Source organism: Uloborus diversus, chromosome 5 (assembly GCF_026930045.1).
Source record: "Uloborus diversus isolate 005 chromosome 5, Udiv.v.3.1, whole genome shotgun sequence".
In the NCBI taxonomy this organism is placed as follows: Eukaryota; Metazoa; Arthropoda; class Arachnida; order Araneae; family Uloboridae; genus Uloborus; species Uloborus diversus.
In genome coordinates this window covers 137159249-137291529 of record NC_072735.1, presented here as the reverse complement: position 1 = coordinate 137291529, position 132281 = coordinate 137159249, and the positions used below count along the sequence as shown (strand labels likewise).

At 33.2% G+C, this 132281-nt stretch overlaps 3 protein-coding genes across 3 annotated transcripts; 2 read left to right on the top strand and 1 right to left on the bottom strand.

Annotated features, from left to right (window-relative positions):
* Positions 1–20293: 20293 nt before the first annotated feature.
* LOC129223160 (choline transporter-like protein 5-B) lies at positions 20294–71811 on the top strand. The gene is made up of 13 exons (XM_054857727.1): positions 20294–20408; positions 21002–21081; positions 31329–31442; positions 44312–44372; positions 51332–51455; positions 55306–55389; positions 58179–58291; positions 62853–62951; positions 63040–63139; positions 65724–65816; positions 67547–67640; positions 69044–69279; positions 71679–71811. The coding sequence occupies exons 1-13, from the start codon at positions 20294–20296 to the stop codon at positions 71809–71811; spliced, it is 1446 nt and encodes a 481-aa protein (XP_054713702.1).
* A 2258-nt stretch (positions 71812–74069) lies between these two features.
* Positions 74070–83785, top strand: LOC129222435 (choline transporter-like protein 4). Its single transcript, XM_054856949.1, has 4 exons — positions 74070–74135; positions 75578–75663; positions 81078–81162; positions 83425–83785. Exons 1-4 carry the CDS (start codon positions 74105–74107, stop codon positions 83544–83546), a joined length of 324 nt encoding a protein of 107 aa, XP_054712924.1. The 5' UTR covers positions 74070–74104; the 3' UTR covers positions 83547–83785.
* A 5712-nt stretch (positions 83786–89497) lies between these two features.
* On the bottom strand, positions 89498–91683 carry LOC129223375 (major heat shock 70 kDa protein Ba-like). Its single transcript, XM_054857955.1, has one exon. It carries the CDS (start codon positions 91552–91554, stop codon positions 89635–89637), a length of 1920 nt encoding a protein of 639 aa, XP_054713930.1. The 5' UTR covers positions 91555–91683; the 3' UTR covers positions 89498–89634.
* Positions 91684–132281: the final 40598 nt, after the last annotated feature.

Sequence of the window (132281 nt, the reverse complement as noted above, 5' to 3'; positions counted from 1 at the left end):
GAACTTTGATATATATCTATGTCAGACTCATCAAATGAGCTTGCTAACTTTAGTTGCATTCAAGCTAAGAGTCTACACACCATCATAGTTCGGAATTAAAATTCATCATTCCATAAGGATGGAGCTAGAAAACCGTGGTATATCATCAGCTCATCTCGGTACTTGCCTATTTTTATTGTTCCATTTTGTATTGAGTGTCCAGGTTCTTGTAATAATATACAGCAAAAAACGATTTTCTTGAAGTTTCATTTTAAACACGAAAAAATTCATTAATTAATTTTATTGTGATTATTATTTATTTATTTATTTACTTATTTGAAAATGTTCGTTACAAAATTTGTACCCAAAGTGGCTATTTCTAATATGAGTTTTACGTTCCTTTAATCAGAATTATTTGAATTTCTTTTTTGATTATACTGGAAGAAAATAATTTTATTACCTAACAGCAAATCATTACAAGAGTTTAATATTCGAACGCAATACAGGAATAAATATAAACATAGTATATTAATGTTACATTGTAAACTTATTTAACTATTTTCAATCTTAATTACACCTCAAAAGTAAGTTTCTATACTGAAGATCTGTGGGACGATTCTTATGCAACGTGCAACTTTTTCGAGGTTTTTTTTTTTAATTTTACAACGGTACTACTTTTGCTAAAACCCTGAATCGCAGAATAAGTAGCAACATGTGCGCCATCTTGGGGCAAAACGATGTTTTCTTCCTACGTATGCTGTAGTGAAGTGACTGATTTTGCTTATTAATTGTAGTTTCTTATTGACTCCATGTTAATCCACAATCAAGAAACAAAACATGCTACTTCATCATAGCAGACACAGAAAGACAACGGCATTTAAATCCAAGATGGCGGATGTGTCTCTACTTAAGCTATGATCTAGGGGTTTACATAAACCACTGTTAGACTAGAGGAACAGACTTGCTATCAGCCAAGCATACAAGCTTAGTAAAACATGAATTTACACTTGATCGTAACTACGCACGAAAGAGAACATTTGCCAAACTTTCCCTTTTATCTGACCTAAGGTCTACATTATATTAATGCCAGTTATCTGACTAATCTTGCGTCTCGCTTCCAAGAGAGACCGCAACACTGCACTAGCATGTGTACTAAAGCCGCGTGAAAGAAAACTGTTGCCTTAGCATCAGATGTGTTGCTTGATTGATTGATTCATTAACTCAATGTTAAAAATAAGTGATTCAAGAAAATGTTATCGTGCTAGATTTTCTCAAAGTGGAGCCTCACTTAACTTCTCATTAATTATTTTTACAATGTAGCCATCAGTGTCAATATTAACGCATTTCCAAATACTTTGAACAAGACAGAAATTAATGTCAGAGAAAAGCGATCAACCCCTTCCTCCGTTTTACAATCATTTTCTTCCTTTCGGAGAATAGAACACTCTGTGTGTATAGTAAAAACTCTATGTAGTAGAATTATATATTGATTAGAGAATGATTCATACTGATCAGTAAATGGACATCCTGCATTTCTCGAATAATGATAAAACAGGTTTTTTTTTTTTTTTTTGAACTGATAACTTCTTATGGGAGGGTAAACCGATTTGCGACGTAATGCGTGTAACGGCGCAACTCTCGTCTGGCATTCCTTTCGCTTGCGCATACGACAAAAGCGCGCATGGTGGCTGAAATTTTGTTTCTTTACTCTTTGGGTCTTAAAGCGTTAAGTGATAGTAGAAAAAGTAATGAAACTAACAGAAGATGGATGATCGTCGCAACATAACGCCATCTTTTAACGAAAGGTGAGTTTGACAATGCAATATAATACCAATAACTTTGTAAACAATATATATTCAAAACAGCATTTAACCTTTAAATTTATTTCAAAACAAAAACATTTTTGCGGTTAGTTATTCTAAAAAGATCTCGCTTTATTTGGGGTTTTGAACTGTGATAAGGTGTACATATTTTAAATGAACTTCATCCCCGCAGACTTCGCAACGCGGGTGTTAGGGACGGCCGAGAAAACAAAAATAATAAATAAATATTTAATTTGTTCATCACAGAGTAAAATCTAAAATGTTTCGTAAGTTTGAGTGTTTTTTTCTAATAAACGAAAGATTTAGAAACGACGCGTCATTTAATTTATTGTTTTTGCGCCGACATCAAAATTTTTGTTTAAAAGTAGTCTGAATGATGATCAAAGAATAAAATTATTTTTCGTTTAGAGCAATTTTAAAGTTGGTTCTATTTATTATACAATTCTTTTAATTTTAACCGGAGATTTTAATGTTAGTTTTGCTTCTGATCGAGCTAATCCAAATTACAATTACAAATGATTAATAAGCTAGAAAAAGCTGCTACACGTCACGGAACTGTACTTGATGCAGTCTTTGCAAGATTTTTAGATAACATACAATGCAGAAATATCGTTGCTTATTATAGCTGCCATAAGCCAATTGTTACTTTCATAGGATTAAATATTGATTTATAATTTAATCCTATGAAAGTTATCTTTTCGGCCAATTGTCCCGTAACGCAATTTTTTTTTAAATTTAATTTTGATGCAAATATGGCACCAAAAGTTTTTTCTCAGACGAATTTGAAGTAGAATCTTCATTCTATACATTTCCAAGAACAAATCTGTGAAATGTTTGTTTCTTCCATTAGTTGCCGGTGTGTATTCACTGGCTTGGCGCATTTTTTTTTTTATTTCCTCAAAAGAATCGACACAGAACCGCAAAAGTTTTCACTTTTTTTTTTTTGAATAATACATATTTTAATTGGAATGTTTTACTGTATTGTACCAACTGCTAATACTTCACAGTGTCAAGAATTTCGAAAATAAAATTTCGCTTGAGTGTGCATTCACTACTAGGTCTAGCCTAGAGCGAAGAACTAAATTGAAAATTAAAAAAAAGCAGTTCCTATTTTTAGAACGCAACTATATGGAACAAGCACTTGATCCCGCAATGTCCTGAAAGTGTTTAAAAGCTTTTATAGCTAATACGCTGGGACCTCTTGTTCCAAGTTGTTAGCTTTTACGGCGATTTTCTATTGATTAAATTCAGTGTTCGATCATTATCGTTAATTTATACGAAAAAATCGATGGCTTTCTACAAATGGGGTAAATATCGACGAAGTCATTTTAGATACTGTTTATATTATCATTAACAAAAATGTTTAATTCATCAGAAAATGGGATTTTTTTTTGAAGTTCAAACGATTTTAAATGATTTTTCCCCCCTTCTCAACTTTTACTTAGTGATATTTACGAAGTATTAAACTAGAAGTGAGTTGAAATTTTCTAAATAGGATATTGCTACAAACATATGTTTTTCGTGGTTTCGATTTTAATTATGATACGCAACCGTTTTCCGGTTTCTTCAGGTTGAGCGTACCTGAAAATTTAAATGTAGGGGAATGTAGGGCAAAGTAAAATAGTAAAGATAACTTACTTTTTTCAAAATGAACAAATTAGAAATTTGTTTTCAAAATTACGGTACATAAAGAACGAACATTGTATTTTATAATAAAACATGCGTTGAAACAGTACTTTTATTTTTGGCAGTAAATTTGAGTCTTCAAAAAAAAAAAAGTGGAAAATTTTCACTTTTTTTCCCCATGCGGCAAAGTGAAAAATAAAATATTTTTCTTATGAAATATTTTCTATTTGATTATAAAACATTTTTTTTTATCAAAAGAATCAGTAAATAAAAGGTTGAATGAATAAATGAAAATATAATGAAAAAAAAACCGAATAATTAAATAAATAAGGCAATTGATATATGAAGAAAAATAAATGAGCGAGTAAAAGAATGAATGAATAAGAAAAAAAGGGAATGAATGAATAAATAAGTGAATTACTAAATGAAAGAATGCAAATGAATTAATTAATAAATGAAAACGTTTTACTAAATGAAAGAATGCAAATGAATTAATTAATAAATGAAAACGTTAGTGATTTAGATTAAATGATTGAGTGAGTAAACGAAACAAACAATTTCACTTTGCCCCATCCCCTTTGCCCCGCATGTACTTGACTAATTGCACAATTTATTTAAAATACAAATAAGCTCAATATTAACTAAATTTTTGCTGCATTGAATATTGGGAGATCTCAATAAATATTTCAAATGATAATAACAATAACTTCATCATTTTATAGTAACAAAAATAATTTTTGACTTACAAAAAATATTACAATATGAGTAACATTTTTGAAAAATTGCTTGTATTAACAAATGCTTTAAACTTCGAGGGTATTTTTTCCTGAATGGAATAGGCTACATATGGTACTGCATATTTAAAAACTATACCAGTAAGGTGGAGCTAAAAGCAGAGTAAGTATTTCACCATTTCACTTTGCCCTATGTTCCCTTACTACGTGTCGTGACAAATTAGGGAATCTATTGAACCATACACCGTACGTTATCCATTGAATTTACTCTTTTGAACTAAAATGAGCATCATCAAACTGTTATCCATAACTTACTTTACATATGTGCTTAGTACGGTACTATAGTGTTAGAGAGATCAAAAAAAAAAAAAAAAAAAAAAAAAAAAACCTTATACATTATGTATTCTTTTTCTTCTTGTATGGCAAATTGCAAGTAAAGTTTTAAAAAAAGACTTTTACTTTCGAAAAGAAAGGAAACGCGGATATGGAAGATGTTACTACACGGGAGCTAAGAAGAAAAATGAATAGACGGAATATGATATAAGAACCTTTCTTTCTTGTAGAATCGAATGCGCCTTGGGTTAGCGCCAAATATGAGCCGCTGCCAATGAAAAACCGAGAACAACGTATGAGGTACGTAATTTTATTGCTTTTGAAGCACATGTTTTCTGAATTATTTTGAGTGATATTCATCTTGGAAAAATTATGTTTTGGCATGAAAAGAATCCTCCAAACTGCACCAGAATATTGACTGTTATCGATTATCTTTATGTGAATAAACTGGTATTCATATTGCACTCCAGAAACAGACGTGACACAACTGAAAAATGAAAAAAAAAAAAAAAAAACGTAAGAATTATTCCTTTAAAATGTGAATTTAATGCCATATTTTTTTCGAAAAGCTCGTACAAAGTATATCCCTCTCTCTAATCCGGAAATTGTACAATCAGATCAAATTCGTAGAAAAATAAAAATTACGTTCCCTTGCATAATAATTTTAAATTATGATAACAGGACTCGCACATTCGCTATTTAATTTATTCTATTAAGCAAGGTTCACAGTAAAATAAGAGATAGCGAGATTCTGAAATTTTCTGAAATTCCACTCAAAAAATCCTTTGTACTATGTTGTCGAATAAATCCCACTTAACATTTTGATCAATGAGAAAAATCCCACTTTAGAATTTTCCTTTGTTTAAACCCTAATTTTTTTCTATGAAGTATAAAATTTTGAGTTGACCATACTTCATTAAATCGTCACACTGGTTTAAAACAGAAGACAAAGGACTAATTATTAATTCAAAAGAAAGTGAAACATTATTTACGTAATGTTTAGTGCCTTTGTAAACAGTTCTCTTTAATGTTTTTATTAAATGTGGTTTTTTATTGTAATAAACGGTAAGTCTGCTTATTAAAGCTTTTTTTTCCGAAAGAATTCCGAAAAGTTCCTGGAAAATAATGGAGAGCTAATGCGCCTAATTTGCACCAATAGCATCTCTAGCAAAAACCGAGAAACTTTCCGTCAAAAGTTAGTAATGATCATGAAATTAACCTGCAATCTTTCTGAAAAGTTTAGAAACCTTCCGAATCAAAGCTAGTGATGTTTCCTGAGTAACATTTAATGAAAACTTAAATTTCCATAACGTTATAGCTTGGCACCTTATTTACCAGAACAGCTCCAACAGCAAAAATGGCCGAGGCGAACACATAACTACAGCCAATTTCTTCCCAGCTACAATATCCGGAGACCATACTTTGGCTTAAAATTAAGGTTCAGCCACTCCGGAGAGACGGTAACTAATAACAAGAAGAAACACCTAATAAATAAACCTAATGTTATTTAACACTGGTAGATAAAAATGTTTGCACCAGAGTCAAAAATAGGCAGTAATGGAGTAATGGAACTGGTTGCTATTTCGGAAACATTTTTCAAAAAATCTTGTTTTTTAAAGGAAATTCCGCAAAGTTACTCGGAAGTTATCGGCGACGCTTTGGTTTTTTTTTTTTTTTTTTTACAAAGTAACCATAGAAATTAGATACTCCAAATAAGTTCGCCAGCTTACTTTGGATCCCAGTTAGTCGAGATAAACGAGGTTGTACTAAAAACCTAAAAACCTTGATCCTCTCCAATGCTGTTTTTTTTTTTTTTTTTTTGAGTCACCTTTGTTGCCGGAGTGCGATAGATTGTACGATACCAATTATAACAAAATGCATAAACTTACCTTCTTGATCGCTTAATTTGTCAACAGACATCTTTGCTTGCGAGTAATGTTGTTTAATCTTTGGTTCACTACTAGTAGTAGCGTTACTGTCCCTACGGCTAGTCATTTCTCTGTGCCTTTCTCGTCGTTTGAAGTCTGAATCCGACTTGTCTCATATACTTCAGAAAATTAGGTTGATTGTCGGGACCAGAAATCACTGAAATGGTGCAGCATGTCCTCAAATGCTCTTGCAAGTAAACACTTTGCACAACTTGGGCTTGTCCACGCAGAACGGTTTAAGTGTTTCGTCTTGAAATTATTGCACTTATTATAGAAGATTCGATTGTCAGTGAGCAATAAATTGAGCAGAGGAAGGCCATCTGAAACAAACGAAATGTCATTAGGATACAGCGTAGAAAAGGAAATGTCTAATGAGAAATATAGTTGAACCTCTATCCGAAAAAGTCAAAATATTTACGAATAAGTCAAAATGTTATGTCAAATCTATCCGAATAAGTACACGTTCGATAAATTGAAAATTACTTAAATAACTAAGTTAAACCCCATTTTCCGTGCTCAATAAAAAATGAGCGATTTCAAAAATATGAGCCATTCCTTGAAAATAATGGGGAGCTGATTTGCCAAAATCCCGCCAGTAACATATTCGAAAAAAAAACAGGAAAGTTTCCCGCTAAAAGTAAGTAACCTTCCTGAAATTACTTTGTAATCTCTCTGAAGAATCCAGAAAACTTCTCAAAAAATCCAGCCACGTTCTTAGAATTACTCAAGAAACTTCTAATAAAAATTTACTTGTCTTTTGAAACAGCTCGACCCCCTCTGCGTTGCCAGGAATGCTTGACTTTATCATGGCTTATGCGGAACTTCAAGCAAATTACAACCAATTTAACTGCCTGCATTTCCAGCAAAGCTATTGCAACCAAAAACTACGTTTTGCCCTCCTTTGGCATGCAGTATATCTTGAACACCCGTGATTGAGTTTGATGGAAATTCACTAAATAAAAATGCTGAGTATATTTTGAAACTGGTAGTTAAGCATATTTTTCACAACAGTTAGAAGTCCGCGTTCGTGAAATTTGTAGCAATTCAAAAAACGTTTTCGATGAATTCCATTTAAATAATACTGATGATGCTTCTAATTTATTTAGTAATTATTATTTTATATAGTTAGCGTGTAGTCCATAGTAGCCCGGATATAAATCTTACATATTACCCTCAAAGTTAACCAAATTAAACACTCATAGAATGTTAACCTACTCATTGTAAAGACTGCATAGTACTTTTAAAGTTGTATACGCCAAGAACGCCAGAATTTTCATTATGAAAGTAATTTTTTTAATTATTGTTATACAATATCAGTTTTGTTATACAATATATACTAATCCAGAAAAGTTCGAGACGAAGTAGTTTATTTAATGAAATGATGTGGTTACATGAAACGAAATTAATTGTTTTTACCAACCTTTTTTGAAGGAAAAATATTCTTTACTTGCTTCTTATCATTTTAAGAACCACGAATTTTTCTCAGAATTTTTGAATAAACATGACTTTTTTATTGAACGTTTCAGATTTCCCTTTTTCGTTTTCAGAAAAGAGTGCTTAGAGTTTTTAATGAAAAATAAATATTACAGGAAGATATAATTTCTTCAAATAATGGTTTAAAACAATCTATGGTAAATTTTTTAAGTATTGAGTAAAAATTCTTCTACTCCAACTTTCCTACTTGTTGAGAAGTTTTTGCGATTATTTTAAGGTTGCATGTTATTTAGTATTTTTCCGATTTAAATTACACGAAAAACTTTTCTTGATTCAAATTTAAAATGAATGAAACATTTGGTATTTTTTGAATATAATCCAATCGCACCTTTAAGTATATATGTGCATTATGACTATTTTTACTTCCTTTTACAAAAAAGGAAGTATTGTATTCGCGAAAAAATTTTCACTCAAAAATCGCCCTTAATTTCCATTTTGCTCACCCCCAAATGAATGTTGAGTTTTTTTTTCGATTCGACCACATGCGGAAAAGTGCCTAAGAATGTATAGACAAGCGAAATATCCATTTTGACCATCACTGAGGTAATTACAACGACTTTTCTCGTGACGTCTGTATGTATGTGCGTATGTGTGTATGTGCGTATGTGCGTATGTGCGTATGTATCTCGCATAACTCAAAAATGGTATGTCCTAGAAAGTTGAAATTTGGTACATAGACTCGTAGTGGGGTCTAGTTGTGCACCTCCCCTTTTGGTTGCTTTCGGATGTTCCTAAGGGGGTCTTTTGCACCTTTTTGGGGGGAAATCATTGTTAATTTCGATGTAAACTCAAGTGGCGTTATAATTTGTCGGACACTTGGCGATATATCGCCAGTCTTTTGGTCGCCAAGTTTTGTCGCCAACTTGGCGACAAATTTGGCGGAGTTTTTTTTTTGGTTTCAATTTGGCCATTGTTGGTGATATTTAGAGAATAAATATTGAATCACATTAAAATAGCGAATAATGGGGAAATGACATTAAATTGGAGTAAAAGGAAGTCATGTGATGCACACATCAGCTCGTTTGATATAAATTGATCCAAGTAGTGAATGAACGCTTAAGCGCAATTTCATTTTTAGAAATACATATTTTTTATTATTACTATTTTGTAAATGACATTAAAAGCTTTTTTGTATATCTGCAACAATTAAGATTAAACTGATAACTTTGATGGATATGGTTCACGTTTTTTGGGGAGTGAGTTTTTTAAAAGAGCATATTATAACGTATTTATAAAGCGTAGAAACGAGGCTGGATTTAATTTTGTCTAGAAACCATGTTGTCGGATATGTCAGCCTTTCCTTTTCAAGGGGCTCTGCTCTCACTGGCCTTTTAAAATATGTTTAGCTAAGAGTGTGAAGATATACTTATTCTCTATATGAAATGTTTTGCTCTTATCTCTGTAATGACTGTTCCAAATTAACAAGCCCTAAAATAACGCGAAACAGCTCTCTCTGGATGACTGAAATTTACTTCTGTAGGAGAAAAAAAAACTGTAGTTTAATGTGGCCTACCGGTAATCCAGTCCACTATCGAGACGGATTGAAGGGGTTAAAGCTTAGATCAGAGATGTTGATATCAAACAAAAACCTACGTAATTAAGAAAGTTAAAAAATGAGATACTTGTTTCTCACTGGGAACTGGAGTCTATGGAACCTCGGAGTAATGATAGAAAAAATCTGGGACGAAGCACAAATTATTTCTATGAGCATTCCGACATTGCACCACTAAAAACTATTCAGAAACGTTCCTTTAAACTGATGGGCAGTGAATGTGCCCAATTTCTGCCACAAATGTGCTTGCAAAAAATAAGAACGTCTTCCGCTTGATGTCAGTACCTTTCCTAATCTCAAATATGGAAAAACCGTAGTCGATTTAAAGCTGATAACCTAATATATAGTCTTAGATGATATTGCCAAAAATAATCATAAATAATAAAAAAAATATCCATTCGTGCAACAAGAAAGTGATGCTAAATCTGAAAGTTCGGTACGTTGCATTACGTCTCTTATATAATGGGAATCCAATCCTAACCAACATTTTGGTTAACCTAATCCAACATTTTGGTTCCAAATTTGTCGGGCGAAAAAAATAGTATTTGTACAAAAGTCTCGTTGCAGAAAACTGGTGTCCAAGCTTTATATGTATTGCCTGATTGATGTTTGATTATTTTTATTATCAATTTAAACAAAATAAAAACAAATAAGGCGTGAAAATGAGGTTTATTACAATAAACATTTCCCGATGCATTTTTGTTGAATTTGTTAACTTAATTATCTTTATAGATTCACCTTAAGTGACATTTTACTCAACTTATCATCAATTGTTTTACAACATAGCAACCAACGAATATTATAACGTATTTATAAATACTAGAAAAGTGGTTGGATCCAAATTTGTGTTGGAGCCAATATATCGGATAAGCCAGCCTGTCCTATTTCATGGGGCTGTAGACAAACCGCAGTCGATTTAAAGCTGAAAACTAAATATATACGCTTCGTTGATCTTTTCCAAAAATAATTTTCGCAAAAAGTCAGAAGTCTGTATTCGTGCAAGAAGAAAATGATGCAAACCTGTGAAATCCGGGAACGTTGCATGAAACTAATCAGTGATGTTTCGAAATTTTCATACAGTGCAGGGATATTTAGTGCTATGTTAAAAATTTGAAAATATTTTTTTTTTTTTTTTTGCAATTTCTATACAGAATTTGATTCTTAAAAACTTAACTAATGAAATTTTGGTTTCTCAGAACACTTAGAAATTCGTCGGAAGCATATTTTTTATATTATTATTTCACGGTAAAAATGATTCATAAACGTTTCTGGAAAATAATGCACAACTAATGTAGCCAATTTCTGCCAGTAACATAACTTGTAAAAACCAGGAACGTCTGCCACTAAAAGTCGGTAACCTTCCTGATGTCATCCTAGATTCTTTCTAATGAATTCAGAAATATTTCCTGTTAAAGCTAGTTTTGAACCTTCAAAAGAAATTGGGAAGGTTTAATGTAATTGATTAGAACCTTCCTAATTTACTGAGAAAGCTCCAGAAGCATCACTGCAACCATGGCAAATACAGAATTACAAGCAAAAGTCTAACTTCTCCCTTGCCTGCAATACTTGCGTTCCAAAGCTGCAGTAGACCCCCTTGAAAAGGACGCTGTTTGCTTTGTCGCAAAATGTCACTTAAGGTGAATCTAGAAAGATAACTTAGATCACCAATTCAACAAAAATGTATCGGGAAATGTTTACTGTAATAAACCTCATTTTCACACCTTATTTGTTTTTAATTTGTATTAATTAAATCGTCTTCATCTACAGAATAAAATAATCAAACATCAATCCAGCCACACATCTAAAGCTTGGAGACCAATTTTTTGCAATGAGGCTTTTGTCCAGATTCTATTTTTTTTCGCCCAACATTTACTGGAGCCAAAATTTCGGATAGGTCAACTTCCCTTATATAGGAGCCTTACCTGGGACATTTTCATTAAAACTTCGTCCACGAGGACGGGCTGTAGTCGAACTTATTCAATACGTTCAGTCTATCTTTAAACCGGTAGCAAAGACGATTTTTCGCCCTAGTGAAAAGTCTGTATTCGTGCAACTTGTACTTAACTTTTTGCAGATTCACTTGATTTTCCGGGGAACTGGATGAAGACCCGTGAAATCCCAAAATGTTCCACAGAAAGAATCACTGACGTTTAGATTTTTTTTTTTTTTTTACCGTGTTTCATTTCTTACATAAAACCATCAATATATTAATAGCCATCACAAAAAAATATTTTTTATCCTAATAATTACTTATCTCAGTTTTCTTCTTCTGACATTTTCATGTTCCTCCCATAAGTTGTTTTTAAACCAAACAGAAAATCATCACTTCTAAAAGTCTCAGCTGGCGAAAACTTATCATTAAAGAAAATTTTTAGCTTTCTTCGACTCGAAAAGAAGGCCAATCTCAGTTTCACGAAAAGTTTGCTGAAAACTACTTTTCCAAGAAACATAGATATATAAGATTAAAGCATCTTCTTTCAATAAAAGTGAGGTATGAGCTTTGGATTCCCAAGTATTTTTAGCACGCGTGAAAAAGTATATATGTTCCCCATAAAAAAAAGGTTCTCTTTTACTCATATGCTGTTCTTTCGATCTTCAAAAAGATGGCTGTATCGTAACAATAAAAAAGATTTATCTTCAATGGAGAACAGCTAATTTTGCTTTTTATCATTTTTTCCTCCTTTTGTTTTCAAAATTTTTGAAGCTACTTTGAAGGTATTTCAGAGATGTTTAAATCTGTTTGGAATTAATTGTGTAAAAAAAATTAATGGTATAAAGAAATGCACACATTTTTTGTGTATAAAAATTTTTGCCATTAGAGAGCTTCTGCTGCGTTTAAAGTATTGTTAAAGGTTTTCTAAATTGCTGAAGCCATTATCTTCCTTAGTTACCATTAATTCCTGAAACTACGCGTCCTAAATTACACTTGGGTACGCAAATCGAGTCTCAGTCTAGGTATAAACTATTTTTTAAACAATAAAAACACATTTCATGAAAATAAATAATATAGGTAATTTTTTGAAATTAGATGTCTGAATTATTACTAGATAATCTTGACCGTGTTACATACCTCCTTATTAGAAATAATAAATAAATGAAGAATACTTTGCCCACCTTGGAGTTCAAGCATAAATTAATCGCTATTAAAACCGTATGAGATATAGCAAATATTCCCAATTTTAAACCGCAATTCGTCCTAAATTACCATACTTCATAAAAGTCAGATAATTCTGCTACGTAAACTCGTAAGTACTGAATAATTTCGACGCGGTAAATAATAGTTCTGCAGGTCCGAATTTATAAACTTCGCCTCCCCCAGGCAAAACATCAACAGAGCCCCTAACCGCCTACTGGATTGCGCACCTCTCTCTCTCCCCTCCCCCAATAATAATTTTTCAAAAGAGTGATTGTTGTTTATTTTTAACTGCTTTAATATTTCTACTTATATTTTGAAGTCATTTGTTTGAATTTTTTTATTCATTTATCATCGATATTATTTAAAAGTTTTTAACTTGCCTGTTTAAACGCTTCTAGATAGTTATGTGGGTTTTTCACTAGTGATTTTTGAAAACTAATTATATTTATAAATTATATCAGCAAGGAAACAAATCTCCCATAACTTTACATTGTTCCTCTCCCCCGAGATTCAACCAATCTTGTAATTTCAATGGCGGCTCCTAGTAAGTTATGTATTTCTATTAGTTGAGATCAGCTGTTGTTCTTGATGATGTGCGTTGAGTTTCTAATTTTCCTCAAATTTTAACTGAAACATTACATAAATATTTTCAATTTTTAAAAGTTGAGTCTTGTCCCTTTTATTTGGTTTCTCTGGCCGTGGGTCCCTCAGTGCTGTGGAGCCTGCGGTTACGTAGATTTGGGCCTGAGTTTCTGAATTCTTCAATAAAACTCATGTGATATGAAGTTATAATTTTCTTAATTACATACTATTTTTTTAAATACATATTAATTTATAATAACTCAAATGAGGTATGGGTTTATGTAATAACCTTGCCCTCGCCTCTCGTGTTATAATCATTATGACAATGTTCCTAATTAAAACCATTCATTTTATAGCATCTCCGTGATATACTATATTGGGTTTAGTATTTAATGCTAAAAGTGCTAAAGATATTTTACATCCAGATTCATGTCACATTAATGCATAATATTTATGTACCAAAAATTGGATTAAGAAGCCTTAAGTGATTCTAAAAGAAACATTTAAAAATGAAGTCATAAAAACTTTTTATGAAAAATTGTATGCGGGGGGGGGGGGGTGCTATTCACTTTCCGGACCCCCTGCAAAAGGTTTTTCTGTATCTTCCCTTGCATGGATCACTCGTTTTTGATACCCATCCCCCTCCAAGATCAGTGAAACAAAAACAAAGAAAAAGAAAAAACAGACGTGGGAAAACATTTAAAAATTGAGCAAATACGTGGGTTTCATTTCAGTGTCAGCGAAAAGAAGAAAAAAGATTTTCGCATTTTCGTGGAACGTAACCTTAAACGAGAGCCCTTTGTAATAACATTTGCTACAGGCCCCGCGCTGGCTTTTAATCCGGCACTGTGGATGGATGGATCAATGAGGCTGGAACAGGCATATTGCCTAATCTTTAGAGCTGATGATGATGATGATGATGACAAATCGCCCTCCCCTCGTAGAAAGATAAAATTTTATAGATCGTAGATAAAAATTGAGTAAAGAACTTTCGAAATCGTTTTTGTCATGCCGGAGAGGAGGAGCTTAGTGCCAGTAACTCTCACTCTAGTAGCGAAAATTATGCTAAATGTTTAATGTAGTGTAAATAAAATTCGCTGGAACGCGCTTGCTTCAATTTTGTTCTGTTATTTTTCACGTAATAAAATTGACATGAGCACGTTCCCTTCACTTAAAGCGAGTGTTTAAAAGCAAAAATCTTCTAAAACTTTTTCAATCGATCAATCTTCACTTAATGACGAGGTTCAGCAAAAGAAGCTTTTCGAAAGTTAAATCATTTGCTTATGCTTCTAGCTGGAATGTATTATCTTTTGCCTTTTTAATTCCGTGAAACTGTTTTAGTAATTGACGAATGCACACGAAAACATGAAATCTAGCGAGAGACCAGTTGTCGGGGGATCAGGTAAAAATTACGGTGAGTTAATACTCTTTCCCTTTGTTTAATGAACATATAATAGGTACTTAAGTAATTTCTTGCATGTGGTTTGAATGTTGCATAAGTTGAAAGAGTTGTTCGACTGCCCAATTTAATTTGTATGAAATGAATTTTTTGAATTTTTTCTTTCTTTCTTTCTTTCTAAACGTGAGGAATAGTTTAGTTTCTTAGATGAATTTGTGAAAATGTTTCCAATATGTTCCTGAGAAATATTTTAGCCAAAATAGTTTGCTTTCGGACGTAATACTTATGTAGTAGTGGTACTAATGTAAGTTTTAAGGAATTTCATCCTCTCCTGTTAAGAACTTTTGTTTTTCAACAGGCAATAAAACATAGACATGATTTGTTTTATTTTATAAAGGTGTACATTATATAAAGTGTGGGAGAATTCCCGTGCTCTATGCAGATAGAGGCACAGGAGTAATCCCATGCCCCATGTAAATGTCCACTGAGGTATGGGAGAATTCTCTTATTCCAGTGGCTTATGGAGGCTGTACCAGTTAGAGGTACAAAAGAAATCCTGTATGACACAGAGATACGGAGAGAAGAAATGAAATTTGATTTACTTTGACATTAAAATCAAAACTTTTAACTAAAAATATATATTCTACGAGAACATTAGTTCATAGACACTGTCGTTGCTTAAATAGTTTTTAGATTGAAAAAAAAGGTATATTCTATCTTAATTTACAATTCTAAATCTGAGTATAAATTTTTTTTTTTACAAAATGACAAAAAATGTTGAGTAGTGTTTATGTACACATGCAAATTTGATAATTCTTGAAAACTTTTTCCACTGAGGGATTTCCATTTTTAAACTAGCCTCATACTATCATCTAGCCACCATCTAATCTCATTCCCGTCATCAAAGTTATACCCTAAGTTGCTTTCACTAATATACTGGATCAATTTTGATCTGTCAATTGCACCCAACGTACAAATGAAAGATGGCTGCTCTACACTGATTTGCAACTTTTTTTTAAATAAAAATCCTGTTTTTTTTTTTTTTTTTTTTTTTTTTTGTAAAATTTAAATTGTAGGCTGCTGGTGCACCAAAAAAGTGTTGGGGCTAGAGGGCATGGCAGACTTTTCAATTCCATTTTAAAGTTCCATTCTTATAAAATAAGATGAGAAAATTTCCATTATTTAGAGTTTATTTTTTAGTTTTTACTTTCATGAAATAAATCAATCCTCCTTATAAGAAATCATTATTCAATCAATCATTATTTTTAACACTGAAAAGTGAAGGGGGAAGGCCCCTTTCTTTACTTTTGAAAGTGAGGAGTCATTTGCTGACTTATCCCTCCGTACGAGCCGCCTATGATTTAAAAAGTGACTTGATAATGTAAATGTCTATGTTAGTATATAATCAACATTTTAGAATGTAGCATATTGTTAAGGCTGAATTGAACATTTTCAAAGTTTTATTTTGCATGAAGTATATCATTTTGCTGAAATATATAGAGCATAAATTAGATTGTTTTACATTTTTGTTATCATTATTCTAATTTTCTATTGAAATGCTCTTTTAGATGATCCCTTGTCCTATGATCCACATTTCACAGGACCTGTAAAGCATCGGTATGTTATTTTTTTATGCGTGGAAACAAAAATCTTACTTTAATCAAATATGATTGACTTAATGTATTTGTTGCTACTTTAACATTGCCATTTTTTTAATGGTTACTGTGTCATATTTAAATAAATTTGTAATAATATTATGTGTCATTATATCACAGAAGAATTGAAAAGCAACAAAATTAAAATTTAACATCTGAGTATTTTCTCTTACATTATTACCATTACTTTAAAATTTAAATGTAATAAAGTTAGTATTTATTTATTTGAATTGATTTTGTACTATAGTATTACACTATAACTTTCATTCGCTGTATAAAAAATATTTATTTATCAATTATTAAACATCTAAGTTTATTTACTATTTGGTTGCTGAATATTAAAGTATTTAGCCAAACCGAATATTCAGTTTCTTATTTTGTAAATGTGAACTTGTGAACATATTTTAATCTAGAGTTAAAGTTGAATCTTTTTTTTTTTTTTTTTTTGTTAAAAGTGCATAAGTCAACATTTTTTGTGAGTTGAAAAGCCCTGTCACCGAAAACAGATTCAATTTCTGTGTTCTTCTGACACACAACCCTCTTAAAAATATTTATCTGGAATTTACTGTTTACTGAAGTTTCTGTCCCAATCTCTTTTGTCAGTTGAAGCTATTTTAATACATATTTGATTGGATGTAAAAACAATGTTTTTAATTTTTACATTGTTTTATTTATTCTATTGACATTTTATGCTTGTAATTTTAGGAGCTGTACAGATGTTATTTTCTTGTTTGCTTTTATTTCTGTAGTATGTGGATGGGTCATTGTTGCATATTTTGGTAAGATATGTTCGTATTTTTATCTTGTTGTAATGCTATGTTGTTTTTCTTCTGTAAACATGTAAAATTTCCGTAATTTTGAAACGGGGAAAAGATTAAGTTTTTTATGGGGGGGGGGGGGCATAGGTCTACGGTAAAATGCAAAACTTCATTTTTTTTTGAATTAAAATGTAATTTAATAGCTATAAACATTTCTGCAATCCATATTATTTAACAGAATTTTTCAAACCTTTTTCTATTAAAAAAATCATAATCTGCTAGATAATGATTGTTTTTCTGTGTGTAATAAGTAAAATATCATCAATCATCACCTGTCAATTTTATAGGTACTTTACAAAAATGGATAATGGTCTCAATTCCTAGATGTTCAAGTAAATCAAGGATGTACCTTTCATTGTGATATGGATGGTATTAATATACAGCCCAATATTATGCATGTATCAGGATATACGTACACTACAAGACACTTTAAAAAACATTAAAAGTGCCCTGATTTTTGTCCTGATATTTTTGTAGTACAGTGAAACCCTGATTTTAGGTTGTCCATTTCATACCTTACCCTGCTTCCAACATCATTTTCTGTTGGTCCCTGACACAGGCTATACTGATAATGTTAAAATATTCCAGATTTTACGTAATCATTTTTCAGAAAGTCTGCTGACTATGTTTTTTTCCAAACAGATTAAAATGCTTTTCATCTACAAAACTCACACAAACTTTTTTTTTTAGATTTCTATTTTTCAAGATAAATTTGTTTTACAGCTGTTAAAAGCTTCTCTGCCATTCTTTTTGTCCTTTGCCTCCGTATTGCATAAAGGTTGACATGCAAGAAAATCATCTTGCATTAATGCTGCCTCAATGTTGTTATGTTACTCCATTTATGCTGTCAGGAGGCTGCCACAATATTGACTGACAAGGTGTATGCAGCATAATATCAGGAAAATATCAAGGTAGGCTGCTTTTGTAATGCTGCATACGTATTGATATGACAGGATAATATCAAGATGTTTTCATGACAGCATAAAATCAAGGTCTAGGCAAGATGATCTTGCTTTTGTAATCTTGCATAAGTATTGATATGACAGGAAAATGTCAGGATACATTGACATGACAGCAGGGGCGGCATTAAAGTAACCAAGAAAACTTTTTAAATTGGGCTAGTGTTCATTTAGCGTCATTAAAAAGTATAGTCGCAATTCACAAAACAATTCCTCTTCCTTCGTGCTATACATTTTATTTATAAGTGTAATATTTTCTTTTTCGCTTTATATAACCAATCTACATAATATTGGACAGATCAATGATAAATATATCTCATCAAATCCTGTCTCAATTTCTTGAGAAACTGAATTGATCATTTTATTCAAAATAGTGATTTAATATTTTGACTAAAACTTCATGTGATTTTGTTACCTCTTCTACATTGGCATACAGTAAAAACTGTTATGGAAAGTTCTGTCACAAAGTTTTACACTTTGTTCAAGGGCTCAAGCATGCATTAGTGTGAAATCAATTATCAATCCAAGAATTAAGGTCAGCGGATTGAAATTTTTATGATAGAGTGTGGCATTGTTCAAAAAACGCTCCGCAGTATAAATAAAGTAAACAAAAATTCAAACAAAGTCATACATATTAAAATGACATCAGATTTTCTATGATTGAAAAGGTCACTTTCCAGTAATTCTTCCACGGGATTTTTATACATTTAATTTTTGAATACCATCGTGTGTCACTCAGAGATTGTCAAGTAAAGAGCCTCATGATATATTTGTTGATGTGAAAGTATTTTTTGATGTGGGATGTTTTTCATAAAGAGCATATCTTTACAAAGAGTTTCTAAGAAAACATATAATGTTGCTAAATCGAGTGGCTAAAATATGTTTTTAGTACAAGGAATCAATGAACACTTATTAGCTTAACATTAAGTCATAATATGAGCATAAAATTTTATGTAAAATGACATGGAGTTTACGCGTAAAAATTGCGCAGTCTAAACACTGTACGGGCATCTCATAGAAGATTCACCATCATAGCACAGAGTACACAATTTTGAAATATTTAACCCATATGAAGAGATTACTTCTTTAGTTAAGGCTAACAATTATTCTCCATCTGTGCAAGCCATTAAAATGCAAGCAAATAATTTTCTAAGTTATCTAAATTGAATTTAGCCATTTTTTTTATTATTCTTAGTGAAAAATTTGGGGGTGCAACCGCCCCCTCTCGCTCCTCCTATTTGCCGCCCCTGCATGACAGTATGAAATCAGTACGTTTACAAGGTGTTTTATCTGCTTATTTATTGGTATTATTTTCACTTCAAACTCGAGAATTAAATTTCATTCTATAATTATTTCTGTTATTCTTCAAGACTGATTAGTTTTCCAGCCTAAGAATATTTTCTTAAAGCTGACATCTGATCGGAAATTCATATAAAGATATTAATAATACTCGCAATTTAATTTAAAAAATGAAAAGTTCTTCGTTTTGCGTAATACTTGACTTATTTTTTTAAATTCATGCTTCTAATTGTATTATAAAGACATAAAATACTTAGTAAGGAATAGTTGCGAAAGTTTTTTATAGCACATTAAAGAGTAAAGATAGCAATAAATAAATAGATACAATAAAGTACATTTCCGAATGGATGTCAGCAATGAAAATATCCTCTAGACAGAACATATGAATTTCTTAAAGAATAACATAAATAATCATTGAATAAAAATAATCTTACTCAAGAGGTTGAAGTGATAAAAAGAAATTCTCAGCTGCTGATCCTTTGTTTCAAAGTCTAGGGACGGTCTCGGCCATTTCTATCATTGATCGCACATTGTCTGCGATATGACTTGTCTAGTACTATATTAATAAACAAATGCAGTTATCAGTCATTCATAAGTCATTCCTAAAACAATACTATTGCACACTAATCACTAAGCAACCAACTTAGCAAAGCCTAAAGAATGCAACGCCAACAGCAGCGTGGAGCTCTATCGAAGGTCAAAAGAGGAAGCTAACATGCCAGCAATGCAAGGGACACTGGGTATAAAGAACTGTGCGCATGCGCAAGTATCGTCGAAGTTCCCCCCTGTTCTATTGTGTACTAATTACCTTAACGGTGACAGCATGAAATCAATACCATCTTGACGGCGTCAACATGTATGCAATGCTGATATTGTAAGGTAATATCAATATTGGTAGTTCAAGATGAATGCAATGTTGCATACATATTGTTATTGCAAATATTGCTTTTTAATCTTTATGCAACCTTTATGCAGTATGAAACATGTCAATATTGACACCGTCAGTATAATATCAAGATATGTCAAGGTTGTTGCAAGAAATTTTGCTAGCAGGGTATTTCCTGTGGTCGTCCAATCTTCCTTCATGACAAGTGAGGACTAGAGCTGCAGATGCTTTTCCTGAAAAAATTTACAGAAGTTGGTGACGCATGTATTATCTCTTCACATCAGGAATTCATTCAATGTCTAATTCATTACCAGTTTTCGGCGATAATGATGAAGACAAAGAACAAATAATCGAGGGTGTCCCCACAGCTGATCAAAGGATTCTAAGTATAAAGACTCGAAAGTTTGTAAATGCCAACTAAGAAGCAAATTTTCAAAAAATCGCTCATACCAATAGTGCTACAAATGAAATTGTATCTAAAAACAAAAAACAAGTAGTATTACACATTGTTCTTACTACTTCATTGGATAAGAGTCAATTTTTAAACAGTGTGCTTATGTTTTTAACATAGCCCCGATTTTACGTTTTTCCGCTTAGAACATTGTTTATCACTATCCCAACAGAAAACGTAATATCGGGGTTCCACTGTATTGTGTCCTGATTTTTTTTCAAAGCCACTGCAAAATCCGGTCATTTTCCTGAGTTTTGAATTTTAACTTCTTATGATATGAACATACTTTTTCTTATATAAACATGTGTAAAAATCTTCTCAAATAAATTTATATATTATTGTTTTAGCCATTAGATCGGGAGATCCCAGAGTTCTACTCTATCCTACCGATTCGGATGGGAACTTGTGCGGCACTCGGAAAGCTAAAGTAAGTGAAACATTGAACTTAAATTTGTATTTAGCTCTGAGGAATTTTTTTTTAAATGTAATTGGTTTTATTGGTGATGGTCTATATTGTAGAAATAAGAATCAATATGGAAAGTAAAATAAAAAAAGTATTTTTTTTAAGCTTTTTCTTTTTCTTTTTTTTTCTTATGTAGTTAACATTTTAAGTTTAAGTGTGAAGTTGTACACAGAATTATGCAAATTTAGTGTTAAGTAGATTACATCTATGAGCAACATTTTTTTTAAAAAACATTAATATCACCTACAATGAAAAAAAATTTTAAAAGCAAAAAAATAAATTCCTCCATAAAATATTTTTTGTATAAAATGTTGAAACCATAGAATTAAGTTATGAGTGATGCTCACATTCTTTTTTGCATTTTCAAAACATTTAGTACTTTCATTAAAAGAAAATTCATTCGGTTCAAACTTTAACTTTCCTTACAAAAAAAAGTCGGATTTTTCAAAAGTGTGCATAAGTCTAAATAGATTTTTTCTGTGTTTACAGTGCTTCTCAAATTCGACATGCTTGAACTTCTTTTGAAATCAGAATAAAAGCATGATCCAAAAATTTTATTTCAGAGCTCCCCTATATGGAACTCAGGATTAAAGACAGGTTCAAACCAAAAAATTGTATTTATCACATTGCTGTTAATAAATTAGTGATTGAGAAGCATTGGTATTCATCAGCCCCTAAGTTACCCCTAATTGTATTATATCAAACCCATTCCGAAAGGTCAACATTGACTACTTTGTATACAAATGAATTACCACTCCACCATCTACTGCAACATTTGGATGGAAAAACTGCTGGACCAAAAGGATATTGTTTAGAAATTGGGGAAACAATGAAAAGGTAGCTGTAGTAAACTTTAAAAAAGTAGATGTATCTTTGGCAGAGGTTGCCTCTAATGAGCTTAGTATACATAGATCAATGGTATGTTTACGAATTGTGGAATGGTATTTCAAACGGAAATGTTTCATTCAGTTTGTTTGGAAAAAATACAGTCACTGCAGAAGATTAACGACAGCAAATATAGCTTTTCGGTTAGATATTTCTGGAAAATGCCCATCAGAGAACGTGAGAGTTTCAACCTTATATGTAATTAGACTATACCCTATTATACTGTATAAATCATCATGTGGGATTGGAAGTGAATACTTTTACAATGTAATAAAATTAAGTAGTCATGTCAAGAAAACATTCCATTGGTCAAAGCTGACCAACAATAGAAAACACACGAGGGAGCTAGGCCTTCAAGAGCTATAAAAGGGAAAAATGGCCAAGCTCAATAATTATGTTCAAGAATTCAAGATTCCTACAGTAAATTTCAATGCAGACAACTATTTTATTTTAATTGACTGGAATTCAGTTGCATTTATAAAAATTGATGCTTATCTCATTCACAATGCGGAAGAAAATCTTGACTTATAATTGTTTTTTTCCCCCTTCCAAGTTGTTTATACATAAAAACAACGTTTTCATTTATATTTTAAGCTATAACGCACTAGTTTTAAATAATTCGGACTAAATAGAGTACTTTGAAAGAGAAAGGCAACGAACTAGAAAAAAGAACGCAGTTGATAGCAGTGATCGCAAAAAGGGACGAGATAGAGCTGGCAGAGCATGTGAGATGTGCACACTTTATACACATTTAAAGGCCTTTTGCATATCCCTAGGTTATTCAACTAACTATAACATTAGGTATTTATTTCTCTAGTGTTTAATTTCAACTTTTCGTAGTTTCAAATGAGAGATAACTATATTTTATCATTCCATTTTATTCAGTTTGGAGAAAAATCATGCTAAATGATTAAAATTGAAAGTCAAATGGGCAGCTAAAGCTATTATTTGATGTAGCTCACATTTTGTATGAGAAATAGGCTTGATAAGAGGCAATTTTCTTACATATAGGCCTTACATGTTTCTCAATTTTTTATTTATTTTTTTTCACTCCACCCCACTGTACATGCCATGTTCAAGCTCAGGCTTCTAATTCAAATATTCAGCAGTTCAAATATTCAGCAGCTTAAATTTTGTTAGAATTGTGCTCATTATAGCTACTTGCATTATTTAAAAAAAATTCTAATGAAAAAGACATTCCTATTTGTCATTCCTTATTTTTTCTTTCTTAAGACTAATTGAATTTAAATTTCTGTTGCATGATTTATTAAAAGTTTTAACAATAATATTTTGTATTATCTAGGAATAAAACTGCTCTGTACTATTTTGACATAAGAGAGTGTAAAAAATTGTATATGTTCGATAAGAAGTGTGGTACTCCTAAGGTAATGTAACTAAATAGGTTATTCTGTTGTATAATTCTTACTAAAGTTAAGGTTTACTGGGCTGCTGCTGGCAACTAAAACGGCTACTAAAGCTACTATTTTGAAGCAAAGACATAGGCGGATTTAGGACCGAGTTCCTGGGGGGGGGGGGGGTATTATTATTCTTATTATTTTTTTCTTTTTGAGTAATATTGTTTGTAATCAAGGCTGGATGTAGACTTAATATGACTCTAAGCTATTCTAAGTTTTTGGGTCTCTCTTGTAGTCCGGACAATTTTTCTGTCGGTGGCAGAAAAGGCCATTTTTTTAACACCATGATTTACTTATTTTGTATCGTTTTTATTAATATGTTGACTGCTGTGTTCCTGAAATTGAACTCAAGAGGGGAAATGGTGTCCCTTTTAAGTAGAGGATAGAATATTTCCAATTTCAAGGGGCCTGGGGGTTTCTCCCCCGGAAGAAATTTTTGTAAAATAGATATAAAATTTTGCATTTTGAAGTCTTATAAGGGGTTACTGGAACTACAAAAATCTCGAAAAAATAGGCAAAATACTCCTTTGCAATTTACAATAACACACAGTAAAAATTGTTTTCGGGTCGACAAATCTATGACAACAGTCTTCAGAAGGAGCAGAGAAGATTGTGCATTGTTATTTGCTTATTTCGACTGTCAGTTCAATTTAATAAGCTTTTGTTCACTCCTCCAACCTATCTACAAATACAACAATGAATTAAATACAAAATGATCAATAGTAAAGAATGCTTTAAAAAAATGGTGTTAAATAAGTAACAAGAGAGTAACATGCTGCCCATTTGGACAATTCATAATTCATACGATTGATTTTAAAAAAAATGAAGCACACTTTGATTAGGAATTTCAAAGACTTATCTAATTCTTTTCAAGTACTCGAGAACAATTAAAATTTCTTAAGGCACTTTATTTGTCCTTTCCAGTCTCTGAAAATTAATATTAGGTTGTACAGTTTTACAGTATTGTTCTAATTTTGTAAGAAACAACTATTCCAAGTTCAAAAAAAAAAAAAAAAAAGAAAAAAACTATAGATTTCTCACTACAACAACTTTTTTTTTTCCACTTACGAGTTTACAAGTAGTGTAGAAAACAAAAAGGAATAGAGGTAGTGCTTTTTTTTTTTTTTTTAAATACTACATTCAGGATTAAATAAACTGTAAGATATGAAACATGTGAGTCCCAAAAAATTATCTCAAGGTAATTTGTTGCAGAAAGGTGAGAACCATGATTTTTACATTTTTGATGCAGGGTGGGGCAAGGAGCTGAATTTGAGAATTTCGACATTTCTCCCCTACTCCCTCCCATTTTTTATCAATTAAAAAATTTATGGTTTGTATCCACATTTTTCTAAATGTTCTAGGTTTTCAAGCACTTGAAAATAAAATTTACTTTTCAAGTACTTTTTTTTTAAGGAACAAATCATGAATTTTTCGGGAGTTGGGGGCCTATAATAAAATGGATGCCTTAAGCTATAGCTTGTTTAGTTTATAGGTAAATCCGTTTCTTTTTAAATCTTTGTTTTTGCTTCTAGTGTGTTGAAATAGTCGTCGATTATTTTAAGTATTGCAGCTGAATACATAGCTCGTTATTTTCACTTATATACTTGCCCTAATAGTTTTCAGTTCAAAATTTTTCAACACATTTTCAGCAACCCAGTGACAGCTTGACTACTTGTAATACGGTGTACGGTATTTCTCTTCCCCCCCCCCCCCCCACACACACACAATCACAAAAGGACAGTTGCTAGTCTCTTCATTTTCACTTCTGAACTATTCAAAAAAGAAAAAAAAAATCATGATTTTTTTTCTTTTGAGATTTTGGAAGGTGTGTTGTTGCTATGTATAAAGTCCTCGCAAGACTGGGGGGCATTGACCCCCCTCGCCCCCCCCCCCCCCCCATAAATCCGCTCATGAGCAAAGACATCTCAGCGTCTATATTATAGCTAAAATAAGACCAAAATCAAATGCAAAAAGCAGCAACTATTTTAATGAAAAAGTGACTAAAATACATAAAAACTTCCTTCTTTTTTCTTTTTTTTTTCCCTATAGGGCACTTTTTTAATTAAAAATTTGTTTGAAATTTAAAGAGGGAAAAATTAGGAACGTTTTACCTGGTTTATTTTATGAAAATAAGCATTTTAAAATGTAGGAAAATGAATTATAATAAACATTCATCAGGGTTCATATGCTCTGGGAAAAAAAACAGGGAAAATGACATTGTTAAAAATGTCATTAGTTGTACAGTTACTGAAAAGACTAAGATAGCAAAAAATTCCTTGAATAAATTGTAATTTGTAATGATATTTTTAGCAACTTAGGTGCAATTACTATAAATTCAAGATCCTTTATTTATAACATAACATGTTACCATTGTAATCAATTATCAAATCATGTATCAGGAAAGTTGCTATTATTATTTATGATTATGAAAGTATTACTAATTGATGCAGAATTGCAGATAAATACGAACAAAATTAGTTATTTTCTATATTAATTTGCTTTTGGAATGACTTTCAAAAGAAAGAAAATGTATAAATATTTTCTACTTTAAAATGGCATTAAAAATATGATCAGAAATGTGTGATATTTGCATTTTTGTACAATAAGTTTTTTTTTTTTTTTTTTTTTGTTTTTTAATCACCGTTTTTTGCAATCTGGATTTTTTCAAAAAGTTCATTTCCACAACTACTTTTTTTATTAACTGTTGTTTGCATTCTGGATAAATGTCAGTAAATTTTGATTTTTAATTTCTTGTAGCCATGATTTTTTTTTTTAAGTAATTAAAAGGGGATTAAGTTTCATGTTTATTAATATCACAGATGTAGTGTTTCTATTTCTTTTCTTTTTATATACTCAGTCCTTTACTGTTTTTTAATCAGAAATCATACAGTGAGAATTGTACTACAAAGTTTCGGTACTTGTTTCTTTAGTGTTCTCTTAATAGGGAAAATTTTCAGAAAATTTACCATGCGTATAGATCTAGCCCCCACTGTGAGTGGTCTGATTTACATTCCACACAGCCAAGAAATGTCTATTTATTGAACTATCATGCATTAATATAACATAAAGTGTTTTTTTTTTTTTTTATGGAAGGCTATTTTAGAAACTTTTTTTTTTTTTTCATCTAGAGACTATTTTTCATTTCTACTAAAATAGTCATTTTTAGTGCCGGAACTTAGTGGCGGGGCTGAGTCTCTGTCCCCATTCTGTCCTTTTGTTGATGTCTTTGTTTTTCCTATTTTTAAATCCCATCTTATTTCTTTGCACAAACTTAAATGAGTAGATCTCAAAAATCCAAGGCTGTTAGGGCTCACACCCCTTCTGCTGTATAAAAGCTTAGATTATCCAAAAAAATAGGAAATTTGCAATCATAATAATTTTACTTGAAAAAACTTCACTATGGCCTTAAAATTGGACTTTACTTTTGTTGTTTGCTCATTTGATTTCTACAGCAAAACCTCCATACAAGGTTCTTTGCTGGTATTCTTGTTTCATCAAAAAGTTGTGGTTAAATAACTTATAAAATTCGTTTTAAAACCAACACATACCTTCTTGCTAGTTTACACAACTTGTTATAAAAATGCTGCAAATAAGCTACTTCAAAGTGGTGATGTAGTTTCTTTATCACTTTATCAGTGGGAAAAAGTGCTCAACACTGCTGGGGTGGAGGTGTGTTCAGCTCTTTCTAACTGACAACTCTAAATTCTACTAGTACAGCTCTTTTTCTTAGTACAGTCAACTCACAATAACTTGAACTTACAGTGGATCAGTTAAAAGCTTCGAGTTATGGGAAGTTCCCACGGCATTCTCGAGTTTGGGACCCAAATGAAAACTTTGAGATGAAGGAATAATCGTGTTATAAAGCTACAAGTTATCGAGAGTTGTCTGTACAGCCATTCTTCCTTGTATTGAGTTTATTCTCACTCGACCGGACCATTTTGATCTATTCAAATTCTTTCTCCTTACTCAACCTAAAAATTCACATTTTTAATCAGTGGTCACTTTTCAATTAGTTGCTGCTTTATCATTATTAGCCACTCTTTGCCGGAATAAAGTCTTGACGAGTGGCAAATGAGGCCTACTGCTATAGAGTGCGTATTTGTATAAAATGGAAGAGGAAAACACAAAATTACAATTGCTTCATCTAAGAATTTTTGTAAAAAAGCAGTCATTAAGAATTCTTCTCTGTATTTCTTTGCAGAGCATTAATGCATCCATCAGGGTGGCGACACATCAGGGAAATCAGGGAGATCAGGGAAAAGTCAGGGAACTTTATTAATCAGGGAAAAATCAGGGAAATATCAGGGAGTTTCGAAAAAATAATAAAAATTCTGGGAAAATTGATCAAAAGAAGAATTTTTTTTTTTGCTTTGCAAAATAAAGTACCTTAATTTCCTACGCATCTTCGCCAATTATCTGTTGAGAAAAAAGTAAAATTAATGAGGTGCGATTATACACTATCTTAACTTTTTAAACACAGGATGAACTTCCTATGATTGCCTCTGTATCTGTAAAGTTGTTTATTTTACGTAGCTCGAATTTACCTTTCATAAGTTCTATGCTACGTAAAATAAACAACCCTACAGGCAAAGAGGAAGCCGTCATTAATGCCTTAGCTCCCTTGCCTTTACTCATTGTCTTGAAGTAATTAGCGTACTGTAATCACAATTTCTAGAAAAGATCTTTGTTTTTTAAATTAATACAGATAAAAGCTTAAAAATTATTGCTTCTTCGCTTTTTTAATTTAATTGCTAAAATTGAATGTTGAATGAAAATCAACTTTGTTTTGTGCCATCGTATTATTCGCTGTCGCCTCAGATTATACAAGGTTTTTTTTTCTCCAGACTTTAAAATACTTTTATTTTAAAACCAAGTTATATATATATACATATTTTGAAATTAATTGATGGTTTTTTGCATTTCAATGTTGTTTGTTACACAGATAATCTAAGATTTTTTTCCCCCGACAAATAAAGAAATCATTTGAAATTGAGTTTGCTTGTGTACATAAGTAAATTTTTTTTGTTATTCTTGCAGCAATAATTATACTGCTTGAAAAATTAGTTCAAAATTATTTCTATACTTTTTAGTTTTATCATGATTAGATATTTCTTTAAGAGTGTTTGTAATAATTTCTTAGAATTCCTATGTTATAACTGGTTGCTGGAAGTAAAGAGTATTTGTTTCAGATTTCCTATAATATTTCCCTGTAGATAATTTAATGTATTATTTTTACTGAAAAAAAGGAGCATCTTTTCAAAATATATTTTTAATTAACAACTTAAAACATTTTGAACATTGCATTTTATTTAATATGCAATGATTTTCAAGTAGGTCAGAGCACAGAAACCATTATCATTGGTAACGTAAATCAGGGATATTTGGCGAACTTAATCAGGGAAATCAGGGAACTTTTTTTCACAGTTTCTGTAGCCACCCTGATCCATGATCACTTGTGTCACTTCCATGATGGAATCTTCCTTCACTAACAAATCAGAAAGATGATTTCTATTGTCTAGGAATGGCTCAAAATGTTCAATGTGAACGTTTTTGGTTGTGCTTCACCGATTTCGGTAAACTTGTTGGTTTTGGCCTCCTTTGTCACTCCTAAAAGCTCTTCTTTCAGTGAGTTCTGATCTGTGTGAGTTCAATAACTTTACTTCTGGAAATAGCTCTGGAACCAACCGCGTAAAATGTCTCCAGAGGTCCAAGCTCGATTATTAGCATGCCAAAATGCAGTTGATTATGCGTAATCTGCAATCTTTAGGAGTTTGGATTTTGAAAGAGGGGAAAATTTTATCTGTTTGCATTACCGCATCCGCGTAAAACCGAAACTCATCCGCATAAAATAAAATAAAGGTTTAAAATCTTAAACTGCATATAATTGAAACCATGTAAAATAAACCCACATAAAACGAGGGTCTACTGTATTTAAAAGACAAAAACAAACGAAGGAAAAGGGATATCAAGGATACAAAAGATACAAAGAAAAATATTGTATCAAATGAAAAGGTTGAAATGTGTAACAATGTGTTATTCATATTACAGTGCCCGGGGCTTATTAAAATCACATTCATTCTAAGGATATTTGATTTTATAAACTGGTATACATGCACTTAAAAAAATAAATGGTTTTAACATTTAACTACTCTAAAAAAGAAATAAATTAAGATTATTTATATTTAATTTTTAGTGTTGCAAAAAACAGTTGATGTTTTAACTTACATGAGTTACAAATTTTTAATTACACAAGGGCCTTAAAATAGTAACTTACTGTTGTTTGAATAACAGACTTCGAAAGTAAAGATTGAGAAATTCCTAATTTGCTATCACGCTAACTACATTTAGGAAGCTTATTATACTTATGCAAAATTTCGAATTTATCTTTCACACTCAAGTTGTTACGTTTAGCATGCTTGCTAACCAACAATTTTAACTTAAAATAAATGTAAAAATGAACAATCAACCTCTGTACATAGCTGAATGAGCAGTCTAATTGAAACTCAGTGGTCAGTGAGCAGGACTGCAAGTCGAAATAGATCTGTAAGTGGAAACAGCCTGCACCAACTAAATAGTGGGTGGCTCTGAAACACCTGTGGTTGCTTCATTCTTTTTCGTTTCATTCAACTCCCCAAGAAAAAAACGTACAACTTGCAGCTGGACCTTCGTTTTTTTTAAATATTTATGTGAAATTTATCTTATTAGTGCTGTACTGTTTTCAAATCTTGAAAGTAAAAATAAAATCCTGCTTCTATTTCAGACAAAAAAGAAGAAAAAGCGGTCTTTCCCCCCCCCCCCTTTTTTCTGTTTCTAAAATGTGCTATTCAAAAGTTTGATTTTATAAAACGGCACGGATAATTTTATTAAAGGATAATTCTAATATATTTTTATATGGTAATGATTCTGTTCTTCCAGATTTGATTTTATAAAGCGGCTGATTTTATAATCCAGCGATTTTATTAGTGGCGGGCACTGTAATTTGATATATAATATGGTTTTGTAGTTTTTAAATATACCAATTTTTATTTTAAGTAATTCTTAGAAATTTAAATTCATCAATAACTGAAATTTCGGAAACCCTTTAAAAAAAATTAATCTGATTTAGATCAAAAGAATCTGATCTAAATTAAAGAAGTCATATATTTTGTATTGTTTCAAAGAAATTATGATTTTTGAAGACCCTACTCGGAAGCAAGGATAGTAAATTTATTTTTTATTCAGTGAATACCTGTATTAAATTCTCTGATACAGTTCTTCACTGTAATTGTAAAATGTTTAATTTTTAGGTCTACTAAAGTTTACTGTGTTTTAACTCCAGTTTTTAATAAAATTATTCATAATCAGTTGAATTTTTCTTATAAGAATAATGAAAGTAGTACTGTTAACTAGTAATTCAACAAAATTGAACAATTTATTAATTTTAATAAGATAAAGTATGGCACTCACATTATTTTTCAGTTTATAAACAGATTTATTTATTAAATTATTTCTTTGACCTTGCTTTTTCTGTCATGCAGGAAAAGACCAGGCAGGGATTATTAAAACCTGGTAAAACAAAAATTTTATGGGATACTGGCTGATGGGGTTGGGGGGGGGGGAGGGGGATACGATAAAACTTTATTTTATTTATTTATTTATTTATTTATTTATTTATTTATTTTTTCAACATTTAAAAATTTATATTTTGAGATGTGCCAGAATTGTTGCCGATGGAGTGAAATATATAATATGTTTACAAAATATCTTTGTTGCAATTCAAAAAATAGCAAGTTTTCTGTACTTTATATAGTATTTTTTTTGCTGCATTGCATTTTAGTGCCATATTTTTTATCAGCTTTTGAATTATAATCTTTTAATAAACCTTATGAACACAATGTTTTGATGTTTAAAAAAAAATCAAATTTATTTCAGGTTTGTGTTGAGACGTGTCCTAATGAAACATTTGTTGCTCATCCATCAATGCCTGGCATAGAAGAAAGAATCTCGCAACTGATTTGCAAATATGATGCAAGAAGATATGATAAGGTAAAAGATAGTAGATCCTTCTTATAAGACATAGAAAAGAGCCTTTTCCCCCTGGTTTTCAGAAGTAGATACATATTTATTTACTTGTATTGTTCATTCTCCAGAGCAAAGACTAGCTCTTGGGTTAGATTCAATTTTAAAGGGGGGAAAGAGGTTGAGGATGGGCACCTTCTATTCGCACTTGCTATCTCTGTCTTTTTCGACGCTACTTAGAAGGAACTACTGGACACTTTATTTTGCTTTTTCAAGTTGCATCACTTTACCCATGACCCTTGGAAGATGGCCACCCTTGCACGAACAGTGATAAACTAGTAAACTTTCAAAAGTCATGAAGAAAAGACCTTTTGCTTCTTCTGTGGTTTTTGCAGTACTGTTTAAAATTATTATTTGTAAATGGAAGAAAAACGGCAGACATCAAAAGAAAGTTAGGTGTTCTTTCTGTAGAGTATGAAGTAAAAATCTTAACATAAACATCTGTTTTAAGATTGTTCTTTTTCTCAAAGGTTGTTGTATACATAATCATTTGTTGTCAATGTTATGTCTAAAATTAATAAAATGTGTCATACATGGTAAATAGTGTAGTAAAATCTGTATGTATTTTGATAAAAAAGACTTTTACTCTTAAAAATATATTAGCTCTAGCAGGGGCGCAACCAGAGGGGGGCCCACAGGGCCCGTGCCCCCCCCCCCAGAACGTTAATTTAAACAATTTTCAAAAATACTTTTTTTTTGTTTGAACAAAGATGAACACGCTTTGAGAAAACGAAGTGGTTCCAAAGTAAGCAGGGACGACGAGAGATCATTTAAAACTTCCCCCCTCTCTTTTTCGGCATTTATTTTTTCTGTAGTTAGGAACTCATTTGAAACATCAGTGATTACAAGATCGTATCTTCTTCCGTGTGCCAGTTGATGGATAAGAAGTAAATCTGAGGAGAAAAGCTTCGGAAAGCAAAATTCACCATTACTTTCGTTTTTCTCGGAAACACTCCCGATTGACGACGGATGAAAATGTTATGCTGCAGGGGGGACTAAAAAGATGCCTGCTTGGCCGACCGCACACGTGTTCATTGTAACTAATAATAAGACGACATTTTGTCTGCTGTACTGGAAAATGTCGGCGCCAGCGCCGCGGTTGACTCCGACGCCGCGGGTGTTTGTATTGGCCAATCCTTTCTCGTCCCCCCCCCCCCCGATTACACAAACGACAGAGCGATTCTCATTATTCAGTTTGAGTTTCATTTAAACTTTATGCTTAAGCTGTATCACTTCAAACCTACTTCTTGTTAATCTTCATCTATAATATAAAATGCATTTTTTTTGTTTTTATTGTGACAAATTCAGATATTTTTTAAAAATTGTTTTTGGCTTTATTTCTCATTATATCAGTACTATCTATGAAACGCCAACTTACGCTCTTCGACCTCGGGGCATCCAGGTCAACTATATCTGCTTCCAACAGCACAGATGTAGATTTTTCAGCACCATCGGAGAAAAAAAGACAACGACATGATGAGGAAGCACCGATTTCCTCGAATTACATCGATACCATCCCTGCTCACGACATTGGACTATGCATCGAAGAGAAAGTATCTCGGGGAAATGCGATGTGCATTTGTTACTAGTGATGTGCCGGATCGTTAAAAAAGTAGATCCCCGGATACGGATACGGATCATTAGTGTGGAGATCCGCGGATACGGATACGGATACGGATTTCAAAATTTTTTTTGCCCAATTCAACTATCCAAGTTGAAAACTTATTACGGAAGGTATTCCCGTCATAATAATAACACTGTTTCTTCAAAAAATGGCATCTACGGCGAAAATATAATAAAGACTTTGATTTACTCCTTAAAGAAATATGCGTTAAAATTGAGGGAGAGTTGGAAGGAACGGGTCAGCGCTGCATTAATGCTTAAACAGAATGTGAAAAAAAATTTCTAGCTTGCTCGGTAGATGTAGGATACAAGAGCAAGAGTGTAAAGCTGCTACTGGATAGGCTAGCAATATTTTTTCGCATTTTCTTTCAGCATCAATGCAGCGCTGACCCATTCCACCCAGATTGCTCCGAAAACAGAATAACAGAGCCGGGAACACCTTTACACACAGTAAATGGAGAATTTTGTCTCACTTTTTTGAAGGATGCGGAGAAAAACCAAAATGAGGAATTAACAGAAACCTCAAATCAATAACAAAAAGTAATATTATACTAAAAAGAAAAAAAAACATGTCTCAGAGGGCCGTTGGCATCTGAAATAATACCTTATAATTTAAATAGGGAATATAACCTAATTTAAACGGAATTTAAGAGTCTTTTTTTCAAATATTTAAGAATTTTTAGAATAGAAAAGATCCGTTTAAGATCCGTCAAAAAAGTAATGGATACGGATACGGATCTTTATTTTTCCTTGGATATCCACGGATAGGGATACGGATATCCGGAACATCACTATTTGTGACTGAATGTTGGGACCCTTCGGACAATTATATTTTTCCTCAAGTTGTGGAAAGGGGAAAGAAACAAAAATTTCAGAAAAGTTGGCTGCAAAGGTATACTTGGCTAGCTTACAGTGAAAAACTTTCCGGAGCTTTTTGTAAGCACTGTGTCTTGTTTGCACCAGACAATATTGGCAACCAAAAGTTGAGAAAGCTAGTTAAAGGACCGCTATGTCAATATAAAGATGCAATAGAAATTTGCGATTCTCATGAGAAAACTTCATATCATAGAGAAGCAATGATAAAGTCAGAAGAGTTTGTTGCCAATTTTTGAAGACCAGAAAATGCTATCATAAACATTATGGACAGTAGTCGCCAGAAGCAGATTTTGGAAAACCGCTCCAATACTATGCCCATTGTTAAAACGACGAACATTGCGAAGACACGAAAAGCCGCTTCGCGGGCACCAAGATAGCGGAAACCCACTTAAAAGCCCCGAACCCTAAGTCAATGATGGAGTATTCCGTGGAGCATTACGCTTCCGTTTAGATGCAGGAGATGTTAATTTAAAAAAAGCATCTCATGTCTGCTCCTTCCAACGCCACTTATTTGTGCTGGAAAACCCAAAACGAGATAATTTCAGCATGTGGTCAAATAATTGGAACATCCGTGGCCAGAGAAGTTAAGATGCCGGATATTTCAGCATCATTGTTGATGAAACGACAAACATTTCTACGAAAGAACAGTGTTCTGTATCAGTCCGATACATTAAAGACGTGGATGTTTGAGAAAGATTTCTTCGATTTTGCGATCTTGAAGGTGATTCTGATGACTTACGATGTTTAAACGAAAAGCCGAATGGCTAAATTTCGTAAGTCAGTCAACAATGTTACATGCTTATACAAGCAGAGATAATACAACACAGTGGAAGGTGCAGAATCAAATGTTAATGTGAAGAAATGAACATTGGAAACTTGTTAAAATCTTACCAAAAATTTATTGGTCCATAGTAACTAAAATAAGTAAACTAACAAAAATAAGTTCATAAGAATAAACCCTGGCCATAAGTGGAGGCGGAGTTCGCAACTCCCCAACACCTATCGGACCTAACTCACAAGAGGCTGACGAACACAAAAGAAGAGAGAGAGAGAGAGAGAACGATTGGAATCGTTCACTATTTATACTTGCCTCATTTGCATATGATTGGGCATCAAAGGATGCCAACCTAAAACTGAAACTTTACACGTGCCGATAGAGTTGAGAAGTTTATCTAATTTGAATAAAGTAAATTTTATATTACATTACATTAGGAATGAGAACGCGGATAAATATCGTTTACCGATGTCTATCATATCCCCCCTTCTCATTCAGTAATGCTATTAAACTTTAAATTTTTATACAATTTTAATAGATTCAAAAATAACCCAAAAAAAAAATCCACAAAGGGCCAGGCTTAATCTTTTACAAAAAATTTAACAATTCAACAATAAACAAATATGGATATATATCCATCATAATACATCATCCATCAGCAGATGCAGCTCAATGCATCAGCGCTTATTTGATTGAAGTCCTTTCTCAAAAAAAGTCCTTCTTGCCTATAGATGATCCACAGTCCAAGGAACTAGTAGTAAGTCCAAGGTTAACATTTCCACTGCAAACTATCTTGTCAAACTGTAATTGGCAAAAATACTCGAAACGGTATCTTTGAAAAAGATGGGCACAATGATTTTTACAAAAAAAAAAAAAAAATTTTTTTTTTCACAATGACAAAATTATTTAAAACGCTTAGTTTCCAAAAATAAACTCTTGTCATTGAATCAAATTCCTCCATCTCAAAGATTAAACCAATGAGAAATTTGAAAAAGAATTTCAGTTGTTACAAAAATATTTATACTTTAATACCCCATTATATTTATTATACTAAACAATTTCATACCATTAAAAATTAACAAAATGTTTGTTCACAAAAACGATTCAGTTCAAAACGGGTCTGCGGCTTCGTAAAAATATCGGCCCTATTGGATTTACTACCTACATGTTTTACGGTAAAAATGTCCCGTTGAATCAAATCACGAACAAAAAATAATTTTACATCATTATGTTTTGTACGGTGATTTTCAATCGGAGATTTAACAAAGTCAATGGCTGATTGATTATCAACGTACATTACAGATTTAATTTTACTTTTTCTAACAATTCCCCAGCATAAACATTCGTTTAATACACGGTCAAACCACATAAGCTCTTTAGACACTTCACAAAGGGCCACAAACTCACTTTCCATAGTGGAAAGGCTAATACAACGTTCCAGGTTCGCCATTCAATCGGCGCATTATCCAACAAAATTAACTGCCCCCGAGTGAAGTTCGATCATCTCGATTAGCTGCATAATCGGCGTCAGAAAAAGCTATTAATTGGGTTCTATTACAATTTAATTTAAGTTTTAAATCTTTTGTTTGAAAAACATAACCCAGAAGTTTTAAAAGACCATTCCAATGAATGACACCAGGGTTGCTTTGAAATTGACTGAAGATATTGACCGCATAACAAATGTCCGGTCTCGTTCTGCTCGCAATGAAAGAAAGACAACCCAACAAATTACGATAAGGAATCTTTGACATTTCAAATTTTTCATTTTCTGTATTAGGACAATTCAATTTCGAAAAAACAGTACCTTTACAAATCGGCAATGATGAAACCGGAAAATTAAAATGTTTGAACTTTTCAAAAAATTCAATGATATATTTCGTTTGAAACAAATTCAAACCATTCTCAGTTCTTTCAAATTCAACACCTAACAGTTTTTTTGTTTTTCCAAGAACTTTTAAGTCAAAATTTTTCCTAAGTAAATTTAAAACATGATTTAAATTCTTTTCTTTCCGTGCGAGCAAAAACAATATCGTCAACATACAACAACAAAATGACACATGAATTATAAATATAAACACAATTACATTCTTCAAATTTCTGAAAACCAATTTTCAATAAAACACTGTTTATCTCAAAAAACCACATACGGCCACTCTGGTGCAAACCGTAAATTGCTTTATTAAGCTTACAAACTAGATTTTCTTTCCCTTCTATTGCAAAACCCGGTGGTTGTCTCATAAAGATGCATTCTTTTAGAGGTGCATATAAATAAGCATTTTTTACATTGCACTGCAAATCGAACCAACCTTCTGATATTTTCAAGGAAAAGAAAAATCAAACCAATGAAAAATGAATCGTCGGACTAAAAGTCTGATCATACGATTCAGGGGATTGTACATATCCCTGAGCAACAAGTCTCCCACGATACCTAACAATTTTTCCCGATTCATCTCTTTTAACATTGAAAACCCATCTTGATCCGATTGGTTTTTCATTTGCAGGCAAAGGTGTTAAATCCCACACTTTTCTAGAGTGCATAACCTCTAATTCATCCCTCATTGAATCTAACCACCGGTCCTTTTGCTTAGATTTAAGAACCTGTTTGTAATTCTTAGAAATTACAATTTCATCATCTAGTCATAAGTTACATAAATTTAAATGAACAGTTTGATCAGAAATTTCACCTTGATATAAATTTTTACCATTAAAATCAAATAAATGTGGCTTAAACAAAATAGCATTTTTAGAACAATATTTTTCAACATCATTTAAAGAACGTAATCGTTTAGAAGAATGTTTCTCATAAAAATAAATATCAGTACGAGATTTATCTGACCTTGGGATTGCTTTCCTCACCCATTCTGTTTCACGCAGCTGGGCGCGTGTTGGGTTTTCTCCATTTTCACTCAGGTCAGAATTCGAATCTGATTCATCCCCGCTCGTCTCGCTTTCACTCTCATCAGAAGATAAGAATTTAGACGGCGTACTCGGGCTTTCACTTCCGTTATCCGATTCGGAATTCGATTCATTTTCTGAATTTTCAGAATCTGATTGAATATTTGACCATTTGAGACAGGGACCCAGCACAGCTCCACTAGAGTCACTCTCTGATATATTTTTAAAAGCTTCTTTGTAATAAACATTTTCATTAAAATTTACATTTATACTTTCAAAAATTTTTCCGCTTTCGGGAATCCAGATACGAAAACCCTTAGTGTTAAATGCATAGCCCAAAAATATACCTTTTTTGGCTTTAACATCAAGTTTATGTCTTTGCTGACGGGGTGTTCCAAGATAACACAAAACACCGAAAGGTTTGACGTGCCTAGCACTTGGCTTACGTCCACCATATAACTCAAAAGGTGTTTTAGTTTGTCCTGAGTGACAAATCCTATTCCAAGTATAATTGAAATAAAGCATAGCATCCGGCCAAAATCTTTTACTTAGCCCGCTTTCTTCCAATAATACTGTTGCAGCATTAGCGGCGGAGCGATTGTACACTTCGGCCAAACCATTCATCTCTGGACTGAAAATATTGGTTAACTCATGTTTTATACCGTTATCCAAACAATAACTGTCAAAAACTTTATTTACGAATTCTCCCCCGTTGTCAGTTCTAACAGCTTTTACTTTAAGATTTAAAAATCTTTCAGCACGCTTTATGTGCCTTATGAAAATTTCTGGTACTTTGCTCTTTTCACTAATTGGATACAAAGCAGATTTACGTGAAAAATCATCAATAATTGATAAATAAAAACGTTCCCCCTTATTTCCCTTAATATTACATGGACCCCACACATCAGCATGAAGTAATTCAAGGGGACACTTGGACCGTATTTTACCTATTGGTTTAAATGAAACACGTTTAAATTTACCAATTTTACAATTTTCACAATCTATTTTTACATTTTTGAATTTAGGCAGGCCATGGACACACTCAAATTCACCGCTCTTTCTGATACTATCGGTGTTAATATGTGCCAGCCTTCTATGCCACAATTCTAATTTTTCTATACTAGAGCATTCAATTTTCTCATTTTCGAAATGATCATTACTTTTATTTGGTTTTATACTTTCTTGATACGATTTATTATACAAAATTTGAGGTTTTACAAAATAAATGCCATTTCTTAAAATTGCTCTAAATATAAATCCATTTCGACCAGATATCGCCACGGAGCCGTTTCCCCCTTCAAACTTAGCACCCCCCTTATCGAATTTAGTACCCGATAACAAATTTTGACGCAGATTAGGAGAGTACATTACATCTTTTAAAACAATGATAGTATCATCAAACTTTAATTTCACAGTTCCCATCCCCAAAATGGGGAAAGTTTCATTTCTAACGGCTATAGCCATTTCTTTGTTTCGCAATGGTTTAAAGTCCTCAAACGCACTACGAATGTTAACGAAATGATGGGTGGAACCAGTGTCGAAAATAAATTCATCTGGGTCTTCTGATACTTCATTTAGATGTACTTCGGAAATGAAAAAGTTCTGGTACTTACATGCTTCCTTTTCCACTGATGGGGAACTGCACCTTGCAGTTTTCTTGTTCGCCTTCCTCTTATTCCGGATTGGTGATCTTGACTTTCTGTTTTGTTGTTCGAGGTCCTTGTCAACCCTTTTATTTTGACACACATTCCTCTTATGGCCGGGTTTATTACAGTTAAAACAAATTAGTTTCCCTTTTACTCCTTTCTTGTCAAAATTACCCGGTTTCTTTACAAAGTTAGCCCTGCCGATAATTTTATCATCCTCATCTTTTAGTCGAATTCGTGATTCCTCGGCAATAAGTTCGCTGACTACTTTATTAAATGTGAATTCCTGTGCAGTAGTTCTAAGAATAACTTGACAAATATTGTCAAATTCTGAGGGCAAATGACGCAAAATTTGAAAAATCAAATAATTTTCAGAGAAATTTGCGTCTATAGCCTTAATTCTTTCGAAAATTTGCCGAGTACGGGCAGCGAAAAGATTTATCGACTCTTCCTCTTTTATACGACATTGGGATAACTCTGAAAACAATGTCATATGCTGACAATGATTGTCAGGAAAGAAGTGATCTTTCAAAGCCTTCCAGGCATCAGCCGCGTTGACCTGATTTTCGATTATCTTTTTGAAATTTTTCTCCAAATTTAAATAAATTATGGATAGGGCCACATCTTGTCGATTTTGAAAATTACGAATCTCTTGCTCAGTAGCCTTTTTTTCATCATTAGAAAAAGGTTCTTTTTCAATGCCATTTACAATCTTCCACAGACCTCGTTCTATTAGGACAAATTTGATATCCGATGACCAACTCACATAGTTGTCAGACCTTAATTTTTCGATAGGAACACTCTGGGATGCCATGATTGATAAGAACACGAAAAACGCCAAAAATAAAAAAACCTAATTTCAAAAAAAACAACCAACAAAATCTCAAAATATCCCCGAAAAAAAAAAACCTAAATAGTGCAACTGTTACAGCTTCCCCCCTGGAACAAGTCCAGGTCTTCCGCTGAATTTAGCAGCCACTATTCTGCCTAACACCAAACCAACTATATCCCCCCATAAAATGCAAACGAAACGTCTGAGAAAAGTTTACACTACACATGGCTTAAAGATTCGATACAAATTTCCAAAAAGTAAAAGAAAAGCTTCTATTTTCACAGTTTTCATTCAACGCCGATGCGGGGAAAACAATTTGAAAAGATTTCCAAACACTTGTCATCTACCGATTCAGCAAAAAGACAAGTCAGTTACAACATTCCATTTCATCACAAAAACACGAAGTCTAATACTCTACTCTGCTGACAATTCGAAAACATCTTAATACATTTATATTACTCATGATACTGAACACGTAATTAATATGATACAATTGGGTAGGGCTGGGCCCATAACCCTTATAATAACTTAAGATGTTTAAACGAAAAGCCGAAAGGCTAAATTTCGTAAGTCAGTCAACAATGTTACATGCTTATACAAGCAGAGATAATACAACACAGTGGAAGGTGCAGAATCAAATGTTAATGTGAAGAAATGAACATTGGAAACTTGTTAAAATCTTACCAAAAATTTATTGGTCCATAGTAACTAAAATAAGTAAACTAACAAAAATAAGTTCATAAGAATAAACCCTGGCCATAAGTGGAGGCGGAGTTCGCAACTCCCCAACACCTATCAGACCTAACTCACAAGAGGCTGACGAACACAAAAGAAGAGAGAGAGAGAGAACGATTGGAATCGTTCACTATTTATACTTGCCTCATTTGCATATGATTGGGCATCAAAGGATGCCAACCTAAAACTGAAACTTTACACGTGCCGATAGAGTTGAGAAGTTTATCTAATTTGAATAAAGTAAATTTTATATTACATTACATTAGGAATGAGAACGCGGATAAATATCGTTTACCGATGTCTATCAGATTCATCTTCTTCTTCTATTGCATCAGCAATTCAAAAAACTTTGTCCGACTTGGATATTGATACAGCCTTCCTTCGTGGGCAAAGTTATGATGGGGCATCCACAATGAGTGGTCGATTTAATGGTGTACAAGCTATCATAAAAGGTATTTCCCCATCTTCTCCCTTTGTCCATTGTGCTAGCCACGTTTTAAATTTGGTTGTACCAAAAGCATCGCAAGAAACTGCAATCCGCAATGCTTTTGGCATAATAAAAGGGGTGGGTAGTTTTTTTTACCATATCTGCAAAACGAACAGCAAATTTTGAATCAAAGGTAAAAGAAAATAATTCTCGAAAACTTCATGTAAAAAAAGTATGCCCCACGCGTTGGGTCGAGAAACATGATTCTGTGATAAGATTTGCTGAAATTTTTCCTACAATATTTGAAGTTCTGGAAGATTTCTCTTCTGGCGAAGGGGAAACTGTGTCTAAGGCTTCCTTGCTGCTGAAAGGAGTTGGAAATTTTGATTTTGTGATTACATTACTGATAATGGAAGATATTTCCGGGCTTTTACTTCCCTTATCAAAAGCACTCCAGTCAGCAACTGACGATTTGTCAAAATTCAATGAATTTGGTGAGAGACATTCTGGCCATATTAAATGAGAAGCGTTCGATGGCTGATGACAATTTTAATGTTCTTTTCAAGAATGCCTCAGGAATTGCAGAACATCTCGACCTTTACATTAAAATTCCAAGAAGAGCTAAACGTCAAGTTCACCGTGAAAATTACAGTGCTGACAGCCCTGAAGAATATTTTAAAATTTCCATTTATATTCCCTATATAGACAATATAATTTTGCAGCTTGAAGAACGTTTCGCCCCTCATGATGCAAAGTGCACCTGAATACAAGGATTGATCCCAGCCAATGTATCTAAAACCTGTTTTGAAGATCTCTCCAATGCGATAGAGTATTATAAAAACAATGTTGGCCCACAATGTGTGATTCGAGGGAAATTCGCAAGCTGAAAGTTAAAGTGGCAAAATTCAGAAAGTAAACCAACTACTGCACACGATGCTCTTTTGGAGTACAACCGGGACATTTTTCCAGAAATCAAAACACTGCTTCGCCTGTTCATAATACTGCCCATTTCTTCTGCTACCGCGAAGCGATCGTTTTCAACATTGCGCCGTCTCAAGTCCTATTTAAGAAGCACAATGATGTAAGAACGCTTAAATGGATTGGCACAGCTTTGTATCAATAAAGATATAGTTGTAGAACCAGATGCAGTTATTGAAGAACTAACCAAGAAACAACGACGGTGTTAAACTTTGTATTGTAGATAGACAATAAGACAATTTTATAAGTGTACATATGCAATGTGGATATTTAGGACTCATCAATTGTAAATGATTTTATTGATTATTTTGTTGTATTTTTAAGTGATTTCATGCCATTTTAAGGTGTTCCTTTTTTTTTCTTTCCTTGAATGATCTTAAAAATACGAATAGCTTAGATCTTTTGGTGATAAAATTCGTGTGCATTTTGATTTATTTCATTAATATAGTAAACGAAGTAATAACAAGTATTGATTTCCATTTATTAATTTGAACATCTTACCGCCACTGTTGTTTCAAGTACTTTAAAGTTTATTCTTAACGTGATTTCAATTCTGGCATTAGAACAATTAATGTTTTTGCAACAGTTTTTGAATACTTGCAAAACTTATACAATTTTAAGGAATTTTACTTAATAATATAAATAATAATAATAAATATATATTTACGTAAAGAGAGAGAGAATGCTGATAGAGTGTTGTGAAAAAAAATTGTGCCCCCCCCCCCTAAAAATATTTTCTGGTTGCGCCCCTGAGCTCTAGCCTTGTTTCATTTGCCCATATTTACAACTTAATCAGAACCTCTGTATCTCAAAACCTCCTTGTCTCAGATTCTTCAGCGTACCTCATTTGACCATTGAAAAATTTTTTCTTTTAAATTATTTTAAACTCTTAAAATGTATGTTTTTTTTTGAGTGTATTTTATGTGGAATGTATTCAAAATTAGACTTGAAAATAATATCTTAAAAATTTTTTAACACTAATTTAATAATGCATTGTCTGTATCATAATCCTTAATTTTGTTTTTTACTTTCAAAAGTATTAAGCAAATTCCTGTACACTTAAATTAACTACGCATACAATTGCATTGTTGCTTTTGGTTACATCACTCAGTAAACATAGTGATAAAAATATATGCCAAAATATGGCAATTTTTATATAATAGCGCTTTAAATATATGCTTATCATTTCTTGTACCTCTTTTTTGAGCCCGATATACATTACAAAAACCTCACATCCTCTACCACATACCAAAAATATGAATTTTCCCAGCATGCTGGTCATTTTTGCTCTTTTACAGTATGCCAGTTGATCCAGGGTCAATATGAATACAATAATGCAAAAATTATAGATTTTCCAAAACAATCTGGAAGAAATTTTTTAGCCACAATCATTTTAATTTAACGGTTGGATCCACAACCACAACTAGTAAACAAATTTTCATATTGCCTTTTACTATTTATCAAAGTTGAAACTGTTCATTGATGAAAACCGTAGTAAATGTGGGAACTTACTATGTAAAATTTTCAAGCAGAGTCAAATAGTTTGTAAATATTTGTTTCCAAAAATCTAAATGAATTATGTTGTCATACATTATACTTTTTCATGTGTTTCAGAAATTTAATTCTTTTCTGGTGAGTGAGAAGTTTTCTTTTCTTTCATTTTTTTTTTAACGTGAAGGACATTTTATGCATTTTTGACACATTATCTTGCATATTCTGAATGTATAGTGCATATAAATCAGACTAGTGCTTTCCATGAATAAATTTTAATGAGTAAATCGATATGTACTACATATGTAGGTTAATGTGAATGTCTGAAATCTAGTAAATTAGCTGGTGAATATCAACATTTATATATCAAAGACAGCGACAAAAGACCAAAGATTTTCAGTGGATCACAAGTGAAAGTTGACGCTCTCCGCAATTTCTTACACACATATATATTTTACAATGTCAATATTACTTCAATGTAAAATGTTCACAATGTCATTCTCTTTTTATTTTTTTTTCTTTCTTTATTTATTTTAATTTAATTTTAATTTTTTTCAGAGTTTTGCTGATTTAATAAGTGATGAAGATTGTGCAATGATATACATTAAAAGTAAAGCAGGTCAGTAGATCATAATTATACGTATGTAACTTGTTATTAAGAATTAATACCTTTTTACAATTGTCATGATAAATAAATTGCTTAATACATTCAACTGGCATGAACTTAAAATAAGCAAACTGCACCTTAATCTATCCATTTCTTATTTAAGTACTGCTTATTTTGTTAATTCATAACATTAAACTTTTGACAGTTTTTCAACATTTTTTTTGGTCTTACATTTGAAAACAAATTTGGTTTTAATTCTCATATGTATGAACTATGATAAAATTGCTCACTGAAATCAGAAAGTAATTTGTTTTTTCTTCTATTCACGATTTTTTTTCCCTTGATGAGTTGAAAATTTCAAAAGTTTGCTTCTCCCCCCCCCCCCCCCCCCCCCCGGAGCTTGCATTCCTTCTTCCTCAAAAGAGCTGTCTGTTGTTTTCTTTTAAGAAATTGGTTTCTGTTATACAGTGAAATTTTGGTAAAACTTGACACACATTTGCAAGAACTCTTAGAATTCAACATCTAATTGCTGTTCTAGGCCAATTTTTGCTACCAACATTCTTTCATATTGACCTATTTTCAGAATTTTATGCAGCATTTTCTTGGTCTATGGGTTAAGGGTTTATTTATTTATTTATTTTTTTTTAAAGATCTGTTCATATTTTTGGCAGATTTGAAACCTTAGCATGTAGCTTAACAGAAGCCAGCAAAAGCCTTAGAAATATTTTTGAAGAGAAAGAAGGTTTTCCTTTCAAGCTTAAAATGCAAAATGAGACATTTTTCCAAAATTAAACACTGTACAAAGAAGGTTGTAATTTAATATCTTAATAATTTACTGAACGTAATTTCATAAGAACTAAGAAAATAAAAGCAGATGACTTCATTTTTTACAATTAAAATATTTTAATTTAAATCCTTTTCAATAAAAAAAAAGGATTGTTCGCTAAAATAAGCATGTTTTTAAGAATGGTAAAAAAAAAAAAAAATTAAAGAAACACTGAAAGGGAGTAAAAGATGTGACAATGGTAACATACAAATTTAATTTCTGCTTTGAAAATAACTTCTATTTATCTTTTAATTTTGGATTTTAATCTCAAGCTTAATCATTTAGAATTGGTTGGCTTGTTTAAGATTAGCCTTGAACATAGGTTTTCTCTAAATGATTCCTGCAACTCTCCTAATGCATGCAGGGTCCTAGTAGGTGTGCAGAGTGTGCGCCGCAGAAGGGCGGCCAAAGCAAGGGGCGGCCGCAGGCCGCATCATATAGTTCTTATAATCAAGCAAAATTCCTCAAGAATTTCTCACAAGAAAACTTATAATAGAATAAATATGCTGATTTTTAAATGTTCAATTGTCAAAGTATGTGTCGATTTCCCGACAGCATAGCATAGTTTAAGAAAAATAGAATGTTATGGAACATTGTGTTGGTTTATTGTCCATTAATATCTAATCTTAACACACATGCTTCATTTGGTTGCAAAAATTGAGACAGAACCGGTAATCAGGCATGGATACAGGGAAGGGGAAAAGCCCTCTTCTGAAGCATGAAATGGTGTCATCTAAAAGGAGCACCGAGGGCGGCCACTAATGTTTACCCAACAAGCTTTTATAGACCTAAGCAATGAAGACATATCTATCTATACATATAATAAAATAAGATGTTTGTGTGTGTGTGTGTGGCGCGCATCCCGGGAAAACGGTAAGGCCTAGGAGGATGAAATTTGGTATACAGGTGTAGTTTTTGCTGAAGTTGTGCACCTCGGGCTTCGAATTTTGATATTTTAATTAGAAAAAAAGTTATTTAATGTTTTATGTGATTTTTAGCACTTTTTAGTACTTTTAACCTCACAGACCCCGAACCAATCGCGCCAGACAAATATTTTTGGTACTATAGTGTCGGAAATTTAATTTTAAATATGATGAACAAAAAAATTTTGAAGATAGAGCAATTTTTGTATTTTTTTATGAATTTTTGAAAAAACCTTTAATTTGCATGTTTTTCTGGGTTTTATTTTTTTCTAATATCATCCTGCGAGAAGTATCAAAGTCATTTCTGAAATTTAAGTTGGTAATAGTAAAAACATTTCGCCCTCTTCAGAAGAAAAAAGTTCTTAAAAATACGCAATAGTTTTTTTTTTACAATTTTTTTAATGCTGAACACATCATGTCCTTTCACGCATCAGTCGAAAAAAGCGTTCTTCAATCTTTTATGCCTGTGACGTCACTACTTGGGTTTCGATTCGATATTTACGATGGAATCTTAATCGCAAGCAATGTTAATCTTTTTTTTTACTATATAGCTTACTTCTACATTTTCTGACGTGATGACCACGTGTTTTTTCGGCAGCGCTTGCTTTTTTTCTTTCCTTTTTTTTTTTGTTTTATTTAGGGATTGCATTTATTTCTTTTTCCATCCCCTCCCCCCAAGCTGGACCTTTCGCTGTATCTATATTACGTTACATTTCATAGTTGTGCGCATTAATTCAATAAAAAGAGCGAGATTTTTTTTATCTTTGTCAAACGCTACTTTTTGCACACTACGGGGAATTTGAGCTTTTTTTTTTTTTTTTGCTCTACTTAAATAAAAAAAGCGGTTTTTTTGAGTGTTCTTTGTTTTTATTAGGAAATGGGTGAGGAGGTCAAAATAAATAGAGATGGATAAGAAAATGTAGAGATAGATTGTAAAGGTAGATAGCCGCCGAAGGCGGCAATCTTGGCGTAAAAATGTGAATGGCACAAAAAAAAGATAGAGATGGATTGATTAATTCTGCTGCCAAATTTATTTAAACAACCGCCGAAGGCGGCAAACTTGAAGTAAAAAGGTAAATGACAAGTTAGCCAAACAGCCGCCGTAGGTGGCTGCTTGCACATTGGATGTCAATGCCCCCCTCCCTCCCCCACATACACCATGACTTTGAAAAAACAATGCTTTCACATAAAAGTGGAAGTGCATTTTGTTATTTTTCGACCAAATTTGCATGAAGAGTACGTCGTTTGTGTCTCCCCTCCCCCTCCTTTAAAAATATTCCAAACGACGAAACTGGAGACAGATCTAGAAAATATTTTATTCAAATTATTAATTATATAGATAGATATAGATTGATTGACACCGCCACGAAATTTATTTAAGTAGCCGCCGAAGGCGGCACCCCTGGCGTAAAAAGGCGAATGGCGTAAAAAGGCGGACCAGCTGGTCGCCGCAGGCGGCTAGTTTTATCTATAAAAAAAAAAAAAAACCTATACTGATAAGATACTCTTGCAAGCATTTCAAACAACAAACTCTGTGTTTAACAATCTTGGATGCGTGGAGAGAAAGTGGAAAATTGCGACTCCCTTGAGAGTAACATATAAATGACAAACTAAAATGTTGTACTTTCCCCTTTTACGACAATTTTCTGATTAAAATCTTGAATGAACTGCCCGGTTTCAGATCAGGTAGGAGAGCAGGGCCCTCCCCGGGAAGCAAATTTAAATGTAGCTCCAAAACAAAGATCCAAAAGGATGCCATGACTTCCTTGACGAAACTAAAGAAGAAGGCTTAAAATTTCGTTTCTAGGACTTGACTTTCGGAAAATTTCGCTGTAGAACCATCGATCTTAAGGACCCAGTTAAGTCTCTGATTCACCTCTTCCACCTTAACTTAATCAAACATAGCCTAAAAATGTTGGCTTCAAAATCCAAAACGTGTTTTCAGACGACAGCCCTTCCTATCACCAAACGTCATATAAAATTACTTTAGAATTTTTCGAAATTTTTGCAGTGGAGGACCCCGAAATCCATTCACAAACATTACTATCAAAGACAGTCTCAATTAGCGTCTTTAGAGAAGCCCCTAATTCCACCTCCTATCACTTAACGTATTGAAAAACAAACTAAAGTTGCGTTTTTCAAACATCAGTTTCAAGAACTTTTGGGGACAGACCCCGGATCCCCCTTTTCTCCAACTCAATCACTAAACCTGAAAATTTCGTTTTTAGACGGTTCCATGGAGCCACAGCTTCCTGCCTAAACTAGCCTGAAATTGACTTCAGTTTCAAAACCACAGTTCGTGAGGGCACACTGAACCCCCGCCCGCTCCCATCGTTATCAAAAAATGCTTAAAGTACGATTTTGGGACTTATATTTCTAAAGAATTCCGGAGGAGAACTGCCAGGCTTATGTAACTTTTCACGGAGCTAGGGCATATCTATCAATCGTCGAGGTGAGGTGGACAAAAGTCTAGTTATATTTTTCAGATATTAATGTTGAAAAATATCCGAAAGATCCTTAGAAGCTTCCCAGTTTTGTTATCGTCACCAAAGTTGCGATTTTAGAACTATCCGCTTAAGAGCTTCAAAATCCTTCCTTCAGCCTATAATAGATTTCAGTTCCGGAAAATATTTTGATTCGGAATGTTTTCACGTTTCCTCTATTGTTTTCAAATCTAGTCAAAAACGGGTTTTTGAAAAAATAGTGCCGAGAAATTACCGGAGGATAGCCGCCAGATCCCCTACCGTCACCAAAGACGGCCTAAATTTACGTTTCAACTTATGTTTCGAAATCTTTCGATGGGAGACGACTGAATCTCAATCCCTCTTGCAACGTCAACAAAAGTAGCCCAAAATTGCGGGTTTAAAATTTCAGTTTCGGAGATTTTTCCGGAAGAACGCCAATCCTTCCTAAGCTAAAAAATAGCTTCAATTTGATTTCAATTTTGAAAGAATTTTAGGAAAGAACTGCAACATTACTTTCACCTAAAGTCTCGAAAAAGTTCCTAAAATTGCGATATTTGACTTAAATTTCGAAAATTTCTCCATGCACCTTGAATATACTTGACTCTTTTGTCCTTGCAACCAAGCACAACTAAAGATTAACTAAAAATATTTTTCATACGCCAATTTCGATAATTGTCTTGGAGCAATCCTGCTCCCCTGAACCCCTGACACCTCCCCCCACGCCCGTCCCTTCTCTGATGTCACCGAAGAAAGACTATAAAATGCGTTTTTACGAATAGTAAATTTTGGTATCTATTACTTTCTTCAAAAGATATAAATTGTACCTAAGGAGTTTCAAACTATAAAAAATTTCTTCCTTTTTATAAGATCATTCTTCTCTCCCCCCCCCCCTTTTTTACATTCGAACTTTGGCATAGAAATTTAAAGAAAGATTTATATAGACGTTAAAGATTAGTCAAAATATGCAAATTACTCTTGAGGGGCGGCACATTAGGTCTTTGCACACGGGCGGCCGACACCCTAGGATCGGCCCTGAATGCATGTATAAACTTCAAATAAACTTCATCTGAGGCAGAAAATTCCATGCTTTCGAATGACCTAAAACTTGTAAATGCAATATTTCTCTCCCATTTTGTCATTTATATGGAAAATGAGCTTAAAATTGGAGTATAAAAAGAACAAAATCAAATTTTTGAAAAAACGCTTCGAGGTGCACACTCCTATGCTACAAATTTTGTGCCAAATTTCATGAAAATCGGCCGAACGGTCTAGGCACTAATGCCTGTCATCAAGGCCCAGACATCCAGACTTTATTATTATTAGTAAAGACTAGAAAAATCGCCCATCAAGATATGACGGATGAAAACTGCTTCTACATTTGGAACGAAGCAATTGCCAATTTGGTGATATTTTGATAGTTGTAATTTTAGCCTTAGCTCCAGTGGATTAACCCCAAACTCCAGTAGATAGCGTTCATTGTTGACCACTTTTTTGTTTCGTCATTCCCCTGGAATGACAAGTCATACCAGTAAAGCAGTCAAGTTACCGGATTCAGTTCAGCCTTGTCACAATAAAGCCTTTCCCTGCATGTTAAACATATTGTCAAATATCATGCCGTGGAGCAAGTTTCATTGTTGATGACCTCAGGAGCGTTATTCGATCATTGACTATTATATATATGAGGGTCGCTTTGTTTAAAAATTAAATTTTAGGTTTCAGCAATATTGATGTTGCAAGTTTGTACAGCAAATAAGTGCTTTGACAAAGAACTTATTAATAAATATAAAGATCAAATCAAATATATATAATCAAAGAACTTATTAATAATCATAGTGCTTTTGCCCAGATTGGCAAAATTTTTTGAAAAAGAGCCATGTGTTCCATGTTATGATTATTCCCCCAAGAATACAACATACTCTGATTTGGATGACGGTAATCAAATGGAAATTTCAAAGGATGTCATAAAATGGGCACAATGGTTTGATAAAGTAATAAATTTAAATCAAAATCGCTGAGTTTTATGCCTAGAGATAAGGTGTTCACACCTTTTTTAAAAAAAAATCATTTATTAGAATTTTCCCCCTTTTCCAGACTTTTGTTGATTTTTATGGTTTATTAAAGAGTAGAAATTCTTTTCTGTTGAAGGTTTTCCTTTAACCCCTTAATACAATAAAATTTATAAAATCGTGTCTTCAAAGATATTTTTATGATACAAAGCATTCAGATTTTGAGTTTTGAAAGGTTTTTTAAATAGCTTATTTAAATTGTGTAGACAATGAGAAAGTCATGTTGACTAGTTGTAGTCAGATTAGGTTGACTAGTTGAATAATTACCACGACTTCAACATTGGCAATTGGTAGTGGAAAGAATTTTTAATTCCATTTTCATTTAAATGATATTAAAAACCATTTCATAATTGTTTAGTACCCCAAAAAGGAAGTCTGCTGGAGAGGAGATGAAATAATAAGAGAAATGATGGAAATTTTCATTCAAGTTTCTAGAAAAGGCAACTTTTTTTTGTCCTTTTTAAACTGAATTTGTAAAAAGCATTTTTTTTTTCTTGCTTCTTGTTTGTAAAAGAAAATTAATGATTACATTGTTTGAAAAAAAAATAGTAAGAAGTAAGGTTTGCAAAATTGAATGTACATTAAGTTGAGGCTCATAAAAAGAGCATCAACTGTATAGAGAAGAGGGAGGCCCTAGTTCAGTGTCTCAGCATTTTTTGCCTTGGATATTTATTGAATAATTTTATTTCAGTTCTTGGAGTATGTATTCCTAAAAGGGTTTTAAATGATGAAAAGTTAGAAGATGAAAATAATATATCTAATGAGACCAAGAGCGAAAAGGACAAACTTATTGAAAATGGTTTCATGGCTGCTCGGTATGATTTTGTAATTTTAACTCCATTAAGTACAGCTAGAATAACTAAATTGATACAAAACTGTTGCTAGGCAACAGCTCCCAAGTTGTTAATTACAGTTGACAGTTTTAATGTACACCTTGGGACCAGAGATTTTGTGTTACATAAGTAAGTCATTTCAAAAATTTAGAAAATAATTTTCAGAATATATCAATATATTTGCACATTACAATGAGTACTAAGACTCAAATTATGCAATTTAATATATGCGAGGGTGAATCAAACATAAACGACTTTTTTTTTGTAATTTATTTTTATTTTAAATGCAAAAAAGAATACAGTTTATTTTTCTACATAATCTCCTGATTTGGAAACACATTTCTCCCATCGGATAGGCAGCTTTCCAATTCCTTCCACGCAGAAAGATGCAGGTCGTGTCTGCAACCAATTGCGCGCATAGGCTTCAACCTCAGCATCACTATCGAATGTTTGGCCTTCCAAAGCTTCCTTGAGAGGGCCAAACACATGAAAGTCACAGGATGACAGGTCAGGACTGTAAGGAGGGTGTTCCAATGTTTCCCACCCCTGCTGTCCCCCCCCCCACACACACACACACCTGAAGACAATGCAATTTCTGGTCAGCAGTGAGAAGGTGAGGAACCCACCTAGCGCACACCTTATGATATCCTAGCTCCTCTGTGAGTATGGAGTAAGTGCTCTCATAACTTATCCCGACTTCACTTGCAATTTCAGAAGTGGTACGTCTGTCATCATCAATAAGTCGTTGATGCAAGGTCTGTGGTCATGGCTCTCATTTTCAACACGATCACGACCCTCCACGAACTGTTTATGCCATGCAAACATTCTGACTCGCGACAATGTCTCTTCCCCGAACTGAGCAGTCAATCTCCTCAAGATTTCGGCCGGTTTTACGCCTTCTGCTGCGAGAAATTTGATTACAACACGTTGCGCAATTGACAAAGTTATCTCTTGCTCCGACATCGTTACGGTGGACACTGAGAGAGTCGAGGAGGCGTGCCCACGTGCTTCCCCCACTCCTGACAAACCGGTGCAACAACAAACAAAGCGGGAACGTTCTCCCACCACTAATGTACCTGAAGGACGAAAAGTCTTGTTTATATTTGATTCACCCTTGTATGTTGGTATTCACAAATAAGTATGTTTCATAATCAAAAGAAAGTGCATTGTTGTACTTTTGCTAGCTTCATGGTTTGCATAACAGCTGTATTTTCAAGAACAATCTAGTACTGTAAGTACTAATTATCATTTAAAAGCTTTGAATTAAAATAGAAAGATGAAAAACTGTTCCGAAGTTTAATTTTCCAAAGAATTATTATGCTTGCAAGGCCAAATAGAGTTGTTTTTTTTAAACTGGAAAACTGATTGCTTACTTCTGAAAAGTGGTGCAATTTATTGATAATTCTTTCTTATAGGTTAGTATTATGCAGGTATTCTACTGTATTCCTCTTTAACATTGCTAGGGCCTAACTAATGCCTTCGGCATGATGCAATTTCTCTGCACTTCTTGGACAAGACAGTAACACAATAACAATAAAAAATGAATTGAATCTTTGATAATAAATTTGATTTTTTTAAGAGGGAAAATTAATGTTATTGAATGAAAGGTATTATCCCATAAAGAAATTAAATTCAACGCTTAATATTTTAGAACTTTCACTTTTGTTTATAGTTTTAAAATCATCAGCACACACTTGTGACAGTACATGTGTTTTTAAACATATACAGTAGGCGATGCTTAATGTGATCTCAGTTAATATTATTATTCGCTTAATATTATCAGAATCATGAAGTCCTAGAACACTTGTATATTAACATTTAAAAAATCAGATATTGTAATCAGTGCCTTTGTTTATTGTTATCACTTTTCCGTAAAAAATTTCATTTTTTCCCCTTTTTCACTCCTCAATCAACAGAAATACAAAGGAAAATCCTTACAAGTAGCTTACGGAAAAACAAGTTCCCTTTTTATCAGTAAAGCAGAAGATTTTTTCTCCTTGCTTAGTTGCACTAAAATCTTCTCTCTAAAGGGTCAAACATTTTAGAGATGGAGAAAAAACGCAATGGTTTAACTGTCAAGGGAAAAAATGACATTTTAAAAACGCTTTGAAAATTTAACCATGATAAGTCACAGAAATGCTGCAGAAGAACTGAACATTTCTCAGCCATTGTTTTGTAAGTTACTAATGATCATGACGAGATTAAAACCAAAGTGAAGCTAAATGAAAATTTAAACAACGAGCAAAACCGTGCTGAAAAAGATGGTGAAGTTGAATCTACTTTGAAACTGTGGTTATGTATACTATCAGGGAAAAAGATGCGCAAATCAACGGTCCATTAATGTGTCAAAAAGCAGAAGATTTTGCTTTTAAAATGTGAGGAAAGAGTCTCTGTAGCATTGGACCAATGGTTTAATCGATAGAAAAAAGAGCTATTCCATTCTACTAATTTAGTAATTTTTAATTTAAACCTGCTATCAATTGAGTCATTGTAGTTTTAATTTGCAGTTGTAAAAATCGATGCTTCTTAATTGAAAAAAAAATCATCATTTTATATGTCCTGGATTATATTCGGTTATTATTATCGAACAATATTTGTCCCAAAGTGATCACATTAAGCGGCACCTACTGTATTTGCTTCAAGGGTGATCCGAAATTTCGTAAAATTTAGATTTCCGTTTTTAAAAATTTTGGACTGACAACACATTCTAAAACTAAAAACTTATTAGAAAAAAAAACTTTTAAAATGTTTTTTTCCAGTGATTTCTGTGTTTATACTTGAATAGTTTTCCTGAGAAGATGGGGGCCAGCGGGGGGGGGGGGGAATTGAGCTTCCTTATAATTTCTGAACATTTTACACTATCTTCAGAAAATTTTACTTCAGTCCGCTATGACTCCTGATCTGCTCATTGAGAACCCTCTACAATGAGATGAAAAACCTTCTAAATTATCCCCCCCCCCCTAAAAATTTCAATGCTGCAATCTGAGACATGAACCTGATTTCCACTTTGTGACAATTACAATATGAGCATGATTTTTTAAAAATAACCTATATTGTCACATGCTTTAATTTTTAGCGGTATTTTTTTCCTGGCTGGAATTCAATACATGTGCTACTACATAGTTAAAATATTACCAGATTGGTGGAACTATAAGCAGAGTAAATATTTCACTATTTCACTTTGCCCCACATTCCTCCACATTAATGTAAGCTTAATTCAGGGGTGCAGCCCCTCAGGGCAAAGTTGCACCCCACTTAATATTGGGGAGACCCCCCTCCCCAAAAAGCAAGAGTCCCCCCCCCCCCCAAAATGAGAAAAGTACCCCTCAAAACACACTCTCTTAAAAATTCAATGGCGCAGTCTGCTCCATGATCCCTTCCCCACAGGTGGGCACCCCTGCTTAATTAAGAGCATTAGGGTTTTTACAATCATCAGAATATTTTCATTTCATTTTAAACTATCAGGACTAGTCTCAATGTCTGCCTCATTCTCACTTTTACAAAAATAAAAATCTGTTATTTGTTTCACATTCAGTTTTGCATTTATTATTTTTTACTTTATTTATACAGTAAAACCTGTCTACAACGATACTGTTGGGACCTGAAAAAAATATTGTAATAGACAGGTTATCGTTATAGACACTATCGTTATACACAGGTTTCACTGTATTCACCTTTGCACTTTTATCATTGAGCTATCTAGAAGGTGATGATGTCCAGTTATTACCTAATGAAACTTGTCCCTATTAAACATTAGTTAGGTGCTTTGTAATCTTCAAAGTTTACTAACAAATTTTCAAGTTGTGCAGTTAACTAACTTTTCTGTTTTCAGGTATGTGTTGCAGTTTTTAAGTTCTGGTCAATTGGGAGAAAAAATATTTCAGGATTTCTTGTCCTCATGGCATTTGATTTTGATGTAAGTAAATCAAAGTTTTCTCATCTTATGCAAAGTTTTTCCTTTCTTTAATGCTAATGTATTCAAATTAATCAAAACAAAAGAGAAACTGATAATATAGAAAATTTGAGCCACAGTGAACTTTTATTAATGACCAAACTGTTGTATTAAACTATCAAATTTTGATAGAGAGAATGTCCCTGATTAATTTAATGCTAACCTGTCCGCCATTGAGCAACCGTCTAAAAGTAGTCTTCCTCTTGAAATATCTACATTGTCTAGGACTAAAAAACTCAACTTCTGTCGCTTATGATTGTCTCGCATAGTTGCCAACATTGAAGGGGGAAAATTAAAGAGACTTTTCAGTAGAAGAATTTCATGACACAATTTTGATGACATGCGGATTTTTTAAATTAAATAGGAGTTTTTCAAAAATAAGTTGGGATTTTGTGAATAGAGCCTATATTATGTATTTCCCTGCAAAAACATTCATTTTCTTATAAAATCAAGTTTTTGAAAACTGAATTTATGACAAATACAGGGGTGATTGTGTTCCGGTATTTTACCGAATTTCCAGTATTTTCGGACGTATTTCCGGTATTTTTATGTCCGAAAATACCGGAATTATGTTTTTTTTGTTATGCTTTTATCTCCCTACCTCCGCAATTTTTTAAAAATTATATAATACTCATTAAATATACTTGCAAGAGCCTTAAGATGGACATCTAATCCCTTAAGATGGACAAATGTCAAGATAATTTTGTATAACACCAGCTCAAAAGTAACTTTGTAACCCATTAACATTTTAATCAAATGTACACACACTATTTTGACTCTGACTATTGAACTATTTAATACTATGGCATAGGTGCACTTAAGTTACAGGGGCCAAAGATTACCCCCCCCCCCCCCCCCGTTCTCGCTTTGAAACTTTCAGGTATTTTTGGATGAACTCACAATCACCCCTGAAAATATCACATGATGATATTAACAACTTATGTATGAAGTTACTTTTATTTTTCTTGAACAAATAAAAAAATGTATTTACACAAAATAAAGAAAAATAAGCAATCTAGTAGCAAAGAGATTTCCTTTACTTTTTGAGGAATCAATTTACTGAGTTTGAAGCCTCAAGTTTTCCTCTCTTATTTTTCTATAAACCACTGTTATTATGTGCTAGATTCAGAGATATCTTTTCAGGAATCTGGATTTTGAACTTTTTTTTTTTTTTCATGTTGTAGTAGATTGTATTGTTTTAATGAAGGAACTCCTTTCAGAAATTCAAAAATTTAAAAATTCCTAATTGGGTACTGCAGAATCACAAAAAAAAAAAAAAAAAAGTGCATTACTGTTCATATAATTTCCATGGGAGAGCCTGTTCTAAGTTAACCATTTTCCTAGACCTTCCTTAAGAAATTAGACTATGCATGCTTTTTTGCTTCCCTAACTCAAGGTTCAAGTTGGTTGCACAACAAGAGACATTCCAGTTTTATTTACTTTCTGATGCTTAGTTTTGATATTGTATAGAATCACTGTTAAGAGGGCTTAATCTTATATGGGAGCTTACTAGAACTCAGCTATTGTATTTCTTTTCAATTTGTGTAAATCTTTACATATTAGACAGAATTCAGACAACTGAAAATGAAAGTGAAAAAAAAAAAAGCTTTGGAATTCTTACAAATTTAACTGAATTTCACTTGTGTGTTTGAAAGCACACATCTTAAAGCTTCTCTCCTTTTTCTGGAAACTTGTATCGCAAAGAAAAAAAATCAGCGCTCCTGGTGAGAAGTGTAACATTTCAAGAACAAAACTGGCAATCTGAAGGCTCTTCTTCAGAAGGTTTTGAAATTGAAGACCTCAAAAGTCAGTTTTAGGCTTTTGTTGGTCAGGTTAAGAGGGATCGTGGCTCCTCTGACCCCCTTAGATACACACTCAGTATTGCCATCAAAACTGTGGTCACTTCCATTTTCTCACAAAGTAATCCTTATTACTATCAATAGAACTTGAAATTTCCCATTTTTAGAATAGTTCTCCTCACCAAATCTTTGTTGTTGTAATCTTATGTAGAGTAAGAAATTCCAAATACTGCAAAAAGCTAATGATTATTGCATCTTTCCCAAACTAATGTATTGTAGGAATAGTGATATAGTAGTATTTTAAGTCCACAAGCAAGATCCACTCTTAAATTAGAGGCTTAGTTTTCAGAAGAAAAAAAAAGAGAATATTCTAGATTACACACTAGTCACAGTTTTTCAGATAAGAGGCTATTTCAGGCATTTTCCAAGAGTCTCTTTGCGATTTATGTGAAAAACTAATTGCTTTTTGTGAGGACACTTATTGAATTTGGGGAAATTTACTTTTAAGAAAAATATATTGAAGTTAACAATGAAAATTAAACCAAAATGTGTTCACTAATAGATTTTTTTTTTACTGTAGGATGTCCCTAAATTCTATTTTTGAATTCCAGAGTTTTCTGATAATTCCATTTTTTAAGTAACAAATGCAAATTTCTCTCAAATGAAAACTGCATATTAATCTTATTTTCTCAAAAATAATGAGAAACTTTTCAAAAAAGCCTCAGTTTCCTTCTTCTTTTTTTTTTTTTTTTTTTTTTTGATGTGTGTGTCTTTTATATATATATATATATATATATATATATATATATATATATATATAGCTCCAAGCAAAGGTGAATGATGATGGTGGATTCTCATCTTGTGTGTGTGTGAGGGGAGCACTAGATTTAAAATAAAACCCCCGTTAAATTTAGAGTTGTTCACATGCATGACAAGTTTCGTTTTTTCCCCCAGAGGATTACTAATTTCTATGCTGGTATCACTGATCTGGACTGTTCTGTTGCGATGGATTGCTGCACCTCTGTTATACTCTGCATTTCTGATTGTACTTGCTGCCTGTGCTTTTGGTAATCATAAATTAGAAATTCTACTCTAAACCTGTTTTTATTGCTTAGTTTATTTTTCATATTATTAAGAAAGAATCATCGGAAGTTCCCAATCAAGTAATTAAATCGTATATCAAAAACAAAAAATTCAAAAATGTTAGCAAAATTTGGGGAAATTTATAGTTGCTAGAACTGTTTAGTAACTAAAGGAAAAAAAACATAATTTCAAAAATCTTAGAATGTTAGGGGTTAAATTTCTGGACATTTTACTTTGGTTTCTGATTGTATGCTTAACTTAAATGAGCTAAGCATAAATATGGTACAAATTTGCTTAATAAAACAAGTAAACAAGAAAAATTTTCTTGGAACTTCTTAACAAATTTAATTAGCGCTACCTGTCAGAATTAAGAAAATATTCATTAAAAAAAAAGGAAGTAGGTTTTTCGTATTCGAGTACTTATTAGTTCGCTTAAGTGTATCAAAAAAGCAATTTTTGAACTTTCACAAAATACTTTGTTTTTGCAGGAAAATTATCATGAAAATGATTAGTAGGTGCCATTTAGATTGGTTTGGTCTGACATTTTCTCGCAAAGTGAATTTTATCCTGGACTTACTTGAAACGAATAATTGATTTGCATAGCATTTCATAACCTGAAAAAAAAGGACCTTTTTAAAATGTATACCTGAGGTGAATTTGTGATCTCTCAGAATCCATAAAATATGTTGTTAGTTAAAATTACCTAATAAACTTTATTTTAAACATCAAATTGATGAACAGAAGTCCCTAAAATGCAGTTTTATGCTATATTTGGTTGATAAAGAGGGAGGGAGGACCATTGCCCCCTCTGAATCTGAACTTGGAGAAAATTATGATAGTTTGAACTAACTATTACTTGCATTGAAGTATATTGATTTCAAATGAGAAACCAATTGATAAAGGGGGAGGGAGGACTATTGCCCCCTCAGAATCTGAACTTGAGAAAATTATGATTGTTTGAACTAACTATTACTTGCATTGAAGTATATTGATTTCAAATGGGGAAACCTTGTGCTGACGAAAATATTATTTCCATTCCTCTGGAAAGCAATGATTGATGACTATTATTTGTTCATCAAGAGAGAACTTTTTGATGAAAGCATTAATGAAAACAGGTACTTTACTTGATTTAATAGGGTCACCCGGGGTAAAATGGGTATAAAAAAACAGCATTTTTGATTTCAGTGACCCATAGCAGAAATATCATGAAATATAATTGTGTTTTTGTTCAATATTCTATACATTGTGTATCTTAGGTCTAATTTGGACATTGTTTGTGTTAACTTTTTACTTTAAATTTAGTGTAAAGGGGTATACCTATTTTACCCCTGTGTATACCCATTTTACCCCGTGCTTCGGGGTAAAATGGGTATACACCGGGGTAAAATGGGTATATGCTGTTTAAAGTTGAACTACACTAACTAATGGAGAATTTTTTTTTAAATTGAGTATAATTGCATTGGAGGATAAAAACTTTAATCCAAAACAACCACAAAAAATGTTTACAGAACCAAATTTATGAACAAAAGACGCATTGGCAAAGACTTGCGTTTTGGCTGAGGCAGTATTTTTACAACTTTGTGATACCTGCACAACATCAATGTTGTCTCTCGTGGGGAACACATAGGATAATTTGGCAGATGATTTTGTAGCAAACTTCTCAGTATATTCACCTTCAGCTGAGATTTCAGTGATTAAACCTTTGAATTCCACAAATTTAACAACGACACTGTCGCCAATTGCTGGGATGAACAACTAGGAGAACCACTAATTTTCACTCCTACTTCATTAGTTATTTTATCAATTATTGTTTGTGTCTTTTTTTTTAATTTATTTAATTTATGTGTATTTATTTTTTCTGATTTTGTTTGTCTCTTGCCTGTTTGTGTACAATCTTGCTGCCACCTGCTCTGTAATTAAAACTTCTCCCACCTTTGTTTGGACTCTTACTTTTTTTTTTCTTGTAAATTTTTCATTTCCTTACCAGTGCTAAAAAATGGCTTTGAACCAAGAGGTATAGCAGGAGGATTTAGTTATTCAGTACAACTTTGCTATGAGACATAAGGATTCTGTTGTGATTGTGTGTGAGGTTGTACTTAGACTATGTTCTGAGCATGGGAGGTTGGTAGTTTTAAAAGGAAATTAAAAAGCTATCAATTATTAGCTATGAATACTTACTATGTTTTCTAATATGTATCAATGAACCATATACATAATAAACTTACAGTAAATTACTAACGTACAGTAATCATGAACTATATCGATAAAAATCGAAAAATGTAATACCTTTAAGTACTAATTGACATAAGTCAAAGTAATTAAAATAAAACAAGTAAATACAGAGTAATTATTTATAAAACTTTTTAAAAACATACTTTTAGTTTAAAAGATGAATAATATCTAACATTCGTCTTGCAAAGATAACTTAAGTTTTTTAATCTTCATGCATTCAACGTCTTTAACTCGAAAATGTTGGCTATGCCCATTTTACCCCGTACAACTAAAAGTGCTATAAAATTTTTGTAAATATTAAAATTTACTTATTTTTTGAGTTTTCTGTAAGAAAAATTCTTTTTCTATCAAATCCAAATAAAAAACTTCCGAAAATCTTCCAGTAAATTTTTTTAGAAAGAAGTTTATCACTCACTATAAATGCATTGTTTTGTGTTCTGAAAATTAAAACTGTTGCTAAGCCTGGTAAATGAGTTGCTAGATTTTTTTTCTTCAACTCAAAATGTTGCCTGATAGTAAACATTTTCATCATATTTTTTTATTTTAAAGAAATGTTGTCCAGTAGAATAAAATGAAGAAAAATGTAACTATACCCATTTTACCCCGGCTACCCATTTTACCCCGGGTCCCCCTACTCTTCAAATGTTTTCAACTGTATAAAATGTATACCAATAGACTGCAGGTAAATTGTAAAAAAATGCTAATAGTCTCTACTGTATTGATTCTCAAACACATTCCCCATTCGAAAAAAAAATAACCAAATAGAAATTGTTACCATTCTTTTTATGTATCCATGAATGTATCTGACCAAAATATTAGCTTTACATTCAAGAAAGAAAGTAAAAAGTCAATATTTTTTTAGCAATGTAATTGCCGTACATCTCTTGTATAGCTCATTTTCCTTGCATACTGAAGTGGTATTAAAAAAATAATAATGACATATGTACATTATTGTTCTTCTACCAGTAGTCCCTTAGGTTGGATTCTATTGGGTGACTCTATGGGTCAAATGAGACATACTAAAATTAGCACAAAATGCAGAGTTGCAGTACCTAACAGCCTTGGTATGAAGACAGTGCATTTTAACCCAAAGTAGTGTACATAAATGGTATATTTTATTAAAATCTGAAAAATTAAAATGAAGACATTAAAATGGATAAACAAATAGCACTGATCAATTGCAGGTTCATACAATTTTGTTATAATACCTTTATTTTTCAGTGCAGTATTTTTCTTTGTTTTCATGGTGTATTTTGAATTTCTTCTTTCTGTGTTGTGAGGTAATACAGAAAAAGTTCTTAAATTTCAAGGCTTATTTCAACAATAATTATTAGATATTGAGGTTTAGAATGCTTCCCTTCCAGACAATAAAGAATTCTTTTTCTCAACTTCAATTATTTTTGCTCAGTCTTCATTATTTGAAGCCACTTGATGCAAAAATCATTTTTAGACTTTTTTTAAAGAGAAATGTCAATTTTTTTTTATATTGATTTCAGCCTTTTTTTTTTTTTTTTTTGTTCTTGTGTTAACAAGGGCGCCCATATAGGGGGGCAAGGGGGCTTAAGCCGCCCCCTCCCCCCTAGAAATCAGAACTTCCTTGCTTTTAGTGCTTTTTTTCTTTGCAAAAATGTATATAAAAATTTCTTTTCCAGCCATTAATGAATAAGTTATTTAAAATGTCAAATTTTAATATCACCTAATCTGTACTGAAATCGGTTTCCATGGGGAAAATATTCTGCTAAACCATGGGGGAAATTTTTGAGCCCCCCCCCCTCTTGAAATTTTGCATATGGGCTCCCTTGTGTGTTAAGCATCCCCTGCTTTCTTAGGCCTTTAAAAAAGCCTTGTTTATAATTTATTTTTAAGTAGACATTATGATTTTAAATAAACTATACACATCAGCAACAAAAGATACCAGTGTTTTGCATCATCGTTCAATTGTCCATCAGACCCCATTTTATTTTTCCTGTTAGTTCTTGCACAGCATAGTTCCCTCATGGAGCATATACAGGCTCTTGTTTCACTTTTTTATGTATTTACATAGTGCTTGCATAAAATGGGGCTTTAAAGCTGTTCAGGGACCACAAAATCTAAAATTGGGGTTCCCATTCAAAATGGGATACATAAACTGTTACACAAAACATGTAGAATTGCAAAGCATTTCCATTGTGGATATGTAGAGCAGTCATAATCAAACCTTTTTAAATAGTTTTGCCAAATTTATAATTTTTTGTATAAATAAATTTCTGCATAGGTTTTGAAAATATTTAATAAACATTTCCTGTCTCTTTATAAAGTTTTTAACTGTTTCAGGTGGGATACAGTGTGTTTTAAAATACTTAGAGCTGAAGGGGGGTAAAGTAGAAGGCTTGAAACTTGCTGAAGTAGTACAAAATGTGTGGCTTGCTCTTGGTTTGTAATTTTTTAATAGCTTTCATTTTTTGTGTTGGTAATATACAGTAATATATATTTTTTTTTTTAACTTTCTTTTCTTTTGCAGCTGTGGTTTCTGCATTGATGTTTTTTATTTTCCTCTTGCTGATAATTTTCTTCAGAAAAAACATAAAATATGCAGTCGCACTTGTTGGTGAAGCGAGCAAGTAAATGATTTTATCAAATACTTAACAGCAGCACTTTAAAAACAAATTCACAAATTATATCCTCTAATTTTTTTTTTTTTTGGAAACCTTAAATGGAAAAATGGCTATTATATACGTACGTTTATTAAAAAGTATTGAACTAAACCACCCATATTTAAAACAATTGTGATGTAAAACTGAAATGGTTCTTCATCAATTCATCAAATCATTATGCATCATCAGTTCATTGCTGGGCCATTCCATGGAAAAACGGATATTTTGTCCGGCACGTACCAACTGATATATTTCATTTAAATAATGATTTGAAAGGATAATGAACAAAATTTCATTGCTTAAGAAACCACAAACGTAGGTGGGATTTCTTAAGCAAAAAACTTGTTCATTATCTTTTAAAATTATCACTTTTTAATCCCCGACACACAAAGGAAGGGGGGTTATAAGTTTGATGTGTCTGTGTGTGTATCTGTCTGTGGCACTCTAGCGCCTCAACGGATGGACCGATTTTGAAAACCTTTTTTTTGTTTGAAAAGAGAGTTGATCGACAGTGTTCTTAGCTAGGTTGCGTCTTTGGATGACCCTAATTAATGAAGATATTAATTAAAAACATCTAAAAGGTTTTTCCCGATTTATTCCCGAAAACATATTCAAAAATTTAGAACCAAAATAAAGAGTAATTTTTTCTGCGTCCAATAGAATGTGTTTGGAACGTCCATGTTGTATAGAATTCGAGTTATAACGTTTTTAAAGCAGATTTTAGGTACATCTAAGCCTTTATTCAGCGATTAGTAACTGAATTCATCGTTGGCGGACAAGGAAATTAAAGGCTATGATTTAAAATTTTTATCTGTTGCAGTTTCTATTTGTTAACAAATAAAACTCTTGTAATTGATTTTTTTTTAAGTTTCAAGCTTTTAAAAGGATTTTAAATTTTCCTTCTTGATTCTACATTTGCGACCCAGTCTGGAGTTTTTAACTTTTTTAATTTTAGTTACTTGTTAATTAAACATATTTGGTATCACATGTGGGACAAAATTCCGGCTTTTTCATGGTATGATCCTGTTGTGCATTCATTCATTCATTCATTATGATACAAAATATTAGTGTATGATTTCTTTATGTTTTCTGTGAGTATTTTGTTATTTAAAGGTCACCATTAAATACTTGCAATTAATACAGATCAGAACTTTAAAGTAAGTTTCAAATTAATTTTGCTTTAGATGCTTTGTTTGACTTGTTTTCCGCAGAAGAAAGCCACAGAATTAAAGGCCAATATAAAATGTTAACTATAAGTAACATGCATATTAATAATCGCTGGTTTTTTTGTCAACTGTGTAGGTTAATGTGTAGTGTGCTTTGAAGGAGGTTTTTAAAGCTCTTTTTCACTAAAAAGAAGGGTTTATTCACTGTTTTATGACAATCTGTAAACTCATTAAGTAACTTCAAACTAGCTAGTCAAAAGCTTAAGGTGACATCCAGTGATCTGGCCTCTTAATGAAGGGCAAAATTAGTGATTGTCACTGTCTACAGGATGAATAAATGAAAAAAAAAGATGGTGAAAAATTCATCTGTGTCAATCGGCACGTCAAAAAATAAATTAATGATTATTAAAGTGTGCAAAAGGCATTGAGTAATTGGTAAAATCTCTTCTGCCAAAATCAAGATAAATCCGGTTTGAACTTAGTAACTAAAAAAAAATATTACTTTCATTAATTAATGTACATATTAAATATTATTAACTGCGGTGCATCTTTTAAATTTCTTATTTAGCACTTAGTAGCCACACTAGTAACAGAAACAGTGCAATGCTGCGACGCCAGTTGCATATTTTTCAGGAGGTCTGCAGACTATTTCTGAACTGGAAAGTTATTTTTTCAATCTTTCTGCACAAATTTCTCAAATTTAAAGCAAAAAATTACAGTTCGGAGTGAAATATAAAAAACGCAAAAACAAAACATACTTAAATCTATGCAGGAGTCTTTGGTGGCCTATGAGGTCAAAAGCACTTGCTCTCGCAGATACCCGTGCCTCGGTTTTCTATTCTATTATGAATTTTTTTAGCTTTTGTTTTACCCGCGATTTTTAATTTAGCATTTTATCTTCAAGCATTTATTTTTGTAGATTCATATTAATAAGTGTTACAACTAATCTAGCACTGGTATACCTTGCAGACTACTTTTGAGTTTTTTAATCTAAATAGGCTAACTGAAAGAAATTCTGCTATAGGGTGGCCACTATTTTTAAAACTGGGCTGTTACTGAAATTAAAACTACTGGCAACTAAAGATTTTCCCCGGTTTGCCCTTTAGCCTCTAATAAATAGGGGTCATGTATGATGTATTGGAGTGAGTCTCGCAAGAATTTAATTTTTGAGTTAATGTCTGCAACTGCTACATCACTAAAGACTCACATACTGAACATGTCTAAAGCAAGCATTCAAAACTTGTAATGAACATTCATTCAATAATATAATTTGTTACAGTATTAATTATTTGTCCTTCCAAATTTTGGAGGGATTTCTGTTGCAATCAGCACAGTATTACTGTACTATTGACTGATTCGATTTTTAATGTGTGTTTAATTTTCAGAGCTGTGGGCTCAATGTTTACTACTTTGATTTTCCCAGTCATTTCTTATGCAGTAATGTTGGCGCTCTTTGCTATATGGGTTACCATAGCTTTGTATCCTTTTTGTAATTTTGTTTTAACCCTACTTATTTTGTATGGTCATCTGGAATAAGACTGGTGCCTAACCGACAGGTATGGCTCGTGGACCACATGCTGCCCGTGAAGCTTACCCGTGTGGCCTGTTGTGTCACAAATTGAAAACCACAATCATTCACAATGTCACAAATTCGGAACCAAATATTTAGATATTGAGTTCTTTATAAAACAGATGCAAACTTTGCATTAATAGAATAAGTATAAAATACTGATAACAATAATTCTTGATTTGTGTTCTTCCCCCCCCCCTCCCATGGTTTTTTAGAAAATATTTAAATGTTTTGAAAATTAATGTGTATTCTTGCTGAGGCTCTCCAGAACCAGCTGAATTTGAGATTTGGCCATCAGGGGAAAAAAGTTTTGGTTCCACTTGATAAAAGATAAACAAACTTTTAAGTTTTATTGTGCTTTTAAAAAGAAAACTGTTGTAATGATGACCATTGACAGGATGATGCTACAAAACATATGAAACACACCCCAAATAAACACAGAAGACACATGGAATATTTGTAGAGTTTACAATGCAAATTTCCTGAGCTAAGGTTTGATTTATGTATCGGTCATGTTAGCCCATATAGTACTTTTGAACGCATAGACTTAGGACAATTAAAAATAAATGAATCACTTAAGGCAGTTTATGTTTTATGCACATAATCTGCAGATGCATATGCATTTATACATTTGAACTTGCGCCCATTCTGTTATAACATTGATGAATTCTAACTTTTTCATTCATCTTAAGTTTCAATATTGATCACTTGCAATGTTGTTTGACTATACAGTGGGCGCCAGGTAATTGAATCAGTTGTTAATTGAATCAACTGCTTTAATGAATCAAAATCTTAAAAACAGAACAAAATTTAGCATTAACTTTAAAAAACTGCCCCTGATATTTGAATCAAACGTGCCACTTAAATGAATCGAACATACATTTAAATGTTTTCTACAGTGCATCGTTGATGCCTTTTTTTTCTTTTCTTCTTTTCATAAAATGAGATTTTTAAAAATTTTATTTGTATTTATTTATTTTTTTTTTTTTCATAGTGAAGAAAAGGGAGGTGGAGTGTTGTTCACTTGTAGTGAAAGTTTTTTGGGGGGAAAAAATCAAGAGTGAGATGAAGACAGACATGGTGTTTATGGGGCTTTGGTACTCTAAGCTTTATTACCGGTTGGCGTTAACTATTGTGCAATGAGATGAAGATTATGAGCACTGTAGATGTTTTTATGACATTGAAAAAAGTGTTTAAATTAATATTCATACTGTTTTACATTTTTTTTTACTAATCAAAGAATGAACATTTTGAGCAGTTGGATACTTTTAAAGGTGCTTCATCTCATTTGACCAAAATTGATTTCTCTTAAACTGTATATAGTATTCCACATTTAAAAAAAATTACTAATTTTTGCTTTGTTGAATCAGCCGCTTTATTAAATCAAAACTGTTTAGAACAAACTCGATTCATATAAGTTGTGATATCTATTCACTGTCGTCAATTGTCCACACCTTGAATGGCATTATAAAAGATTTTAACTATATTTACTTATCATCACCCCCCACCTTCCAAAACAAATCATGTGGCCAAATTTGCATAAAAATATTTTGAATTTTGTTTTGCTATACGATTTGTTTGTCTGTTTTTTTATTGCCTTAAAACTAAAAGTACGATTATCCTTAATATAGTATTTAGATACATAGCTTCTTCTGGAAAGGCATCATTTGTTATTGCTGATGCCCCTGAAGACAGTGGATTACAAAATGGCACCATTTGCAATCCTAAGTCTGTAAGCATTTAGCTTTAGTACTTAGTAACCTAGAGGTTTAAATGATATAAATGAAAATTTGGAAATAAGTGCAAATGGTTAGACAAACACCAATTAGCAAAATGTTAGCGGTAGCCCTGACAAGTTCTACTGTTCAGAATGATTTAGAAAGATTATTAAGTAAGGTTTCTTATGTGGTTTAAACTATGCTTTTGTTTGCTATGCTAAGGTGAGTTGAAGGTTTGTACTGCCTGATAATTTAGAGAATAATTTAATATACTAAATGTGTTTTTATTTTGTAATAGGATATGCATATTTTAAAAGCTTCAAAAATGCAAACAGGTGACCATTATAGCAAGGAATGTCCTTAAAAATCTGAAAAAAAAACTTTGAAATTAATAAAAACAAATCTTATTATTAAACAAATACTTTAAACCTTATCTTTTCTAAATTTGTTTACTTACTTATTTATTTAATATATAAAAAAAAACTAAAATGTTTTTAAAAAAATTAAAATTTTTAAGTTAAAAATGCTAGAAAGGGCCAAAGTATGAAAAAAATGTTTGTTTATAAGTTATACCAATCCAAAAAACATCTAGATAAATGAAATAAAAGCATCGATGTTATTGGGGGTGGGGGGGTGTTAAAGGAAAAGAAAAAAAACTAAAAGTCTCAAATTTAAAAAAGAAAAAAAAATCTGCCACTGATGTCATTTCATATATTTAGTGCCACCTTTAAAATATCACTTATCAATACATTTAGCAGTATCAAATGAAACTAATTTTTAGGTTTTCTAAATAAAAAGCTTAATGTTATTTTTATTTCTGCTGATTGAATTTTTTTTATTCTTTTATTTGTGTGGTTTGAATACCCATATTTTTGCTTTATGCAGCCAAATGTAACAGTTAACATTTATATGTTGTTGTGAGTAATAGTTTAAAAGAATAAACTGATTAACTTAAAATGCAGTTTCTCTCGTTCAAAAAGTCTTTTGTCAATAGCAAGTATATCCTGCAATTCATTCGCCATCCTTGCGTATGAGGTTTTTCTTTGTGATACCTGTTCTTGAGGTTAAAGACAATTAATGAAATAATTATCTCATGATGAAGCAAATAGGTCATGAAAGTGTCATATCTCAACTAAGATCCATCAACAACTCAAAATTTGGATATGCTGCTCTAGATAGTCTTTATTAATTTCATATTCTGGATCTAGAGCTCTGTACTTTTGATACGTTTCCTCAATTATTCGTGATAAGAAAGAATCTCTTATTCTTTAAAATGGACAGTTTATCAACTTGCAAAATGTTTTGTATTGTGTCCATTTTTCTGTATCTTACTTATAATTTTCGTGATATGATCATCATAAAGAAGTTTCATGCGTCCTGTACTTTAGAAATTATTTATCTTATACCTTTATTTCAGTTTCAAAACAATGCTTCGACTGATGGAGCAAAGTGCATATTTCAGGATTATGGCCTTGAAAATAATTTATACACGGCTCACATTTACAACACCGTTTTAATTATTTGGGCACTGGTGTTCCTCATTTGCCTTTCTCACCTGACAATGGCTGGAGCATTTGGTGATTATTACTGGACTTTGGATAAGAGTAATATTAACAGATGCTCATGGATTAAAAGTTTATATTATGCTTTTCGGTAAGATCCTTGTTATAGATATTTTAAAATGTTTTGTTCTGTATTTGTATCCAAAGATTTTAATTTACAGGTGTGTAGTAATGACATATAAATTATTATATGCATGTTTGCTCTAATGTTTTGTGTCATCAGAAAGTTTTGCAATGTTCTGCAGCAGGCACTTAGTTAATCGAAAATGCTCTGTGCCTAGGACAGACCAGTAAATATTAGTTATAATTTAAGCACTTAGCATTTATCATGCAACATGTTTCTGCATAAGTTTAAAAGCATTTCTGCTCCAATTTTATTTTATCTTTCTTGAAATTTGTTTAATGTGCTAGTAGTTAAACAAATTGTTAAGTGGATAATTTAAAAATATGTTTTAAAAACTTTTTGTTACTTAACTTGATTGTGAGCCATGTGCAGTTCAAGGTAATATTTTTATTTTGCTGTCATTTGCTAGGAAAAGAAAAACCAAGAAGATGAGTAGTTTTTTTTAAAAATAAACTAAGGGGCTCTGCCCCCTGCTCGCTAACGCTCACCATTCCCCGAAGATTGATTCACAAAGATTTAAATCATAAATTCAAAAGAAAAAATTAAAAATGCATTATGAGCTCCCTTTGGATCAAAAAGCACCCTTTCCCCGGGTTTCAAAATAGCTTGTACCAACTTGCAAAGCCCTAAAGGCTAAGGGGGCTCCTGAGCATTGCAAAACTGCAGTTTTGTACGTTTGAAAAGTCGCTTTCCTTATCGTAGTCTCTAGTAATACATTTTGCTCTTTAGCTCGGGGCTTGAATTGAGTTGAGCCTAAGATTTTCTGTTAAAATCGAAACCTTAAAGTTTGTGAATAAGAAAGAAAAAACAGGCAAATTAAAAAGACATGGCAACGCCAAAAAAAACATCAATAATTTTAATGAAGATGAGATTATTCGAACTTGATTTTTAATTGCTTATAACTTTTTTTCCTTTGGCGGTTGAAGCTTAGCTTTTCGACCATAGGTTGAGTTAGATCTGGAGTAAAAAAACTGCTCTTTCCAGTGGTGTTGAAAAGAAAACTGTGTGACAATTCCTTTGCTTTTTACTGATAGGTTTTAATGAAGAAAGTAGAGCCTAAATTTTAGCTAAGCTTAAAAAAGTTTGAGCTAAAAACACAAATAACTCCAGCCATGTTTAAGTTAGAACATTGAAACAAATTGCTTAGAACATGGAAAATTCTATCCTTTCCAACGATACATAATATTAATATATGCAAGTAATATTTCACCCCTTTAATAGGCAATACTAGGCAATTTACCTGAAATTTGAGCTTAAGAAATTAATTACAAAGAAACTAATTCGAATTTTAAAAAATAAAACCCTAGGTGCACACCCCCGTGGCTGGAAGTAATTTTATACAAAATTTCAATGCTGTAGGTGCTATGGGGTCTCCTGGATGCAGGCCCGCCACATACTTCCCTCCAGAATTTCTTTGAAACCTTACTTTTATTTACTATAAAGAGAAAATTTATTTCATTGTGGTTATAGATATTAGATTTTTTTCCCTTTCTTTTGAGAACAGGTTGATTTTCCAAGATCTGAACAATATCGTGTCTGTGAAGTTGTGTTCTGTGATTACAAGATGTTAGACCAACAAAGTTTTTTTTTAAATTGTTATAAATAATTATCCTAAAGTATTGCCATTCATATGAAAGCAATTACTCATTAATTTTTTCCTAAGAAAATTTTTGAATAGCCTAACAGTCACTCTCCTGGCATGTCCAAATATTTTCACAAATGTATTTAAATTATTTTAAAATTTTGTATTAGCATTCGACAAATAAAATTTGTAGTGTTAAATAATGCATACTTAAAGGTGTAACATAATGTTATTTGAATATATTTAATTGTTTAAATAATCAGGGTATAAATTAAAAATGTCTCAAGGTTGTCATGTCACTTTCCTGGCATAGGAATGAGTTAAAATAATGCAGGTGAAAAGAAGGTATTTTAAATCTGCTGTATAGCAACTGTTATTATTATTTTTTTTCACCATTTTTTGGATTTCTGGAGTATTTTGTAGCTCTGATTTGCCTGGTGGTCTTGTTGTAGTTTTGAAGTTCAAAATGAGGTATGGTATTGTGCAGGGAAAATGACAATACAGTAGAAACTGTTTAACACAAGGCTTAATGGACTGAAATAATTTTTCATGCTGAAAAAATTTCATGTTAAAAGATTAGTATTAATTTCTCTCTGCACGTATGACAATTTTTCATGTTAAGCATTTTCATGTTAAACATGTTTCACTGTGGTGTGAAATGCCGGAAAGGGACCGGAATGAAATCTTGAAATTTCTAATTTCTTGACATCAACATTTTTGTCACGTATTTTTACCATGGTGCTGCTCAGTGAAGCAAATTGATTTTTACTTTGTTTTTATTTAGTTACCACTTGGGATCCATTGCTTTTGGGTCTCTGGTGATTGGATCCCTTGGTATTGTGAGTGGCCTACTTCAATGCATCACTATGAAAGCTCGTAGATTTGATAACGTAATTACAAGGCCTCTATTTAAGTAAGTGTGCATTAGTGTTTTATGTTCTGATTTTTCTTTCTTTCTTTCACCTATCAAGTTAGTGTGCATGTATATCAAGTTAGTGTTTGCTATGATTTTTCTTTTTCTCTCTCTAAAGTATCATTTTTCTTGTTTTGGTTATTCTTTAGGGTTTTTGATTTCATTATAAGTTTGACCAGTCGATACTCTTTTGTGATGGTATGTTGTTTTCTTACTTATGGTAAAACTTTGAAAACGGGGTCATTTTATTATAAAATATCCTATTTTATGTTTTTATGCTTTTATTATTTCTATTGTGTCATAGTATTGTGTGTTGTTATTTGTTAGTAATATTGATCTGCACAACAATACAAATAATGTGCCATACACTTTTTGACTAATATGTATAACTGGGTTAATACTGCCCTGCAGTAACAAAACCAAGCAGGAAAAAATTAATTTAAAAATTGCTAGAAAACAGGAATTTTTAAAACTGCAAAAGTCAAATAAATGAGATAGCTGCTTTGAGGCAGCTCTCTTTAGCAGTGGAAGTCTCTAAGTATCTATTACCAGAAAAATAAAGTATCATTAAGTAGATAGGAAGACAAATGCACTGAAAAGCTTAAAATAAGAATTTCAGTTTTTTTTTTTTTTTTTTTTTTTAATTATTTGGGGTTTTTTTAAAACTTTTCTTTTTTTAATGCTTTTTTATCATGTTATTATATGTATATAATAATTCTATTTTATGAATAGTATTTTCCTTTTTCTCAAATTATTTTTCATCATTAATGTTCCTCCATCCTCCTGATATGAAAGTAAAGTGAATCATTTAGCCATGTGGTCCCTTTCAACATGATCCCTAATCAACTTTTACCAGTACTTCAGTCCATTCTTTACAACTTTGGTCTACCAAACCATCTGTAATTTACATAACATGAATCAACTGGAGGAAGGAGAATCCATTGTACTTTTTTTTTTTTTGGTGGGGGGGATTCCTAAATTGAGGCAGTGATAAACAATGGAATAAGTGGACTTTATGAAGTTTTGAGTAAAATGCATTAAAAGTTGTGTTCCTAGGTAAGCTTTCATTGAATTTTTTTTTCTAAATCCTGCTGTATAGCAGCACCTACCAGGGTTATTAGTACCACCTCTTGGCCTAAAACAGAGGAGAGGCTCTCTTACCATTTATACTGGTTATCTCCAAATTTTTAATTTTGCCACTTACATCCTTTTGCTTCTCACTGCCTCAATTGATCCCAGTGTTGCTTGGTTGATAAGAAAACTAAAAAGATAATTTTTTATAGAAAATATAAAACCATTTAGGCTAAGAACAAAGGAAGTATTGTATTAGTAGTAAAGCAAAATCTAATGTGGGAGAAGTGGAGGAATTATGTTTTATTAAAAAAGCAAATAAAAAATTGTACTAATTAATGTTCTGCTTAGAATGTAGGCATATCCCAATGTCCCCCCCCCCCGGCCCCCTATATATGCCTTCTGGTTATGTGGTATCCCATGGGAAAGTTTTAAAGAAGTCTTTCTGAAGCAGAGGGACTCGATGCAAGTTGGGTTTTAATATTTTGCTGCTGTGTTATGCATTGACTGCTCACACCCATAGAAATTCGATTGAATCGTGATTATAAGGCAAGAAACAGTAAAAGTCGTTCTTCAATCAGGTTCCAAATGCTATTGCTTATTGCTGACTTTTATCAAGTCTTTGTTTTTCTTGCAACATTTTGTTTTTAGAAAAGGCCTTAATCTCTGCACTAAAGAACAAGTGTGAAACGTGAGTTATGTGATGAAAAAGTTAATTTCATTCGATTTATTGCGATGAATTGTATATTAATCCTTGTATTTTGTATTTTAACTGTGTGACTCTTCTATGTTCAATCTGCACTATTTTAAATTTGAGGTAATAAGTTTTAGAAACATTGTGCTCCCCCCCCCCCACACTTCAAAAAAAAAAAATCAACTGCAATGTGAAAAACATTTTCATTCATGTAAGTAAAATGATGAATATTGCAAAACAAGTTTTTGTTTCATTTGTTGTATTTATATCTTACACAAGTCATTCTTTTTTTTTTCAATTCTCAATCAATTTTAGATGGCGATGCATGGTGAAAGTTTTTGTCCGTCTGTTAAGCGATTCTCTTCTCTTCTTATGAGAAATGTTGCCCGGTAACTAGACTTTTTTATTCTATTAAAAGCTTTTCATTTTTAATTTATTTTCAACATTTTAGAAGTTTCATGCCATTTTACTAATGATGCATTTGTCTTTTAGCTCTCTTGTAATAAATGCAGTAACAAACTATTTACTATTTATGGGAAAACTTGTCATTGTATCCATTACAGGTATTTTTTTTTAATTTATTTTGTATTACAGTGCATGATGAATTTATTTTTAAGAGAGTTTATTAACTTAACAGAAAGAAGAGATAAAATCATCATAGTTGAAAATCAATTGTAGAACATAGTTGATTCTACTTTTGGTCCATCTTTTGAAATTGTTGATTTTTATTATATAGGTCAGAATACTTTCAATTTCTTTCATTACATTTTTTTTTTTTTTTTTGAAGCAGTTTTATTAGCTGCACAACGCTAGATCGGTGGTGCTGGGTCAAGCAGGTCATTGCTGTGTTGGCCACTGAGATCCCCAAATCTAATCCCTTGTAGTTTTTTTTTTTTTTTTGTCTCTACATTTTCACTAGTTTTGTCTATAACAAATGTCCATCAGAACCGCCCTGTTTGAATTTGTTACGAATAGAGGTAAATTATTTTTTCAAAAAGTATTTGTAACCTTAATTTGCATTAGTTTTTTCTCATTCATTCTTTTTGTTTGCAACAAGACCATGTCTGCAGAATATGCAAATTGCCAGTAGCATTTAAAGTTCTGGCACTGGACTTCATTCTCTTCCTTTTCAGTTTTAAACCCAAGTCGGACTTGGTTGTTTTCCGGGCGGCTCAGTGGAGTTTGTCCGTTTTTGACAATAGCTTCAGCTTTTTGCTCTTGACATGAATATCATAACCCTATATATTTAAAATATCTTTTCATGCTTTGACGAAGAAGGTTTGTTTCAGAAGTCATTCAAAGTACGACTACTTAGCTTATTTTCAATATTTAGTTTAACAACATGTCACTGTATATATCACAGCCCAAATAAACAAGTTATTTTTAACATTGGCTCTTAGTGTTTCATGAGATAAAAATATAAGATGGATGCAGTTTTTTAATGAGCAGGATCTCATTTACAAGGATCTAGCGTGTCAGGATCTTTTGAACCTGGTGTAGGCTTTCCTACACCATGAGGATAGGTAACAACAATAGCAACATAAGATACTTTTTCAAGAACTATCACACGTCCTGGTTGAGCTTCCACTAAAAGCTAATAGACTGAGCACTCATAAAAGCTCACAGCTTAACAGACTTTGTTAGAGACAAAATTTGCCTCTATTTCTCCTTGACTTACTCCTGTTAGTCATCGAGAAATAGAGGCAACTCCCTGAAGCAGTGCATAACTGAAGAGCTTTAATCATTAGCAAAGTATATTCTATCATGAGTGTAGCTGGAACTAGAATACTGCATAGATACTTTTTTGTATTACAGTAGATCCACACATCTGTAGGAACTTGCTTGGATAACATAAGTTTCACTGCAGGTTTGATTTGTTAAAATAAAGTAATTACAATGTTCCACAGTTACCTCGTTCAATGCAAAAAACCCTGTTTTTAGAGCCTTAAGTTTTACTGTCATTATATTTCCCCTTTCTTTTTCTCACAATACCTTTCTCTTTCAGCTGTGACTTCGTACTACATTTTTGCTACTAAACAAAATATTTATAAAGGCATTCCAGTTCTCAACTTTTATCTGTTACCACCTATAGTAAGTGTTTATTTGACTTTCCAGTAACAATTGAGGCAGTGAGAATAAAAGGAATGTAAATGGACCTCCTCTATATCTAATATATAGAAGAAAATATTGGATTCGTGCAAATTTTTGAATTTCGAATTTTGACAGATTCAAACGTGCTGAGGTCTGCTGAGTCCATTTCGACCATTTTTGGAAAATGTCTGTCTGTGTGTGTGTGTCATGTATGTGTGTGATCAGTTTTTTGTGGCCACTCTACAGCAAAAACTACCGCATGAAATCTAACGAAATTTGGTACACGTATGTGCCCCTATGTGAACTTGTGCCTATTTGTTTTTGGCGCAAATTCCTCCAGGGGGTGGAGCAATGGGATGTTTTTTGAGTTATGCGTGCTTGCTATTCCTCAGGAAGTAACTGGTGGAATCAAACAAAATTTGGTCCATATGTTGTCCCTAACAGGTAGAGGTGCTGATTCACTTTTGGTGTCAATAGCTCAAATGGGGGTTGAGCTCTAGAACGTTTTTTGTCGTCAATTGTGACTGCTGTATCTCAAGAAATAATAAACAGAATCAAACAAAAGTTTATCAACAAGTATCCCTTAGAGGGTATTACAGCTGATTCTATTTTGCCGTCAACAGCTGAAAGGGGGGGGGTGCAATGGAACGTTTTTTTTTTCCATTGTGAGTGCCATATCTCAAGAAGTAATGCTATGTTCTGGAAGAAATTTGGAATATATGTGAATCCATATGTAAACAAGCGTTGGATCAATTTTGGCGCCAATCGCTCCAAGAGGTACTGATTTTTTTTTTTTTTTTGCGAATAAAAGCAGCTTTATTAATGCAACAATAAGAAAGATAAATCGTAATAAACTGTCGTCTGCATATTTCTCGTGATTTTAATTGTATGGAAATGATTGGAAATATTATCTCAAAATTATTTAAAATTTATAGCTGTTGCCATCTTATGTTTGTTAACAAATAAAATACTTGTAATTAATTCAAGCAAGTCTTCTAAAATAACTTTCAATTTTCGCTCTTTGCTTTGATTTTGAGATAATTTCAGAGGTTGGGATGGTCGTCAAGTTTTTGCATGTGTAATTTTGTTTCTGTTGAGAATATTGCTTCCTCGTCAATCATGGGGAGGGATCAGAATTATAAGAAAGATATAGAAGCAAGTTTCATGATAGCCTCAACATACTAGTTTTAATTTTTGAATGAAATGCATTTTAAGTTGTGGTCCTAGGTAGGCTTTCATTGAATTTTTTTTCTAAATCATGATGTATTATAGCAGCACCTACCAGGGCTACTTGTCAGTGGCGGCGCAAGAGCAAAAATAGATGTCTGCAATGCACAGTTTTGCGAGGCCCTTTTAATCATAAAATATTCTCAGACAAATAATTGAATTCATGGAATTAATTTATGTACTAACTATTGGTACTTGAGTTCCTAATTCACTTAACTGCTAGGACAAAAACATTTCATGACCAGTAGCGCAATCAAAAAGAAGTTTTTCTGGTGGTGGGAGAAGGAGGGTAGCACATTGAAGGGGAAAAAAATGACCTGATAGAAAGGGGGGTCCAGGGGGTTCTCCCCCGTAAAAATTTTTAAATTTGTAGTTTGAAAATGCCATTTTAAGCTTTCTTTGCTGATGTTAGGGGAAAAGAGGTACAGAGGTCTCGGTGAAAATTTCTAGAAATTGAAGCCTTAAAAAACGCAATTATGGGCCATCTTTATTGACTTTCGGGTCAGAGACTGTCCCAAATCAATTCTTAAAAAAATAAATAAATAAATAAATTTTTAAAAAAAGGTCAAAATCAATCCCCTGAAAATTCTCTAAATTGAAGTTTCAAAAACAGAATTTTGGACAAGGAAGGGAGCTCTTCCATCGAAAAATTTTGAAAATTATAGTCCTAAAAACTTTAGCAATATTTTATATTTAGGAGCCATTCCACTTAAACTTTTTGTTAATGTAGTTTAAAAAACCTAATTGCTTATGATATAAAAAAAGGCGGTATGCGGATGCTTGCCCGAATATTTTCTGAAATTCAAGCCTTCAAAATGCAATTATAAGGCCTTATTTTGTAATTTTAGGCTCGGTAATTTCTGAAATTCAAGCTATAAAAACGCAATTTTAAACAATTTTTTGATGTTGTTGAGTATTTGGGGGCTTTAAGCTGGAAATATTGCGAAATTAAAGACCTGGAAATGAAATTTCAAATGCTCCATAGTCCATAATGCTTTCGGTGTGTGTGTGTGTATGGGGGGGGGGGGAGTTCGAAAGAACAGCATTTTGAATATTTTCTTATTTTTAGACGAACATAGGAAACAATAGAAAAAAGAAAAGAAATAGGACAGGGGTGGGGGGAATAGAGTTAGCTGATGAATAAGCTGTAGCTATTGAATATTTTTACTTCAGGCCCCGACAGAATTGGGCCCTGCATTTGCTAAGACTGGCTCTGTGCAGTATCCCCTGCACACACTATTTTGATTACTTTTGTGTCTGTTGTATTTAATAAGAGCTTCAATTGAAAACATGGAAATTTCTTTAAACTTCTGAGAATTTTGCGAGGCCCTATCTGCGCGAGGCCTTCGGCAGTCGCCGATGCCTAGCGCCGCCACTGCTACTTGTACTATCTCTTGCTCCAAGACAAAGGAGGGGTTCACCTACCATTTGTACTGGTAATCTCCAAATTTGGCACTTATATCCTTTTGCTTCTCACTGTCTCAATTGTCCTTTAAATTGAAATGTTAGTGGGAGTTTATTATTAAGCATAAGGATTCTAACAAAGATATGGTTTTTTTTAAACAGAGCATCGCTCTTATTTCTATTGCTTGCATTTCTTCTCTTTTTCTATTGCATTCATTCAGTCACAAATAGGCAAAAAAATAAAGTATTGTAAACAGGTTTTTAATATCCTCAAAAGTTTTTTAAATTTTCCTCTAGTATCATTAACAAATGCAAAAGTGACTGCCAACAACAGGCTTTGGACCCAGCTTGGCTGATCCTAGTCAATTTATTAGTCCACAGCGAAGATCAATGGCTCTCATAAATCGATCTACTCCCTTGCTGGTTACTACCTCTTTTGATAAGCTATTCCAAGTGCCTACTACCCTATTTAAAGCAGTAATAGTTTCTATTTCCAGATTAGGCTGAGATTTGAACAGCTTAAGACAATGACCCCTTGTCTGCTTTCCATGCAAAAATTTAACCCATTTACATCCTTCATTTTGATAATTTTAAGGAACTGAATTATGTCCCCCTGATTTGTGTATAATTAACATAACAAATTCCCACCTGCCTTCTAAGAATAATGAAACTATTAATCCCCTTGAAAATAGATGAGTAGGGTTGGTTGGGGTAGGTGAAACCACGATTTAGAGAACTGTTCGTTTTTGAAACCATGTTTACAAAAGTATTAAAGAAAAAAATCTTGGACTTTGTTAATAAGCATAAGTTCATGATTATTTCCTAAACTAATGCTTTAATTATTAAAGATGTTAATTTATTGTTTCTAACTTTACTGGTTTCTAAAAACTTTTTTTTTTTTTAATATCTGTTGTTCCACTGGTCAGAATGCCTTTAAATTTGGTATTTAGGTTTATTGTAGCCTTTAAAACTAACTCATTTATGTAGTAAAAAATAGGGATTTCTAAACAAAACATTATAAGTTTTTGTTCATTTTACTTTGTATATGGTCCTTTATCAAAATTTTATGTCAAGTTTTAAAGAAGACTTTAATCCATGTTGATTGATATCTTTCTTTATTTCTTAATAAATGTAATAGTTAAATAATTAAAAAGGGTTTTTTTCTGATTACTGTACCTAACAAAATTTTGTGTGTAGCTGGTTTCTAAAAACTTAAGTAGATTTATTAATTTATACACTGGTCCCTGAGAAGCTACTCAAGGCCCGAAAAAATGTTTGAAGCACATGACTGTAAATGATCACACCTTAAAAAAGCTCCCTTGCTTACTGTAGGATGCCTTTTGTTTAACTTGAAGGTAATCACAAGATGTTTGCAAATAATTAGGGATCACCAAATACCATATTCTGTGGAAGGCCAAATATTTGGTTTAACTGCTTTAACAGTAATATTTATTTTTTAATGCCACTTTAAAGTAGAAAATATTTATAGATTTTCTTTCTTTTGAAAATCATTCCAAAAACAAATTAATATAGTAAATGACTAATTTTGTTTGTATTTATCTGTAATTCTAATTATTTTCTTTCCTGATATATGATTTGATAACCGATTACAATGGTAACATGTTATGTTATAAATAAAAGATCTTGCATTTATAGTAATTGTACCTCAGTTGCTAAAAATATCATTACAAATTACAATTTATTCAAGGGGTTTTCTGCTATCTTAGTCTTTTCAGTAACTGATCAACTACTAATAACAATAACATATAATTAAACATCTGAGTGTTTTCTCTTCAATTAAAGTTGCTTTGAATATGACAATATTAGTATCTGACATTTGAATTGATTTAGCACTACAGTATGTTACTATAACTTTCATTCACTGTAGAAAAAAAAATGAATTTGCTTACACCAATTGTCGAATATTAAAGTTTGTTTACTATTCCGTTGCCCCGATTTAAAACTATTTGGGTGAAAAATATGTTTGGTTTGTCTGCCCAATAGGCAGCGTACCAAATATTTTGAGGATCTCTACGAATAATTGTTAACAGTATAAATGGATACATGAAAACATCATTTTAAAAATGAGTTTCTTGTAGCATAATTTTTCATAAATAATTTCAGTTAAAGTTTTTTTTTTTTTTTGTTTTTTTTTTTGTTTTTTTTTTTTGTTTTTTCCCCCCCTGACACCCCAAAACATTATCCTTGCAAATTTTCATGTATTCTAACCATGACGAAATGTTTTTACTTGTTGCATTCTAACTATAATGCATAACATATTTAAATTAAATTTCTTAAAGTACAATACCTTTTAGGAATTGAATTAACCCTTTAAAAAAAACAATGCTCTTTAGCAGAGCTACCAAAAAGCTTTCAAAAGCAAAATTAGGGAAGGTTATTCAAAAATTCATAATCAGAAACTGAGCAAAGAAAAATGGCTGTTGAAGTTTTGAACTGTATAACAAACTTCGGTGAACACTTTTCCCCCTAAAGTCACCATTTAGAAGTAGTGACTGCAAATTTTGTTAAGTCCCTATTAGTACCTATTTTTACTCTGTTTTTTTGTACACAATCCTCTTTGATTTGCAAATCTTCAAATAAATGAATATCTCAAAAAGCTTTTTTTTTTAAACTTCCATGGTATTTTATTGAATATTGTGAGTTGTAATTAGACAAAATAGCATGTATTGCATGTTTAGTAAATTGAAGTGCTGCAATATTTACAATTTAAATTTATTTATTGACAAAATGTAATTCAAATGCTTTCTACATCTCGTTTTCAGTTTATCACCATTGGATCATACCTCATTGCAAAAGCATTTTTCAGCGTCTATGAAATTGCTATTGATACAATGTTCCTGTGTTTTTGTAAGTTGTCGTTTCAATTATTATTCTTTTTTCTTTAAAAACCATACTGTCAGCTGAGCCCTACAACTAGGTAACTAGAAATTTGGAAGAAAAATAAAATATTTAACTTTTGTTGAAAATTTTATTTGAAAGAAAACATAAATACTTTTAATTAAATAAAATTTAGAAACAGGTAAACTTTTACTGAATTGATATGGTTTCCTCCAGGGTTCGCCAATATATATCATGATATATATCACGATATTTATCTGATATTTATTTTGAAAATATCATGATATTTTGATATTTTCAATATTTATTTTTTCAACTGCGGTATCTTCAATATAAAAAATATATTAATCGTAGGAATATTTTTCATTTATTATTAAAAATTACCAAAACATTATGTATTAAATTTTTATGATGTGTTAATACATCATTAATATATCAAATTAATATAATATTCCTTTTTTACTTGTATTTTATATTCTAAAATTATTAGAAATGTAACACTTTTAACTCATATTAAAAGTACCTAATTAAATATTAAACATTGTTCAGAAAAAAAGAAAATGCCTTATGACTTTGCACAGACTAATGCATATTTTTTATTTCTGAATCATGAATGTGTAAAAAGAGCTAACAGGAGAAAAATGAGTAAAACAGCTAATGCTAAATTAACTGCATTAAAATTGATTAAAATTTAAGATGAAATATTGGACATAAATAATGAAAGAAACTTTAATTGTAAGTCTGCATATGTAATAATAATAATATAATAAAATTGTTTTGATGATTCATTTACGTTTTTGAAGACTAGTTTGTGCTAGTTGAAAATATCAGATACATATCAAAATATCATGATATTTTCGAACCCTGGTTTCCTCATATTTGAAAGTGTAGTAAGTCCATTTTTAAAAAAACTAAAGGTAATGGATAATACTTACTGCCTGACTGAACACTTGAGGGCTAGTAAAAACTTTGAGAAAACGGGTAAAGTGAAATAATGGGAATGTAAATACAGCAAACCATTATTAATGCATAGCCAATTAAACCAGACTTCACTCAATCTGGACAGCCTTTTAGATGTACATACTGTATAACTAAAAGGCGAGTTAGCTCAGTGATGTATTTTTGTAGGTGAATTTTGTATTTTTGTAATGTATTTTTATAATTTTCTCATATGCAGTTTTATATTTCGTTCTCTTGAATTCAAAATGCAATATTTACTGTGCACAGTAATGGGAATTATGGTTAAAAAAATAATTTTAGAAAAACAGTGTGGAAAGACAAAAAGGTTTGTCCTCAAGTCGTTAAAGAAGAGTTTGGCATCTACTGAAAAGTACTCAACTAGGAAAATTATAAAGACAGGTTTAAATATTAGTCAAAAAATGATGCATATTACAATTGAAGGTCTGAGAGTTTTATTTATTGCTCAATTTATTTGCACAGATGAGACATTTTTATGCATATTTTTGCACTCTGTTCTCGGTATTTTAAACTTTGACTTTTAATTGTGGTATGTTCGAATACAAGGAACCACCATGTACATAATGTGAAGTACCAACTTTCCAAAACGGCTTTTTGTATTAAAAAAATTAATGATTTGTGTGACCCCTAACAGTCACACTTAGTTTAAAATACCGGGAACAGATTGCAAATATATGCATAAAAATGTCTCATTTGTGCTAATAAACTGAGCATTATACTGCAAAATTGGTCAAACTTCAGCAAGGAAGTCATGTGCTTGGATAACCAATAGATACAAGTAATTTTTCCGACAAAGCAAGTAAAATTTGGATGGACCAAATGGATGGAAAAACTATTGGCATGATTTAAGAAAAGGAAAAAAAAACTAAATATAAAACAGAACCTGAGCCTACAAAAAGTAATTTCTTCCATGAAAACAAGAATATTTGAAGTAATTTGAAGAAAAGATTTCACAAGCTTCCAAATGTTTGTAATTTTGTATTACATGCTATTTTCTATGTTGGCCTAAAAACATGTTTCAGACCAATATTTAACACATAATATCGGTCTGAAATATTTTCTGATATAGGTACAAATCAAAATTTTGCTTTTTTTTCTTTTTTGTTATTTAGGATTAATTATTATCACATAGATGTTCAGTTTGCAGCACCCACTATAGTTAATTGGAGTTGTGAATTAGTATATGTTAATTTTTCGCGATTGCATGAAATTAAAATTCTACTGCTTGTAATATGAACTAACATTTTCTTTTTCGAATTAACAGGCGTATCATTTTGTTTGTTTTTTTTCCAGTGGAGGACTGCGAAAGAAACGATGGTAGTGAAGGAAGGCCTTATTATATGTCTAAAGCATTGATGAGCATTTTCCAAGGGAGCAAGAGGTACAAAGAACCAGGAACTGTCAGCTACCATTGACTAATTTTCACTGCTCTGAAAAGAGTTATGTCATGGTTGTTATATACAAAAATACAAGAGTTTTACTAGTCATTGTTTGAAGTTTATTTTACCCCAAAAAGAATGTACAAATGGTACATTCATATAAAATTATTAGTTGCAACATTTTTTAAATTTTACAACAAATATTTGCTTTAATTTATTTAAGATTTTGAAACTATACCTTTACCCTTTCAAATGTAATTTTAATGTGTTTTTTCTTGAAGTTGTTACTTGGGTAAAAAAATAAAATAAAATAAAGTGTACCAAGCCTATGTTTTAAAATTGTATTTTGAAATTAAAAAAAAACTTATTATTGTCTTTGTAAAGTTTTTTTTTTCGACCCAAGAATTTTTTGTGTCGATATTATTTCGAACAATATAACCATGAATTTCAGAAACATTTTTATATTAAAATGAATATTAAATCTATGCTTTTATTTAATTCTCTTCACATTGGAAGTTGTCTAACGATATTTTTTTCATATTAACAATATTTTTTTAAGAACTGTTCACATTATTATTTAAAACTAACAATAAAAAGGGAGAGGGAGGGTGTTCCAATTCGAAAAATCATTTCAGTGTTGAATTTTTCTTCTTTAATTTATAAAAGAAGTTGAAAAATAAATACTACTGGTATGTTTTTAAAAACAGCAGAAATTTGTAACTAATTAGCATTTATGAGAGTCACCTATTTTCATATCAAATAACTAAAAAGAGGAGAATGATTAAAGTTATTTTTCTAAAGCTATAACAATCCAGTTTGCAAAAAACCTTTGCAGGAGTTGTTAACATTTATTCTTCTAACTTCAAATCATTTTGATTCTTGATACCAAAAGCAAAACCAAATATTATTAAATGTTACTGCTTATTAAATATCGATCTGAAATTAAAATGAGATTTAAAAGAAAAAATAAAAGTTAGCTAAAAACAAGAAAAATAAACACCTCACCGAAATAAATGCATTCTAAATGTTTTAAATAAATCAATGAAAAACCTGAATTCTCTGCAAATAATTATTTTTCCTAACTCACCCTTGAATAAAGAATTAAATTTATATTCAAATAAGAAAGAGAGAAAAAAAAGGGGTTAAATCATTTTTTTTTACAGTAACATATAGTTTGCTTATTTTTCACCAACTGAAGAAAACTGCCAAAACCATTATTTTTTTCACACATGTGCTTTAAAAGGCTTTTGAAGAAAGGCTTTAACAGAAAAAACTGGGAATTTTTTTTTTTTTTTTTAAATTAACATTAGCAGTTTGAAAAGAATTTCTGCAGAACCAAACCTTTTCTGCGAATGCCGGTTGTCTATATTACAGGGTTCGTACGGGTCGTGGAAAGTCATGGCAAAAAAATAAGCAAATTTCAGACCTGGAAAAGTCATGGAAAATTTAAATTTTCAGTCTAAGTCATGGAAATTTATTTTCAGTCATGGAAAAATGTTCTGGGAAAAAAGTAACAGTAGCTAAAAAGAGTATTTAAAATCTTGAGTGATTTAGTATTGCACCATGAAAGCTATTTAAACTGGAAAATTGAGCGATCTCAAAAAACATTGCTTCCAAGTTCGTTTCCATCACTCCTAAATCTTTATTTTAAAATTTATCAGAGTTTATCTCAATTTGTTGAAGGTTTTGGACAATCTTTAGTCAGGCGATAAAATACAGAAATAGGGGAATTCTAATGCTCAAAAACAGTAGTGCCCAATATACGGCCCGCAAAACTAATCCATGCTACCCACTGGTACGTTCAGTGTCATTATTCAAACATGTTCTGGAATTTTGGAACCTATTAATTTATATGCATTTGAAAATGTACAAATAAGTAAACAAGTACATTTAAATCAAAAGATTTATTTACTATGAAATGTTTTATTTTAATTTTTTTTAAATAAATATCTGGTTTAGCAACATGAATTTACTAAAGAATGTAGCTTTATTTTAAAGAACCAAAAAATTGTCAAGTTGACACTAAAAGGCAACTTTTGAAGCAAACTTATTGAAACTTAGTAATGATTCATTCAACCTTTTCCCCAATCATTATCATTTTGCCTGTTTATAAAAAAAATAGTCGACATTTTAGCATCATTCACTGTAGTTTTACTTAACTTAAACTTATATGATGAAAACAGGTAAGAATTATTCAGTTTTTTTATATGTACACTGATATTTTTTCAATCAGGTAGTGGCATTCACATAGAAGTTTTGCTAACACTCATTTCCAAAAAAAAAAAAAAAAAATGGCAAGTTTGATATTAAATAGTACTATTCTCTTCATGTAACAAGGTCATGAAAATTTTCATGAAGTCATGAAAAAGTCCTGGAAAAGTCACGGATTTTTTTCATCCAAATAGAGTATGAACCCTGATATTATGCAGGACTGATACTTAGCCTGTTTGAGACAAACCTCAGTTACTCTTTATCTCCCCATTTTCTATCATTACATTTTCCCTTATAGGTCTAACTCAAGTCTGTATCATTTTTCAGTAATTCATCTGCGTTGCCACTATAAGGAAGTGTTTTAAAACTTCAAAGAATGAAATAGAACATGTTTTATGAAACTATAGGGCCAGGAAAAAATAATCATGCTCTATTAATTGATAATTAAATATACATATTGTAAATATTATTTAAATTGGTCTTATTTGAAATGCTTGATAACCTGCCCAAGAGTAGTCCTTGAACCATAAACAATGTACTAATATAATATTAACAGAGACGCATAGGATTCTAATTTTACTGAATGATAAAAAACATGATCTTACACGCATATCATACATAGGTATTTAACATCTAATGAGAAGTTAGGTATCATTTAAGTTTTTTTAAATGAAAAAAGAATATGTTGCAAAAAAACTTCCAAATTTTTCGAATCGTCAGCAAAATTTACAGAATAAGGAAGTACGAAACACGAAATGTCATCATTATTTCTTCACAAGCTAGACAGATTAAATTTCAGGAACACTTTTGGCATGTTTTCGAGTTTTTGCGTCTTTTAGTGGGGAGGGGGTGGCAAATTTCAAATCTGCCTAGGGGTGACATTGAGCTAAATTCAGCTTCGAGAATGACTACTATAAATTTGCACTCTAATAAAAACAGAGCCGGCCTTAGCACATGCGGGGCCCGATTAGAGAAATCTGGCGGGGCCCCTTACAGATTGGTCGTACAAATTTGAGAAGTGCTGACCGATTTTTTTTTTTAAATTCAGGCAAGGATTCGAAACTCCCGCAATTATCCGTCTTCCTTCAAATTTCTATATCATGTTCGATTTTTACTTTTTTTACTTCTTAAGAAACGCATGAATGAATGGCAACAAAAATTAGTGTACATTTTAAAAACGTAAGAAAAGTAGCTCTGAGAATCTTTATGCCCAATCACATGCAGTTGGTGCACGAGAAAATTGGGGTGTCAAAACTGGGGTGTGGGACTGAGGGAATGGCTTCCCAGATGCTGAATTTTTCTTCCTTTTTTTTTGTAAAATTGGATGATATTATGGGAGCTTAACATGACTGAATAAATAACCTCCAGAAAGTTTGGAATATTGTCTCCAAAACTGGGACGGATGGTCACCGTAGACTTCTCTCTTCCAATTCTTAGTTCGCTTATTGTGAAATAACTTGATAAAAGTCCATTCAGTTGGAGTTTTTAATTTTTATTTTCATGGAATAAATCAAACCACCCAGTAAAAAATCATTTTTCTATCGATCATTATTGTGCAACTTTGAGAAGCGAGAACCCCTTCACCGTTGGAAGTAAGCGGGTAGCGCAATTTATAACTTAGGACAGAAAAGGAAAATGCACCAAAATGTATCTGTCCTAAAAAAAAGTAATTTTAGACCACAAGCAAAAGACCAGACGTCTTTGAGGTGTCAGAAGTGGAACGGAATTGCAGGGAACGGGGGAGCTCTCCTTGGAAATTTTTCAAAATTGAAGTTTAAAAAGGCAGTTTTGGTACGGAGATGAGGTTTGAGGGGGGGGGGGAGAGAAGAGGGACGTTAGAGGTCAGATAAAACACCCACAGTCCCTGGAAGAGTCTTCAAAGCTGATGTCTAAAATCGCAACTTTGGACAATTTTATGTAAACTGAAGGGAGAGGCCGAGGTTCCCCGCCTACCAAATTTTATTTTAAAATTTAAGATAAGTTTAGATTAATTTTGGTAACGATAGGGAATTGGGGGCTCCTCTCAGAAATTTTTGTCCTCATTAGATGATGTTTGATGAAAATGGAAAAGAAAGGAATTTAGTGATCTCCTACGGAAAACTTTCAAAATAGAGGGTTTTATGGCGCAAAAAAACTCAGTTTTATACCCTGTTTGGTAACGATAGGGGAAACGGGAGGAGTTTCCTCCCGGAATTTTTTTTGATACTGAAATGAATTTTATGCTATCCATTTGAAGGAAGGGTTTGAGTGTTTTCTTGTGGTAGTATTTTCTAAAAGGGAAATTTTAAGCTATTGTGCTGATGCTGAAGAAAGGGATCATTAGATAATAAAAATGTTTCAGAGACCTTCCTCATGAAATATTTCGAAATTTGAATCTTAAAAACACTATTTTCGGCTACCTTTAGAGATTTTTTGACCTTGAAGATTTAAAAACCAAATTCCATTCTATATGTATAAACGTTAGAAGAAGAATGGCAATTTGCTTTCTTTAGAATTGTTATGGAGATGTTTTCTGCGTATTAAATACGCAGTATTTGAAGTTTATCATTTATTTATTTATTTTTCAGAATTGCACTTACGTTGGTGTTAATTGTGTAGTAAAAAAATTGGCATTGCTGCTAAGTTTTAAGATTTTTTTTATCAATACTAATAAAGAAAGTAAAAAAATAGTAAAAATAAATATATAAATGAAATTAAAAAGATAGCTTTGGAAATTCCTGAAATTTCGGAGTTTCATGTAAATTTCCGCATTGCCCATGTAATACGAGTAGATCCTGGGATAGGGGTCCTTGACCCTTACGTTATTGCGGACTGCTAACAATCATTAAAAATTTGTACTTTGGTTCCCCACTATCTAGTTCTTTTCTCTTGATCGGAAGTTATAGGATACAGCAGGTATCACCTTAGATATGGATTTAAAAAGTTTTAGCTGGCTATATGTTTTATTTTTTTCTTCAAGAAATTTATTTGAGACTAGTAGTTTTGGACTTAATAGGGATGCTAAAAGCCTCAGGAAATTCCCCCTATACTACCTCAATTGCACTGAAAGTAGCTCCATACCCGCCAGATTAAATATTAGTTAAGCATATAATGATTAATATCAGTTAAGTTCATTTGAACCTTATATTTCCTTTATTTTCTTTTGTGAGAAAAAAATATTTTTTTAGAGCGGGGCCCCTGCTGGCGTGGGGCCGGCTCTGAATAATAAATATATTGAGCTCTTGGTGACAACAATCCATGAAAACATACTTTACATGCACATAGTTTAAATTACTTAAAACATAAAATATGGTCAATTGGTATGAACAAACACCTTTCAATTTTTCTCTTCCTATACACTAAAGTTGACCTAATAGTTTAGGTGCGACTAAATATGAAACTCGTTACATGAGCAACTCATCACTATAAGACAAGTACAGAAGTTAATTTTAAAGCACTTTTTTGGAACTGAAAAATAAATGTAGCACATGATTATCTTTTTCTTAGTTGAGTTAAAGCACAAAATACTATATCTATACTTTTTTTTAATTGAAATTCATTCTAAACTTTTTTTTAATGCTTCGACTATGATCTGCTCATTGATTTTCACATTTAAATTAAGAAATGTTTAAAAGATAATATATCAAATTCACAACGTGTATATGAAACACACAAGTGTATAAGTAATTAGCCAAAAATTTTAAAGCACTAAATTTATTAGAACTTTTTAACATAAATTGAAAGTCAGTTTCCCTGACCATGAAATATCACTAACAAAATACACAAAACAGGAATTTTTTGGCATCATGAATAAAAACATTGTTGATATATCAAACTAATTGCAAAATAAACTTCATGAGGAATATAAATATATGTACAGAGAGAAATGAAAATTATCACAGTCTTAATAAAACTCACAGTTCATGCAAGAGTCCTAATCTACTTCTTCAACAGTTGGTCCATTGCCTGCAGTAGCAGCTGATCCCGAATTAGAACCAAAGTTATTTGCACTCTGGTGCATCTTTGTCATAACTGGTGACAATTCAGACTGAACTTCTTTCATCTTGTGTTCAATTTCGTCTTTTTCTGCCAGCGTATTATTATCCAGCCACTGTATTACCGAATCGCACGTTTGTTTCACTTTGTTCTTTTCTGATGAGGAGAGTTTATCCTCGGGAGCAGATTCCACAGCCTGTTTCACAGAATACACGTAGCTTTCGAGTGAATTCCTAGAAGCGACTCTCTCTCTTTGCTCAGCATCTTCTTTCTCATACTGCTTCGCTTCATTTAACATCCTTTCAATGTCTTCTTTGGACAGACGGCCTTTGTCGTTAGTAATGCGAATGCTCTGGGATTTGCCGGAACTCTTCTCCAGAGCAGATACTTGGAGAATACCGTTGGCATCCAAGTCGAAAGTCACTTCGATCTGGGGAACGCCTCTGGGAGCAGGTGGAATGCCAGACAGTTGGAATCTCCCAAGCAAATGATTGTCCTTTGTCATCGCCCTTTCACCTTCATATACTTGGATGTCGACGCCAGGCTGATTGTCAGAGTAAGTTGTAAAAGTCTGGGATGTTTTGCAAGGAATACGTGAATTTCTTTCAATGATCTTTGTCATCACACCTCCGGCGGTTTCAATGCCTAGAGAGAGAGGAGCCACATCAACGAGCAGAACATCTCTAATCTTCTCGTCATTGCTGCCGGTAAGGACTGCTGCTTGCACAGCAGCACCATAAGCTACGGCTTCATCAGGATTAATGGACATGCACAGTTCTTTGCCATGGAAGAAGTCTTTCAAGAGTTTTTGGATTTTGGGTATTCGAGTGGAACCACCAACTAGTACAACATCATGAATGCTGCTTTTGTCCATCTTGGCATCCTTCAAAGCGCGTTCCACAGGGTCTAGAGTCGATCGAAACAAGTCCATGCAGAGCTCTTCGAATCTTGCTCTACTGATCTTAGAATAAAAGTCTATACCCTCAAATAGTGCATCGATTTCGATGCTTGCTTCAGAGCTGCTGGAAAGTGTTCTCTTGGCTCTCTCACAAGCAGTGCGTAACCTTCTTAGTGCACGAGGATTTGATCTTAAATCTTTCCTATTTTTGCGTTTAAATTCTTCAATGAAGTGAGCAACCATTCTGTTATCAAAATCTTCTCCTCCAAGATGGGTATCACCAGCAGTAGATCTCACTTCGAACAAGGAACCTTCATCAATGGTCAATATTGAAACATCAAATGTTCCTCCTCCCAAATCAAAGATTAGAACATTTTTCTCACCTTTGAGATTTTTGTCCAATCCATATGCCAAAGCAGCAGCAGTTGGCTCATTTATTATTCTCAGCACATTGAGTCCAGCAATTTTTCCAGCATCTTTGGTAGCTTGCCTTTGAGAGTCATTAAAATATGCAGGAACAGTAATGACGGCATCAGTCACTTTTTGTCCCAAATACATTTCTGCAGTTTCTTTCATTTTTGTCAAAACCATAGCACTTATCTCCTCTGGGTTGAAGCGTTTCATTTCACCTTTAAGCTGTGCACAAATCTTTGGTTTACCACTTTCGCTGACAACTTTGAAAGGCCAATTTTTCATATCTTGCTGGATTTTGGGATCATCATACTTTCTCCCAATCAGTCTTTTTGCATCGAAGATTGTATTCTCAGGATTCAAAGCAACTTGAGATTTAGCAGCATCACCAATAAGTCTTTCAGTGTCCGTAAAAGCAACATAACTCGGCGTTGTGCGATTGCCTTGATCGTTAGCTATGATCTCGACGTTCCCATGCTGAAAAACGCCGACACAGGAATAAGTCGTTCCTAAATCGATTCCAATTGCAGGAGCTTTACCGGATGGCATTTTTGTTAACAGTTCAACACACAAGCTCAATAGTTGAAAACAAACTCGAATCCAATGATCAAACGTCACTCAAATAGCGAGAGAAGAGATAATCGCAAATAATTGCTCGATAGCCACACTATGAACAAAATCTGCCGACTCTCGGTTTGCTTGTTTATTTATACTTCAGCTCCGCCTTCTAGAATCAGCTGGAACTTTCTACTCAGCGTCAGTGGATTTAGTGGTGCTGCCATCTATTGCTGAAGATTCTAAAGCTTTCCAGAACTTTCTGCGTCATTCCAGACTTCAATTATTGACTGTCATTCACTGCTGCCATCTATTGGCAAAAGCTAGATTTTTCTAGAAGCTTTAATGTAATTTCAGAATTTTCGCGCGTGTTCTCGAACAACTGTTATGGTTTAATACTGTCATCCAGTGCCGGATTTAGGTGGGAGCTGCCCCGAGTGGAAGCTTCTGGGCGGGGGGCACCAAATTCACCCTACGTTACGTCTGTACTATTTTCGTTGAAACTCGGTACAACAAAAGCTTAAAGGGAGATGGGATGGGTAAAGGCAGCATTTTCAAGTTTTTGCCTCGGCTCGGAAATATCGAATACTAGCTGACCCGGCGAATTTTGTTCCGCCTTAATGGCAATAAATAAGCAGATTGTGTTTTTTTTTTTTTTTTTTTTTTTGGAAAAAATACAAAAAAAAAAAAAATTAAATAACTACATTAATCATTCATTATTATTTCTGTATTTTAGTACATAGGTTGCTCTTCACTTAAGTACCTTGTGATACACGACATTTTTTGTTTTATTATCAGGCGCAAAAACAAACAACGCAGATGGTCTTCCGACCCGTGAACATGCCACGTATAATTGACCATGTGAAAAACATGAATGTTCTAGATTTAAACCACAAACTTTTAAGGATTGGCCTTGTGATTTGTTGATGGTCATGGCAAATGCAAGACGTATCGGAAATTGAAGTCTTTTAAATTCAAACGGCATATCGGTTGGGATCATCGGGATCCTCGGAATGAGAACTTCCTCACCTTTGAATTTTCCTATCATTATCGTAGCGTAAATTACATTGTTCATCAATTTACTAACCACCAAACGCGTACCGTTGCACAGTTTTGGTTGGTTTATGTTTCGAAGCATGATTACTACGGAGCCAACCTTTAGGCGTAAATTGTGCGGTGGTAAGCCAGGCACGTCCAAAGAGTTTAAAAATTCAATTGGATAGTTGGTGGCTTCATCTTCATTTGTGACGCAGTCAATAGATTTGAATGAATGCATTGTTCCAATGATCTTATTTTGAATTATGTAGTTCAGGTCATCTACATCTTTATTCTTAGCCGCTAAAATTGCTCGCTCACTCAACCATTCATTATTTTTGTAGTTAGAAATAATATTTGGAAATACATTGTTGATAAGTTCGTCTTTTGATGAGACAAAATTACAGAAATTATTTGGAAATGATATTAATCCGCTCGATTCATCGACGGGTACTTGACCATTACCGATAGTCAGCAATTGCTCCGAGAAATCTTCAGCAGATGTATCATTAAGCAATGTAACTCTCATGTTTGTTGTCAGCTGCAGTTTCTTCACATAGCGCCATAGATTTGACGATTTGAGGCAAGCGTTTATTTCATCGGCAGCCGTAGATCTTGGAATTACTGGCAGTATTTGGCGGAAATCGCCAGACAGTAAAATCATTGCTCCTCCAAAACATCTCGAGTCATTGCGTAAATCTTTTAATGTTCGGTTAAGTGCTTCTAATGCACGTTTATGCGCCATTGTGCATTCGTCCCAGATGATGATTTTCGATGCCGCTAAAACTTTGGCCATTGCTGAGTGTTTTGCAATATTACACGTTGGTTCTTCAATAGTTTGAAGATTTAACGGTAATTTGAATGCTGAATGAGCCGTACGGCATCCTTCTAACAATGTGGCTGCTATTCCAGAAGAAGCAACTGCAACCGCTATGTTGGATCTCGCCCGAACAGTTGCTAAAACTAATGACATAAGGAATGTCTTGCCAGTTCCACCAGGGGCATCTAGGAAATATAAACCACCATTTTCATCAGCGATTGCCTTCATTAAAGTATCATAAACTTCCTTTTGTTGGTAATTCAGCAGGTGTACATTCCTTTGAACTACTAAATCTAATTCCTGGTGATCATATTTACGTTCCCGTTCCAATTCTCGATTAAATGCGTCATTCATTTCACGATTTGGCGCTGGCATTCCTAACCTGATTAATAAATTACCGCACATGAGGTAACACATATCTTCGATCAAGAGTAAAGCACGATTATGTATCTCCTCATTCATCTCAATATCGTGATTTCTGGAACTGACACGACTTTGATGTAAAATATCTTTTGACATACTATCCTTGTATTTGTGCCACAGGTTACATGGGTTTGATGGAAAACATGTCGAAATTATGATAGCGAATAATGTGCGTATCTGACTTGGAGATGCAGAGATAATGGCTTCAGCGATTGTCGTATCCCAATGGGTATCGTTTTCTAATAAGTTCAATTCTTCACATGCAGCACGATATGTTGGGAATATTACACCATTAACAGTTCGTAGTGTCTCAAATGAAGTTGGCCCACGCACATTTACCAGCAACAACCGCAAATAGAAACATTCATCATTCTTTGGATGAACTGTATACATACGACCAAGAGCATCAGTAGAACGCACATCTGGATACCCAGGAACCGCATCACCTTGCTTCCGTCTTTGAAAATTCTTGGATGAAGCATTCCAAGTATAATAACGTGGCATCTCCGAGTAAAGCAAAGTTCGTGCAAACTGATCGCTTTGGCAGATTGCAAAAAAAACTGGTCAATGTAGTTGCTGGAGGTGTTTCAGCACGTTGCGTAGCATTCGAAGCCGTGAAATATACTCGTTGACCATTCTCCAGATGCACCGCCAAATGTATAACAGTAGGATGACGTTCGTGAATTGGAAATGCGAATATACGCCAAATCGCTTCATTGCAGTTCACATAACGACCAACTTGATAGCGTGAAATTTCATCGTTGGTATTTGAGGATTGCAATCCAAAAACCGCCATATCACTGCCTTTCGTGACATATTTGCAAATATATTTTATTGACTTAACTGAATTGCAGTATTCAACGTTGCAATGTGTCTTGAACGTTTTAGAAATAAGTGGCGAATATGGAACAATCCAACTGTTGTCGACAACGAAATCCATTCTTTTCACTTTCGTTGTGACAGTTCGACCGTTGTCATCTGGTGATCGACGCCGATACAGCGGATACCCATCGTTGCCAGTGACAGTCTCCGCCGTTAATTTCCGTGGATATCGTTTAGAGCACTTTCCATCGACCATGCAAGGTGATTGGGGATTGATGGCACCACACGGTCCATGAATCATATTAGTAGTAACAACATCATGTAGGTCTGGATCGACTTCATGATCAGGAATCTCGGCACATATGATATCATCTATTTGGTCAGGCTGAATTCTTTCCACTAACCAAATAAGAATGTGTGCGTGCGGCAGGCCTCGCTTTTGCCATTCGATTGAATACATCCAGCATCGAGTATCTCCAAAGACGCGTTGTTTAACAATAAAGTTCATCAGGGACCGAATTTTTTGCCTGAATATACGTGCTGTGATGTCGTGTCTATCATTTGATGTTTGTCCGGGAAGCAGCAATTGAGTAATTTCTATCCATTTTGGATTACAGGTAAAAGTAATAAAGAGATCTGGCCGGCCGTAATGACGAACATATGTCATTGCATCTTGTGCATATTCATGCATATGACGTGGGCTACCAATGTACGTCGCCGGCAGAATAGTTAATCGACCAATATTAGCTGCATTTCCTTCAGTACTAACTGCATCACGTAAATGGACGTACTCCTCAGAACGCAGTTTGGCTTGGTTCAACCTAATAAATGTTAAACGTTCCGTTTCTATTTTTACATACATGTCAACGCAATACTGCTGAAACAATCGACGAAACCGCAGCAAATAGTTGTCAGCATTTTGACGAATCATCAAACGATATGCATAATAATTCATTGAGCTAACTTTCTTTGTAGTTTCTTCACCTGAAATTCAAAATTTGATAATTAACCATTTCAAAGACAAATAATACAGACATTAACCATTATTAAGATACTGATACTTTACCATTCAATGGATTTATCATTTTAATATTAAAATAATATCCATCTTCTCCTTGCCAAAACATCAGTGGGTATTGCAATGCGTCATATGATCGATGAGTTTCAGATATTTGTTGCAGTTGCCCAGTATCGCGACGTGTAAGCACAATATCGCGTTTTTCCAATTGTTCACCAACAATCAGGATGGCAACTTCGTCTACTGTTGGAGCATTAAATGTGCGTTCGTGTGTTCCAGATGGTCGTTTATCTGCTTTGATGACAACTTTATAGTCATCATTTGGCATTTGCTCTAAAGCACTCTTAAACAACCTGACCAACGCATGATGTTCATGAAGCAGACACTGCAAGTCTTGAATAATTGCTCGCTTCATTCCTGCATTGATCCCTAGGCGTCGATCAAGTTGTTCTTCCATGTTGCCCATGAAATATATTTGTAAAAATTTATTCTGTGTATCTTCGAAAGGTAGTAATGATCCAATTCGATGGTGAATCTGTCCTTGTATCTACAAAATAAAAACCAGACAGTATTAACTGGGTTATAAACACTTTTTCTGTGGGAGAGTAGAGTTCAGTATTAGCAAATATAATACATACCAATAGATAAAGTAAGTTATTCTTTAACTACATTCTATGTAAGTACAAAAATAAATACCTTAAATGTCGGATTAAATCCTCCTTCTTCGATAATGTCTGCCCCAAATGACGTCATTTGGAAACAACTATTGTATTTTCGAGTATTTGCAAGAAAGTGGCGTGATTCTTGTGTTTCGCCACAAAGCAATGAATACAATGGCTCATGTGGCGGAGTCAACACTGGCAATTTCACTTTACCATTAAGGCAGCATAATCTAGGCGTTTCTCCGGAAAACTTTAATGCACCACAATACTCGCAAACAACGTCCATTTGCCCAATGCAAACGCTAGGATGCAAGCTGTAATCATTGCTGCAATCGTATCGAAACGCTGCTCGATTCAAATCAGCTAAATATCTTGTTCTGCGTCGCAAATTATCTATTTGTTGCCTTCTGTTGTTCGCTCGACTATTCTGCATTGCCAACCGAGCTGTTTCACGGGCTGCTTCACTTTGCTCTCGTGATTGAGAAGCACGAAGTCGAGCCATACTATTGCGGCGCTGTTCACGTGCAATTTCTTGTTCTTCTTCAGTCCTTTCATTTGCAGTATTTTGTATTCTTCTTGCATTACGGCTTTGTCGGGAAAGATTCGATCGTCTTGGTCGCGGCATTATTAATTAAACTTCACTTCACTTCAATCCACTTGTTAATTATTTATTTAATAGAAATAGTTTTAATATTGATTTCTTACAAATATCAAATTGTCATCCATACGTCAATACATAGCTGTCATTTTACGTCAATTACATAGCTGTCATTTGCGTTTTGTTATTCCAAGTCTGATTCTTTTTTGTTATACCACGTTTTATAGTGACTGACGTTTCATGTCAAGTCACACGGGAACGCTGTAGAACGGGATAAAAAGTATCCTATGTCCATCTCCTGGCTCTAAGCTACCTCCCTACCAATTTTCAGCCGAATCTGTTCTGCCGTTCTTGAGTTATAAGTGGTGTAACTAACACGACTTTCTTTTATATATATAGATCTGGCACTGCGGTCATCTAGCGAAAAATTGTAACGAACAGTAAAACATCCATGGAACTAATTTCTTTTTTTTTTTTTTTTTTTTTTGGAAAAAACTTTTATTAAGCTGACATATTATTGCCTTTTTTGTACATAAATGATTACAAAAATAAAATCTAGAGTGAACAACTTTTAAGGTAACAGTCGCTAATTCTCGGTTGTACTGGATGTTTTTAAGCAGATTTGGAATCCATTTTGTTTCGTGCGTTTTTCTTCATTTTCCAGAGCTTGTATTAATTTCGAACTAAACGTTAATTAATAATGTTGTACCAGTGAAAATTTAAACTGTAGTCATGCAAATTATGAAAATGAAATAAGCATAAAATATTTTTTATTGAGCAATCACGATTGCTTATTGTTCTCATTTGACCATTTTTGCTGTCCGTGCCTTTTTCAGCTTGGACCAGCAGCACCCCCAGTAAGCAAAATATCTTGCCTCAGTATTGCATAAAGGTTGACGTGCAAGAAAAATCATCTTGCATTAATGCTGCCTCAATGTTGTTATGTTACTCCATTTATGCTGTCAGCAGGCTGCCACAATATTGACTGACAAGGTGTATGCAGCATAATGTCAGGAAAATATCAAGGTATGCTGCTTTTGTAATCTTGCATACGTATTGATATGACAGGATAATATCAAGATGTTGTCATGACAGCATGAAATCAAGGTCTATGCAAGATGATCTTGCTTTTGTAACATTGCATACGTATTGATATGACAGGAAAATGTCAGGATACATTGTCATGACAGTATGAAATCAGCATGTTTGAAAGGTGTTTTATCTATTTATTTTATTTATTTTATTTTTTGTATTATTTTCACTTTAAAGTCGGGAATTAAGTTTCATTCTTTAATTATTTCTGTTATTCTTCAATTTAGTTTTCTAGCCTAAGAATATTTTCTTAAAGCTGACATCTGATCGGAAATTCATATAAATGTATTAATAGTACTCGCAATTTAATTTAAAAAATGAAAGTTTCTTCGTTTTGCGTAATAATTGACTTATTTTTTAAATTCATGCTTCTAATTGTATTATAAATACATAAAATGCCTAGTTACGAATAATTGCGGAAGTTTTTATAACACATTTAGGAGTAAAGAAAGCAAAATAATAAATAAGTAAATAAATACAATAAAGTACATTTCCAAATGGATGTCAGCATTGAAAATATCCCATGGACAAAACACATGAATTTATCTTAAAGAATAACATAAATAACCATTGAATAAAATTAATCTTACTCATGAGATTGAAGTGATAATACGAAATTCTGGGCTTCATGTCCTTTGTTTCAAAGTCTAGGGACGAAAAAAGTTATTTTCGGCCATTTTTAACATTGATCGCACATCGTCTGCTATATGATTTGTTTAGTACTATATTAATAAACAAATGCAGTTATCAGTCATTCATAAGTTATTCCTAAAACAATACGATTCCACACTAATAACTAAGCAACCAACTTAACGAAGCCTAAAGAAATGCAACGCCACGTGCAGCTCCTCTGAACTGACTGAATCGATCGAATTAGAAAGATGTGCCAGCAAGCAATGCGAGGGACGCTGGGTAGAAAGAACTGTGCGCATGCGCAAGTATCAACGAAGGTCCACCTGTTCTATTGTGTACTAATTACCTTACCTTGACGGCGACAGCATGAAATCAATATCATCTTGACGGCGTTAACATGTATGCAATGTTGTTATTGTAAGGTAATATCAATATTGATATTTTAAGATGAATGCAATGTTGCATACGTGTTGTTATTGTAATATTGCTTTTTAATCTTTATGCAAGCTTTATGCAGTATGAAACATGTCAATATTGACGCCGTCAGTATAATATCAAGATCTGTCAAGGTTGATGCAAGAAATTTTGCTAGTAGGGCCACTGCCAACCGGCCTCGGCAGGCGCCCCTCGGAGCACTGCCTCCTGGAATCAGTTTCTCCTAGTCGGTGGCGTCCGTGTCCTACATACACGCACGCTCATACACACACGCTCATACACATACGCTCATACACACACGCTCATACACATACGCTCATACACACACACACTCATACACAAGCCTCTACACACATACCACACACGCCTACGACGTGCATACACACAGGTTTACGAGCACACACAAGCCTACACATACACACACGCCTGCAAACACACACACACACAACTATACACACGTAACCGCCCAGGAGGAGGGGCAGGCTTGGGGGTGCATGAGCCGTTTCTGGAAACAATAGCCCCCAAGTAGTAGGGTCCTGTCAAAGCTTGTGATTGCGAAAAACATAATTTGAATTCAAAATTTCAGAATTCAAATTAATTTTCATTTTTTTAATATTTTTTATAGTATTGATTGAGCTTCTATTCTTTCTGAAGAGACCTCAACTGAAGCGCTCCACTATCTACTTCAGATTTAGAAAAAACATTAGCGATCATGTTATTGTGTGAAATTTTATTCAAAAAAAAAAAAGTAACTATTTTTTTAAATACTGCTGTTTTAAACTATTTGTACAATTTTGTTTATGAATCTAGTTTTTATGTTTTACAATTCGTATACCCCGATTTAAAGCTACATGAAATAACGAAAATGTTTTTAAAACAAATTTGAGTGTTAGTAAGCTAACTACCGTAGTACCCCGCAATATCTGGCATCAGGAAAAAAGCGAGATTGACCAGCATGCCGGGAAATTCAAGTTTTCCGGCATACCGGATAATTTGAGGTGTATTTTGCAATGAAACAAAAGTAAATTTCCCCATTCCGTTCCAATCAGAAAACAAACCAATGTAAGGAAAATGAATAAATAAATCTCGAAAGAAATCTTTTTTCAAAAAAAAAAAATGTGTATTGCATATAATATGTGTTTGTTATTTATGATAAGTCATTATTAAAGGATTTAATTGTATACCAATAAAGTAACCAATTCAGAAGCAATCAACGTTACTGTGATTTGTTCATAATCTTTTTAAATGAATTATTTTAGATTCCTTTTAGAAAGTTGAGTTTAATTTTTATTTGTTGAATAGCTATGCTAAATTCTTTAGCACTAGTTTAGGGATGCTAACTTACTGCTTAAATGTTTGCTTACTTCGTTTTAATTGAATTTTTATAAAATTTTTCGTTACTAGCAAAAATACCCAGCGTTGCCTGGGTCAGTAATAATTATGAGAAACAATCGCTACTTTCCTTCGTTTTCTGCTTTAACTGAAAGAACTCAAAACATACCGCTTTGATATGATTAAAAATCGAGCTTGTTCTTACACATAAAAGTAAAATGGCAATTAGTATGAAGAACAAAATAGTTTTCTTTTAGAAACGAAAAAACGACACTTGAGCATACATAAATTTTAAGGAATTTCCAAAATATGAAATTAAACTTCACATGTTGAAAAAGATTTATCAGTTATTATTATTTTTTTAATTGAACATTGTAGTCTAAGTGGAGCTGGACAGTCAACATTTTCATCCGAATTTTTTCCAAAATACGAAGTAAAATTTGGCGATTGTTTGAAATTGCGTAGAAAGACAAATTAATGGAAGTTTTTGTGCTGCTTATGGATTTGCTCAATTTAGTTGGCGGATTATTTACATTTTGACAAAAATTTTAAAGATTATTTTAATGGCGATATTTTGGTTACATGGTGAAAACCGAGAAACAGTGTTACGTAGTCTTTAGCTTCAAAAACAGCGACAGTTGAAAAAAAATCTGCTTTAGCTATTGAAATCTGTTCGCAAAAAAAATTGGCGAGATTCCTGCTGGTCGCTTTGATAATGAGTTAGTGTCCAATCAACACAAATAAATAAATAAACCCATTAATTTCATCAAAGTTACATTAAAACGGAAAATAATCAGCCAAATCTATTTTTTATTTGCCAATCTTGTGCGAAAATGTTATTTAAGATTAAACTTGAGAAAAGCCTTGAACAGTCAGACTGAAAGCAAAAATATTCAACGATACAACAATTTATTGTTGGGGAGTTAATATGATACACTAAATACTATATTGGAGTTGAGGATATTAGAGAATTTGTATGAAAATCGTGTTCTATTACCCCCTATGGGGGGGGGGTTTGCCCCCCATAACGGGACGAAAACTACCCTATGTGTTATTCTGATGCGTAAGCTATAATATTGTAAAATTTCATTAAAATATATTCAGTAGTTTTTGCGTGAAAGAGTAACAAACATCCATCCATACGACAAACATTCCCATATATAATAGTAGTAATATAAGATTAAACAATATTTTTCTTGCTACAATATCACAAATGACATTGTTAGTAAATATTTTTACAAAATTAAGCTGTTTTTAAATATTAATAAGATATGTACAAAACTTTTTTTTTTTTTCATTTTTAAGCTGAACATATATTTTTATAGTATTATTATTATTTTTTCCTAACCTCGAATTTTCCGGCATGCCGGAAAGGACCAGGCAAGCGCTATTGAAAATCTGGTGAACCCCAAATTTTGCGGCATGCCGGATAATGCGGGGTAATACGGTTTAATGACACAAGGTCAGGGCCGGATTTAGCTTTTGAACCACTCCGTGCAAAAGGGAAAAATTGCGCCCCTTTTGAACTGCATGTATAAAGAGCTCCCCCTCCCCCCCCCCCCCCAACAAATGAAAAAAACACATGATCTTTTTTACATTTTTTGGCAAACACATAAAATGTGTCAAAGTAACTTGGCAATTAATGTAAATTGTAAATAACAATTTTCAAATCGGTTGACAGATTCGATTCTGGTGATTTCAAATTCTCCATTCATAAGACAGCGATCTGAGAGAGAGAAAGAGAGTAGATCTAACGTCCGTGGCTTAAGTGGGAGTAAAAAAGCCAAACCCTGCGGCACGACAGTCCATGAGGGCCGAGGCCTACTGTGCCCAACTCAGTTTTCCTGACCAGGGGCTCTGGGTTGCAAGGCATACGACCCGGTTAGGTGGTCAGCCTAACGCGGAACCCCCAGTGTTTGGTTCCCAAGTGCACTTGGTACTCATTTTATCGACCCACTGAAGGGATGAACGGCTGAGTTCAACCATGCTCCACCCGGGAATAGAAATCCGGGCCTGTGGCGTGGGGGCGCAAAGCGCTAAGAGCTCACAAATCAGGGGACTTGTGTTATCTATGTGGAATCTAGAATTAGTAGAATTATGCTTATGTGTTACATGCGTATTACTAATCCTTTTTCTATGTGCAAATAAATAAATAAAACAATTTAAATTTTGAGATTTTGAAATCAGATTATGTTTTTCTGTAATTACGAATTGCGATAGGACTCTACTCCTTGGGTTCTACTAATGGCTCTTATCGCAACAAAAATTAGAATTTAAGACTTTAAAATTCAAATGAATGCCAGGGGCTGGTTGTTATGTGCTGAATGTTGTGTGCTGAATACTTTTTTCGCGAAAAAAAGATTGTGTACAATCGACGGTCGTTTCTAAATAATTCGATTCCGAGGCACGTGGATGCCTGCATTCTATTCCTATTCAGAGTCACAACTGACTACAATTGTATTTATGTCGAAGGACTGCATACTAAGTGCCTTGCCTCCATTATTTTATATACCGATAGATGGCAGCACCATCACCGGATCGAACAGTTAATGAGAATTTAGAACTAGTCCAGGAGCTAATAGCTACCTGGTGCTAGCACCCCCAGAGGTATCGTTTCACTTGGAGGACATTGAGACCACGAGCATATTTAACGTCGCCCAGTCCCCTTTAATGACGACGGTGGGTCTTCGACCATCGAGGTTCGAACTCAGGACCCTCCGGCCCCAAATCCGACACTCTACCGATCGGGCTACCACGGCCCCGACGCCTGCATTATAATAGAAAAATAAAATCAAGGGACGGGACGTCGTTCAACGGTCAAGTGAAAACAATAAGCAATTCGTGATTGCTCAAAAAAAAAGCAATGTGAACATTGCGTCATGGGTAAATTTTGCGCCTAAATAGGGGGTCTAGGGGTTACACCCTGGAAAGTTTTCTGAATAGTAGCTCTGAAAACGCTATTTTAGACAATCTTTGATGATTTGATGATGGAAGAGAAGGAATGTTAAGGGGACCTTAGTTTGGAATTTTTCGAACTTAAGGCTCAAAACAAAATTTTAAACGATTCAAAATTTTAATTCAGTACACAAAATTTGAAAAAGAGAAGGGAAGAAGAGGTTGTCAAAGCGTCTAGAGAGGAAAATTTTCCAAAAAAAAAATGCAGTTATTAGCAATCTTTGTCTTTTTTTTAATTTATTTCTAATGAGACTGTGTTAGAGGCTTTGACTTTTGTAGACCTAGTGCGATCTCCCGATGTAGCATCCGTATCAGATGGAGGTACCTGGGCTCTTGCAATGCGAAACTGAGCTGGGAATTTAATTTTCCCGAGAGTACTTCAAGGCAAACGAATAATCGAAGGATCTTTCACATGCCGCAAAATCATACGACCCGGGAGCTGTCTATTTTATTCATCTTGAAAATCCATCGATTAAAGCCAGGTTTGAACCTTTGTCTTCAGGCGTAAGATGCCAACGCCTAACCATTACACCACTCGATCGGCAGGCAACACTTGCTAAAGTAAGGGAACGGAATGGGATCTGGGATCATCCCCCATACATTTTTCGTCCAAAATACGTAATTGAAAGTAATTGTAAGAGAAGGAATGGGATTGGAGAAATCTTCATTAGTAAATTGTCAGAAGTTTTAATTTCCAAAATCGCAGTTTTAGACGATCTTCGGGATGTTAGGATGAGGAGAATTTAGTGCCTCTCCCCTCGGAATTTTTCGAAATTGAAATCGTTTAAACAAAAGTCGACTTTTAAAGGTGGAAAGGGAAGGTTGTAAAAACTTCCGCGAAAACTTTTCAAAATTGAAATTATAATTACGCAAATTGTAAGCAATCTTTGATGACGTTAGGGTAAGGGGTAAGATTTGCGGAGACTTCCTCGGAAATTTTTCAAAATTAAAGTTTCGAAAACAACTTTAGACAATCTTTGATGATGTTATAGGGATCAGGTTTTAGGGTTCTAGGGTTTCACCTAACCCTGGGAACTCTTTCAGAATACAGTCCTAAAACCGGAAATATTAAAACTTTTAATTTTCACCCTTACCTTACATTTTAACATGTTTGAATTCAAACGTTTACAGCCCCAGAAGTATATTTTATTGATTTGGACGGAGGTGTTTTTATTTATTTATTATTTTATTTTATTTTTGACTTTTGTGTGATAACTATGGTCATTTTTCTACTATGTTTCATTTTAAATATCGTGTCTCATTAATCTCCTGCAGAGTTCTTGTTTTAACCTTCGTTTTTTCCCTTCAACCATTTAACAACTTCTAGTGCGACTTTTCATATCAATCGTTTAAATCTCACTTCTCTCTATCTCTCTCTACTTTGATTTATCTGTTTGAACCATATTTTAACGGCATATACATTTTTCAGCATTCAGCTTTGAGATTTTCATGGTAAGAAAAAAATGAAAGTAAGAAAAACAGAAACAGAAAAACATCAGCACCCCAGACGCTATCTTGTTTATTTATAAATTTATACATTTTTTAGTCTAAAGCGTGCCATGAGTTTCCAAATTGCACTGAATACTGTAAGAGCATTTTTTTCGCGAGGCTTTAATTTTCGCAACCCCGTCATAATAAAAATTTTTAAACCTTGTAAAAAATCTTTTTGCGTCGGATTTTTCAATTTTCGCTTCTGTTTGCAAAAAAAAACCGCGAAATTTTGTTTTCCGATGGGAAGTCACTGTTATCTTCCAAAAATTTCATAATTCGGGACATTTTGCCTGATGATTCTGAAAATTTGGAGACATAATCTTTACTAATAATAAAGCTGAAAGTCTCTCTGTCTGAATATCCGGAGGATGTCTGGATCTCTGTGACGCGCAAAGCGCCTAGACCATTCGGCCGATTTTCATGAAATTTGGCACAAAGTTAGTTTGTAGCATGGAGGTGTGCACCTCAAAGCGATTTTTCGAGAATTCGATGTGGTCTTTTTCTATTCCAATTTTAAGAACAAAAATATCATAAGATAGACGAGTAAATTTCAAAATTATCATAACGTGGAACCGTAACATGGACACAAGCCAATTGGCGAGATACTAAATTATAACGTGGAACCGTAACATGGGTGCAAGCCAAGTGGCGAGAAAATTCACCATACATTATTTGTAAATATACAGGCGAACCAAAAGACCTTTTATTTTTTTTATTACAGGCAAAGCCGTGCGGGTACCACTAGTTGAAATAATAAAATGCCTAAATGTAATTATTTACTAAAGATGTAAGCACATGTGTGAATATCCACAATTTATCATTCTGCAAAGTTTAGAGCTCCGTTCGGCAGAAAAGTTCTCTCCTCTTAAAAATTTAAGTTCGAGGCGCCCCTGCTGGTGTTGATCCTACTTATGACAAAATGATTTTAAAATCTCTGCAATTAGTATAAAAGAACTAACACCTTTTACTTCAAACTTGTGCAGACTACGGTTATAGAATAGATAAAGGGATATCGCGATGAGCCCTCTTCATTTGTAGATGGTGCCAGTATTTTTTCCAGAGAAATTAGTTTTTTTTTTTTCAGCAGCTCAGTTGCAAATATTTTTCATATTTTGATTTGGCAATTTTGCGCCCCTCAAAAATCTTTACTCCGTGCCGGGGCACGGACTGACGGAGTATTAGTCCGGCCCTGACAAGGTGTACAGCAAGAGCGCAGTGACGGACTGGCCAGCCGGCCGATGCGCCCTCAAGCCTAAACATTTTTTTTTTTTTTAATTTTTTTGGTCCAACTTCCTCTCCCCCCCCCCCCCCCGCTCACACGTTTCTTTTTTCTTTAAACACGTAACCCTGTGTGTGAATGAATGAATAAATCAGTGAATTTCTAAAATAGAGGCACGAAAATGAATCCGTAAGTGATTTAGTATATGAATGAGCGAGTAAACCCAATAAACTATTTTGATTGTAGAAAATATTTAAAATACAAAATACAAATAAGCTTAATATTAACTAAATAATGTTTCACAGAGTATAAGAAAGTCTCAATTAATATTTGGAATGTTAATAACAGGAACTTTATCATTTTATAATAAGAAAAACAATCTTTGTTCTTATAAAACAATTTTCGTTGTCAACTTGTTTTCTGATGAGTGCTAATAAGCACGAAACTACAGTCCTCGGCTGAAAATGACTGAGCTGGCGGTGTATTTCATACATTTCTGCTTTAGCCATGGCTAATGGGCGGTAAATTGCTGAATAAAAATAATTTTTGACTGGCAACAAAATATTACAATAGGAGTGAAAATTTTTAAAAATTGCCTGTGGTTTTAATCTTTGGCATTCAGATGGAGCTGCTGCCATCTATCTTGAAATATAAATACTAGAAATTTACCGTCTCGATCGGGAGGGAAGAACATTGGCAACATAATTTTCGTAATTATTTTTTCAAATAAACAAGCTCGAAACTTTTTCTCATAAATTTCATATAAATTTAGATACAAAGTTTGAAATTAAAAAAAAAAAACTTCATTTTCCAATTGGAGGGAAAAAGGGTTGCCTCTTTAAAGTATAAATTTCAAGGAATATTTCGCAATGTACTTCCGTGGGCAGGCAAGTGGCAGTATCTGCAGAAAAGAGTTTTCGAGACATTCGAAGAAACGTGTTTTGGATTCAATACCAATAACAGAGAGAACTGTTGGAATCAGACTTTTTTTTTTTCGTCCTTTTTTTTCAGTGAAAACCAAATAAGTTAGCTTGTAAAATAAGCTACCGTACAATAGAGGACAAAAATGCAAAAAAAAGAAAAAAAAATGTAAATGGAACTTTTGCAGTTACTGCCCATTACCTATCTATGGCAGTTCATTAGAATAATGAAAAGTGATACTAATGCCGAAAATCCATTTTAAAAATCGTTAAAATGTCCAAAAATTGTAAAACTAAAAAGTTCATGCTAACCCGATACCTACTCTAATTGTTGCGCAATCATGTTCAATTATCACGTATCTTCATCCTAATCTTTTTACTAAACTTAAAAGTTTAGTAAAATAAAAATTTTACTAAACTTTTTCCACACACAAAACTATTACTGTTGTAATACATTAAATAAATCCTAGATGACAGCACCATTAAGTAATGAACTAGCTTTTCTAAGAGCATAAAACATTTGCCGTAATTTATGATGTTGGCCTGAATGTTAAATTGATAATTTCTACCCAGCTGCGGATTTTAGGAAAGGAACAGGGCCCCTTTCCCTTCCCCAAAAAGGGAAAAATAACTCTTTCAAGTGTTATTTTTAGTTGAATTTTCTATTACAAAAAAAATCTTTGAGTTTTTAAAAAGACTCAACACACGCGAACTGTATTTGGAATAAAAAACCTTTTGTCTGGCAAAATACATTTAACTTACTAGTTTCGAATTCAAAGGAACGAAACGTATCGCGATTCGTCCGTTAATTCATCTTTTGTGAGTCAATAATTAGCCCATTTTTAAAAATATGTAGATGTACCTAGAGGCAGGGGCGTATATAGACCACCATTTTAGGGGGTGTCATGCTGAAGAATGACTCCTCCCAGGCCCCGATTAAAATATCGAGGGATCCTAGGCCAAATACTTTTTTGGAGCCTTCTGTATTAAAACTTTATAACTTTAGCCGTCGGTTGAATCAATTTTAGCAATAGACTAAAGTAATTTCAGCCATTTGTGCGCCCCTAAATATCGGGGGTCCTAGGCCAGGACCTAGTTGGCCTATTCAGTAATCAGGCCCTGACTCCCCCCTCCTCCATGAACGAACTTACAGTTTTGGGCACGAAAAATTTCTGAAACTGCTTAGGTGTCAATACGGTGAAATTTTGCGGGGTAAGTGGGACCCCTCCTCTTATACAGTTATTAATAATATTTTATTAAAAATTTCTTGTTGCAGTATGCACTTTAAGTTCAACTTTACACGAAGGCTTAATTATCATAAAAAATAATAAAAACTAACCCTGGGAAACACTTCTTTGAAAAATATTGCATGAACTCGCAAAAAAATATTTTTCAGTTTTTTTTTTTTTTTTGACTAAGTTCTATGACCTAGAAAAAAATACCAAGAAACCCAAATATGTGCAGAACCAATCACTGTGATGAACTGTGACATTATCAATGTAAAAAAAGTATAAAAACCATATACATATTTCAGTTTTAGGGGGATGACTCACTTACCCCAATGATCCACCCACCCCTAACCCTATTTTTAAAAAAAAATAATAATGCAATTAAAAAAGTATCAAATTGTTATTACTCAGAGGTGCTCACAACAGGGGGGGGTGTCATTCATTGGAGGGGGCTCTCGCTTTTTTGGGGGGGAGACTTTGCGATATTTAGGGGGGTGCGCCCTTGCTCTTAGGAAGAGTGGGCACCCCTGTATTACTTTAATTTCATCTTTAAAAGCTAGAGAATGAAAGCGCACTGCTTTGCGCTCCCATTGCTGGGACTCACGTTTATAAACGTGAACGTGAGATTAATATTTTCTTTCTAACTTTCCAGTATTTTGTAGTTGCTTCTTGTGAAATCAACTTTATTTTATTTTTAAAAACCAAAGAGAATACACATCATTGCAACCTCTTACCGGCGCTCGCAGACATAAACCCATGGGATTAATAATTTCGGGGAATTTTGGTAAATGTCAGACACAGTGGCGCAGCTAGGGCGGGAAACACCCCCCAGAACCATTGATTTTAACAGAAATGCAAATTCTAATTCAGTAGTCTATGCATATGAACGAACTGTTTTGATCAAAAACCTCCTTCAAAATGTTTTGATCAAAAAATTCTCTTCAGATTTTATTTTTCGCATGAAAAAAAAAAAAAAAAACCACTCTAGAAAGGTTTTTTTTTTTTTTTTTAATATCAAGAAACCCCTTCAGAAGGTACTCACACTCTATTCTCTTGTGTATGTATGTGTGCGAGGTAGAGGGGGGGGGGTGCTTCTAACTTCCTAACATTGAATTAAAGTGCTCATAAATAGAGCGGATTAAAAATTGTCTAATATATGTCTTATGCATTAAAAATAATAAAATCGTAACTTTAAAATAACTACTTTTTATTACATATTCGATGGTTATAATTTGTATGAGTAGTTTATAAGCATCCCCCACCCTCTTTTTTTTAAGATCTCGGACTACCCTTATACTTACTATTCGTTTCGATGTCCGATGTAGCAAATTATTATTTCAACTTGCAGTTCTTACAGCATTTTTTAAGTTAGTCCTTTCTTAATAAACTAAATTTTATTTTAAAAGCCTGGACGTGAGATTGCACCCTCTTGCGTCCCCCCTCCCTGCTTGCACTCATAGACACAAATATGAATTTAATATTTTCCGTAATGTACTTTGTAGTTTAAGTATTTTTTAGTTTGTTATTTGCTTAAAATGAACTTCATTTGTTTAGCGTAAATAATTACTTTAAATACTTTTATATTAAAAAATATTAAATTCCTTCTTTTTTTTTTAATACGAGGCGTATTTTTAAAGTAAGTTCCGTTTTGATATAAAAAAAGAACGAGTACAGATAGAGCAAAGAAATTTATTGCACAAAAATCTACCATCCTTACGCTATTTTTTGACATTGCTCCCGTGATTTTCCAAACATTTGTCATAGCGTGGTACAGGTTTTTGTATACCTATTCATAGAAAATTGCCGCCTGTGTAGTCAGCCATGGGATAACATGTTCTCTGAGCTCATTATTGCTGTTGTGCCACAGACCACCTTGGAAAGACTTTAGGTGCCGAAACAAATGAAAGATGCTGCGAGCGAGGTGAGGGCAGACCAGAGGATGTTCAAAAACGCCCAGCCAAAGCGCTGTAAGAGTCCTCATGATTGACTAAACGGGCGGTAACTTTGTACGAATAGGTATGCAAAAACCTGTACCACGCTATGACAAATGCTTGGAAAATCACGGGAGCAATGTCGAAAAATAGCGTAAGGGTGGTAGATTTTTGTGCACTAAATTACTTAGCTCTATCTGTACTCGTTCCTTTTTTATATAAAAACGGAACTTACTTTAAAAACACGCCTCGTATGTGTGTTTTTTTTTTTTTTTTCAAAAGCAAAGGGGCTGGTCCAAAAAAAATTTTCTTCAGCTAGAGTCTAGGACGCCCCCTATTTTTTTGGACTTACTAATAGTATTATGCTGTAAAAGTTTTAGCTTCTTACTTGAATTTTAAGACGGTGCTCAATGATCCCTTAATTTAACATTAGCCGTAGCATAGAAAATGTTACAACTTTAGAAACATTTAATTTCCCCAGCTGTTTTTTTTTTTCGTAAATTATTTTATTGCAATGTATATGCATATTGCTAGTGTATATGATAATGTGCAGCATTGTTTTTTCAGTTCAATGCATTTTGTTAACTCCCCTAGCCATACTTAAGAAGTTTGGGGGAGGGAGTTGAGCACCCTCTTTCACTTGAAATAAAAAGCTAAAATTCTATCCACACGTATAAAAATATTGAGGGGTGCCCTGTTGTCTAGGAGAAACTTTTTTTTAACATGTATTTTCGAACCTCCCTAGGGTGCAAGAGCACCCCCCATGGCAACTGATCCTTCCAACAAGAAAACTCAAAAAACATGTTTAGCGGCAATTCCGGAGTTACTTCAAATTAGGCTTTGACACTTGTCAATGTCATCGTAGTTCAACTCAACGCTGGCATTGTCTGCGGAACTGGGTCACGATTCCATCGAATCCAACAAAATGTCCTCGAGAATTTGTCGGACCCTTTGCAGATTAACGTTTACTTTTTACAACCCAAAAAGCAAAGGATCGCGCTTTCTCCCCTTCATTTACAGCCTGCCCTCTGGGATTTTCCGAAGAGCTCCAGTTGTGAGCTCATTCAAGCTGACCGGCTGGATTTCCGGCGCCAGCATTTAAAAAAGGAAAATGCCATTTACAACCCCTCCCATTCAACCTGATGATCAGCATTTCATGGAAGCAGTTGCATTTGTAGAGGGCGGCGCTTTAGGCTACCACCTTGCCAGCACCGGCTGACCAAAAAGGGGGCTTTTTTCCAGATGAAAGGGGAAACTTTTGGGAGGGGGAAGTTGTTAGATTTGATGAAAGGAAAGAAAATGCTGTTATGAGCAAATCCAAACTCATGTAAATGCACGAAGCGTGAACAAAGTTGAAAATTTTTTAATTGCACCAAAACAAATGAATATATTTTTAGTTCAGCTAGCATTATTACCCCTTCAAAAGGGTGAAAATATTCCTTGATATTTTTGTCGAGGAGTAAAATGTAAGGTGGTTTGGGATCAATTCCAAAAAAAAAGTAATAATAATAATTTTCTGTGGATGAAATGGGACCCGGAAGAGAAATAAAAAATGTGTACTAATGTGTATGTAGGAGTGATTGAAGGACCCATACTACCATGGGAAGGTAACAAGGTCGTAAAACACATTTTATATTAAAAAAGGGGGACCCTAATACTTAAATTTTATTTTTCCATCATGTCAGTGTGTGGGGGGAGGGGGCCCTATAGAGACTCATTCTATATTAAAAACTCGTTTTTTGCTGGTGATTGCACCACCGTATCACACAAAAAAATATATTCAACAAAATTGGTTGATACAAAGGAAAAACTTAAAAATCCGGACGTTTTGTCCAGCCTGCTCAGAAAACTGGACGTTATGTCCTAGCTGTCCAAAAATGTGGACGTTCTGTCCTTGGACCTTTATCCGTCGGACGTTCTGTCCCGTAGATGTTTTGTCCGTTGGACGTTTTGGTCATGGATGTTATGTCCGTGGAGGTTATGCATCTGGACGTTTTGTCCGCTTCCCGCAGAGAATGAGTTCTCGTGATAATTGATGAAGATCGAATTATGCGTTTTTTCTCGCTTTTTTTCAGCGTAAACAAAATAAGCAAGCTTGTGTCGAATAAAGCTAACGTACATTTGCCTACGCAATGTAAAACAAGCAAAACGTCTTGTACATAATAAATGATGTTCTCCTGTCCAAACAACCGTTTTTCAAGAAAAATTGAAATAATAAATATTGTCATATTTTTTCCACCAAAAATAAATAAATAAATAACGGAGAGCACTTTGGAAGAAAAATTTCGGAGGGGTTTGAAGCCTATAAACCACCCCCTTGCATACTGCTCTGCCTGGTTTTAGATATTTAAAGTCAATAAAAAGAGTAACAAAGTACAGCAAATTCAAGCAATGCAATTGAAATGAAATCGGGACAGAACATTTCGTTGAAACGGATATTTCGTTGTATTGGTTTCCGTTGTAACATGCATTCTGACTTTTTTTTTCCACAAAATTAAACAAATGTGAAATTATAATGCTTATCAATCTTTATATCATACAGTTGAACCCCGATTTAACGAATTTATCGGGACCGACACTTTTATGCGTTAAATTGGGGTTATTCGTAATATCGGGGTGCGAAATAAGTATAGAAAAAATGCATTTCCCTTATCTAAAAGCCTTAATAAGCAACTGCACTAACATATCCATATTTAGAAAGTGCACACTTTTTATTCAGCATTCCGCGATATATTACACACTAGTTCGCAATTTATTGGTTGCCCCCCTTGCCCGTCAAAAATGGCTGATTCCAAGGAAAGTCTTTTTCTGCTTCGGACAAGATCGATATAGTGTTTGGAAAACCATCCAATATTTAATAACTCAAATTAACAAAAAAAAAAAATAAAATAAAAATAAATAATGGTGGGAGGGGGGCTGGTAAAGTAATTCGTTAATTCGAGGTTTATTATTCGGTACATTGGGGGTTTTGCCTTCCTTTTAGTTGGGGAAAAAGAAAAATTCGCTAAATCGCGAAATTAGTTGAATAGAGGTTCGTTAAATCTGTTTCCGACTGTACAAACATACACATCATAAATGACTAGGGATGCCGTGAGAAAATTTTCAACTCTTCAAAAAATTCCACACTTGGAAAAGTTTTGGAACCATTAGGCTAGGACAATAACTAATTTTTTCCATGAAGATGCAAGCGTTTAAAGTTGATCAAGTTCCCAAGACTCAATTTCTTTTTATTTTATTGCCATTTCAAAGCCATTAACAAATGTCCAACAAAAATGCTTTAAAAACCGCAGAACAAGCTGGGGACAATTTCCCCGGAAATTCATCAAGAAAATGGGGAAATTTTCCCACGGCGGCACTTTTTTTCATACAGGTGGTCCACTCTTATCTTCCACGGTTTTAGTTTCGAACCTCCTGCCCCTTTAACTAGGGGCATTAAAGTCATAAATCCTTCCTTATGATATGCTTTCTTCAGCTCCATGGAACTAATAACTTAAGCGTGTAAAGAAACACCATTCGGAAAACTGCCCCTCACAAATGGAACTTTTTAAGTAAAAACATATGACCGGCGCTTTTTTTACCTGTCGGAGGCAAATGCTGATGTACTTCTAGAAAACGAACCTCATTTCCGGTTTCTATTCTGAGGTGGACGTTATGTCCGGCATTCATTCTGAGGTACTGAGAAAAAACTTACCAAGAGAGGTTTCGTAGCAACGAAAGGGATATTTATATTTTTGTTTTATTTGATCTATGACCATTCACTTCAGAGGCTAATTTACTAAATCCGTAGACCCACAATTCTAATGCCAAGCAGCCCATCTGGAAGATACTTGTTATTTATTATTTTTTTAAAAAGGCATTATTATTTAAAAGTATTATGCTTTGTATTGTACCAGTGCTGTACTAACAAGATTTTTGAAGGTCCTTCTCAAGGTATACAGGATCCTTCCTTGGTCCATAACCAGAACGCATTGCTGTATATGTCAGAGTTTGATTTTGAATAACAATGACCTATTTAGGAATCAGGAATAGATTGATACGATGCAAGGATAGATTGAAAAATACATGTATATTTACTAGTTTTTATTCATTTATTTATTTTTATTTATTTATTTCATTTTATTTTTATTTTATTTTATTTTATTTTTTCCCGATTTCCGATTTCCTTCCTCGTTTTCCTGAGTGCTCTGAGACAATTTTTAGTTTTTAGGCTTCAAGCTGAAAGTTATGAAATAGAGAAAATGGTAAAAGGATTGACCAATTGGGTTCAACTCAGAAAAACACTCCCGTTTTTTATTTATTTGTTTATTATTATTATTATTATTATTTTATAATCACTACTCACCAATCCAAAAACTTATAGTTCTTTGTTGAAACTGTTTTTGTATGCATTACAGTGTGCATATATGCATTTATTTATTCAAACAGGATTTACATTCTGCACTTAAAACTTATTTGGCAGCAAAAAAAAAAACGCAATTTTCATTGACTAATTTATATAAATTTTAGAACTACTTGCACAGTAAGTATAATTTACAGTTGAAAATATGCAAATCATAAAAAATACTTGTTTTTGAAAATATATTTAGCATTAGAAGGATCTTAATAGCACATTTCAAATTTAGTGGAAGTTGAAACGTTCCTTACTTTAAAATAAATACATTTTTTTTTCTTTTGTGCTGAAGAGAAAATGTTCATTCGCATACATTTGTAGGACCAGTGGCGCACACATGAATTTCTCAAGGAGGGGGAGGGGTCCAGTATCGAGAGTTCACCATTCTCATATCATTCTCCAACACGCATCCAAACACATTCTTTTGCTTTTATCGATTTTCGGGAACAAAAAACATTACAAAAATAATAATAATTACTTAGCATCCGCATATAAATAAAAAGCCGATGATCGAGTAACCCGCGTGTTTCAACAATGAAACTTGCGCCACGGTATTATAATTTGATAATATGTTTTGGTAATGTTTAACATGCAGGGAAAGGCTTTATTGTGACAAGGCTGAACTCGATCCGGTAACTTAACTGTTTTACTGGTAAGGTTGTGTCATTTCAGAGAATGAAGAAACGAAACAATGGCAATTCTCACCCGTCATACCTTGACGGGCGACTTTCTAGTTAGTTAATAAAATTAATTTATGAATAACATACTTAATTAAGACACCAGAAAGCACAAGAATGAATGTATTTAGTTTTCTTATAGTTAAAAGTAGAATAGCGAAGCAAAATCATCATTCTAGAACAATTTATGTTCACATACAGTTTGAATTTGTTGGGAAAGATAGAGAGAAAATAAATTTCCTTTTTCCATTTATTTAATCTAATTATTGTTACCTTTGCTTGGAATTATTTTACGTACTACATACACAGGATTATACTCATTTTAAGAAACTCAGACCATGGGAGGGATCCAAACCCCTTTGCACTGGGCATGATGGACATTTAGTCCAGGTTTTCTGTTCACCTTTCGTCTCAAACATATTTTATTATTTCTTTTAACTTCTACACTACACGGTAAAATACATTTACCATCCACATAATACAGGTTTTTGTTTTAGAATATGTTCATGTTGACAGGCTCGTGTCCAGCTTTTGTAGAGGGAGGGGTTTTAAAACTTCCATATCCTAACCCGAGGGGGGGGGGGAGAGAGTTTAATAAATCACAAACTTTCGTTTCATGTTAAATTGCCATTCCCATCATGGTATTTACAGACCTTTAAGAGAACCGCCCCGTCCCCCCCCCCCTCCCCTCGGAAGAATAATTCTGGCTGTGCAAGTAGCAGCAGCAATCCATCATTTTACATTTTTCTAATCCAACATTGTTTGTTTCTTTTTTAATCAAATCTGTTTACTGTACGGTACATTGAAATTAGTGTTAAAAACTGTCCGCAGATTCTTTTATAATGTAGCACGTATATTAGGTTTCCTGAAATAATGCTTAATAAATTAAACAAGAAAGAGCTTATTATAGATGCAAATTAGATTACCAAACTCAACCAATGCTAGAGGTGGGCGATGTCGTTCTTAATAATGTTCCGTTCATCAGAGGATCGTTCATTCTTTTGATCCGTTCATTTAACTCGTTCATTTAAAAAATTGCAGGTGATCTATCTGCACAACATGCTCACGTACATTCGATATGTTTCATTAGGTCAGTAATATTATTTGAAGGAAACCTAACTAAAACTATCTTAAAGTAAGAAAATATGCCTATGAAAAATGAATCAAAAAACTTTATTCGGGTTTAGATGCGTAAAGCAATCATAGTTCATTTTGTAAGTCATTTCTCAATTGCCGAATGGGAAGAAATGTTTTCCATTCCAAAAATCACAGATTCCATTTCAACACGTCAAAAAATTAAGTTTTTGAATTATTCCAGCTACAGCACTGCATATATATACATATAGCATTACCAATAAACCATGTATGACTGGGATTCTCAAACTGAGTGCCGCAAAGTGTCCATATTATAAATACATATATATGTCTGGAGAGTTTGCCAAATAAGATGATATAGACCAATTTAGCCATTCTCCCATTTTTTGACGTAGTGTAGTAAAAATTTGCCTAAATAAATTCATCTTCATCAGAAATCCTAACTGATGATAAAGCGTTTTCAACAAGCAATTTTTAATAACCAGGCAAAAGTGTAGCAATTGTTATTGTAGAAGAGTGGTGTAAAAACTACCGGTTCTTATTCTGTTGTAAGTTTTGCTTCTACGTGGCTCTCTGTAGATTGCTAGTATAAAAAAAGTTTTTTATTGTTTGTGTAGCCTAATTTGTGAAGTTGAAGAATTCACTAAGATAAATGTCGCTGTGCACCTTCATTTTTCGTTAGATTTGATAACCTAGAAAAGTAGATTGCTGGCCGTTAAAGCCGTGGTTCGCCTTCTTAGCACTCCAGTGTCTCTATAATACGACACCAGAGTAACGGGATGATCATATGATGTATACGCTGCATATATTTGCACGAATTGCACACAGGAGTGACAAAAAAGAAAATAGAAAATAACGAATTACCAGTTGCCCCGCATATAACCATCGATGTTTCTCCTTTCCATGGAAGCAAACATGGAATTTTTGATAATGTTTTTGAGCTTATCAAATGTGGCTTAATATATACTGATATTAAAAACTTTTTCGATTTGTTTTAGTTTGATACTATTTTTTGGCAATTTTGTCTTCAAGTCTGCGTGAAATAATCTTTGCCCAGAATTTTTCTTATTGTGGCCCATATTCCATATCAGGGCAGATCGCTTTTCTTTGCTGAAACTGCTCAAAAACATAATTGAAACTTTTTTTCACTTTTTTTTTTCTTTGTTTTTGGGAGTCAACTGATAAATATGCAAAAGTCAGATCAATACAATCATAAAGGAACGAGGTATTAGGTTTTGAACCTTAAAAGGAAACCTTATTACACCACACTTACGCACTTGTCTCAAAAAATAAAGGCGGAATTATAGGGTGCCATGAGAAAATTCTAATTCTTCAAAGGGTACCACAAGTCAGAAAAGTTTGGGAACCCCAGATGAGGCAGTGAGAAGCAAATGGATGTAAGTGGCAAAATTAAAAATTTGGAGATAACCAGTACCAATGGTAGGTGAACCTCGGGAACCGGACAAAACGTCCTGATCCATATCGTCCACGGACATAACATCCATGACCAAAACGTCCAACGGACAAAACATCCGAGAGACATAACGTCCGACGGACATAACGTCCACCGGACACAATGTCCGACGGACAAAAGGTCCAAGGACAGAACGTCCACATTTTTGGACAGCTAGAACAAAACGTCCAGTTTTCTGAGCAGGCTGGACAAAATGTTCGGATTTTAAAGTTTTTCCTTTGTCTCAACCAATTTTGTTGAATATATTTGTGTTTGTGTGTGATACTTGTTGCAATCACCAGCAAAAAACGAGTTTTTAATATAGAATGAGTCTCTATAGCCCCCCCCCCCCACACGCACACACAGACACTGACATGATGGAAAGATAAAATTTAAGTATTAGGGTCCCCCTTTTTTAATATAAAATGTGTTTTACGACAAATGTCGCGTGGAGAATGTCGCGTGAACCTCTCCTCTGTCTTGGGGCAAGAGATGGTACTAGTAGCCCTGGTAGTTGCTGCTATACAGCATGATTTAGAAAAAAAAATCAATGAAAGCCTACCTAGGACCATATCTTTAAACGCGTTTTACTCAAAACTTGACAAACGTCCACTTACATCCCTTTGCTTCCGACTGTCTCAGATGTATAACGAAAAAAATAACAACAAATACATCGGTAACTCAGCCGGAGTACCGGATAACTTCATTTAAAAAAGATTCACCTATTAGGGAGATTCAAAATTATTCCACAGTGCCGATGAGAACAGAAAAAAAAAAAAAACCGCAACTTTTCTTTAAATGGGAAAAAAATTAGACAGCAATAATACTTTTCAAAATCTCTGGATATTGAATGTAAAATAAGCGACTTGGAAGTCGTCAAGTAAGTTTAAAATAAAGTCAAATCAATATAGATGGTAGTTGATAGGAATGTTAAAGAAAACAAAAGGATGGTCAGAAAAGTGATAAAAAGCATTTTTATAAATAATTTTGGCTACAGAAAGCGTGAGAAGGATCTTAGCAGTTGCTCGGGACAGGAAGTGGGCGTTTTGTTAGTAGCCCAACCAAGTTACACAAAACATTACTAATGGATACATTGGAAAATTGCAAATTAACTTCAACGATTAAAGAAAAGTGATGAAAAAGCAGAAAGTAAAAGGGTTCGAAATGAATATATTGTACTGAACTGATAAAAAGGAAAATTGAGATTGATTGAGAGTTAAAAATTTGAAGATGAATGTAATTTTTTTGAAGCATGCGATTTTATCACAGGTGCATCAATACAATGTCCCAAACTGCACACCGTTCAAAAGAATGGTCGTTCATTTTTTAAGTGATCGAACGGATCCGTTCATTTTTAGGATTCGTTCGTTCTTTTTGACCCGTTCGTTCATGAACGACACTTCTCTAATCAATGCGTCTTCATAAAGCTGCAACATATACCCTATACCTATACAGTCGACTCCCGCTACAACGCGATCCGACTTACGCGAAATGGCTATAACGCGATTTTTTCCCCGGTAAAGAATTTTATTCCTAACGCGAATTCTTCAGCCGCAACGCGAAAATTTTCCGAAAGGAATCGCGGTTTTTTCGCGATGGACCTTCATTCCTTAGGCATCACTGAGAGCGGAAGTTCGCACACCGTACTATTCTAAATATCGCTTATACAAATAACTACTCCTCATTTTCCATTTATTTCTTTTCATTTATGTGGGAAAGTTGATGAAATATAATGACACCTAAGAGCGCTGTTTCATTTAAAGTTTGTGAAGATAGAGGGAAGAAATGAAAGTTTCAACAACTATAGTGCATTTGTTTTTCTTACTACATAATGTACGTACCGTAGTGAATTTATTTTACATGTTTCTTTCCCATAGATCATTGATTTTGTGCATCGTAGCAGTTTTTTAAAATACATAGAACGGTTTTTTTTTAAATACAATAAATAAAAATTCAATTTTTTATTTAAGAAACAGTAATGTATAGTTAAGAAATGGTTTTTAACAGCTTGACGAGGTGTTTACAAGTGTCTTTAATCGTACTGGTATGTTTATAAAAGTTTTTACTCATACCCTTTTCCACAACGCGAAATTTCAACTTACGCGAAGGGTCTTGAAACGCATCCCTCGCGTAAGTCGGGACTCGACTGTACAGCATTCATCATAGACTACTCCTCCTTGAGCAATATCAACGTTGTTATACTTTGTGTTTACAAATCATTCAGCGGTTCTTCCACCACAGTTTTTCCGAAATGTTATTCCAGGTGGTAAAGTTTTAACAGTCTTAAATTGCAGAAAAACTTCAAAAAGAAATTTTTTTTAAGCTCTGCACAAACTTTCACAACTTTACATCCCAAAGTTATAAAAGTCAACTATAAAAAAAAATTATTATTTTTTCCTCAATGGGAGGGGTTTAACCCCTAAAACCCTCCCCTTGGACCTTGAACAGACTCCGCAATGTTGACCGCCATTAGGGAGTCAACATTCTCAGAGAGAAAGATCTCTCGGATCTCACCCTAACGAAGTTTGACGAAATAAATTGAAAGTTGACACTAGTCCCTCCCACTTTTATTAAGATTGTAACACCTCTTTCCCGCCACGGGTGGTCAGCGGGGGTTATCTCGGTAAACTCGGATTAAAACTTTTACTTTGTCAGAATCAGAGGAATCCGTCTTTGTAAAAAATGATTGAAATTATGAATCTATTGGAAAAAAGGAGGGGGGGGGGGCTACAGTTACAGCCTGGGTTATTTGCAACCATAAAAGTTCATAAGTAATTGTATCTTTTTTCTTCTTTTAAGGACGTTATTTGCAGATAAATCCATAAATACGACTTTTTCTTAATAAAATGTACATTACTGCCTTTTTCAAGTGTTTTTCGATTCTTTTAACTGAAGAAAATATTTTGATATTTTGCATTTTATAAGGAAAAGAAAAATTGGACTAATTATGGAAAGAAATTTCTTCAAAATAAATATTGCCCCTTCCAGTAGTCAAAAATTCTTAAGAGTAGAGTTATTCTATTTTCCTCATATAAATGTGTCTAAAGCAGTTTAATTATACCCATGCAAAATAAGATTTCCGAAAAGAGTTGGCAACAAAAAGAAATATAACTTAACTACGAAAGAAAATAAAAAGTCGGTATAGGATAGCAATGGTATAGGATGGCATACTCAAAGGTTGCAACAAAGAAATACATGCTGCACCCTCAAGATTTTTTTCATTATATTAAAGACGGTAACACCGAGTTTTGAAACTCAGTGGAACTGTTCAAAATCAAAATGAAGGGAGGGGTTGGGAAACGGGGTAAATTTTGAATTGAGATCTTCATGAAAAAGTGCTTCATATATTTTTGAATGAGAAATACTTGATAGAAAAGGATATATATATATATATATATATATATATATATATATATATATATATATATATATATATATATATATTAATATCAGGTGTTTTTTGTTCAGGAGTAAAGAGTGCGGTAATACCCAGCATATCACAAACATTTTGGGACATGTTTGAGTATCACAGCAGTTTTTGGCGTTGGCCCCGCTGGTTGTAGGTGTTTTAAAATTTGAAAGAAAAAAAAATATGATCCCTTTTTCTTCCTCTCCTTTATTTTAACATAATGCTTTTCAATAATTTTCGAATGCTATTACTGTACATCGTAAAGAACGGAGAATGACCTCATTTCTGTACCACGTAAATATAAATCAATTAGAAATGCTGAGAGAGACTTGATTTTAAGATTTGGCAGATTATAGTATGTGTATTTTGACTGTGGAGTAATTAGCCATGAGGAAGAACTTATTAACAATACAAATGAGATTAATTGCTGTAACAGTTTTACAAGAGTGCAATTTAGATATTTTTCAGAACATAATTAACTAAAATTTTCAGCCAACTTCCTTAACCAATTTTCCTTAACCCAAAGCTTCCTTAGCCAAGCTTTCTTAGCCAAATAACCTTTCATAACACTGTACTGCAGGGTGGAGCTTATTTTTGAAATCTTTTCACCCCCTAATTTGGTTCTTTGTTGTGAAATAAAAAAAAACAGACAAGTTTTGGCAATTTGGTTCTAGCAATATTTAGAGGTAGCTCAACGATGGGGAAATATTTGATGCATATGCATACATTCATATATACAACACATGGAAATTTAATTTAATGATAAAATCAGAAAAATACATTCATTACTACTTCAGTTTTCTATTTAAATTATGTAAGGCATTACTAGACTACGTAAAACTATAAATAAAAGGGGAAAAAAATAAACAGATGAATCGTTTTGTGTTGCTATCACAGAATACATTAACTACCTTTAAAAAATGTTCGAAATATTTTTTCTGAAACTTAGTTTTTAGAAATCATGAATATTTTGGATTAGAATTGAAGACTTGGTTTTAATTCTTAAGGCTAGACTTGGCTCTTACTTGCTTTCAAACAATGTAATTATTAGGCGGTAGCAGTAAAGCTCACTTAATTGTGCTAAAAATATAGAAAATTTAATAAATTGTAACTATGATAGAAAATTAATCTATAATCTTACTGAAGAACTTGATCATTTATTGAGCTGCTGGGAAAGAAATTTATTAATTTTACGCAGTTCCTACAGAAAAAAGTGAGACTGAAGCTATTTAAGATTGGTAATGTTGATATGGCAGCATTTGTCCAATGATTTTTAGTCGCACCAGTCCAAACTCTGATCCCAATAAACTAAGGAAACTTCTTCCACGTGCTAGCAAACATCAAATCATAGAGTATAGATAATTAGTTTATTCTTAAAAGCATGCATAGGAATTACATCCTCTCCTGAAGATTGCGCTGCTTAAAAGTTTTCAAAAATACAGTAAAACCTGTAAAGTTGACCACCTTTGTAAGTTGACCACCTGTCTATGTTGACCGCTTTTGTCAGGAACGGAATTAGTCCTATTTCATATAATGAAGGAAAACCTCTGTAACTTGACCACCTCTCTATCTTGACCACCTGTCTATCTTGACCACTAATGTTCGCCAAATTTGGTTAGGAATATTGTAAAAAATCCTTTGTAAGTTGACCACTTGGTTGATTTTTTTTTTTTTTAAACTTTCTTCAGCAAATTATTTTATTTTATTATTTATTTATTTATTATTATTATTATTATTTTTCATAGCTTTCCAAGTATGTTTTTAATGCTTTAATGACGGAACAGCATTTTACTAACTAAACAGCAGCATAAAGCTTAACGCTGTTCTTTATTCTCCAAACTTGTTTTTCATTTGTTGTTCTATTTGAGAAAGCTTTTTGTACTGTGTTCAATGAAAATAGGTGTCAGTAGTAAAGTTCAAAGTCATTTCTTTTAGTTGCAATTGTTGTGACAACACAGGAACTGTGCTAAAAAGAGAAGGCCCGGATCTATACATTTTGATTCCCCTGCAACAAAATATGTAGGGCCCATACCTACAGGCCAGCAGTGTCTCTTAGTAAAGTGAATAAGTCTTAGTACTAGTTTTTTTTTTTTTTTTTTCTATTTTTTCTTCAATTTCTAGGGCCGTTAGCCCCTTTAAGGACGCGGGCCTCTCGCACTGCGGGTACGCAGATCTGGGCTTGCTAATGAGTAAAGTTACATGTTTCTGGTGCAAGGGATTAAGAGATAGGATATTTTGATTTTGCCTTTATGAACTGGTCTCCAAAAAGAAAATTAGCTGCACTTGAGATTAATAAAAGTATGAAATATTTAATTTAACTGAAAATGGAAAAAGCCAGAGAATATTAGCTGGCATATAAGGAATTTCTAAAACTAAAGTGTCTAATATAGTTATAAACAAGGAAAAACTAACAAAATTATTTGAATAGTATTTTTAATTATTGTTTCACTTTCAATATTAAACAATGAAAATGAGTTGAACAGAAAGAGTAAGGGTGAATTCCTCAAAAAATGAATACATAGTACAAGAAATGACAAAAAATTAAAAAAAAAAAGTATTACCGCCCTTTATAAGTTGACCACCTGTCTAAGTTGACCGCCAAAGTACTGCACCGCGAGTGGTCAACTTACACAGGTTTCACTTATTAGGATTTTTTTTTTAGTGAAGTGTGAGCCGGGAACTTCATTAAAGATTATTGCAAAACTAGAAGAAAGCATAACGTTAAAGACCATCGACTATGCAAACAAATACCTAAAACAAAATAAACCAAATATAAGGAGATTGTAATGAATTTCTGGAACTTATAAACATCTTTTTTTGTTGGTCTAGCTTAGTATAATTACATTTATAAGCTATTGTCACAGGGAGCAATTCTACCATATATGGTCTTAAATCGTATATTTCCTCAAGCTCCGAACATCCAAAACTCAATTTATATTAAATTCAAAAGGAGAAGGACTATGTCCAATGCACCTTTTCATAGTTTGTATATATTTGAAAGCTCAGATGTCTGCACTGCAAGCTTCCAGAGTTTCTTACAATTATCTGTTTCTGAAATCGCTACTTGAATTTTCATCAATAATTCAACATTTCTGAATCAAATTCAAATAAATTTTCAAATCACTTGCAATATTTATTAGGACTTGTGGTGTTTAACTTCATTGGATAGTTGTCAGTATATCAACAAAAAGACTGATGTTGGTGGTGAATGATATGTAAAATTAAGTTTCCGCTAAAGTAGAAGTTACACCAAAAAATCAGTGTTGAGTTGAATTGAATTAAAAACAAAATCTTAGAAGACTTTGTTACAAATGAGTCAGTGATATTATTTCCATTGTTGGAATTTTCTTCTGTTGAATATCTTGGAAGTAATCTGGAAGATTTAACAGAGTAAGGAGGATAACTTTCAGATAAAGGACATAATTAAAGTACTAGGAGCAGTAAATGGTCATATAAACAAAATGTGAAAATTGCTCTTATGGGAGACAGAGGGTTAACCAGTGGTGTAAACCAACATCAATTCCTGTTACAAGCTATTGAAAGTCAAAGTATACTGCTAGTAGAGACAAAAGTCTTAGTTTTTGCATTAATGATACATTTTTTATTTCAAATAAAAAGTTAAGTCGATGTGTATAATAATGTTTAAAAATTTTGGAATTTATACGGTAATTGTAAACACATTTTAAGTTTCGAGAAATCGTTGTTTTCGGTTATCTTTCAAGCTTTGATTCCGTTAATTTACCTCTAAATAATTTAATGCATTATTTAAACTGGCCTGCAAAAAACAGAAAAAAAAAATCGCGGCTTTTAAGATCTAACCTAATGCACTGCTGAAAAATCGTTTCCAACAACGTAATTTTATTTTTAAAAAAATTATAATGTTTAGTACTTTTGAGAAGCGTGAACGGAATGTTTGTTATAATATTACTAGAAAATCGCCCGTCAAGGTATGATGGGTGAAAATTTGCTCCTACATTTTAGCTCAGCAATTGCCTGTTTGGTGATATTTTGACAGTTGAAGTTTTAAACCCAACTCCAGTGGATTAAATCAAAACTCCAGTAGATAGAGTTCATTGTTGACCATTTAGTCTTTCCCTGCATGTTAAACATCACCAAAACGTATTATCAAATTATCATGCCGTGGAGAAACTTTAGATAAAACAGCGCTTTTAGATATCCCTATATTTCATCAACTTTCGCATTAAGAATGAAAAAAAAAAGGAAAAATGAGTAGTAGTTATTTGTATACACTAATAAAGTGATGTTTAGACTAGTACAGTGTGGGAACTTCCGCTGTCAGTAATGCTAAAGGGATGGTCTATTCACGAAAAAAATACTTTTAGTATTCAATAACAAAGTCGAAACTTACATACCGTGATTCCCTTCCGAAAATTTTCGTGTTGCGGACGAGAAATTCGCTTTAGGTCTAAAATTCATTTCTGGTGAAAAAAAAAAACTCGCGTTATAGCCATTTCGCGTTCGTCGGATCGCGTTGTAGCGCGAGTCGACTTATTTCCGGTCACCCACTATATTAATCGGGCCCTGAAAAATATTGTATACGAAGATCCAGCTCATCACACATCGCGCTTAGGGAATATATGCAAACCAAGAGCTTACTAATTGACTAACTTGTTGAAGCGTTATTACTGAACTTGTTAAGCTTTTACAGCATCTGGTGGATTTTCCTTTAAGTTGCTTAACTGCAGGCCAACAATAGGGTACATATGCCAGAAGCAATCCTTGTTTAAGAAGTCTACACTTGCTTTAGAAGTGCGGAAAATGGAGTTCAAACTGCACATTTTGGGTAAAATAGCAGCACTTATCTAAAAAAGTAGAGCTGCTAGAGAAAAACTAATTTCATATTTCGATTCAGAGCCCCAAACAGAGTTCTCAAACTCTGGGCACCAAAGAAAAAAAATTTTTTTTGTTGACCTGTGTAATTAATACATTCGTATTGATATCAAAATGACTTCAAAAGGAGCAAAGGGTACAGATCGAGTCGAGAAATTGTAATTAGTGTTACTTTTTCATTATATTTTTTAAATTGTTCACGCACTCCAGGTTGAGATAGATAAATGTTCCTGAACAATGAAAGATTTTTAATAAATTCTTCCAAGTTTGTTTGAATGGCGCTTAATAGATTTCCGTTTCCCCCCCTCCCCCGTTCTCGTTCCTTCAATTTCAATGTTTGACTTTCTTAAAAATTAAGATTCTGAACTCTGAATTTGGAAAATGTAGTGAAACGAAAAGCTTAGAACTTCTTTTATCCCATTACGCTTTCTAGATTCAAAAATAACTGTTATCAATTTTTATTTATGTTATAGAGCAGTGGTCTGCAACTGGCGAACCGCGGTGCAGATCTGGAACGCGATCGGTCAAAAATTGTACCGCCAAAACTATTTTGGAAGAATAACTTCCGCAAATAAACTAAGTCTTCAGATAACAATACCTTTGGGTATTTAAATTACTTTTTAAAATATTCTACTGAGGATAACAATACCTTTGAGAATCACCCTCACCATTTTTTTAATATACTATTGTTGGAGCAAACCTAACCTGGCAGCATTGCGAAGGCATCGCATCTCCTAATCACATCTTACGTTGCCAGGTTACGTTTGCACCAAGTCTAAGTTTTAGTTCATCATGTTTTTTAACTTATTAGTTGACTGATTTGAGCCATTTACTGGACTATCATCATGTAAGGTTTACATACGTTTGGGAAACTTTTGGATAACTAATATTGCTCAAACTTTACGGCGCCCACCTTAAACACACTCTGCATAAACAAACTTTTTTTGCGTGGTACCATAAATTCTCCCATTGATTTTTGAATACAAATGAACCTATCGATTGTATTTAATATTAATTTGGGAGTGAAAATCAAAATAAATGAATTGTAAGGCATTTGTTTTTCCTGCACCTCAATGAAAAATTTTCAAAAGTATCCGAATCTCAATTAAAATTACTTGCCGACCCCTGTTATATAGGAATTCAAAAATCTTTTGTGAGATAGCTCAATTAATTTACCCCTTTCGGCCCCGCAAAACTAGCTTCTGAACTTCCCTTGCGTTTAAATCAAATCACCAGTAATTTTACACTGATTTTTTCAAGAGATTTTGTTGTCTATTTCAATGTTTCAATTTTCCAAGAAATTTTAACTGCGTGTGTAGGAAGGATTGACATTACATTGTCAGTAAGTAAGAAAGAGTTCATGATGTTGATTTTGTCTTACTAAAATTTACAACCAGATTTAACTATATTGTTAAGTAAACTAACATTAGTTTTATTAATTCTCAAGAGCTCAAATTCAAATAAGTTCAGTTGCATTCTATCCGAAAATAACTTGGCAACAGTAACCAAAAGAGACGTTTACTCGTATCAGCTTGACCACGGAGAGATGGCAGAAGACCTTGAAGCGAAAACATCATCATTTGTAATAGGGGAAACTAGGGATGTTTGACCCATAGGGAGACTTGACCCATGATGATTTTTGCCATGAAAAGAATATTTAGGGAAAATTTTGGTCATATTATTGGTTGACCAGTCACACAACAGTATTTTGCAGGGCGAAACCATTTCGGAATTGTCAGTGGTTTTCAAGAAATTCAGTGTTAAATGACACTTCACCTTAAAAGTAAAGTTTGAAGATTTTGGAACTTTTTAGATTTTAACCTCTAGTTTTGAGGGAAAAGAATTTTAAAAGTATGCATGCTTTAGTCTCTTTTCTGGCTATCTCTTTATATAGAGTACTTTTATATAACTTAGATCTAAGTTGCTGAAATAATTAAAGTAAACAAAAGAAACCTAACTAGGGAGCTTTGACCCAAACTAAGTAGGGAGACATGACCCAAAGACTAATTTGATATTCTTTCAATGAATTTTTATTTTTGAATAGATAAAATATTTTCATTTAGGTCTAATGATTTGCTTTTATTCATTCAATGACTCTAATATTGTAAGTATGAAGGCATACTAATAATCTTTGAGCCCAACGAGTTGTTACTTAGTAAAATAACTGAACTATTGCTTAGGTCTGATCTGATAAAGTTTTTAATTCGACTTCTGCTCTCCTGCTGATATGGAGTAAGATTAATAATAATAAAGAAAATATATGTAACACTTCAACTATAGAGTGAACATTTTGTATATTCCCCTCAAGTATCACTAATTAAAACGAAAAGCATCATCAAACCTGCGTTCTTGATTTCAGTACCTATGATTCTTCTTGCATTCATGAGGGGGGGTCATGTCTCCCTATGGATCAAGTCTCCCCAGCTCTAGGGAACACTTGACCCATTTGCAGACTTGATGAATATAATTTTTTTTGTACCATTTCTACTTGGAATTATGCTATTAAATTTAGACATAATAGTGTGAAAACTGTTCATGTGTATTTTTTATTTCGCTCTAACTATTCTACAAAAAAAAAAAAAAAAAAAAAGGGGGGGGGGGAAGGACAAACTAAAAATTGGGTCAAGTCTCCCTAGTTTCGTCTGAATAGAATCAGTTAGAAAGTGCCAAATAGTAAGAGGCGTTCTCGCTGATCCTATCTATTGCGAAATAAAAAGAAACAAACTATTTCAAATGACACAAATGACGTTTCTGCTTCAAAAGCATCCGCCATCTCTCCGTGGTCAAGCTTTGGTGGCATATGAAGAGTTTCTTTCAAAATACAGTATAACATGGTTAACTCTATCAATATTTTCATAAGTTCAAACTAAATGTCTTTAACAGATGTGTTTCGGATTATTTTTTTACTTTGCGTCTTTGAGTAAATGATTGGGAGTTCTTTTAAATGTTTAAATTTCTGATTGTGTCTTGAAATAGCATTATTTAGTCATTTAATTGCACTAGTAATGAAAGATTTTGCCACATAAAACATTTATTTATGTTGTTAGTGTTCCTAAGGAAATTATTAAATCTGATTTCAAATATCAAATCAGAATTTTTCCATCATCCAGTTCCTGTGCAATCATATGTTTTAAGTTTCTTATTTTTCCCTTTTGTTTCTACATCATATACCGTTAAAATCATATATAATTCACAGTTCAAACCCTGTTATGAAGACAATAAATGTGGTGATAGATAGTCTGGTTTAGCACCAAATTTAATGATATATGCTATCATAATTAAATTATTTTCTGTGTTTTTATGTATGAATGCAAACATGGAAGGTTTTATAGGTTTTTACTCTAAGGGAAATGATTAAAGCTATATTTATATCTAAACATCCAACAATTTAGGTGAGATTAAATATTGGCTATTCAAATCTAGTTTAAAAGCTACTCTATTACATAGCACTAACATATTGCCCTAAGTACTAATGGCATTTTCAGTTAAAATGAAGGAAACATGTGCAGATTTTAAAGTTTTATCAGAAAAAATGTAGTACAGCATAAACTGTGGTACAGTGACAAACACAGAGGGGGTGTAAAGGAGCCCCCCCCCTCAAGATTTTGACTAGAATGAAACTTTTTGGTTTTTTTTTATAGTGAACTTACATCCTGGATTATATAACGACTTGAAAGTACCTAAAATATGCACTAAAACTAAAAAGATTTGAAGTGCTATTTTTTTTTTAACTTAAGTTGAAAATGTTACACCTGAATATAAAACGTTTGGCCTCTTTTTTTTTTTTTTTTTTTTTCACTGTGTTATTAAAGCGATAAATGTATATGTATTATAATTAATTTGATTGAAATAATTGAAAATGAAAAAAAAGGTAAAAAAAAAGTAAAAATTTTAGCTTCTTACTCCAGTTTTAAAGAGTGCTCATTGACCCCTTCATTTAACATTTGCCACAGTATAGAAAAAGCTACAAGTTTAGAAATATAAAACTTCCCCAGCTGTTTTTTTTTTTTTTTTTTGTAAATAATTATTTTAATGCTATGTATATGCATATTACTACTGTATATTATAATATGTAGCATTGTTTTTTTCAGTTTCAAAGCATTTTTTAAACCATCCTTCCCATATATATTAAGTTTGGGGGAGGCGGTTGAGCACCTGCTTTCAGTTGAAATTGGAAGCTAAAAGTCTTCCAGTAGGTTGATATCCACAAAGCTAAAAATATTGAGGGGTGTCTCGTTATCTAACAGAAACTTTCTTTTTACATGTTATTTGTGAACCACCTGGGGAGGGGACATTTCCACAAAGTGGTGGTTAGTCATTTATTTATTTTTTTCAATAGTTATGTTCGACTTTACAGTTTGCGCCAGTCAATTTAATTTAAAAAAGAATAAATCTCAATGTAAAATGAACGTACGTACAGGAAAAAAATTCTACGTAGAATATTACAATCTTTAGACATCGTGATAAATAAAATCCACAACAAAAAGTAATAAAAAAGTATGGAATACTAAAAAGCGAATTAAAAAATTAAAACAATAATGGCAACAAACTATCAAGAAAGTAAATGAATAACAACTTAACAGAAAAAACAATGGAAGAAAAAAAAGAAATAAATACAAGTAGACAGAAAAAAAAGGAAGATAATCAAATGAGCGAACGCCCGCCGCAAGCACTGAAAGGGGTTTGTTTACTGTCTCTGCGCGGAATCAGCTGTTAAAGAACCCTCCCATTCGCAAAATTTTCTCTACTACTTCAATCATTGACCTTCAAGTGACCTGTGCCCGTGAAAAAGCTTCATGAGGCATCCGCAACTATCCCCGCTAGCCCGCGGCAAAAAATTCCGAATTATCACCCACATCTGCCTAAAAGCGGAAAAAATCACGTGAAAATACGGGGGTCGTCTCCACGCTGCATTTGCCGTAAAGCATATTTTATTTTAAAAAAGGGGGGACCCTAATACTTAAATTTTATTTTTCCATCATGTCAGTGTGTGTGGGGGGGGGGGATCTATTCAGACTCATTCTATATTAAAAAACTCGTTTTTTGCTGGTGATTGCATCACATATCACACAAACACAAATATATTCAACAAAATTAGTTGAGACAAAGGAAAAACTTTAAAATCCGGACGTTTTGTCCAGCCTGCTCAGAAAACTGGACGTTATGTCCTAGCTGTCCAAAAATGTGGACGTTCTGTCCTTGGACCTTTTGTCCGTCGGACATTATGTCTGTTGGACGTTATGTCCGCTGGACGTTATGTCCGTCGGACGTTCTGTCCTTCGGACATTTTGTCCATCGGACGTTTTGGACCTGGACGTTATGTCCGTGGACGTTTTGGATTTGGACGTTTTTGTCCGGATCCCGATTCGGTCATTTGGATTTCAGCGTTTTCTTCCCATGTCTCTATTCTAGTAGGAGAGAGTCCAACTGAATAGCATGCCGTATTGCTGTGCACACAATTGCAATGAAAAAGCAAGAAAAGACGGACTATCGTTTCACAGGTAGTGGAAATTGAGAAGTATTTCGATAAAAAATAGCGTCTAACTTAGCAAAAAGAAAAAAAAAAGAACGAAAGAAAAATATATATATAAATGGATGTATGTTTGCGTGTGGGTAGGTGTTTTGTTCTTTATACAAATACAAAATTTGCGTGGGAGTTTTACCAAATTTGGCGCACAGGTTTTACTTTTAAATGCATTTTGGATATCACCTCCCAAAAGAGCGTCCCCCCACGCAAACGCTTCCCCCGTAGTGATGTCAGTGCATTTTAGACATGAAATATGATTTTAAACATATCTGAATTTCAGTAATTTACATTTTTCAGTGACTCTTAATGGCATTTCGTGTATAAATATCCACCCCTCCCCCAGAAGGGTATCAAGGGGGGGGGGAGGGCGGTTCAAACAATTGTTTTATAAAAACCTTTTTTTCCCCTGTCCTATAAAACAAAATTAACACTTTTTTCATCTCACTAATCACTTTTACACGCAATAAAACAATTTACGCTATGAATGCACTTCTCTATAAAATCAGCCAATCTCTAATTAGTAAACTGCATGGGAAACTGCATTTCGAATTTCGTAAATATACCTTTTTTAATTCCGAACCCAAAATATTAAAAATATGTTTATAGTAGCTAAAATTTTCGCGATTAACGAGCGATCCATATTTTTTGAAAGAAAAGAAAAAAAAAAAAAACTTTGCTGAATAAAGAAAATACAAACAAGATTC

Excerpts from the sequence above, each read along its gene's own strand:
- LOC129223160 (XM_054857727.1), top strand. The coding sequence starts at position 20,294 with ATGAAACATGTCAATATTGACACCGTCAGTATAATATCAAGATATGTC. Across the intron at positions 55,390-58,178 it reads TCATGGCATTTGATTTTGAT|AGGATTACTAATTTCTATGC; the intron begins GTAAGTAAATCA and ends TTTTTCCCCCAG. Across the intron at positions 62,952-63,039 it reads AAATGTGTGGCTTGCTCTTG|CTGTGGTTTCTGCATTGATG; the intron begins GTTTGTAATTTT and ends TTTCTTTTGCAG.
- LOC129222435 (XM_054856949.1), top strand. The coding sequence starts at position 74,105 with ATGGGAAAACTTGTCATTGTATCCATTACAG. Across the intron at positions 75,664-81,077 it reads TTTATCTGTTACCACCTATA|TTTATCACCATTGGATCATA; the intron begins GTAAGTGTTTAT and ends TCTCGTTTTCAG. Across the intron at positions 81,163-83,424 it reads TACAATGTTCCTGTGTTTTT|TGGAGGACTGCGAAAGAAAC; the intron begins GTAAGTTGTCGT and ends TTTTTTTTCCAG.
- LOC129223375 (XM_054857955.1), bottom strand. The coding sequence starts at position 91,554 with ATGCCATCCGGTAAAGCTCCTGCAATTGGAATCGATTTAGGAACGACT.